General features: G+C 43.7%; 3 protein-coding genes across 5 annotated transcripts; 1 reads left to right on the top strand and 2 right to left on the bottom strand.

Annotated features, from left to right (window-relative positions):
• Positions 1 to 4,868: 4,868 nt before the first annotated feature.
• Positions 4,869 to 29,026, top strand: rell1 (RELT like 1). Its single transcript, XM_056443228.1, has 7 exons — positions 4,869 to 4,987; positions 10,678 to 10,878; positions 15,520 to 15,591; positions 18,771 to 18,825; positions 24,770 to 25,048; positions 26,150 to 26,282; positions 27,730 to 29,026. The coding sequence occupies exons 1-7, from the start codon at positions 4,963 to 4,965 to the stop codon at positions 27,763 to 27,765; spliced, it is 801 nt and encodes a 266-aa protein (XP_056299203.1). The 5' UTR covers positions 4,869 to 4,962; the 3' UTR covers positions 27,766 to 29,026.
• A 3,833-nt stretch (positions 29,027 to 32,859) lies between these two features.
• On the bottom strand, positions 32,860 to 48,654 carry zgc:194930 (uncharacterized protein LOC557813 homolog). The gene is made up of 3 exons (XM_056443229.1): positions 48,332 to 48,654; positions 40,780 to 40,832; positions 32,860 to 35,139 (listed from the first exon to the last, which is right to left on the bottom strand). Exons 2-3 carry the CDS (start codon positions 40,809 to 40,811, stop codon positions 34,407 to 34,409), a joined length of 765 nt encoding a protein of 254 aa, XP_056299204.1. The 5' UTR covers positions 40,812 to 40,832; positions 48,332 to 48,654; the 3' UTR covers positions 32,860 to 34,406.
• A 5,533-nt stretch (positions 48,655 to 54,187) lies between these two features.
• On the bottom strand, positions 54,188 to 89,960 carry LOC130212087 (NACHT and WD repeat domain-containing protein 2). 3 transcript variants are annotated; one of them, XM_056443222.1, is made up of 8 exons: positions 89,921 to 89,960; positions 88,369 to 88,537; positions 80,814 to 80,902; positions 73,873 to 73,989; positions 65,759 to 65,962; positions 64,992 to 65,142; positions 62,460 to 63,049; positions 54,188 to 60,727 (listed from the first exon to the last, which is right to left on the bottom strand). In XM_056443222.1, the coding sequence occupies exons 2-8, from the start codon at positions 88,514 to 88,516 to the stop codon at positions 56,831 to 56,833; spliced, it is 5,196 nt and encodes a 1,731-aa protein (XP_056299197.1). In that variant the 5' UTR covers positions 88,517 to 88,537; positions 89,921 to 89,960; the 3' UTR covers positions 54,188 to 56,830. The 3 variants fall into 3 exon arrangements, with proteins under 3 accessions (XP_056299197.1, XP_056299198.1, XP_056299199.1); XM_056443223.1 differs by lacking the exon at positions 89,921 to 89,960 and adding an exon at positions 89,240 to 89,454; XM_056443224.1 differs by lacking the exons at positions 64,992 to 65,142; positions 65,759 to 65,962; positions 73,873 to 73,989; ... (1 more) ...; positions 88,369 to 88,537; positions 89,921 to 89,960 and having other exon boundaries at positions 62,460 to 62,794; positions 62,856 to 62,899.
• Positions 89,961 to 111,914: the final 21,954 nt, after the last annotated feature.

Genomic DNA, 111,914 nt, shown 5'->3' with positions numbered 1-111,914 from the left:
CTGCTGCGCATTTGCTTTGTACTTACGGCTGCAAGCAAAGCCTCAACATGCACAAATCAACGTGCTCTCAGATGGTGACGTCAGGTGGACCGCTTGCCCTCTCCGAAAGCACGAGGCTGACGGTGTGGTTGGTGAGAGGCTGTAAACAGTGCAGATGTAGCGCACATGCCACTGTGTTAATATCCATCACAACATATACTATCTATTACAAAAATATATATCTCGATGGAAATGAGGAAAGTATCAATAAACATAAGCTTCTCTTCTTAACAATCTGTGTTTGGTGATAATTACAATACAATAAACAATGTGTAAAGTACATTTAATGCATATCTTCACTGGGTGGCAGTACACTTTAACGGTAAGTTTCAAGTAAAAGTAAAAGTCAATTTAAAGTAAAAGTAGCTTACAAAAGCACTAGCATGAATATATTAAAGTAGCCTATAAACAGTAAATGTACTCATCATGCAAAATCGTCCATTTCTAAATAATATATTTTATTATTGGACTATAATTAATGATGATCAGAAGTCATGGTTTGCTTGGATTCGAGACCATTTGGTGTTAGCGTGCACTTGACTTGACCACTTGCTTTTTGTGCAGCTGCAAAGACCTGCAGAGGTACGTCCCAGTAAACCTTCACTGACGAGTATTTGTAAATTGACATGGAATCAACTGTATATTAAGAGGAGTGGAACAATATTTACAACTATTTTAAATCACACTTGGCTGCTTTTCTGACGACACCTGTCAGCTGCTTCAAAATGTGTTTCCATCTAAGTGTTTGGATATAAATGTAGATGAACAGCATTTCATTGGTTGAGACGCACAGAGCCATCTGGCCAATAGCCTGGAGTTTGGCACCAGCTACTGGCAGGTGCTTCATGTCTCGTTGCAAACCGCCAGACCAGTTTAATGCACACATGTGTGCCATTTTAAATATACGTATCTCATGATGTTAGATCGGCTAGAGAGTTTTTTTACATGCCACAAGCAAAAAGCAACAGGCAACATGCAATATTAAATATATATTGTGTTTCTGAACCCTTATACACGTGTGCATCTGAATGATTTGATCAAAAGCTGACAGAGGTAAAAATACAAATGTTAGAAAAATGTATTAACACAGCCCGTTTTTTTAAACATTAATATTCTATTTATTAACATTAACTAATGATACGGATAATTGAATATACCGATACGGAAGAACGTTTCATGACAATAAAATTATATCTAAATACATATATTTTCTTTTAGTCAATTTGTATGTTGGGGAATTTTAACAGGAATTTGCATGACATGTGCACAGACATACATGCAGAAAAGAAGAGTGATGCTGATCAGCACATCCAAATGTAAGCGTGAATATGTCCAGGAGAGGGCAGCATTGCTTCAGATTGATGTCCCATACGTGAATACACTGCCATGCAAGGACAGAACCACTATGACGCTGCCACAACGAAAACTGCAAGAACTTTACTTAATTTAAATGATATTAGCAGATTACCAGAGTGTTCCTAAACTTGATTACTAGGTTTGAAAGTAGTTTCATTTGTGTGCTCACGAGATTATCATCTTCCAAAGGGCTCACCGTTACTCTGGCATCACCTCCGTTCATCTGCTAATTATAGTGAAGTGATCGCAGCTGTGCATCATGGAGCCAATGACGTAGTGCACTAAGCAGCGAGTGACAGGGCTCTGTTAAATTGTGGTAGGAAGGGGAACACTGTTTTATAATAAATTACTTTCTGTTAGTGGATCGAGTGTGTGTGTGTGTGTGTGTGCTAAAAAGGAGAATTGTAAATATGAGCATTAACAGAAAATTAACCCCAGCTCAACCTATATGGCTTAAATAGACGGTAGGTTCCTTCAAGGTCAAAGGCCATGCCACTGGTTTAAGGAGAGCTTGTCGTGAGGCTGCAGGGTTTTCCTTCTGCTTCACGTGTCTTGTCTTTGCCTTTTTTTCAATCATATTTTTGTTTATTAAAACAAACCATTTTTGTACTGACATTGCAACAATATTTAAACATTCAATTTTACCGTAGTTGTTAATCGTCAATGAACATCTACTGTACTTTACATTGATTTTTGCACATGTCCACCATAATACTCCCAACACTCCATAAAACAAAGTCCTGCAGTAGTTTGTAATCCCACTTCCTCTTCCTCACCTGGCTATGCCCTTTATCTACCAGGATAAAATGTAGTATATCCTCACAGCAACAGGTTGATCCAGGGCTGGCCAGCTCATCTGTGGGGAGTTTGCATGTTCTCCCCATGTCAGCGTTGGTTCTTTACAAGTTCCACCAGGTTCTCCGAGCTTCCTCCCCCAGTCCAAAAACATGCAGGTTACACTCCAAGAGTTGTGTGTCCCGCCTTCATCTCGACCCTGAATAAGATGAGTGGTAACAGATAATGGGTGAATACATGCTTTTCTAGCCACTCTGGCCCACAATCCTTTGCTAAGCAGACATATGAGAAAGAGCTAATGTTGTAATCTTGTGTTTTGGCATATTCCCCTTGAGTTCCAAATTGACCATAGTATATCACAAAAGCTGCTCATGGCACCTCAGAGGAGGTGTTTAGGGATACTGAAAAGGATTTGCATGGGACACTGTTTGCATAGAATGACAGGAGGCCAGGGGCCAGTTCATAAACAATCTAGTTGCAACAGGTCTAGGAGCGTAAACATTCAGGTATCCTCCCCAGGCTGTTTTATTTTGAAATAAACAAGCTCTATTTAATATTTCTTTTTAATGTGTTTTGGCACCTTATTTCCATTCAAAGTACAAATAAAAGCTGGAGGGTCCCACAGAGGAGGAGATGGAGGGAAAAGGGTCAGATCACAGAATGGCAGCTGAGGAAGACAGAAGGAGGTGAAACTGCTCAGCCTGGCACTTGACTGTTACTGCGGTGATGGGTGATATAACTTGTCTTGGCAGGTTCAAGAGGAGCGCCTGCTGCGCCGACTCCTCAGTGCCACACGCCCATCGATGCTCCAGCTGGCTCTCCAGCAGCGGGGAGCAGGAGTAAGAAGCGGGCTTTAGCGGTTAGTGCTGGGTGTTGAATGAACAGATGTGGAGTTTACTTTGGGGTATATTCCTGCAGACACTGGCTCACTGAGCCGCCAGGCACCAGGTCCAGGTGGATGTAATCCTCCTGGATTGAATAATGCATCTACAGAATAAACAGACAATGCAAATTCAAATACAGCCACAGATGTTCTCACATCCTGATGGAGAGGTTTTCTAACACAACTGCACATGTGTATTCATACCCATTGCAGGTCCTGGTGCTCTGCTGCCACCTGCAGGTCGACGGACAGAGACATCAGCTGATCAAACACACAGTATATTTAATATTTTTGTGTTGCTTTGTGTTGTACATTTAAAAAAATCATACAAACTCTCTGACTTTGTTGTGTTTTTCGTGTGATCATTTACTTTATTCTTAAACATATTTTGCTTTTCAATATAATGTAACTCGTTCATCATTTGTGTCTGATTGTTTTGCAGCATCATTTCCACTATTGTTGATTGTACTCGATTCTTCATCTTTATTTGACAATTTCCTTTCATGTTTTGTACATGTTCCTTGTTTAGTAAAAAATAGTCAAAGTAATTTAGCCCAACACTTGATGCAAGTAGTTTCCCCTATTCTACGGCTAATATATTCTTTTTACACTTTTATTGTGTCTGACATGATGAATCATGCCGATATTATTGTCATCAAGTCTTTTAAAATCTCATTCAAAATACACTCCCAACTTCAGTCTTGGTTTTGTCTAGTCATGGGTGGAGGCTCATTTTTGGATAAGTTAATTATAGTAAGTAGAAATATAGAGTAGCATAAAATAGAAATACTCAAGTAACTCAAAACTAAACTAAAACCGCCTTTTTAGCGTCATAAAAAAAAAAGCCGGAAGTAGTAACAGGTGAATGTGCCACTGTACCTGTCTTTATTGCAGCTCTCGCCACTGTATCTGTCTTTCAGGCAGCAATAATCAGAAAGGAAATTATAGTAGATTAGGTTATTATTTTAGGCATTTCAGGTATTTAGGTGTTATTATTTTACTTTTAATGTAAATGTTGTTTTCTAATTCTAAGTGTTTTTGTGATAATTGATCATGCTGTACTGCATTTTATGTATTTGTATTGTATTGTAATGTTTTTTGCCTGGACCCCCGGAAGAATAGTCTCCACTACGGTTTAGACTGATGGGGATCCTTAATAAACCAAACTAAACATTGGAGGTGTATCATGTGGAAGCCCGTTTCCGCCACTGTGATAAAAAAAATTAAGATCATGTAAGTCATAATTATGAGATACTATCTCATAATTATGACTTAACTATCTCATAATTTCGACTTACTATCTCATAATTATGAGATAGTAAGTCGAAATAATGAGATAGTAAGTCGAAATAATGAGATAGCATCTCATAATTATGAGATAGTAAGTCGAAATAATGAGATAGTATCTCATAATTATGAGATAGTAAGTCGAAATTATGAGATAGTTAAGTCATAATAATGAGATAGTAAGTCGAAATAATGAGATAGTATCTCATAATTATGAGATAGTAAGTCGAAATAATGAGATAGTATCTCATAATTATGAGATAGTAAGTCGAAATTATGAGATAGTTAAGTCATAATTATGAGATAGTATCTCATAATTATGACTTACAGGATGTTAATTTTTTTTTCACAGTGGCGGAAACGGGCTTCCATAGAAACGGGCTTCCATAGTATCATGTATCGTACGGAATCCAGGGGACTTTTTGGGGAGTATCGCTTTAAGATTAGGGCGTATCCGCTGTCTGTGAATCAGGAAATACGTTGACGTTAGTAAGAAGTCCCACCTCTCGAATAGTTTGACCACGGTTGGCGGTGATCACGGCGTTCAACGGCCGCCGGTTCAAAACATCCCCATCAGCCCGCCGGTGAGCTCCTGCCCGTCAATGGCGAACTCAACCGCCGATCCGCGTAAGTTCCAACAGCTTTTCCCCCCTTCTGCGTAGGTACGTTGTAACGTCAAGCGGCGTGCACTGTCGTAAATCTACTCTCAACCTCAGAAAAGTTTGCTCTCTTAACATACTTCAAAAAATACTTAACATTATGAAGTCATTGGGGATGAAAACAAGACTTGAACCGCTAATACAGCACACGTTTTAGATAGATACTGTAGATGTACTGCGTGATAGCTGTCGAAGAAAACAAATAAATAATGCATATTGAGCATTTATAATAACATACTTTAAATGAGTAAAAATCCAAAGTGCCATACAACGCCAATGTAAAGTCAGTGTTTAACAGCAGATGCAGTATACAGGTGTTTATGGTAGGCCTATATGATTTTTTGTTGTTGTTGCTGGGATTCTAATACACTTATGGCTTTATATTATAAGCTATTACTCCGTAGCCAAGATTTTAGTCGTATCACGTATCCAAGAGTTGTTTGCTGCAGACTTTATTTCATCTGGCACCAGAGCTGACAGTGTGTTATTTCTCTGCACTAATCATGTTAAAGCTAAACTCGAAAATCCCATGACACCGTTTTAAAAGATAAACATAAACGTAAATGACCTTAATTGCCTCGACAACCACATTAACTTGTTCCTGGTTTCTATCTGAACTGATGATGTTTATAGAGTGCTGCAGGCCAACCTGGACATTAGCAGCACACTAGTTGCCACTGGATTTTGGATTATTGCAGTGGCAAACACACATGTATGATACTTACAGGTTGTGATACCTGCGTGTTTTGTCCAGCCAGATGATTTTCACAAACAAACACAAATGTTTCGGCCTGGGAAGCGAGAATGCAATCGGCAACATGTGAAAAGTTAATTCTCGTCAACACAAGCCCTGCACCACAATCGCATGGGCACGAGTATAACACAACTGGGTGCTTTAATCGTACCATTTAGCCATTTATTAATGACTGCCTTTTTAAAGACGTATACAACTTTTAAGAATTCACCAGAGGTTAATATTTAAAGAGCAATGGGCTATCTGCTTCGTTAACCTTTAATGCTCCAGTCAGGATAAATGTCTTTCCAGTAATTATTGATGTTTACAATACACAGGCTGTTTTGAGTCTGTGTGTATTTTGAAATACTGCTCAGAAGAGTACTGTACGCCTCTCTCTCCAGTCTCCACCCAAAGCATCGAGCCAGTGTTCCCTTTTCAGTTCCATGTTACGCTTTGGTTTTCCTCATAACCGTCAACATTCTGGGTCTTTTTCAATTTTCCTTGAGAGAGGCCACAGGAGTCTTCGGCACCTAAACTCATTTAATCTGACCTATTTATCTGGGACGTTGGCTTGGTTATAGTCATATGTTCATGTGTGTGTGTGTGTGTATAAGCATAATGTATCTCTTGGATCGATTCGTCTGTCTTCACCTCTTTATATAATGGCTGCAGCATACACAGCCTGAACACACTCCCAGTTGAGCCACATATTGTGGTCTAGGTCAGTGGTCCGGGAACCCCCCCCCCACACACACACACGAGTTCCAGAGAGATAAGGGTCACACTATTATATAAAAAGGATACAACAAATTAAATGGAAAAAAGCATTTCTCTTAAAATTCTCAATCCTTTCATGACCTCAGGCCTGTGAATAATCCTTTGAATAAAATAATTCCTGAAGAAACAAATAGTGATAATTGTCCACACATAAGAGTAAGACCTGTGCATGGTTTTGTTTTGCTAACACTAACTGTAAGCACAATGTCTTTTCTTCTTCAAAGCCTACTGGCAGCATTGTGTTTCTATTGCCTCTAAGATTCTATACACTTATACACGAGTTAGTTAAAGCCACCTTGGGGAGACGCATCTTTCAAGTTGCCACAATTTAAACGCTCCTCTGTTCTTGGTAATTAAGTTGCTATTGTTGATCATCAAAAGGATGCAGTAATCACCTCATTCTTCAAATTAAAACGGTCTGCTCGCTTAGCATGGGCATGTCATCTTAAAATGAGCAGCAGTTGGTTTAAATCCAGGGGTCTTAGACTGGCAGCGATTTAGTACAGCTGTACTGAATTTTTTATTTCTTTATATGATAGGTTTTCTAACAAAGCTTCAAATATCTGTCATATTTTATGACGTTATCACTCGAAACCTAAAAAGAAGCAATATGTGTTATTGTGTGGTTGGTTGTATGAATTACTTCATGTTGCTGTTAGATTGCTGCCCTGTTAATTCAGATGCGTGCCTCCCGCTCTGTGTGGCAAACGCAATGTTGACCGCAATTAAATTGTTGTTTTTGAACAGTTTAACGCCCAAATTTTGATTAAAGCAGAACATATCGTGAATTGATTCTCGGAGCACGAATGTGCACGGAGACTCGCGGGTCGTCGTCCCCAAAGATGCATGTCGATACGTCGTAAAACAGGAAGGAGAGGTTATCCCCGAGCCAAACGGCGGTCAATGAGGAGACGTGGAACCGTTTCCATTTCCGTTCTCGCTCCTTCCCAAGATGAGTGAACGGAGGAGAATAATGCAGTTGCATCTGGCCCAGTTCAGGATCAGATTACTGACCGGGTGAAGAACGTCTCTCAGCCAATACAGCGTTCCTGATTTCTCATCCGACTGTGATTATTTCATGCAACATTTGCCGAGAAGTGACTCACGAAATCTGAAATGACCTGAATTGTAAAGTATAGGAACAGGAAATCTCATTTAGGTTGGGACACAAGGTGCTTATCTGAGCAGGGAGGAACACTGACATCCTCTTTTCTGAGATGCCCTTTGACCCCGTTGTGTGGCCATCATCATTATGCGTGGTTTTGTAGGTGATTGGTGATTTCCATGTGCACATAATAATAATAATAATAATGCATTTCATTTTTATCGCACTCTGCCTTCTAAGAATCTCAGAGTGCCACACATATAGTGAAAACAAATAAAACCGATTAAAACATAGTTAAAGCAACCCAAAAAATAAGAATGTAATAGCTGACAATAAATTCACTCAAGGTAAAAAATGCCTTCCTGAATAAAAAGGTTTTTAGGCCAGTCTTAAAAGAGTTCACATTTGGAATGTGAGCGAGAGCGAAGGAACATATAGTTCAAGATTAAAACATCACGGTACACACTCGCTGTTCAAATAGCCTTTTATAGCACAAATAGTTCCTCATTAGTGCATCTGATGTTTGAGAGAAGAGAAGAGGTGCAGAGAGGGAAAGAAAAGGGCAAGAATCCGATCGCAAATCATTCTACTTTTGTGTGTTTAGGTTGTTGCAGGGATTGATTTTATCATCGTGTTGCAGCAGAGACGTCGATAACCTTTTAGGCAGATGGAAGTTCTCGCGGAGTAAATCCTCGTAAAACTGCAGGGTTGGGATGTTTGAACTGAGGAGTTGACCGAGTCAGAAAGGGGAATTCCTCTGGTCAGCGTGGATATCGGTGTTTTTGGCAGGGAATCATTATCTTTTTGAGGTGGACTTCTCTTGTGATTTGAGTGTTGAATCTGATGTTTTCCCAGCAAGGGGCAGATCGACCCACATCTCAAAATCCAGAGAAGCGTTAGATCTCGCTACCCCGTTTGTATCGCTTCCACATCACGTTGTCTTAAAACATTTTCCTATCCTCAGTCACATATGTGAAAATAAACAGTAAAAAAAAAAAAAAAATCAAGTTACAAGGTCTTGCGCTATCTATCTCTTTCTCACACATATCAAATTTACTTTAAAAATCAAAGTTTACCAAGATTCTGGGTCGTAGCTCTGTCACACGAGAGACACGTTTAATGCTTTTGTTCCTTCTTATTATTTCATAATAGTTGTGCGGAACGAAATAATTCTGAATAAAAAAAGTAAAGGCCTCCGTTTCGTGTCCATCGCCCTCCCAGCGTCCGCTCCTTAGGGCTCCGATAACGCTGCCGGACGCGGCGCTCGCTAATCGCTCCGATAACACGATCTATAATCGATGCTGTTGTTGATTGTGTTCTTCCTGAGCAGGGTCACGTTTTCCTAGACGCGTGTGTAAACATCAGCCTAAACGTGGCAAAAGATATGCGTCTCCAAATGGAAACGTAGTGTTGAATCTTTGTATGATTTGCACTGTTTGGGTTTTATAAAGACGCGGCCGTCACCACGGGTTGTTTTTATTTTTCACATTTTTATCAGCTCAATGATTAATTGGAAAAACATCAATAGCTGCAGCTGAATACATAAAGCAAACATCCTTTGTTCAAGCCTTTTAGATCTGCATTTAACTTTCGGTTCTGGTTTTGACCTGTACCCGAATCATTGAGGTTCCTATTTATATCCGGACAGCCCGAAATGTTTTGTATGATTATCAGAATTCACATGTGTGAATCCACACCTGTGATGTGCATGTGTTCCAGATATCTCTATTTTTGGCTGCCCCTCTGAGGACTGTAATCATGGCACCATCTGTGGTTGCTAAGAGATTTGTATGACTCGAGTCTAAATCCTCCTCGAGGACTCTATTCAAGCCGTTTGACAGTCAGCCTCTTGGCTTTCTTTTCTTTGCATTTCAATTTTTCTTTCTTTTGATACAATGCTCAAAATGGCCTGCGATTACTTTCGAGTTATTTCGAGAGGCATGTGAGCGTGCCAGAAGAGCCTACTAGAAGCACATGGAAACACACCAGTCGGTCACAGGGTGGTCAGTGAGCAGACAATGGTCTTTATCAGTGCGTGTGGGACAATGGGGAAATAGTTAGTTATGTAGATTCATACAAACCTATTTGCATAATGCTCTGGTCCGTTTTAAAAACATGTGATTTGATGCTGATATTTGAGATTCTGTTCAAAATGTGACTTCCCATATCTGTCTTTGTGTCTGACTGTTTGTGTGTGTGTGTGTGTAAGAGAGACACGACACACACACAGATGGGAACAGGAAACCAGACAAAAGCCCTCTTGTCTGTTGAGCATTCCACATCACGTGGTACGCCAACAGCAGGAGCCTCTAGCTGACCACCGGTCACCGTCTATCCTTCGACTTTAACCCTTTCAAGACATTACGTCCACAGTGTCACACGTAATGTATTGTTACTTCCGACTCTCCGGAGATCTTGTTGCCGTTATAACTACTTAATAATAATAATACAGAAGAAACTGGCCAGTTGATTACATAACCGGCGGGATTAGTCAACGAGGAAATAGCGGTTGGTCTCAGCCCACTCGCCGTGTCTTAAGTTGACTGCAAAGTTTCGTGAGCCTGATGGGTCTGAAGTCCGTCGTGATGGGAGTGGGAGAGGGAAGCTTGATCTTTAGTGGTTTTCATTGTCCTTGTGCTCTTTTTGCTGCAATCAGTTACGACGATAACACAAAAATATGGCCAACCCTGCTAAATATCGACTCAGCGCTTTTTATAGTTGTTGGTTTTGCCTTTTTTACCCTTGGCCTCTTGAATGAAATGAGTCTTTGTAGATGTGAAAGAGGGTGTGTGTGGGGTGGGGGGTGGGGGGCAGCTTGCACCAGACCGGCGTGATCCTGGACGGGAACAGGAAGTCTCCGTCACGTCGCAGCTGACGGCCTTTAAATCCCCTCAGCTGCTCGGCCCCACATGTACCCTCTGTGGATACCAGGGGTCAATCAAGGGCGTTGTTATGTAATGACTGTCCTGTTGCGACAATATTTAGACTGATTTAGTTTCTCTCTTGTTCTTGCTCCCCTTCGTCCCTCGTCATCCTCCAGCGGGTCAGACTACACTCGCTGGAGAAGAAGCGTCGAGCCACCTAGACTACACGGCGTTCATCCTGGTGCCCGTGTTCTTCCTCCTGGGCCTGTTGGGGGTGGTGATCTGCCACGTGTTGAAGAGGAAGGGCTATCGGTGCACCACCGAGGCCCACGGTGAGGAATGTGAGGAGGAAGAGAAGGATCCGGAGCTGGGTGGAGGTAAGGGAATGTGAATGAAAGAGGGAGGGTTCAGTTGAGTTTATTTTGTGAGTTGAACAACTCTTCATAAAATGTGGCGTTGCAAGACCGATGAATGTGACACAGTGTGTCATTGCCTGGGACACCTTATGATTATTGGCTTTATGTGTTTATTACATCTGCGTGGTCATTGTTCGAGGACATTCATCGATCGTCGGTACACACCCAAGAATATTGCTCAAACGGCTTCGCATTAAACTGAGTAGACAGAAGAGATTAGTGAGGCGGTAAGAGAAGGAAGAAAAAATAGTTTGACGGAAAAAATAAAGCTATAAATTACCAGTGTGCCGCTAATTGCGGTTGCTTTGACTCATTTTGTTACTCCAGCAATAAATAATAATTTTTTTAAATATATATATATATATATATACACTACCGTTCAAAAGTTTGGGGTCATCCAGACAATTTCGTGTCTTCCATGAAAACTCACTTTTATTTATCAAATGAATTGAAAATTGAATAGAAAATATAGTCAAGACATTGACAAGGTTAGAAATAATGATTAATATTTGAAGTATTAATTTTGTTCTTCAAACTTCAAGCTCAAAGGAAGGCCAGTTGTATAGCTTATATCACCAGCATAACTGTTTTCAGCTGTGCTAACATAATTGCACAAGGGTTTTCTAATCAGACATTAGTCTTCTAAGGCGATTAGCAAACACAATGTACCATTAGAACACTGGAGTGATAGTTGATGGAAATGGGCCTCTATACACCTCTGGAGATATTTCATTAGAAACCAGACGTTTCCACCTAGAAGTCATTTACCACATTAACAATGTATATGTGTATTTTTGATTAATGTTATCTTTATTGAAAAAACAGTGCTTTTCTTTGAAAAATAAAGACATTTCTAAGTGACCCCAAACTTTTGAACAGTAGTGTATATATGTGTGTGTGTGTGTGTATATATATATATATATAATTAAAAAGCAGCCACGAATAACAAAGGCTTTTGCAGAATTTTATTTTTATTTGATACAGCTTCCGAGGATTCTAACGTTTTTCACCTCGTCTCCCTCTCTGCTTCACAAATGTGAAAACTGAAAAGTCCAGTTTTAACATGAACTGCCAAATTCTCTGTAATGTTGTGCAACATTTGCTCTGCAGTCAGTCAACGGTAAAGGACACGCAAGTGATTTTCTAATTAGTCATCGGTCTGCATGAGGGTTTCAGTTTTCCTGTCATGCGACGGTGGAATTCAAGGTCAGCTGTCATGCAGTCAAGTCCATGCCACGCTCGCCCTCCAAGACTTGTACGACATTCCTGAGTCTAATGACTTTGGTGTTTGCCAGATACTGACGGTGCAGGCGGACCGCGAAGAGAATAGACTCGTACGCTGGTCATGGCTCTTCAGATCGCGCCTGTGAAATCACAAAACATAGGGCTCACAAATCCAGTGACGTGTGTTTCGATGGCCTCTTGACGCGTCTAACGGCGCAGACTATGGCGACGATGCCGAGAAGTAATCTGAGGGGGCGGGTGCTACGCTTCGTCTAAGAATGATAAACACGGATGCCTTTCAAGCCTTATTCCAGCCAGGAGCCTCGATTGCGTCTGTCTTTTCTTCTCCTTCTTCTTTTTAAAGGAGTGGAGCTCAATAGAAACCAGGAAGAGGTTTTGGCTTTCACGCCACTCGTGCTGTGACTCAACTCGGGGTGTGTTAAGGGACGTGCAACAAAGAAGTTCCCGACACAGACATTCTAATTTCCCCTTGAGAACGCTGAATTTCTACAAACGTTGTGTACGTATCAATGACCCTCATGACCTTATGCATACTGAAGAGACACAGTTTAGATGCGTCACAACACCCCCCCCCCCCCCCCCCCTCCCAGTTTGCATCTGTCACGTCATGTTTGAGCCACAGAGAGAGAGAGAGAGAGAGAGAGACGTGAGGTCAGTGCTCGTCCTTCCCCTCTCGCAGTGCAGATGTGAAACCTCTGGCATTACTGGATTTGCTCTGGGGAATATCGCAGGCATGAGAAATGTTCTGGTAAGAGTGAAAGCTTTACACCTCCCTGCCAAGATCAGCGAGAGTCCGTGCCGACTGCTCTTCTCACTGAGCTATAAACATGCAACGGTCCTCTCGCACAGGCCTCCTCCTCCTCCTCCTCCTCCTCCTCCTCCTCCTCCTCCTCCTGGCACATCGCGTTTCCCACGTTGGCCCCGAACCCCTCCGCTGCATCGCTGTTGACGATGAGCAAACTTGTTCAGTGAAGTCGGTTTGGGAAGAGGACGCTTCTCTTGTGCAGTGAGTGTGAGCTTCCTGCCGGCAGCACGATGTTTATTGTGCGTCAGGGTTTCCCCCCCGTTGCTGTCTGTTTCTGCGAAGGGCCCAACCCTCTTCTCTCTTGTACGTCGGAACAAAAGAGTTGGGGAAAAACACTGCTTGTGTGTTCTCTCACTCGTTCAGTTGATCCGATCATCCGTTTCCTCTTGTTGCACAATGAACAGGTTCTCTCTGTGTCTCTCTCTCTCACTGTCTCTCTCGCTCTATCTCTGTCTCTCTCTCTCTCTGTTTGTCTCTCTCTTTCTCTCTCGCTTTTTCTCAGTCTCTCTCGCTCTCTCACTGTCTCTCTCGCTCTATTTCTGCCTCTCTCTGTTTGTCTCTCTCTCTCTCACTGTCTCTCTCTCTCTCTCACTGTCTCTCTCTCTCTCACTGTCTCTCTCTCGCTCTATCTCTGCCTCTCTCTGTTTGTCTCTCTCTCTCACTGTCTCTCTCTCTCTCACTGTCTCTCTCTCGCTCTATCTCTGCCTCTCTCTCTCTCTCACTGTCTCTCTCTCTCGCTCTATCTCTGTCTCTCGCTCTCTCTGCCTCTCTCTCTGTTTGTCTCTCTCTTTCTCTCTCGCTTTTTCTCAGTCTCTCTCTCTCGCTCTCTCACTGTCTCTCTCTCTCGCTCTATCTCTGCCTCTCTCTGTTTGTCTCTCTCTCTCTCACTGTCTCTCTCTCTCGCTCTATCTCTGCCTCTCTCTCTCTCTCACTGTCTCTCTCTCTCTCTCACTGTCTTTCTCTCGCTCTATCTCTGCCTCTCTCTCTCTCTCTCTCTCTCTCTCACTGTCTCTCTCTCTCGCTCTATCTCTGTCTCTCGCTCTCTCTCTCTGTTTGTCTCTCTTTCTCTCTCGCTTTTTCTCAGTCTCTCTCTCTCGCTCTCTCTGGGTATCTCTCTATGTCTCTCTCTCTCTCTGTCTCTATATCTCACTCTCTCTCTCTGTCTCTATATCTCACTCTCTCTCTGTTTATGTCTCTCTCTCTCTCTCTCTCTCTTCCCCTCTCTCTCTCTGGCTGTCTGTTTAGCATGGGAACTCAGGAAGCAGTCAACAGGAAGCTCTAGGAAGTGCCTCATGTGTGAGTGTGTGTTTGTGTGTGTGTTTTGAGTGGAAGGGTTTGTGATGAGGCCGTCAGAAGGAAATCAGTTCATGATTGCAATCATAGGGACATGTGCATAAGATGATCACATGAGGGCAGAGCAATACAACACAACAAAGGATCACAATACCACCGGTTGACATAATACATTAATTACAATATGTTCATTGCTTGTTGTTAATCCCCGCCCAATATCACAATATTGACATATCAATATATTGCCAAGCTTGTCTCTCAGGTAATAGGCAAACAAAGGGCTCTGTTAGTCTACGCGTGGCTTTCCATTTGAAATACATAATTGCATCCTGCTCCACTTAAACTGTGAGACCTATGAGAACCATTAAGATGTAGTATTAATAAATGCTCTTGAATTATGATTTTTGGGTGTCATGTTCAGCATTTCAGATGTAAAAAGGGGCCATCAGGCCAGGCCCGGGGAGTTTGCCTCTGAAAATGTTTAATAATAATAATACATAACATTTCTATAGCGCTTTTCATAGTAATCAAAGACGCTTTTACACACATGCTTCTTGGCCAGCGTCAGGAATAAACAAATGCAAAGGGCAAAACTGCCCGAAGACATATGATTTTGTTCCTGATATCACGAGGAGAGGGAACACAAATGCCCCCATAATTTTGATAATTAAATAGCTTTTTGTTTTTGTTCTGTTTCGTCTGTCCTATCTGTATTGCCTGTACTAGGTAGATACACAAAACATATTATTAACAAATAAGTCATAATTGTTAATCGTTGTTTAAAAAATGTAATAACAATAAATAACCACAAAGAAATATGAATACAATTGGATATGATTGTCTGATTAATGTTTTCTGTTTTTTTGTTCTAAACATTTTAAAAAACACTTTGAATCTGTAGACGACTGCCTAATAGTCTTATTATTGCCATTTTTTTATGACAATTGCTCATATAGTGTAAGCCTAAATAAATATATTTATTATTTTTGGACAAAGGTTAAATGTTATTTCACAAGTTTCAAAAAGTGCCCCCAATTTATATTTAAATGTCCCTAGATTTCAGTGAGAGGGGCCAAATATTGCCCCCTAAAAAATATGTAATTTCCCTACCCTGTTCTCGGTTTATTTTACTGTCCTGCACTCTGAGAATACACAGTCTAAATGTGTGTGTCCTGCTTTTAACATGTCGCCCTAGGTCCCTAGGATATATAACTTCCGATATAACTTTCTAATGGTGTGTTTTTCTGCTTTTCTTCCAGAAATGAATGACACCCTCAGTGAAAACAACGACACCGTTGGGCAGATCATCAAATACATCATGAAAAATGAAGGTACGAGTCCAACGTACTAAATAAACACTGAACCCGAGGTTCCCTTTCCGGTTCGTCTGTTTTCCACCTAGTGTGCGTTTTCTGACGTGGGACTCTAGCTCTGAATGAGGATATCGCGGCTGCAGAGGAGTTCCAGGTGAAATGTGTGATGACACCGTGTTCTTCCGGGAACGTCTTCGCAGTTAAAAGATTGCTTCATTCCTGTAAATTGACATCATTTCCCTGAGCTGGAGCAGGAAGTTGAAGGCGTCATAAATCACAGCGCTCTCCTTCAACCGAGTGATTGCGGTCCCTTTTGTTCGGCCGAGTTTGTAAGTGGCAACGGGACAGATAAGGATCGATGTATTGTGTTCCGCTTGAATAGTGCGATCACACGGGCCTTTCCGGATGGATTCGATGACAGTATCTCCCTTCGCAGCTCACAAACCGCCTGCCAGTGAAGTCCTATGGAAATCCGGGCAACGGGTGCTTTGCAATTTTAGTGGAAAAAAACAAACCGATGGGACTACTCGGGAAATGTCCTCATGACACAAAAGGCCAGTTGAGCAATTAATTGACTGTCTCTCCATGTTAGAGATAAAGAGTTAAATATAATGCAGGACGGAAGAGTCAAGTAGAAGAGGAGGAAGGAGGAGGAGGAGGGGTCAGGATGGAGGGAGATCTCGGACTGATTGTTGATTTTTATGGTTGATAAGTAAAAAACATTGTTTTCCACGGGTTTCACTTCTTCTAATGGGACATCAATTCTTCCTCTAGGGGGGAGGTAGCTGCAGAAAGTTGAGCTCCTCTTGGTATAATAACCAACAATATGAAATAACACAGTTTTAATAGTATACCATTTGAAATCGGAGAGATTCTAGTTTCACATATGTTTGTAATAACATAAATATGCTAATATATGATTAATCATCATTATTATGATGGATTCTTTCTTAACCCTCCTGTTGCCTTAGGGTCAATTTGACCCGATTCAATATTTAACCCTCCTGTTACCTTTATATTTACTAACATATTTTACCCTTGGGGTCAATTTGACGCCAGCAATTAAAACCTCCAGAAAATTATTAGAATTAATATTGTTTTCCAAGTTTAAGTGTGAGGCACTTTATGTTTGTTTGTTGACTTCCGAAAGAACACCGACATTAAACATTGAATGGGGTCAAATTAACCCTAAGGCGGCAGGAGGGTTAAATATTGAATCAGGTCAAATTGACCCTCAGGCAACACAAGGGTTAAAGGGTTAAAGTAAAGTGTCAAATAACACCCAAACAACAATGTTGATAGCTTGAGTTCACCATTTTATTGATTTATTTGGATAAAGTCATCATGGGGATCAATTCGATAAACAGATTACAGAGGCTGCAGTGATTTTGTTTTCCTAGAAATGTTCTTAAAAGCACACAGATCCATCTTATGTGCGCATTGATCCCGGCAGCCGACTCCAACAAGCGTCCGTCACAACGTCGCTCTGGAGTCGTGACGTGGCTCGGGACTCCTTCTACGTATCGTGCGGCGAAAGGTGTCCGTCGAATGACGCTTGAAAGGCGTCATTACCGGATACCCGAGAAACCTACTTGGAGGTATTTTTCCGGGTGTATAAATAAACATAGGAAGTGAGAAGCCGCTGTGGGGAAGAGGCGTCGTCTTTAAGGCTGAGCGAAGACTGCCATCTAGAGATGACCTCCAAATATGAATCATACTGGCTGTAGCATCAACACACTATACACTGAAACAAAACTCTCTTTAAATGCTCTCCATTAATCTATATTTCTGAATGACTGAAAAAGGAAGATGCATTCAGTATCTCTCCTTAACATGCGGGGTCTTTTGACCTCACTGCATCGTGTTTTAGAGGGTACGGAGGCCCGTTGGAAACATCTCTGAGAGAAAAGCAAGGACAAAAAACACATAGAACTAGAACGGGCACTCGGTAGAGCGCATACCTTCGCATATCACAAGATTGGGCATTGAATTATGAACATTTCGGCATTAGTTGCATGCCAATTGGATAAAAATTGACTGGTAGAATATTTTGACCTTTTCATGACCATGACCTTGACCCTTTACCTGATCGATTCCAAAATCTAATCAAATGGTCCCCGGATAATAACCAATCATCCCACCAAATTTCATGTGATTCGGTTTAATATTTTTTGAGTTATGCGAGTAACACGCATACAAATAAATAAATACACGGCGATCAAAACATAACCTTCCGCATTTTCAATGCGAAGGTAATAAATGTGTCGTGGGAAATAACCAACAATATGTGATACCGTTGCAGAAAACGTGAAGGGTGTGTCCATGTCGGTCTCCTTTGATCGTAGCACATATGTCTTGAGGGCTTTTCACGACTGCAAACAGAAACCCAGTCTTCCATGTCGTGTCTACGATGAGCGGTGACGAGTTCTAAATACTTTTTGAAAAAGTCCAGCGAGGATGTTGTTGTGAGTCCTCGAGGGGCTGCATGATACCGGGGGGGGGGGGGGGGGGGTGTGGGTGTCAGACGTCCATGTAGGTTTGAGATGAAATCACAACACGAGACCCTCGAGATCATCCACGGGAGTCATCGGAGTCTCTGTGGCGCTCGGCACATCCCCCCCCCCCCCTTTTTTTTTCTTCCATGACGTACGCACGCACTGCCATGTCAGTGAACGCACCACGGCCAGGCCGTAGGGAAATCTGTCTCTGGGAGCAAATGATGTAAGTCTGAGCTGTTGTTGTGTTGCCGGGCCAAATTCTAGAGCATTATCGATAGATGCATAGTTACTTTATTAATCCTGCAAGAGGATATGTTTGAGCTACAGCAGCATGAATACATACAGGTAAGCAATAAAATATATACAGAGAAATTGCATTGTAAATTATTCCAATATACAATTATTACACAGACGTTTTTTGGAGTACGTTTGCGTCGATTACGTATTTTTTGTTATCTGGCACGTTCTCCTGAGGTTGTCGTGTGCAGTAATTGTGCTCGGTGAGTTTATGCCATGTGCTATTTAATTGCATTATAATTTGTCGTTGCAATCTTACAATAAGCGCTTTTGCTTTTGAAGTCACTGGAGCGTTCCCAGTTCTTTTATCCCCCCCCCCCCCCCCCCCCACTACCCTCTCTCTCTCTCTCCGTTCCCTTCTTCCATCTGTATAAGTGTGTAATTATCTCTCTCTCTTTTCAGCAAACTCTGACGCCCTGAAAGCCATGGTTCATGACAGCAGCATTGACTCTGATGGGTAAGTGTCCTCTCCTGTAGTTGTTTTACCCCCCAAGCCGCGATGAACGCTCTCCGCCACCAGGGGGCACCACCGGCCTCCTCGAAAAGCCTCCTCGTGTCAAGGCAAGGCAAGGCAAGGCAAGTTTATTTATATAGCACATTTCATACATGAATGCAATTCAAAGTGCTTTACAAAAAATAGATCAAGAATAAGAAAAAAAAAAAAAAAAGGAATACAAAGTGCATCAAAGTAACAATTTAAAAAGGCATAAAAGCATAAAAGAAGATTAATAAAAGAAAAAATAAAGATAAAAATCTAAGTGCAAAGAATCATTCCTTCTGTCGTTGTCTTATTATTTCAGGATTAATACAAGATTCAATTTAAGGCAATGGAGAACATAAACGTTTTTAGCCTGTTTTTGAAAGTAGTAAGAGTTGGTGCAGATCTAAGCTCTTCGAAGTTTGTTCCAACTGTGTGTGGCATAATAACTGAATGCTGCTTCACCATGTTTTGTTTTAACCCTGGGAACAGTTAGCAGACCGGCCCCAGATGACCTAAGAGGCCTAGAGGGTTCATAAGGTGGAAGCAAGTCAGAGATATATTTTGGACCTACACCATTTAGATTTATAAACGAGCAGCAGTATTTTGAAGTCGATTCTCTGATGTACTGGTAGCCAATGCAGAGACCTGAGAATGGGTGTAATGTGTTCAACTTTCTTAGTCTTTGTTAGGACTTGGCAGCGGCATTCTGAATAAGTTGTAGCTGTCGAAGAGTTTTTTTGGAGACCTGAAAAAAGACTATTACAATAGTCTAACCTACTGGAGATGAAGGCGTGAATTAGTTTTTCTAAATCTTGTTTGGACATAAATCCTCTAATTCTTGCTATATTTTTTAGATGGTAATAGGCTGATTTTGTTATTGATTTGATGTGGGTATTAAAATTCAGATCCGAATCAATTATAACACCTAAATTTTTAACTTGATTTTCGACTTTAAAGAAAGGGAGTCCAGATGAGCACAAACTTTCAGCCTTTCTTCTTTAGCACCAAACACAATTATCTCGGTTTTATTTTCATTTAGTTGGAATTTTTGGCACATCAATCATTGATTTGGTCTGTGCACTGACGCAGTAAGTCTATGGTAGCATAGTCACTTGGTGAGAGAGCTATGTATAGTTGAGTCGTCGTCCATAATTATGTAAGCGATTTTGTTATTTTGCATAATTCTGCCAGGGGAGCATGTAGAGGTTGAATAGAAGAGGCCCAAGGATTGAACCTTGTGGAACTCCACACGTCATGTTAGTCCGCTCAGATACATAGTTGCCAATGGAGACAAAATAGTCCCTGTCTTGTAGGTAGGACTTGAACCAGTCTAGGACCGTACCAGAGAGTCCAACCCAGTTTTTTAGTCTGTCTAGAAGTATTGAATGACAGTACATCATCAAATGCAGCTAAGATCAATAACACTAGGATAGAAATTTTTGCAATCAGTGTGTATATGAATATCATTTAGAACCTTAGTGAGAGCAGTTTCAGTGCTGTGATGGGGGAAAAATCGATTTGTATTTGTCTAAGATACCATTTGAGGTTAAAAAGTTGCTAAGTTGCTGATAGACGACCTTTTCTATTATTTTACTTATAAAGGGTAGATTTGATATAGGTCTGTAGCTAAGTACAGTAGTCTCTAGGTTACATTACATAGAGGCTTAATAACTGCTAACTGCTGTTTCCCTTGGAAAAAAAAATGCCAGATTGGCTGTTAACTTTTTTGATAAGTCTGTCTTGTTGCAGGTAAAAACTTTTAAAAAAAAAGTTGGGCAAAGGATCAAGACAACAGGTAGATAGCTTAAGAAGTTGCACAGTTTCCTCCAGAGTTTTGTAGTCAATTGCGTTAAACTGTGTCATGTTTATTAAACTACTTTTGTGTGACTGTGGTGGTGATATCATTTTTTTGTTTAACATAGAAATATTTATGGCTTGTCTGATGTTTAGAATTTTATCCCTAAAAAACGGCTAATGTGACGGAAACGAGAGGAAACGAACACTCGAGGCAATCGGGCCACATTTCTCTTCTGATACTTTTCCACATTGGCGAGGTTGGATTGAGGGCGAGCAGCTGGGGACTCTTCCCAAAATGCCGCTGTGACCCACATCCCTATCTTGTGGGGTTATTAAAGCGCATTGAGCCCAGTTGTTGGCGTGTTCCCCTGGTTGGATTCTTCGGCGAGTGTGACTCCGAGTGTCGGGCGAAGAAGCTTTCGGCGTCTCTGCGCTCGAGGCTTTACGTACACGGCTTACATTCACGCTGAAACAATTGGTTGATTTATCATGCGGCAATCTCAACCGCGTGCCGGTTCCAGCTCATTATGTAACGATTTGAGGCTTTTTCCTGTTTTTGTCTCACTGTAAAAATAGGCCTGTTCAAAAACCGAAAGTGTTAAGGAAAATATTACACTGTGCGTTTTTCTTCTCTAATGTAAGCTGCAAACATAACATTAGCATGTCCTGATAACTACATTAGTAACCAAGGCCAAGGAGCATTTTATACTACATTTGTTTGGGAGGTACAAGTTATGTTAAAGGAAAAAGGCTTTTGGAAACAGGCAAAGCGTGCACTATAAATAGTAACTTACTAGTTTTTTATAACTTTGAGACAGCCCTGCATCATAAGAACAGGAGCTGATGGTACGAGCTTCACTCTGCTTTGCCGCTGAGATAAGGGGAGAGGGGGTGAGGCTGATGGAAAGAGTGGAGGTGGAGGAGGAGAAGGCCGGGACGGAAGTGGAGTGTGGTTGAATCAAGTTAGTGGGGTGTGCTCTCTCTCTCTCTGTCTCTCTCTCTCTGTCTCTCTCACTCTGTCTCTCTCACTGTCTGTCACTGTCTCTCTCTCTCTCTGTCTCTCCCTCTCTCTCTCTCTGTCTGTCACTGTCTCTCTCTCTCACTGTCTCTCTCTCTGTCTCTCTCACTGTCTCTCCCTCTCTCTCTCTCTGTCTGTCACTGTCTCTCTCTCTCCCGCTCTCTCTCACTGTCTCTCTCTCACTGTCTCTCTCACTGTCTCTCTCACTGTCTCTCTGTCTCTCTCTGTCTCTCTCTGTCTCTCTCTGTCTCTCTCTCTCTCTCTCTCTCTCTCTCTCTCTTTCTCTCTCTCTCTTTCTCTCTCTCTCTTCCCTCCCGCTGCTGTCATCTTTCCCGTCCCGCTGCACATTGTTCTCGGAGGAATGGAGAGCGATAACGAGAGTAGAGATGCTCTCCTTTGTTTGAAAGAAACTGGATTAATGGAAGGATCGTTGCCTCTGCCAAGGATGAGGTTTTTAAGTGTATTCTTCTCCGTCACATTGGGAGTCCTGGAACAATCTGCAGGAATCTGCAATCGCAACACATATTCCCCCCCCACCCGGTGTCACTTTTAGGTGTTTTTCCTCTTCTGTCTCACTCCACAAATCTCTTTTCCCACAGTTCCTCTCAGTTTCCCGACACTTTTCGTTGCTAAATATATCTGTAGTACCTCCCTTTTCTCTTGGCGTTACTCCTCGTATCTCTCTCTCTCTCTCTTCCTCAGCCAGGTTGGGCAGCCTGCCAGTGGATCACTTAGAGATGGTGGAATAGAGGGGTATCGACGGGGGTAATTTATGGGACACTTAAGGGGGAGGAGGCAGGGAGACGGACATACAGACATGGAGGGATGGACGGATGGAGGGAAGAGGGATGCTGAAGGGCTACAAGAAGCAGAGTGACTGTAGACCTCGCTCTCCGCCTCTCCAGATTTGGTACTTAACTTCCTCTTCGCCTCAGCGCTGCTCTCTCCCCATCAGTCCCCTTCACAGTCCCTCTGCCCCCTTTCCACCAGACGCTCGCTCTTCACATCAGGCCATCTCTCCTTTCCGTTGCCATGTCCTTTTGTATCCCCCTTCTGTGGATCAAACTCGTGGTTCGTACCTCAGCTCATCAGAATCCTGGACACGAGCACAACACATCTTTTTAGCGTGTTTTCCATGTGCAGAAACATAGTTTCCCCCAGTGGTTCCCAACCTTTCTGGCTTCTTGTGCTACTGCATCTGGACCAGTTATTGACCATTACCACTATTTTCTCTTCCTTGTTCTGTTGGAATACTCTTTTAAAAAATGCCTTGAATGCCCAATATTATTGAGTAACTCACAAGGGGAAAATAACGCAAAGATTAGAAAAACAAATACGCACTATTATTATCTTCGAGAACCACTAGTTTAAACTACATGGCCACCCCTTGTGTCCACACATACTTACAGTATGTTCATATCTGTGGTGTATATATATATATATATATACCCCTAGTGGACCAGCCCTTGTGTATCTCATCGTTGGTATATACACACACGGGCTGTTCCATTGTAGGAACACCCCCAGAGGACCAAGAACCTTTTGCAGAAACTCACGGTCAAGTTCCTGAGTTTCTGCAAAAGGTTCTTGGGACCAGGAACCAAATTGAGTTCATTCTAATTCCAGGTGCTCTCCTGGTCTCTTATTGGAGCTTCTAATCGACCAGCAGCCGTCGGATGATCGCGTCCGATTGGTCAAACAGACACAGGCAGCGACTTCATATCGTGTTAAACACTCACAAATATGGAAGTACTTGCCCCTCTGGTCCACATTCATGTTAAGATATTTTCCGGAGCCCTCTGTATTTGCACCCTTGATGTGGGTGGCCTCATTCAAATGCATCACGGAGCCGGACTTTCTCCCAGAGAGCTGAAGCCGCTCTGAATTTGGCCAACTGCTCTTGTGGCTCAATGAGAGCAAATCTAGTCTTATTAAGTTATTAATAAGTCTTCCTAAAAGAGTGGAGGCTGTTATAGCCGGATATTTACACCCACTTTTTTTATTTGTGTGTGAAATGAAGCTGTTCAGTACCCGTGGCCCCGCCTCCTCGCCGGTTCTCGACTCGGATCAAAGATGTGTCCCGTTGGACTGTGTGTATTACGAGTGTGTCCATAAGCAGAAACGCTGTATGTTCTGCCTCTTGTGTGTAAACGATGCAAAGAGCCGCTCACCAGCGAATGCACGCGCAGTTTTCTCTCTGACATTTGTTTTCTTTGAACCACCGACGCTCCACCTGGCGCCTGCTCCTGCAGGAAGTTGCCTCCCGTCGTTATTATTACCGTCTCACTCGCAATCACGATGCGGAGCGATGGCTCTCGAAAGAGCTCGTCGGCATCTGTTTGAAGATTTTGCGATGCGATATTAACGTGTCATTCGTGCGGTGGCACGCTGCTGCCGCGCCCCGCGGAATCCTGAGGAGATTGAATTCATCTCCATGCAATTAAAATGTTGTTTTGAATGTAGGTCAGTTGTTAGTCTGTGAAAGGTCTCCCTTTCTCAGAGCTGATCTGAAACAGCCCCTCGCTACCTTTTGGTTTTATTCAATCTCCAGATGCTGAAACATTCTGGTGACCTATAAAATATCTCTTGGGTAATTTCCTCTCTTTATTGTATAATTATTGTTTGCTGATTTGGCTTGTGCTCGTCTGGTAACACTTGGCCGTCGTCATCAGCGGCGATCTTTATTACCTTCGCATTGAAAATGCGGAAGGTTGTGTTTTGATCGCCGTGTATTTATTTTTTCAATATTTTTTTAATTTATTTGTATGCGTGTTCCTCGCATAACTCAAAAGGTATTAAACCGAATCGCATGAAATTTGGTGGGATGATTGGTTATTATCTGGGGACCATTTGATTAGATTTTGGGATCGATCGGGTCAAGGTCATGGAAAGGTCAAAATAATTTGTTTACCAATTTCTATCCAATTGGCATGCAACTAATGCCAAAATGTTCATAATTTAATGCCCAATCTTGTGATATGCGAAGGTATGCTCTCTACCGAGTGCCCGTTCTAGTTACTGTAATGTATCATTTAATAATATCAACTGACACTGCTGGAGCAAAATGTCCGGCAAACACTAACGTCTGGTTCTTTTTGTCTTCAGACCGCCACTCACCCCCACCTCCCCACTCACCCCCACCTCCCCACTCACCCCCAGCTCTCTTGGCACCCCTCCGTTGACTCCCGTATCGCCGGGTGCACCCCCGGGAGCCGCCAAGCACACGTGCAACCACCTGCACACCATCGGCGGCTTCGGCGGCCACAAGAACATCTGCAACCGCTGCAGCCAGAAGAAATGGCCGCTCATGAGGAAGCTGTCTGCCCGCAAGGCGGAGCAGCGGCGCAGCCAACTCGGGGAGGTCACGGTGCTGGCTGTGGGCAGGTGTGTGTGTGTGTGTGTGTGTGTGTGTGTCGGAGTCGAGGAGGCAGAAAGAAAAAAAGAATTCTCATTTCGGCTTTCTTTCCTCCAAAATGTTCTTCCGATCATAAGAAGGTGTTTTGATGAGCAGACGGACATTAAAACGGTTTGCAATGAGTTTGCTCACCGACGGTCAAACATTAACTCCCCAAAAATCCCCGATTAATTCCACCCACTAAGATTGCCGTGCACTTTGACACCAGACCAGTGATCTGGAAAATGCGCGTGTGAACGGTTCTCGGTGAAGCCTGGGAAAATAGATGCAGCAGGGTTTCAGACTGTCGGTGGTTAACCCCCTGCTCCATGGCAACGGCCCCCGTTTAATAAACACATGAAACAAGAGCGGTCCTCACAACTGAGACCACGGTGGCTGCAGAGAACTCTCCGTGTGTCTTGTTCTACTGCCCGGTTACTCAAAGTGAATCCATACCTTCATCCAGCCAGAGTGGTCAGTGGGTGTGAGGTTGTTGTTGACCACCTCAGTGACTTCACCACTCCATCAAAATGTCGTCTTTTTGCAAACACCCTTTTAAAAAAAAAATTCAAACGGATGCCGGTTCTCCCATCATGCATTGCTTTCCTCATTAGATGGCAGTCGGAGAGCTCGGACCTTGGAAATATAATATTGACGATGGCTTTGGACCCTCTTGCCATCGCTCTCCAGTGTTAGAAAAGGGGTTTAAGACGTGTGTGTGTGTGTGTGTGTGTGTGTGTGTGTGTGTGTGTGTGTGTGTGTGTGTGTGTGTGTGTGTGTGTGTGTGTGTGTGTGTGTGTGTGTGTGTGTGTGTGTGTGTGTGTGTGTGTGTGTGTGTGTGTGTGTGTGTGTGTGTGTGTGTGTGTTCAATAAAAGGCTGTTTTCTGTGGGTTATTTATATGTTTATAGTGTAAATATCAAAACGTCAGCAAATAGAGGCACCTAAGTTCTAATTGATTTACTTTTTAATAACTTCCTTGAAGGAGTCCAACAGTACACGCTCTACACTTCCCACATAATCGGCAATTAGTTTTAATGAGCCGACTTTCGCCAGACTGCAGAAAAACATTGTGTTTCTGTGTCGCCCTCAGGTTCAGGGTGACGAAGTGTGAGAAGCCGGCCAGGGATAGGCGGACGCTGCTAATAACGGACTCCAATGGGAGCGCTCCTGCGTCTCCAACGGCGACGGAGCCCAGGAGCCGGACGCCGTCGGAGTCCCAGCAGGTCTGTATGCTGGAACACCTCCTCACTGGGTCCTGCTTTGTCTTTGCGTCGATATTTAAGATTTATATATATATTTTTTTTTAATAACTTTTTTTTTCTTCGTTTTTGGACAGTATCTTAATTTACAAAGTATAAATCAGCACTTTTAAGATTTATATTAACAGTCTAAATGTCAGGAAATATAAAAAATAAAAATAAACGTATCGGATGCTGTGTGACTTCTCTCGACCAACACTTCAATCCTCAAAATACAATAAAATATTCAGTTTACGATCATCTAAAAGAAAGAAAAGCAGAATGTCTGTAGCCCGAACTTGATATTTAAAAAAAAATTGCTTAAATTATGAATTATTTCCAAAAAAAACACTTGCAAAATAATCATTTGGTTATATTGAGTAATTGACAGATGTCACAAACAATGTCCTGCTGGTGACCGCGATGCAGTAGATGTAGCTGTGTATTGTGTTACGTAAAGATAATGTGATTATAGCTAAATACGTGTTGAAATATTTTGCGAGTGAAATATCCGACCAAAGCAGTAACTAGCCTCCAGCCGGCTGCGCTCCGTTTGCATCACAGGAACGCTGGTGATGAAAACGGCAACGCGCCAGGTGCTGGGACACGTCTCCTCCTGGGGTTCATCGACCGCTCACAAGCTTTCCAACTAAAAACGTCCTCCTGGTTTCTTTTTTTCGGGTTTGTTTGTGACCAAAAAGATTCAAGACTCATTGATGAGACGCCCGTCGCTAATTCTACCTCAATATTAGTCCCCAGAGAATATAATCGATCACCTGCTGGATCTTTACATTTTGGTTTCTGACCGTTACTAATGCACCCATTGGATTTGAACTATATCAACCTTTCATTATTCAGATCTTTGTATTTCATACTGCTTCAAAATTTAAAGCATTTTAACGACTTTATTCTGAAAATAAAACTGAGAACGATATCCGCTGGTGGCTGAAGTTACAAAAGACGCCATAAATTAAGACATTTTATTTTTTCATAACAAAGCCCAATAAAGGAAAACCTCTCCAAGCGCACGTGGCTGTCAGTTATTTTTGGTTTGTAAGAAAATGAGGCAGAGGTGCGTCACGCATTCTGCCTCATTAGACTGATGATGATGATGCTGACGTGGTTGGTGTTTTCTACAGTTTCTTAAATCCAGGTAATATGAGAGGTTGGAGTCAATAATAGAAGATGCTGCTCTCCCATTGTTCAGCTTTAAGCTTCATCATTCTCATTAACACCAGTGTTTGTTTAATTCCATACTGCTCACTCCCATATTTACTTTTTAGCTTTTCTCATATTGGCTGTTTGAGAAAGGGGGAAAAAAGAAAAGCCTTCAGCCCAAGGAAGTCAAACAACGTGATGGGAGAACACGCCCGACGTGAAGATCATCGAGGATGAGCTTCCGTATTAAATCCAGACTATTTCCTTCCCCCAGGAACAGACGGACGACTTGGACAAAGAGAAGCGATAGCGATCTCGAGGATCCCGAGGCGAGAAGAGAACATCTGGACCAAACCCCAAAAACGGGAGCAATAAAAAAAACATCAGCGCCGGAGGAGCGGAGTAGTCCGGGGGAGCCGCCCCTCCACATTCCTGCTCCGCGGGGGGGGCGGGGCCTCAACGTGCCGATGAAGATGAGGACGACAGGCGGCGGGAGTGACGTACAGTCACGCCGGCCGGTTATTTTACAAGCAGTAACGGGGAATGCGTGGCACGCTCCATTTCCTCTTAAAATAGATATACGATAGTGCCTTGCTCGTGGCGTTTAGGCACGGCGGCTGCTTCGCGTCCGGGAAGCCCGGCGCGGGGCTTTCCCCGACGGACCTGTTACTCAATATGCCGATGGTGTGTGTACATATGTTTTTGTATGTGGAGGTAAACTAGAATTTGTTGCACGTCCATCAGTAAAGGGGATTGATGGAGCTGCAGCCCCAGAGACGCTATCCAGGAAGTCTGAGATTACATCGGAGGGAGAAACTAACTCATAACGGCGGGCGCAGAACCAGGAAATGGACGGTAGGGTCGGCAGATGTGACGAGACTAAAACGACAGCGTCTTGGCGTTTCTCTTCCGACCTGACCAAGCAGGAAGAGGAGAGGGCAGTGAACGACGCGTCGGGTCTCATATCAAACCGTGGCTTCTCGTTCAGCGCGTTGTCTTAAAGGGACGCGCCTCCGACCTGCATCCCGAGAGGTCGGTGCGCGCCACCCGTAAAGGTCACGGAGCACATTTTCTATTCTTTTAAAAAACAATTTTTTAGCAGTTCATAAAGTTGTTTTCCGCTAACGTGTCGGCAAACATTTTCCTTTACTAATAAACATCCAGCAGACATTGCGCAACATTAGCTTTCATGTCCTGGTGAAGTGCAACATTCACTTTTATTTTAGCTTTGTTTTGGTCTTTGCTTTACATTTATTTATGAAAAGATGAAAGATGGGAAATGTAGGATCCAAAGAAAAAGTTAATGCCATTTATATCTCACGCCTTTCAATTTTAATCTTTTTTTAAATTTTTTTTAGAATCTGTCTCATGTTCTTTATGGACGTGAGATACTAAATAGGTCAAGTTGCTCTTTAAAGACCCTCATAAGCTAATCATCTAAATATATCGTTTACCCAAATCTCGACCAAAACATATCCTTTTAGCCATGTTATCTTCCAACTTGTTATGTTAAATGTCTTTTCATGGTGCCTCATTTCTTTTTTTAAATAAATAAATACCTGTTATTCATATTTTGGGACAGTGTGCTGTGTTTTTATCATTGTAAAATAATAGAACTAAAGATGACTAACCTGTCAAGCCATAAATAATTAACTTTATTGTAATTTAATCATACCCTGTATACCTGCTGAGAGGGCCGTGCAGGCCGTCTCCTCCCTCTCCTCAGCCATCCGTCTTCATATTCTACTCTTCCTCACTCCCTTTCTCTCATTTCTGCACCCTCCTCGCTCCTTCTCTCCCTTTTTTTTGCGGCTCAATAAAAAGACGATTTGTCTTATTCATCTCGACCAGGTAGTCCGACGACTACGGGCTCTCTATCGTGTATTATCTCCAGTTCAAGGAGATGAGATGGAGATGTGTTTCGAGCATTACCAATCCGTGACTCGTTTTGTCTCCTCTTGACCTTCCTCGTCTCATCATCTTCACTCACGCAGGACACACATTCCTAACCTTTACAAATCTGTTAATTTCTGGTTATTCGCTGAATTATTAACGACTGACCAGCGAAGGACGTGATTAAACGCGTCTTTAGTGTGACGTATGACTGCCGCTGGTGTCACTTGACGGTCCCGGAGGGAGGGTTGACTTTCATCGTGTTGACCGGGCGGAAGAAACATTAACATCCTGGAAAAAAAGAAGAAGAAAAAAAGGCCCTGATGGTATACACAAGGCGACGTCACCCCACCCTAGTCTTTAGACTCAAAACAAACCTGCCGTTCGTGAACACACACACACACACACACAACGGAGGATGGCTCGGGGTGCTAAACCTGTCGGGCAGATGCAGTTGACAGCGCAGGACATGAATAAGCAGCACGAGGAGCTGCTGCAAATATTGACTCTGGTTGCATTCATGCGTATTTACTTTAGCGCTCTCTGGGTGAGGGCGTCGCCGCTGTTATGAAAAGTTTCTCACAGTACATTAAAGCCATTTGGAATTCCCCCGGGGGAAATCAGGTATGCATGTAGAAGCGGTATAGATAATATTGAAGATCCGTTCCGTCTCTTTTGCGTGACTTCATAAGCGGTAAATCTATGGGGCGCTGAATTATTCAGGCCTGCAAGCGACGGGGTTCCCATGCCGATGCCCGATGGCTAAGTGCCCCACATCTTATCTTGGTCCCTGGATATCAGCCAAGAGGACGGAGCTCTGGTTCAGGTGGGGAATATTTGGTACCAGAGGGAGGAAGTCTCGTCAATATTTAACACCGTTTGAACGACATCAGGAAACCTTCTGAAATGGCCGACTGCCCATCCTTTCATGAACTCAAATAGTCCAGTCTGCTTTCGCACGCGACGGCTTTAATCGGGCTCACGTCGCATCTTCACCAGAGTTCAAGACTCCTGGAAGCACAAATGAAAAGTTGAACTTGTAGCAATACAATTTATACTTTTCGCAATTCAATAAACTGATTTTGCTTCGACGTACATCCGCTCCCATTGTGCACGTGGATCTGCGTTAATAGAACAGTCAATAGGGAAAGCCCTCTCTTTGAAATGACCTGTGATTGGGCAAAGACTCTCCTCACACTTTTCTAAAGTCTGACGTAAGAGCTAACAGCAGCTGCAGAAGTCTCGTTTTCTTTCGGGTCACGACATTTTTTTTTGCCGAACTTTTACACAACGACGACAACAATATACACTGCCCACCCCGGCTTTACGCTTTTTTAAATTTCCGCATTCACCACTGAATCGGATTCTGTTTCCGGGTTTAATATTTAACCCGGGTGAACACGTTAGCCCATTCCCAGGGCTAATTCCAAAACAAGGTGGTTCGGTTACTTTCCCAGACATGTAAAAGGGGAAAGATACCGTTTAATCTTGACACTGATTACTGGGTTTTCAGGGAAGCAATAACCCTGATTTAGGTGGATATTTCCTCTTTAAATACAGTCTTACAATCCCTCTGAGACAAGGAAATGTGTGTGTGTGTGTGTGTGTGTGTCACAATTAAAGGTGACATCATTAACTCCAACAAAGCCTTGAGAAAAACAAACATAGCAGGCGCACACACCTCGGGGACGCTGTGCCTAATGGACCTAATAAAGACAACATGAAGAAATCTGACACACAAGAGCTCTTTATTTGCCGCCATTTAGAATTCAACACGCAGCAGGTTGTGGCACAAATTAGCTTGTTGCCAAACTACTTTTGTGCTGTTATCTGGAGGCGCGTTGAGGGGAATTGATTACCAAGAGTCACCGGGGTGACGGCAGCTGTGAAGGATGCTGAGAGCTGTAACTTATGCAATGGAGAACAAGATAGAACTTAATTTCCTGCTTTCATACGGGGATGTCGTGGTTCATTCACTCAAACGATCGACATATCTGCACGTCTTAATATATAAATATATATATATAAATATATATATATACATATATATATATAATATATATATATAAATATAAATATATATATAATCTACCTTTTTGTGTATCTTTGAAGGATCTAAGTAATCTGGTGATGCACAGGCCAAACTCGGCTCTGTGGCTTCACACTGGAATGGTGCGTTGATGAAAAGATGAGTCACTGGTTTGATTAAACCGGAACTCGGTGCCAGTGTGACTAACTTCTTAACGCCGGTTGCAACCAAAGGGTGATGATTAAGAACATCATGAAGAAAGAACACATATTCTGGAGAGTTTTTCCCCCCGCGGAAGCAGAAACGAACGTCATGGATTGTGTGATTGGGTCCTCCGGTTGGTTGACGTCAGAGTAAAGTGGTAAATAGGTGTTTGAACTCCGTGTGGAACTTGTGGAATCCGGCGTGCTTTCTAGTTCGCGTGAAGTCAGAGCCGAACAATGAGCTCGTTTGTTCTCCGGCTTGTGATTCGACTGCTGACTAAACAGCAACGCCGCAGCATCCGCGAGTCATCCTGGATCAAACGTTCAGCGACATTTTGAACATACACACACGCGCGCAGGCCTCGGCGAGGCCCGGGGTCCGGCAGTCCATCACGTCACGCGATATTGGGCCGTATGCGACCTGAAAAGGTCTCAAGTTTGAAACTAACGGGAATTTAATGTAAACTAGGGTAAAAAAGCATATTCCAAAAACACATGGAATTTTTGCGAGAAAAAAATACAAGCAATTTGAACCAAAAAATGCATTTCTTTAGAAATCAATGAATTACAAAGTCTGTGTTTAGAAGTGGACCCTAGCTTGCCTAAAAAACAAAGTCTGACTGCAGAGAGAGAGACAAGTTTCAGGCAGGAAACGAGCACACTGTAATCGTGAGAGCCATGGCGAGCAATTACGAGCCGAGCGCAAGAGGGATGAAGATAGAAAAGGAGTGGGTGAGATGAATAGATAGATGTCCAAAGAAAGGACTAATTCTGGTACCGCCAGGGCTCCGCTCCACCTCCTGCTCTGACGGAGACGAGGAGACAGACGCACTAACGGCCTCTCCCGCTGCGACGAGCCCCAAAGTCAGTCGGAGGATCAGGATTTTTCTCTGCTTCAGCCGGAGCTGTTGTGGATGTTTCCAAGGTGCTCGGAGCGAATCTTCCCGGTTGAAGTTAAAAAGGCCCCGAGGTGTTCATTAGCCGAGGCCCCCGAGGCCCCCGAGCGCCTCACGCCGAGGCTCCATTTGCTGCGATGGCGAGGTCGTAACACCAAAGTCCCACGGCGATCGCACGCGGTTATGAAACGGCGATGGAGGGGAGCGCTCGGAAAACATGAATCACAGCTGCAGGATCACAGAATGTCTATTTGCTTTCTTGACATTTAAAAGATTTGTTACAGGACGTGGAAGACAATCTCGATAAAGACGATAAAATACACGCGGTCCACATACGATCGCTTCTCGGTTTAGAGCGAATGACACACGGCCAAAAAAAGGCGTTAAGAAAATGAATTTATTTCAGTAAATAAGTAAACATTTGAACAAAAATCAGATTAAAAGGACACACCAGCATTATAGAACAGAACCGCTGCAATTAATAGATTTTACTCCTCAAGTCCGACTTTGGCGAAGCGGGATTTGCAACGTTGACCCGATGCAGGCCGACCTTTGGCGGGAGGAATTTCTCGCCCAAAAAAAAAAATCCTGCAACAATTCAATCTAGCGTAAATCTCAGTCAGGCATTATCAAAATATAAAATGTTTTTGACCATGTAAAATGTCAGATGAAAAGAGAAGTACATTACCCGGCCGAGCGTCTTCCTCCAGGGAGGTCCGCTGAGTGACGACACACCTCGTGTACGCAAAGTACCGCACAGCGCACACACGTTTTAAAAGTACATTCCTTTATTTGACAGTACAAATATAATATCTAGAAATGATTTGGCAGTGAAAAAAAGAGGCGTCGCAGTGAAAAAACATTCAGAATTTCAGTGAGCGTAACGGTTTAATTAGCATGAACACACTCTTCACACACTCTTTTGCACCGGCTAGCCTCAATTAGTCCGTCGTAAGGCACGTGGGCAAGCTGCGGATTGAACTAACGTCATGGGCCCGACCGGGAACACTGAGCCTGACCTGTGAATTAGAATCTGATGTGCCTCATCGGGTCTCGTTTAGCTCAAAGTTCGGCTGTGGAGGAAAAATTAAGCTAACGGTGAAACGCATCATCAGCGTTTTATCATTTGGTAACATGCTGAAGATGTCAGACGTGCATATATCTTCGTCGTCGGTGTTCAGGAGTCGGATGATGTGTGTGTGTAAACTATACATTTCTCAATTTCAAAGAGGATACGATATTCATTTAGCTTTATTCCGTTGAAATCAACGATGACACGGTAAGTTATAAATAAGGACCGCCTCCGCTTCCCCCCCCCCCTCCCGCCTTTTCTGCCCCGATCAACGTCAAAGTTCCTCCTCGCAGCAAAAGCGACGCGAGCGACGACATCATAAATAACAACAGAGGACAAAATAAGGACATGGGTATAAAAATAAAAAGAGAAGTAAAATACGCGATTACCTTTCCTCTTTCGCGAGAAGCGTGAAGAGACAACGAGTTGTGGCGAGGACATATGGACTCTACACTCGGGGGGGCGCAGCGACGCTCCGAAATGAGGCAAAACGTGCCAAAACACGATACATTTCTCTAAAATGCCCACATAAGGGCAGCGTGGACACGTGGCGAAGCGGCGAGTGAGCGTCCGGGCGGATTAGCGGAGCGTCTCGCGCTCGGACGTCGCTGCAGGCGATATTCACAGTCGGCACAAACTTCACTTGTGGCGTTGGCAAAGTTCCCTCCTCCGCACGGCTGACGTCTCCTTCGGTCGAGAGCGACCGCGATCCGGAAATATCCGAGATTTTAAGTTCGAAAATATATCTGCACTTTTTCTTCCGGCGGTTTCCCGCCACTCGTTCCGAGTTCGGATAAAAAACGGTTTCCGCGCGGTCGTGGTCATCATGTCTGAGAGTTGTTTTTTCCCGGCGGTCGGTCACTCGCTGTCCTCCCCGGCGGTGGCGGCCTCCATAGCAGCGAGGGCCTCCGCCACCATCGAGTCCGTGACGCTGTGCGCCGCCTCCTCCTCCTCCTCCTCGCCCTTCGTCACGGGGACGCCGCCGCTCTTGGTAGCGTCCGGCGTCTTTGGCGGTCTGAGCTCGTCCCTGGTGTCGGCCGAAGACAGGCTGGTGGTGCTGGTGTGGATCTCCACCGACAGGACGCTGGCCTCGTCGCCCGTGTCGCACGGGTACTCCGGCGTGCCGCCCACGCCCTCGTCGATCTCGTCCGCCGACTGCTCGGCGCGGTCCCACTCGTCCCTGGTGGCGCCGGGCCCCCGCTCGCCGTAGCTCCTCTGGTTCTCGTTATCCATCTGCGGGTAAACCGGCACCTGGCTGGGCCCTTTGTCCCGCGTCTCCCATCTGGGCCCCACGGCGTCCGGCTGGATGATGTACAGCGCTCCGTCCGCCGCGCGCGGGGCGGCGCTCCCCTGCCGGTTCGGCTCCTTGGCGGCGGGCGGCGGCGCGGCGTGCAGCCGGTGGTTGACGTGGTTGTTGTCCACCTCCAGCTTCAGCGTGCTGTCGTTGGACCGGCTGTAGCCCAGGTTGTTGAAGCCCTGCTTCTCCTCGCCGAGCGGGCTGCTGCGGGGGAGGTGGTGCGGCTGGTAGAGCGAGCTGCACGCCGAGTCGCTCTTCCTCACGTCCGCCGCCTCAGAGGGGTCGGAGACGTAGCTGCCGGAGAGACAGGCGGAGAGAGAGGGTTCAGGTGACTTTTATTTGTCACTTACACTTCCGTTCAAAAGTTTGGGGTCACTTAGAAATGTCTTTATTTTTCAAAGAAAAGCACTGTTTTTTCAATAAAGATAACATTAATCAAAAATACACTCTATACATTGTTAATGTGGTAAATGACTATTCTAGGTGGAAACGTCTGGTTTCTAATGAAATATCTCCATAGGTGTATAGAGGCCAGTGGCGGTGCGTCCATAGGGGGCGCTAGGGCGCCGCCCCTCTTAACATTTTGAGATGAAAAAAAAAAAGAAGAAGAAAAAAAATCCTGTCAAAAAACCTTATATGCCAAATCATTTAAAGAGTAAATATACCGTGTTGATGCGCTAAATGTGTGTGGGAGACCGTCAGCCTGTCAACAACCACTTAAGTTAATGTGAAAAAATATATAATATATCGCCACTCTGGAGAGAAGCCCCTCCCCTTATTCGGGACACCGGCCAAACGTGTGTGTATGGGAGCGAGCAAACATTTCAGTCGTTTCGGCAAGGACCGGCTTCTCATTGGCGGATGAAACGTGAATCTTGGGGCACAAAAATGTGCGCTCATTGGCCAATGACATCGTTTTATTATTTCACGTGACTGGACTATTCGGCAGATCAGAGACCGGTATCGTTCCCTCAGCCCAGAGAGCTCCACGGAGCTACAGGAGCAGGCTGCTAACGGAGCTGTTAGCTGGAGGCTCAGTGAGTAATGCACTGTTTAGTTTCTCCTGTCAGTCCTGGGACTGAAACTCTCTGGACTACAACGGGGGGAGGGATCTAAAGAGCTGCAGACAAGTGGAAAGCACGAATCTTGCCGCAGTTATCGAGCTAAGAGCATGGAGCTAACTCGCTAACAGCCTGAAGCTAACCCTGTTTGCAGAGCAGAGCAGCAGAAGGAGACCGAACTGGCATCGAAAACACAACGAAGAAGTTCTGAAAAACAGACACATTCCCTCCAGAATGGAAACAGGCTGGTTACAGACATGATTGACTTTAACCAGAGAGTTATTGAGACGTTTGCCAACTTTAAAGAGAGGAGGCTACTTTTCTTTACAGTGGTGGGTCTACTCTGTCACCCAATGTAACATGTGATCTCTCTCTGACTCTATTCTTCTCTGAACCTCTTTCATGTGAGGGTGAAACTCTTTTATTTTGCAAACCTCTGAAACCCAACCCAATGTTCCTTAAAGCTGCTCTGAACCTCTCATGCCCAAAGTTACAGTGTGTTGATAGTTGTTATTGGACAGTGTTGAGCACGCTGTGTTCTTTAAATAAAGCTTTGTTTTTTACAATATTCTACTCAAAACCTCTTTTCTTCTCATTGTTGAGTGATATTTAAACTGCGCCCCCCCCCAAAAAAATTTCACCAGCCGCCACTGATAGAGGCCCATTTCCATCAACGATCACTCCAGTGTTCTAATGGTACATTGTGTTTGCTAATCGCCTTAGAAGACTAATGTCTGATTAGAAAACCCTTGTGCAATTATGTTAGCACAGCTGAAAACAGTTATGCTGGTGATATCAGCTATACAACTGGCCTTCCTTTGAGCTTGAAGTTTGAAGAACAAAATTAATACTTCAAATATTAATCATTATTTCTAACCTTGTCAATGTCTTGACTATATTTTATATTCATTTTTCAAATCATTTGATAAATAAAAGTGAGTTTTCATGGAAGACACGAAATTGTCTGGATGACCCCAAACTTTTGGACGGTAGTGTACATTTTTTTATTCGTTTAGTAATATAAACATAAAACAAGTAAAAAAATGTCAGACATAAACATATATATACACACATATACATACACACACCCACACCCATACACACACACACACACGCATATACACACATACACACCCCCCAAAAAACAACAGTAAAAAACAACCCCGGCACCCCCTTAATTATCTTCTCCTTGTAGGTGTGTATACACCACCTTGCATCTATATTTGTATTTCCCTCAAAACCCAAATCAGGTTCAGGTGACTTTAATATATCTGATTCCCAGGAAATCCCAGGAGTCACGCGTTTCCATGACGATCAATAAAAAACACCCTCGCACCGGCGGCAACGAGGACTCTTCATCGTGCGGTCGACGCTCCTTTCTCGCGGCCGATGTTCCGTCTGAGACGTGCGAGCTCGCCGTGTTTACACGGACGGCATCCGCTGATGTTCGCTCACGTGAACGTCAGATTATCCGGAGGCCGCCGGCGAGGAGTTGACCTTCGGGCCTCCGAGGGCGCTCCTTTCGCCGCCGTCAGGGTAGAAATGTTAAACCGCCGACTTCTGCTCGCCACAGATGGCGCTTACGTCGCCGTCTGCCGCCGCCATACTCGTCACAAAGACATCAATCGTGACGCTTATTTTATTTACAAGCTCGTAAAAGAGGCAGAATCCTCATTTTCAATGGCAGAGACTGTAATAAAAAAGAATTATATGTGGCCAGATGAAAAGAATAAAACAATAACATAAAAACAGTGGTTATTATCACTGAGATCACCTCAGAATTGTCTCATGGAAGTCAATTTAAAGCGGATTAAGTATGTGTATCCATACTCAGACAAGCTCATTTTCTATTTCTAATTAACTGCGTTAAAAAGGAGACTACTCTTGGATGCTATAAAATTCAGCAGAATAATAATAATAACGCTGGTTTCTTGTACGGAGGAAGCTAATGACACTGGATCGTCCCCGAGGCTCGTAGATTGCGACCTGAATTTGTACGTCCTCGCAAAAAAAAGAATACGTTTCCTGCTGCGAGATAAACATTCATCGCCGTGAATTACAATAACAAAGTCCGCTTGTGGTAACGGTGCACAACATAGGCTACTTAATAAGCTGGAAAACTGAAGGGACACAAACAACACGGGGAGCTGATTATGTGCCGTGTCTGTCCGAGGATGAAAAAAAAAAAAAAAAAAAAAAAAAATCCTAATAAACACTAATAAATTCACATTTTGTTTTTCTTGAAAATAATGACCTGCCGCACAGTTCGGCTCATTAGGATGAGCGACGCTCGGATGAGCGACGCTCGGCCGAGGCGTCCGCCGCTCTGCCGGAGATCCGTCCGCGTTGGCCCGTTCCTCGCGGGAGGGTCGAGGTCCGTTAAGGTCTGAGGCTAATGAACGCTCATTAAACCTGACGCCTTAAATGGCCCCTTGTAGCCGTGTCGCGACGGCCTGAAATGCCATTTTGGAGGATCTTCTTACAAGGGTATACACACAATATCACACACACACACACACAGCGATGAGGAGTGTTGGCATGTGGGCTTTATTTTGTGGACGGTGTAACAGGTTGTCAGACGTCACCTGCTGAGAGAGCCTCATGCTTCTCTCGCCCATCTCGGCGTCCTTTCATTTGTTTTTCCTCCTCGCTCGTCACCAGCAGAGATCTCTCCATCTCCCACCTCACCAGCTGCCCACACACACACACACACACACGCTCACACACGCACGGACTTAAGCATCCTTCTCTCCGTCTCCCTTCACAGTGGAAAGCTTCTCTCGCTTCTGGGCGGCGCCGCCGCTGTGTCAAGGTCAAATTTGAGGTTCGCTTTCAGAAGACACACACACACACACACACAGATACACACACACACGCACAAACATGCACGTGCACACACACAGTGTGTGTTACAAAAACAACACCACCGATTTAAAACCTATTATATAAAATTATTTTCATCAACGCCAGGAGGTTGGGCTTTCTTTTAAAGAACAGACTCCAAACTTTTTTTTAACGTTTTCGGTTTGTTTTTTATACGGTGAAGCGGACGAACACAACGCACACTTTGTTTTTCTCTGTCGATTTTTTTTCGAGAAGGCATAACATGATCTCCCGATCACGAGTCCTTGTAAATAAAAAATAAACACATTTACCAGTTGTTTGTAATGTGTGTGTGTGTGTGTGTGTGTGTGTACTTACTGAGGCCACACTGTTGACCCAGTAACCTCCAGGTCCGCCCCGCCAAACCCCCAAACACAACTAAGATGTGACACTGCAGACAATCAGGGAGGTATGCGTGTGTGTGTGTGTTTGTGTGTGTGTGTCATAAGCATGCACACATGTGTGTGTCTTTGACATGGGAAAGAAGTGTGGAGGGGGATTATGACTCTGGTATGTGTATTGCAGCGCGCCCCTTTCATTAATCTGCAATCAGAATCTCGTTGCCCGGCCCCGTCCCGACACAGTGATGCCACAAGGAAATGCAGTAACCAAGGGCGACGGCTATTGGCATATTGACACACAGTTTGTACACAGAGCCCGCGAGAAGCCGCGGCTACATTAGAAGCGGAGCGCTCGATATCTGCATGGAGCAAGACAAGAAATCGTTATTTGGGGCAAGGAGGCGTTTTAATTGGTGGTGCGACAATCGAGGAGCTCGAAGCGAGGAGGTGGACTGCGCTCCAGCGGACGATCAATTAGTGCTGACAATATTAGTGGATTGATCTGAACGATAGCATGATTTATGACTACTCAGTAAATCTGTGCCTCGAGTCAAAGTGGATCTATTTCTCCAGTTTGGACTTCCAGAGTTACTAAAGCAATGTTTAAGTTGGGCACGATGTTGCATTACACATTAAAGAATGAGCCCAGTAATACAGCTTATTAATTAAAAAGTCAGATTGCTGCTTCTCTAGTTTTTTTTTCAGGTATTTTGCCATAACTGAAGGACGAGACGAATACCAATTCAAACCACTCGGCCTTTAACGTGCCTCGAGTCAAAATGTAGGGCTTAACCCTCCTGTGACCTTTGGGGTCAATTTGACCCCATTCAATGTTTAACATCTCTAAACAAATTACTAACATCAGTTTTTTTGCTTTACATTCCATGACTTTTCCTAATTTATTGGGGACAACTGGGTAAACATAACATTCACATGATATGTTTTCAATGTCCTGTACACAACTTGTACGCATCGGTGTTCTTTGGGGCCAATTTGATATAAAACATATGTACTTAGAAGTAATATAAAGCCATTAAAACATCAAAAAGATATCTCTTTCCAATTTGAGGGTTAGGGTTTTTATTTACTGGGCTATTTAGGTAGTCAACAAACAAACATAAAGTACCTGATACCTTAACTTGGGAAAAAATATGAATTTTAATAATTTCCTGGACGTTTTAATTCCTGGGGTCAAATTGACCCCAAAGGTAAAATATGTTAGTACATTTGAAGGTAACAGGAGGGTTAAAGTAGAGGAGGGCCACATGGCCGGAAATACAGACAACCCCCCCCCCCCCCCCCATGACATCACAGAAATGAAAACCCTTCTCCAAAATTAAAAAAACTGACCTGGAAGAAAAAGTGCAGAATGCCGTGTCACGCAGCAGATAGCACGCGTTACATAATCACCGCTGTGGTTTCAGGACAGATTAGTCACAAAATATTTCTTCAGAAGAAATAAATCAGTCGGAGCTGCTGACAGTCGGGTCAACCAGAGGGTTTTCGATGTCGTGGTGAATCTTGAAGAGTACTTTAATCATACGATTTCAATATTGTGAGCGCCACAATGAAAGAAATTGTCTGGATACAAGTTGAGGAATGTAATCCCCCCCCCCCCCGAAAAAAAAGAAGAAGAAGTGACGACTCACCTTTTTATCATCCTGCAGCATAGGCACCCCATCTGGCCAGCTGTGTCGTGGAGCTGAGGAGGAACATTAACACAAAGACATTAAACTTTAACCACGCCGACGCCATTCCACCGAACACACACACACACACACACACACACACACACACTTCGCCACCTCTGACATGGGAGTGATTTTTTAAAAGCGCACTCTCGCTCAGAGATCTCTCCCCATCGGTCAGGTTTTTTTTTCGTGCCCTTGGTCTGACGGTATTTGGACAAGAGGATGGAAACTCGGTCTGCCTGCAGTACCGATAAAGATGTTATTGCCATCCATCACTGTGTGTGTGTGTGTGTGTGTGTGCGTGTGTGTGTGTGTGTGTGTCGCAGGGCGTGCATCTGCGCGCGGGATGGGAGTGACATTTTCCCTCCAGGTGGATGCGTTTCTCTCGGCTTTGGCATTTCATCGCCCGGGTAAATAATTGATCACCGAGTCTTGAGCGGGTTTGTCTGCGAGCGAAGGAGAAAGAGAGAGAGAGAGAGAGAGAGAGAGAGGACACAGTATCTCTTTGTGGAATACAAGCGAGGATGTGTGGCCACGAGACAACGCGCTTTCTATTCTCACCCCCGACTCCCTGACCGCGCCGGCCTTCGCTTCACCTCTCGACGAACCGATCGATCACCGGACTTCTCTCTCGGAGTTTGAAGAACGGGGACATTGTTTCCGAGACTTTTATTGAAAACCAACTAAACCTTCTTCTGCGCCACATTTTCGGGTAAATGAACGTCTGGACATCTGGTGAAGAGACATCGGGCAATGCCGTCGTGGGATTGGTCGACAATAAGAAAAGAGAGTAAATCATCTCCGGCCGCAGCTGTAATCATTAGTCATCTTCTCCACACGTTAGGATAGTAAAATAAAAAAAATATATAAAGAAGGGCTTGCTGCTTTATATAATAATATCACGAGCAATGCTCTGAACAGACCGAGCGTCCTCCATTCACTCTTCCTCCGCCATCTCAGGTGATTGGAGGTGAACTGGACGGTGACCGAGCTGAAACAACCCCCCACCCCCCCCGCCCCCCCCTTCTACGATTTCCACCGGGACCTCCGACACATTCACAGCTACTTCAGATAAAAAGACGAGAGGGGGGGGGGGGCGGTTCGAATGAGCTTTAAATGGAAGACCTTGTTTTACACTCCATTGCACCGGCAAGCGCCCACCCAGCCGAAAGGTCCCCTTATCTTCCATCTTCCAGGATGGGGGGGGGGGGGGGGGGTACGAGAGGAGGTGATTTCCCAGCGGTCGTCAGGAACCAGAACATTAATGGGGCGTTGTATGAGCCCGGGAAGCGGTCACTGACTTTTACTACTCGTCACATTCAAGCAGGTCAAAGATAATCTGACAGGCTCCATCTCTCCATCCTCTGATCGCTCACGCCTCCTCCTCCTCCTCCTCCTCCTCCTCGGTGGCATTTCCCGCCTTGTGCATTATGTTTATTCCATATCTCGGGGATATTGCTCTCTGTTCTCTCGGGCGGTGTTTTAATGTGCGTGCCGGGTGCATGGATTTCTTTGGTTCTGCACCGTGTGACATAACTACCTCAGACTACATTGTTTTGAATTCATTACGAGGATGAATAACTTCACTTCCTCCCACGTTTTCACGACAGAGACAAATTAAATGAAGCGATAACTTACTTTGTGGCAAACGACACATATTTCTTAATAAAATGATCGCATGCGGAGACACACAAATAATAACAGACCCTCCCGCCTGCCTGTAAATGGTGCATAGTGGTTGCTATCCAATTATTGTAATGTTTGAGCTGTCGGTACAGAGGCTGAACATTTTATGAATACAAACAGAGAAAGAATACAAAACAAACACAACACAGTGACGCTGAGATGTGCCAATACATAAAATATGCAGATAAACAATTTGTTTGAAATACACAGAAGTATTTACGTGTTATTTCTTCTAGCAAAGTGAGATTTTGGGGTGAATTTACATTGTTATATGGCTTGATTACATAAAGAAATGTGTATTTATTCCAGTCAGGACCACATTAGGAGATAAAACCGACGAAAGTGAAAGAGAAAAATGGCACGAGGATATTTTCATGAACCCCTGCAGTCAAACTCATGACTTTCCCTCTCATGTGTCATATCATGGGAATACAACACGCTTTGTTCAGGCGGAACGCTCCAGAACCAGGTCCAACATGGCCATCAAAGTGTGGCAGCAATGTGATGAACAGAGGGACATTTCATATTCAAAACAATCTTTTCAAAAGTTTAAACTGGGTAAAACCTTCTGACTGATGCGCGTCAAATTGAAAAACGTCATTGCGAAACGATGCATCCAGCGAGGACTCGATAGGTCGGCCGCCTGGGACGGGAAAAAAAGCCAGTTTTGCATCTGCCAGGAGTTGGATTGCAAATTTGCAATGCAAAAACTAAAAACCGGTCCGTGGGTCGCCTCCCTGGGACTGCGGAGCGACCGGCCGGCCTCGGGCCGAACCCTTCTGCTGCCGGTCAGCAGGAGCAGCCACGCAGGGGAGAACCAGCCAGGCAGTGTGGTGCATTTCAAGACTGATCTTCGGTATTAAGGATGAAAAGGAACCCTTTAGAAAAACAACCCGATTGCAACCGGTTCTGCCGGATCTGAGACTTGAAGCTAACCGTAAAAAAATAATGTCAGTAAATATTCTCAATATTCTCCTTGTTAACGATTAATCTGATGACTATTTCCCCGATTAACCAATTGATGGTTAATAATTGATTAATAATTTCATGGAGCTCTAGAGACAACATTCATCATCACACAGGACAAAGAAAGGCAACACATGCCCCCCCCCCCCCCCCCCCCCAGCAGCCACAACACCCAAATAACCAATCGCACCAAATGACGATCAATCATTTATCAGATATTGGCCATTGTTGGCCTGCAATAACAGCGCATTATCTGCTCCCTGTGCCGTTCAATACATAATATATTGCTCCTGTCTTTTATGATTGGAAAAATCGGAGGACGATCACTGAAGGGGGGGGGGGGGGGGGATATTTAAGTGCCGGCAGCTTGGCCGGACTCCCACATTTCTTTTTCGCTTTCAGACTTTTCTCCAGAGTAAATTGAAACATTTCATCTCGGAGAAACAGGTGCGATAAAAGCGAGATTGCTGTAGAGTGTTCCCCCAAAAGTGGACTGGATTGAAATCCCGGGGACGCCCGTGGAACTGGCAGCCGGAGACATTATTATTTTAATTTTTTTAAATGATTGCTGCGGGTGGAAAATTTCATCCGGAAAGATGAAGCTTAAAATAAATCCTTCCTCTGGATGGAGTCCAGGTGAAATCGATGTTATCTGCGAGGATATTCGTTAGAAAGCAGCAGGTATTGTGTGTGTGTGTGTGTGTGTGTGTGTGTGTGTTTGGGGGAGTGGTATTTCCATTAAAACACTTCTGATTGACATAAACATGTCAGATTTCCTCCCCAGGAGCTTTCCAGCAGCCCACGCAGCACGGACTAAAGGCTCAGGTCACATGTCAACGAGCTGCACCGACTCATATTAATATGAGAAATACATTAATACTAATGAACGTAAATGAATCCGATTGAATCGAAGCCAAACTGGATCGTCGTTAAGTAGTGCGATATTAAACTGTATTGAACATTTACATGTTAACTTGCATCGTTTGCTTATTGCATCACAGTCCACGTGTCGAGGAAATATGGAAATACCTCGAGAGGGGAAGGAACGAGTGAACGCGGATGGAAACTCAGACGATACACTGAATGTGTATTTGACACTTTTAAATGTGGAGAAATTACATCTCACAGAGGTTGTTGATCTCCAGCCTCTCAAACCACCTCCAGCTGTTTTTTACCTGCGGGCTTCAGTTCTCTAAACACTGCACATTCCAACGCGAACACATCCCTTTCCTCTCATCTGACGACGGGAATCGAATGCTTATTCGTGGAGTCGTTGCCCGAGGTGGAGATATGAATATTTCTGCCGATCTTTTCAACAAAGAAGACGAGTCTTTCACAAACATGACCCTGCGGCTACTGCATGGTCACCTGATCGCCTCTTCTGCCTATGTAAACTGTGTGTTACATCAAAGCCATAATACACATCTTGACACCCACTGGGCCGGAGTGTGTGTATGTGTGTGTGTGTGTGTGTGTGAGAGTGAAGGGACAGTGAGAAGGGAGATCGTGTTCATGAGGGTGACATGGGAGGGGTGAGGCGATGGAAAAAGTGGGCTAACCGGTCTGACATCCATCTGACTGTCTGTTGTGTATTTTTGGGCCGAGACCGTAGACGGAAATATGGCGGGAATTTTCAGAAGGGGAACCCGGGGGGGTCATCACGTTGGACCCGGTTTTCAGTTAAAGACAGTTTATAAAACATCATTTTTGAAGTTCTTATTGCACATCCTCTAGTCTCGTCACATGTAGATCTGAAGCGATTAACGGATTTTGTTATTACATTGTTATATCAAATTTAACGTTTAAATTTCAGGCAAACATGCCAAATAATCCCAGGTTGACCAGTTTATCAAATATGACAATTTACTGCTTTCCTAGTCTTTACATCACTGTAATTCATTTAATAATCTACAGTGTTTTGGTAACGACTCACAGGTCGTCTACGCTGTGTCGTCTCGTTGGACAGAACAACCAATAAAGTTGTCTACACACACACACAATGTGTATTTTTGCTCTATGGCGTGTGTTTTAACTTCTTTGTAGTTTATTTCTATTCCCGGGTGAGTTTTGGCTGCCAAAACGCAGGTGACCTACACCGAGTGGTGTACCTGAACGCAGCATCACGGTCTCGATATGAAATAAGTGGGGGTCTGCTTTGCTGCCCGGAGGCCCAGCAGGACTCTCCTGTGTGTCTCAGGAGGTGTGGGGCAAACATCCAAGCTGTGATACAGACAACCAGAGGAAAATACATCTGGCAGTTGATGATTTTAACAGATTGTAAAAAAAAAACGACTCGTTATGCGAAGATGGCGTTTAAAAAAAGACTTTTCCCGCTGTTACAAATGTTATAGCTGCTCATGTGTTCCCAGTGGTGTGAAATTAAACTCGAGCTACAACCGGATTCCACGAGCTGCGGACGGGCTCTTATCTCATCCATGGGAGCTTTTTCTGCTGAAAGAGAACCGCAGCATTCGATAAGGCGTCAATTTATACCTCTTATCAGCTGGGAAGGCTTTTAAAGTCCAGCTGAAATGTCAATACACGATTTAAAAGTTTGTGCAATGACAAAAAATGCCACTGTCTCACGCACTGCTTTATCCCACTTGTAATAACCTGCATATACAGTAGATGAGATAACCTTTTGCACCCGATAACGCTTCCCATATAAGAGCTCGGCCCATTCATGCGAGTGACGGGATTGTGCAACTTTTTTCCAATTGTGCACAAAGAAACGCTGGTAAATATCAGACTTTAAACAGAAGGAAACGGAGGGGGGATCAACTCAGAGCCCGACTGACCTTGAGCTGACCTTGAGCTGTCTGATTTGAGTAAGCCCGGTGTGACGAGGCGAGTGTATCCATGGTGAGTCGTCATGGCGACCGATTTTATATGAAGTCGTCCCTCGCTAACGATCGATCCACAGCTTTTTTTTTTTTTTAAAGTTTTGTTTTTGACTCTTTATTCGGATTTCAAGCTCCTCCGTACACGTGCCACCGCTCTTTCAGGCGAACCGGTCGAGGTAGGTTTCCGGAGATCAATCAAACGACACGGTATTGATCGGCTGGGCCAATAGTCAAAATCCCTCCTCTGATTCCAGATGACGTAATGAGGCACCGTGTGTGTGTGTGTGTGTGTGTGGTTTCTGTGTGTGTCAAATGATATTATTGGACCGAACACAGCCCTGCACTTATCAATAGCACTCCCCTCCTCTCTCACACGGCAAACAGACCTGCTGACCCCCCCCCTCCTCCTCCTCCTCCTCCTCCTCCTCCTCCTCCTCCATGAATGTACCGTACCCAGGAGCTCTGAACTGTACTCTAAGCAAGTAAACAAGCCAACCTTTTAAAAAGGCATAGAGCCAGTGATGTTGTGGTAAATAAAAGGGCCAAACAAATTCTTCAAGTTGATTCTTTAACATTTATAAAAAAATATATAACGTAAACAAACCGTTCAGTTTGTTACGTCTTATCCAGGTGTGATACTTGTAATCATTAAAGATGGTATGAATAAATAAAAAGGTTAAAAAAGAAAAGGGGTTAACACGGCGTGGGTCTTGACTGAATACAGAAAGTGTTTCCTCCGCGCTGTTTTGGAGTGTTTACTGTGTGCCTTGGATGATTCCCACACAACCGCACCGAGCGCCTCATGTTTACATCCTGTTTCAAGTCGAGTCATCCTGCAGCGAGCCGAGCAAACTGGACCTTGGGCAAATACGCTTTGCATACGCTTTTAATGACTTGTTTTGTCTAACAGGTTGTCACATGGCTGACGTTGGCCAGGAACAGGCCAGCAGATGGATCGGAGCAATTGTATAAATCAATTATCAGGAAGTTGTAACGTCAAAACCGGCCCGCAGCTTTAAAAAAAAAAACAGGTGAGAAAACCATTTGAAAGAGACACTTGACGTACCGAAGCCGCTCGCACGCGGCGGTAAACACACTATTTGGGAGTAAACGACACACGGGACCGGTTTGGGCTCAGGCATCAGGTGTGTGTCTTTTTGTGTGACCCAGAGTTCAGTGGGCCTACGTGTTGGATGTGCAAACAAAGCCCAAGGCCGTGTGCAGGAGCTCTGGTTAACTGATTGGAGACCACTCCTCCACCTCGCCACTCCATCCCAACAAAGAACAAAAGTCCCCAAATAACAGCCCTCCATTCACTCATTAACCTGGCCGAGCATGTGCGGCGGGATGGAAAGTTTCACACACACATTACACGCTACGCGGTCCACACACACATTTATTTGGCCACTATCCCGGCGATGGGTCAAAACATTCGCTGCTATATACCAGCTTCATAAATGTGAGGAAGCCTTTCTTTTATTTCAAGTTCATGTTGCTGTAAATTAAATATATTTGATCTATGGAGAGATTAATTAGGAATGAATAACTTGCACATGGTGGTAATGTCACAGGTACATTTCTGTGAATTGTTATTTCCACTTCTCACAAGCCCTCGACACACACACATGTATGTATGAAATGGTTTGTGTGTATGTGTTTTGCCTTTATGTGCAACAGGTGGACAACAGGTGTACGGGACACATCTCCAATGTTAGTACCTACAGGTAGCCGAGGTTCGGCTCCTCGTGATTTAGAGTGCACTACTTTGTATGTTCATTTATAAGTGTCCTTATAATAACCATAATTAGTCAAATATCGTGTTTTCCAAAGCGGACAGGCGCCATATGGTTGACATCACTGCTCCACAATCACCTGTTGCTGTGAACAGTCGAAGCTGGGTTAAAAAAATAAAAGCACGCCCGTTTAATAAAGCATCCATAACAACTATAAAGTAAATTAAGAGCATTATGTTGCATGTAAACAAGGAGAAAGAGCAACGTGTTGTTCCGACCTACCTGTTCCGCTAAGCGAAGGTGTGGCACTCGGCCCCAGGTATCACAAATGCACGGATAACTTCAGCTGTCATTTAAGTTGAAGTGTCTCTTCCGGTTCGAGTGTGAATTAGAAACACAGGCGACAAAGTGGAGGCTCCGTGAAACATCTTCAGCTCGATATGGTTCCCTGTCTTGGGGTTGAGTTGTCGTGGGGAAGAGCTTCCCCCCCTCGGCGGCTCCACAGTCCCATGTCTCCTGTTTGAACAGCCGCTAATGGTGAGTTGAGCTGGGAGACGAGTGGACCACTGTCAAGCTGCACGCGGTGGACGACGACGGGTTCCTGTCAGGATTTTCAAAATAAAACTTACGAAGCACGATTAGAAAGTAGCACGCTTTATTCACAGTATTTATCGATTTATCATAAACTGCGCATGCTTAGTTTCAGTGGGGACATTGTAAATGACTCATGTACAATGTTGAGGTACAGTCAACCATAGTATTCTCCTAGATAGGCTAAAGAACTGGGTTGGGGTGTCAGGTCTAGCACTAAAATGGTTTGCCTCTTACCTCAGTGAGAGACATTTCTCAGTGTCAGCTGGTCCATATAAATCCGACTCCGCCCCTCTGCACTGCGGGGTACCACAAGGCTCGGTGCTGGCCCCGTTACTCTTTGCCCTATACCTGATCCCATTGGGTCAGCTGATCAGAACATTCTCTGGCATCACATACCACCTTTATGCTGACGACATCCAGCTGCTTTGCTCTTTTAAACCGGAGCAAATGCAGTCCCTCAGCATCCTGATGGAGTGTTTAGCCGCCATTGGGGGTTGGATGGCTAACAACCTCCTGCAGTTAAATGCAACCAAGACCGAGGTGTTGGTCATCGCCTCCGATGGCACCACAGCTAGGGTACTAGAACATCTGGGCCCTCTCAAAAATAATGTCCACCCAACCATTAAAAACCTCGGTATTCATTTTGACCAGGCAATGCTGCTGGATAAACACGTCATGACTCTGAGTCGCAATTGCTTTTTCCACCTGCGAAACATCGCGAAATTGCGTTCCATCATCGCCCACTCTGAGATGGAAATGGCTATACATGCCTTTGTATCCTCCAGACTGGATTATTGCAACTCACTGTTCACCTGTCTAAACCAGGCATCCATAAACCGCCTCCAACTGGTTCAAAATGCAGCTGCCAGATTACTCACCAGGTCAAAGAAATCGTGTCACATTACCCCTATACTGGCTGCCCTACACTGGTTACCAATCCAGTACAGGATCCAGTACAAAGTACTTCTCTTTACCTTTAAGTCCATACACGGCCTCGCCCCCAGTTATATACATGACCTCATCATACAGCACACCCCCAGCCGGTCCTTACGGTCAGCTGACCAGGGACTCCTGGCAGTGCCGCGCACACGATTAAAAACAAAAGGCGATCGGTCCTTTGCTGCAGTGGCCCCACGCCTGTGGAACACACTTCCGCAGGTGTTGAGAGCAGCTCAGTCCGAAAATAGCTTCAGAAATCAGCTAAAAACACATCTCTACAAACAGGCATTTCTGGGTTAGGTTTCTGTGTGTTATCGGTTTTCTGCTCTCTATGTTTAATTTACTGTTTGTTGGTTTCTTCTACTGCGTTTGTGACTGCTCAAAAGTCTTGTGTACTGGAGGTAATGCACCCGCAATTTGTAATGTAGCACTGTCTTCAGCACCTTGCTGCTATGCTCAACATGATGATATTGATGATGTTGTACTGTTTTTATTGTAAAGCACTCTGTGTATTCGTACTGCGAAGGGCGCTATATAAATAAACTTTTACTTACTTACTTACTACTACTTCACTGGAGTATTTCCATTTTCAGACTTCATTGTATTAGCAATTTTGTATTTTTTTTAACTTGACTACTTTTTTTTGATTAACCCACTTTACCAGCTGCTTAACAAGAAACACAAGAGATTAAATAAGTTCAAACAAAATACATTAGAAAAGTACCAATTGTATGATAGCATAGCATTGATAACAATATAGTTTTCAGTCATTTTGAAACATACCATAACAAAAATGTAAGTTTAGTTTACCTCATAAAGCACACACACACACACACACACACACACACACACACACACACACACACACACACACACACACACACACACACACACACACACACACACACACACACACACACACACACACACACACACAGTAACCTGAAAAGAGGGGTTGCAACAAAACAAAAAACAAGGTTGGAAACATCATGACTTATCAACCCAGTGAAGGTTTTATGAGAATATGATTTCTAATCAAGCAGCACAACCTTAATTGTCTTTACGTTATACATGCCTGCCTAATAATTATGCTATTAACAGCCTGCCAGTCATAATTTACCCACATGGATTGTTACAGTTCACCAGCAAAATACTGCATGAGCCTTTAAAATACTTGACTTCCGGTCATGACGTGTCTAAATGAAACCAGCTTGACTCAGTTTAACCTGACCAACCTCTTCACAGTTGATCATATGACTCGGATGGATTAGTGGATCACCCCTTAACAGTTGCTACCTCTGAACACAACTTGGCTTCAACCCAGAAAAGGAAGGAAAAAAGAAAAGAAAAGTCTCTAATTAGGAAATAACTCCACTGTATGAACCATTATATATTATAATGAAATGAAACTAAACTTTAAACATAATTTATCCAACAAAAAGTTTTGTGAACAATAACTTATTATTCTTACTTTTTATTTAAAATGTGTTAAACTGTTTTTTGTATGACTTTGTTGACATTTACTTCCCTGAGGATGACACAAAACCAGGAAACCGGTTTCAGTGTTTACAGATGCACAGACACTAAAGTAGTATTTGGTGCTGCCTCATGAAGATGTTATTACTAATAATAACATAGATGTAAAAGCAGGAATGTCATTTTTTGGGGGCAAATTAGAATTTACATGAATTATTGTCGGTGTAAATGTGAGCACGTGTGTGTGTCTGTCTTGATTTCATGGATAACCACTGTTCCATGATAACAGCACAAGTGTATGACACATTTCTTTTCAGACACAGGCTTTTTGGAAAAAAGAAAATACTCTGAATATCATGGAAAACCCCAGAAGATGTCCTCCTGCTCCGGCAGGCAGACGAAAAGATGGCGGCTGACATTCTGCCCGAGACACAAAACATGACAACGATGCTCCATGTCAGATGCAAAACGGATCTCTTCGAGACGTTTTCAAAGATACGGCACGGCGGTGCTGCAGAAATGCAGTTTTCACTCCGCTGCTTCCTCCTTTTAGACACTTTTCTTCTTGCAACAACGCTCCTGTGAGAGAATAAAGCGCAAAGGAAAGAGAGCTGTCCAAAGTTCGAATAAAAAAAACAACAACATACAGACTAATTGGATAGTTTATCACTTTAGGAAATGCAGTTACTCGCTTTGTTGCGGAGGGAGATGAGAAGATACCGCTCTCTCTCTTATCGGTCCGAGATTTGACACGTCAATTAATGAGCTTGAAAAGCAACAGTGGCCAGATTAAAAAACCCATTTGGACCAGGGGTGTCACGGCATAACGCTACTGCTGATGCATTGGCGTTAAATCAACATGTTAACAATACACATATGATAATAATATGGAAGTAATCTGGCACCTCTTAAATTGTCTTCATCCTCCTCCTCTACACAAGCATTTTGAGTGGAATTAATTCCCCGAGAAAACGCACAATACACCAAGGAAAAGATGAATTCTCCTTATAGCATGAATATCATTCATGAAGGTACCGTGAACACATTGTTGACATGATTACTTTTGGCCATAAAAACCTTGCAGTGAAAATCTGATGTTGTGAGCGCCCTGCTTTGGGATGAGCCGTGAAACTACCTTTTATATTTGGAGAGAATCCCCAGGAGGTTCTCGTCTCCGTTAGCTTAACGGTTGCGGCTCAAAGTTTGCCTCCGTCTCGCAACTCCTGTACACAACAGTGTGTTTACTCCAAAATAAAGGCTTTTGTCAACTGCTGTTTCCCAGTATTTGGAGAATATACTTTGACGTCGCTAATAAATCGTGACGATAACCACGAAAGGGCGTCAGAGAAAGGTTCACTTTGTCGTTTTGACCTTTTCTCCCACTAAAATAACAGGAAGTCATTTGAATGTTTACCTTGTGGCCTCAGACTCAGAGTCCGAATGCTCGTCATCTTTCTTATTTCAAGGATCCATAGCGGCGCCTCTCCTCCCAGCATGATTCAGAAGAATTAGGTCAGGGCTTGATGGGAGTTATCTTCCCAAACTGGGGTCTAGTGTCGAGGCGATGGGAGAAACGCGGGGAGAGAACAGGAGAGCAAAAGGGATGGGATGAGCCACGATTGCTCCTCAGGGATCACCTCGCCACATGCTGGTACTTTAATATAATGTTTCTCTGTAAAAGGTGAGTTTTGCCTTTGAGCGGCCTAATATTGGTGTGTTTTCGTTCCCCCTGTGCAAAACATCCCATGGGTTATTTGGGAGTTTTTCCTGATCCGATGCGAGGTTTTGGGGCAGGGATGTCTATGTGTACAGATTGTAAAGCACTCCGAGACAAATTTGTAATTTGTGAAATTGGGCTATACAAATAAACTGAATTGAATTGAATTTAATTGAATGTGATATTTCGTGAAAAGCTTCCAGTGAAACACGCGCTGCTGCTACTCCAACAACCAGAGGATTCGGAGTAATGTGTGGAGCTTATGGCGCAGTTTTTTTCCGCTTCTACTTACATTTCAGCTGCCTTTAAGGTAAACGTGTGACGTCGAGGCTGATTTATCTGGCCTGCCGGAGAGTAGGAGGGGGAGGGGGATACATATGGGTGACTTGTAGGCTTTCCCATTGCCGAAAAGACATACTTACAGAAGACATAATGCAAAGGTGACAACAGAAAGGCCCCGACTTATGGAGTAAACACCGCTGTGAATGAAGAGGCTATATTAGGACCGAGTGAAGCAATGTCATACTGTACACACACACACACTCTCTGACCTGTGGAGACCTCCTGTTCGACAAACAAGGGGTGTAATTAAACGCTTGTGTGGCGCTGCAGGTGGAATGTGCTCGCCATAGTCAAGCCCTTGTTGTTGTAAGGACTGGAAGAAGCAGCCCCGATAGCCACCAGACATGAGCTCACCTTCATTACAATGAGAGGCGTGACCAAGCCCCGTCACCGCCACGGACCTGATGTTGCCGTGGAGACGGGGCATACATGGACACACTTGTGCACACATAGATGGGCTTAGAGTGACACCACTGGGAAATTAAAATGGTAGCCCAAAGCAACAGGATTTTTATGAGCCAATCACAGCTTGATCCTGGATGTGTTTGCCTTGCAAGTTTGTGTGTCTGTGTGTGTGTGTGTGTGTGTGTGTGTGTGTGTGTGTAGTTGGCGCAGGGCACTGTACAGGTGCACCGCCCATGCATTGCCTAATTATAATGACAATGTCAGTCAGCGTTGGAGAAATATTCACCATGCTTGTCTGGCGTGCGGCGTCAAGCGCACACGAGCAATTATTGGCCCATCAAATCACTTTACAGCTCTTTGTGTGTGTGTGTGTGTGTGTGTTTGTCTCGGCGAGGCTGTCAGCCCTGTCAGTGTTTTCGGATTCATGGGAATAACGACCCCCCCCCCCCTTTCTCTCCCCCCCAGCATGCTTTGCAGTCTTAACTAAGAGCTATACCTGTACATCAGGAATGGGCTAATTACAGCCAATTAGAGCGCAGTCTGTTCTCATCATTCTTTGAAATCAAAGGCGGTAAATAAAATGCGTCCGTGTCTAAAAGCACAAACGCAATGACGGCGTTGTGTTCGCCTTCCCTTATTATGACAGTGAACAGCCTGAGGCGGTGGAGTGGAGGCAAACAGTGAACCATTTTATTCCACTAAAATGCTTCATACAAACGATGCATACACACTAGTTTTATATTGCTTCAGACACAAGTTTATTTTCCGTTTGAATTCCAGTTAAACAACTCTGTAACAAAATGTAAGTACAACATTTATGAAAATATAAATCTCTAAACAGGTAAGTCAGTCCTGACAATACAAAGAATACAATAGAAACATTCATTATACCAGTATGTCAACTATAAGTTGCAAACATGTAAGTTATTAAAAGTCATTCAAGTTACTTAACATACAATAATACCGTTAACTGGCTTCCATATGGACACATTCAAATATACTCTTAAACTGGCATTCCAATATAATTGTTTTACTTTTTTAGCAAAGATAACATTGTCTCTATTATAAATAAATATTCACAGTTTAACACTGAAACAATTTGTTAACAATATAATTACAGTTCAAGCCTCAAAAAACCAATGAGACAGTCAAAAGAAATGAAACACAAACTATAATCGGGACTTTGGAAATTACATCATATCTATTTCATTTTTTTCAATTTAAAAACTCTTAAGTCGAAGGGAAATCAAATTTTAAAGCTTGACGCTGCTTCCCGATTTGAAATTATCCAAGGGCCATTATCTCAACAGTTCAAAAATAGTCAACATAAAATAAGATGGAATAGCCCTTTAAAAGTATATGTCAAAGTGTAAGTGTGTATTGGTTTTCAATCATGCCTGGCCGATGATTGTTCTCATCGGAGCTCAAAATTGCGTTTTGGGTTATTACAGACATGCTTCAAAGCAATCACGGTACCTGCAAGGTACAACTTCATGAACCCTTTGTCTGCAGATTGTCAGCCTGTCGTGATGTGACCAGTCACATTTCTATGGGCGCACATAAGGGTCAATAAGATCGAGAGATATATTACCCATGTAACCACTGTGAATATGTAAGGAAAGCATTTGTATTTGCAGAAATAATAATATTTAAATACAATGTGTGCAAAAATAACATCAAAGACTCAAATTGAACATCTCGTTTGCCTTCAGATTTTTTTCTACAGATTTTAAGCAGAAAAAAAAGTTATTGGTCATCATTTTGTCTCTTAAAGTATACGTATGTTAACTTGCTTCTATTAAATAAATTACTATAAAGTATCACTAAATATATATTTATTCTACTTTGAGAATAAATCAGTAAAGTTATTTCTTTAACTACTTTTTTCCCCCTACACATTCACAATCTTGAATCTTCCATGCAAATTGTTTTTTCCCCCCACAGGTTTACAAAAGCTGATACACAACCAAAGGTTTGGAAATAATTTCTAAACATTTCACAAGCACAACATCTTATTGGCCTGTATTTGATCCCATAATTTTCCAAATGTCCTGTCTTTACTGTCAGGTGGTAAGATACCAGGCAAATATATATATATATATATATATAAATAAAGAGACTGTAGCATTTCAAGTGATTTAACCGTAGACCGCAAGTAGCAGGATGGCCTTGTGTATATTTGACAATTTTGACTATTTTAAGACAACTCTAGATAACTTTTAACAATTTACACAACGGTTCATATAAATAAATCTAATAATTTCTCACAAACCGCTGATAAAGTGCGTCCATCTACAGTCTAAACCTCTAAATGTATTCACATGGCCAAGTCACTTGGCCTAATCACTCCGTCCTTTTCTCCTTGACACATTGGAACAAACTCCACGAAACCTAAAGCAATTACACAGGTTAAGGCGTGAATGTGTATGGTGCTATGCTACACTGATGCTCAATAGTGGTGTATCCCGCAAAACAAACAGCACACAGACTGATGGAACTGCAGGTAAATTCACACCAAGTTTCCGTAAACTGTCCCAAGAGATTTCTACAACTATCATTACAAAGAGCAATGCCATCTGTCTCATATTGTTGACCGGATTTCAGTACACTGATTGTTCAGATTTAACATCAATGCAAGTATTGTGTAACTGTGTGTATACCGTGTTTACAAATTCCCTGCATTTTCATAAATCTTGTAATCTGCACATAAAGAACATTTAAATTCCAGGCACTCACTTTGATTGCATTAAGCACAACATAAAAATTTTAAGGAGTTGCACAAATTGCAGCAGCCATAAAGGGATATGTACATATATTCATAGGTCTTCCTTTTTTCTACAGTACCGACTGATGTTGATACAAACATAAATTTACTCTTTGACATTAGGGCTCAATGTGCACAATGTAAATAAAGATAGTGTACAATGAAAGTGGCGAAGATCACTGGAATGGCTTTGAAAATGTTTGACCAAGACATTTGAATAATGACTTTGTTCTTTAAATGCAAAAAGGACACTGCAAACTAATACTCACAGAATTTACATTTCTCTTCCTTTCAAAAGCAGTATTTTTCTAACAGTCTTCGTGTGTAAAACAAAGAGAAACTGTATCATAAGTTGGAAGGAATTAATACATAATTTGAGTGCAGCGTTGAAACGGTCGGCCCATTAACTACCCAGAGGGCTGACATCTGCAGCTGAATCACGTGGCTGTAAACAAGAATCAACTGCAAACCCAGAGATTCAAAACTGTGTCACCTCTCTCCACCTGCCTGTCCTGACTCCACCTGCTACTCTGATCTCCACCTATCACTGCAGCGATTCAGTCTTTTTCGTAGGCGTGGTCGACTCACCCTCGCCGGAGTCCGACACGTTGATAGGGCTGTCCCTGGAGAAGACCTCCGTTGACTCCCTCCAAACGCAGTCGGCAACGGTCTTAAAGGAATGGTTCCCACATTTGGGCCGCACCCTTTGCGAGGCATTGTTGACAATCTGTCGGCTGTTGGACGTGGCTATCTTTATCTTGAGGGCGGCATCCACGCGGTCCACGACTGTGTATGTGCCGATGCTGCCGTCCTCGAAGCCGATGATGATGTTTAGTGCTCGCTGAGAGAGACACAGGTAAGTGGGCGTCTTGTACAGGGAGCATGTGCCGATGGTTTTACCATCGGCGAGGCGCATCACGATCAGATTGGACACGGCGCCGGCATCGTCGTCTTCTTCACAGCTCCGGAAAGAGACATACACGAGATAACGTCCATCTCTTGATAATTTCTGACGCCAAATTATACCAGCAGCGTGGACAAGCCTCAGCTTGCCGCTGTGAAGATCCAGGACATTAATATTCTCATCACCTTTGGAGACAATTCCTACTTTCCCATTGGGCGAGATCTGGAAGTCCTCCAGATTTTTGAGGAAATTGGGTGGCAGCTGGACTCGCCTGCAAACTGACTCATCCGCCACACTCCAGATGATGACGGTCTCTGTGGATGTGATGAACACCACACAGTCCGGGCAGTCAGGGATGAGCTTGAAGTTGACAATAGTAATGCCATCGTCGCAGACAAACTTCTTGGATACGCTGCCTGACCACAGGCTGACAGCGAGGAGCTTGTTTTTGGAGCTTCCCACAAGGAAAGTGTTCGCTGTGGTGACCAGTGCATTCTGGAGGGTGACCAAAATGTTGCAAACTTTGTGCCCAGTACCAAGCCTCCAGACTCTGGAGGCGTTCTGCTCGCAGAGGGACACCACAAATTGGTCGTTGTGGGTGATTAGCAGCTGTGATATTTTCTGTCCATTGATGCGAAAGATGTTTTCTCCAGTGGTGGTTTGCCAGATGTACTGACTGGACTTGTCATCTGATGTCACCATGAGATCCCCTGAGGAGGTTAGGACACAGTTCTCCACTATGCCCTCGTGCTTAAAGACCGTCTCAATAAAGCCAGTGCTGAAGTTCCATTTGTGGACATCTTCTGAACCGTCCAGAGTAAACACATAATCCTCTCTGCCGGACAGCTGTAAGGTCAGGATCTTCTTGCCTGTTTTGTCAATATTAGACATAGCGGTGATGATATCAATGTCCCAAACCGACAGTACGCCACTGCTGGTAACAGAAAGGAGCAGGTTGTGGTGGGTTGATTTGATGAGTTTGACGATAGCCCCGGAGATTTCAATGAGGCTAGCCATGCATTGTCCACTGTCCCTCCTCCAAACAAAGATGGAGGAGGTGTTCTCCATGGAGGCCACAATGCTTTGTCCATTCTTGGAGAGAACAGCCGCCACAAAGCGTTCCGTGCGTTTGGCTTTGAACTTCTCCACCATTTTCCATACTTTCGTGTCCAGAACCTCAATACTTCTGGCCTTGCAAATGAGAATGGAGCGCTGGTCTTCAGACAACTCAATTCCCACCACTTCACTGTCATCCCCTCGACAATCGTAATCCTCCATCAGACGTGGGTTGGTGATCTCTTTGGTGTTCCATACTGACAAACTGCCTTCATTGTCAACCATCACCATTTGGTTAAGGGTGTCCAGCACTAGAATGGACTTTACAAATCCCCCAGAAAACTCAGAGGTCACAGTGGCCAACTTGTCCCCGTTTCCCAGATGAAAGATGGATGCAGTGTTGAGGTACTGGCCACAGAAGGCGTACATTCCATCTGGAGAGCACTGGACACAAGTCACCTCATACCAGCAATGGAACTGGTAGAGAGGCCAACCGTAGAGTAGGTCAATAACGTTGACGTCTTTACTCGCCTCAAGCCAAGCCAAAGCATGGTGGGTGGACAAAGTAAAACCGTTGATGAAGGCCACCGCACCGGCGACACCACCTTGCTTGGACCCCTTGATTTCAACCTCAGATAAAAGGCAGGACTTGTGATTATCATAGATGAGCAACGTGTTTTTGGTTGTGGCCACGACCAGATACTTTTCATCAGTGGTTAGCCTGATTCCAAGCACAACGGATTTGGCTGTGTCGATCTTTCTTTGAAGTTGTCTACTCTCGACGTCCCATGTGCTCACAGACCCATCTTCGAGGGCGACAAGAACTATGTTTGGGGCTAGAGTGGGCAAGATCTCCACAATCTGCATGTAGCTAGAGCACAGAGGAAGCCTCTCTGGACTGTAGGTGACATCCATAGAGGAGTGGAGAGGCACAATGGAGCAGTACTTCGGGCCATCTTTGTCACACTCCAGGAGGAGGTGTCTGAGCTTGGGGAGCGAGGTGACAACTGGCAAAAGCCTTTGCTGCAGTTCTGCAGACAGTGATGCTGGGTTCTTCAGCACTTTTAACTTGATGCAACGGAGAGTGGTGGCCAGGAACTTGAGTTCTTTCTCTTGGGTGTAGCTGTACGCTAGGTCAATGTCGGTTAACGCCTTTTCAAATTGGCCAATCTTGATCATTGTGTACAGCCAGCTGAAGTTCATGATAACACTAAACATGAGGTCGTCAGTGCGCCCACTCCTGGTAAGATGGTACACCAGCTCTGTCATCTTCCGATGGTTGACAAAGAAAATGTCAGGCTCCAAAAGATTGCACTGAAACACCCAAGGCTGCTCTGGTGTCTGTCTGTCATAGGAGTACTTGTCAGAGGATGTTTTTTCATGGGACGGCTGCTGGTGGGGGTTTTTGTGATGAGATATATTCAGGGAAGTGAAATGGTTGTTATCACAAGTGAAGATCTTCTTCCTGCCTCCTGCCCATGCCCCGAGGAAGTACTCAGCTAGGAGGCTGTGCATTTGATGGACGTCCTCCTCGTTGCTAAGATACAACTTCTGGGCAATGAGATGCAGGTGTCTGTTGGCCCAAACCATCAAGGTGACGTTACGTACCTGACGTTCCACCAGGTAGCCACCCAGCTCCTCTTTGAGCCTTGCAACCAAATCATAAGAGATCCTCAAGGGGTTCTTGAGGTAGGTTGCCACAATTACGTCCCCAAGAACTATATTATCAAGGGACAGAATATCTTCCAGCTCGACCTCAGTTAGCCCAGCTTTGGCCATGGTGATGTACCCTAATGCTCGGAAGACAAATCGCTGGCCCAACTTGTTCTCCACTGAGTAGAAGAGCTGTTCTATGCTTTCGTGCACTGTGGAGCACAGGGACCTGCCGTCCACATCTTTGTGAGATCTCCAATGAACTACTTCTCTGTAGATGAGGTTGACAAACATTGGCAATGTACACTTGGCAAGCGCCTCATTGACATAGATCTGTTGGCCTGAGGTGACCTTTCTCTTCACCTCCAGCAACTGCTGTTTTAATGTTTGGCTGCAGAGCTTGCGGTCCCTCTGGATTAATTCCACATAATACCCCTCATCATGTATGAGCTGTCGAAGCTTCTGCAGGATGCCATGTTTATTGGGTAATGTTGAGACTACAATGCGGACTGTCCGAGGCAGGTGTATGGGGAGCCACCACAGCTTGCGAACTTCGTCCGCATCTGAGAGCTGCTCCAGGGCATCCAGGACAATGACCAGAGGCCGGTGGAATGAAGCTTCTCCTAGAAGGTTGATCAGGAGCTCCTTCATCTCCTGGATCTTGTTAGGCAAAAAGTGAATCAGGCAGCGGTAGTTTATTGCAATCTGTTCACAAATGCTCTGGAGGAGAGTGCGTAGATCTGTGGAGAGCTGGCTGGAGCCAATGAAACGGACAATAACCACCGGGTCGGTTTCAGGGCCCATCTCTTTCTGCAGCCACGTGTACGCCTGAAAAGAAAGCATTGAGATTTTTAGAATATGTAGAGCACAATTACTACATAGAAAAGTTCTTTAAATAGTGCACATTGGAATAGTACATATGATAGCTACATAAGGCTATAAACTAGGAATCAAATAAAATATCCCTTAAATCTCATAAAATAGAAAACATTTTCAGACATTTAATAATATTTACTCAGAGTAAACTGTACTTGTATTTGGCTTGTTTTGGTCAAACAACCAGAATAGGCAAAGCTCTACAGTGGAGCTATTCTAACATTACGAAGCAGAGCTGATTAGCACAGCAAGGGAGAGAGGTTTCTTACATTTCACCTTGTGTGCTGAACAGATTAATTCAGAATTTCTTTAATCATGAGAAATATTATATGAATGAGCACTCCTCCAATTTGTTGAGGCTTCATTGATGTTATTATTCCATTCATGAATTAATTAAATGGCCCAGCTGAAATTTCGGGAGACATTAAGATAATATTTGACACATTTAGGGCAATAGTGATGATGCCTGCCAGAGAGAGAGAGAGAGACACACACAGAATATGTAAGTAGATTATTTAGAATTATGAATATTTTACAGAAGTCTGTGTGTCTGTGTGTATGACTGAATTTCTAAAACTCAAAAACAATTAGTCAGCCTGCCTGACTTTAATAAATTGGTAAATATTATCGCCAACAAAACACAATCAAAACCAGAATTTTTTTATTCCTGATTACTTAACTTGATTATTGTGTGCAATAAATGCAACATATTATCATTAGTCTCTGAAGACTCATTCCTGCTTTGGCAATATTCTTTAACTGTTACACATTACATTACCGCTGTATATTATACGACAATAGTTTACTCAACAATTAGTCTAATTTATCATATGTATTATTATAACTTTGCAACTCAGCATTTGATCACACACCTCTACTGCCTGAACTGAGAAGATTAAAGCTCTGAATACAACATCATACCGCCCTCTGTAGTTACCCTCCTCTTCCTTATTTTGTTGTATTCAGCAAACTCATTAAAGTGTGTTTTCACAACCTAATTTTGGAAGTTGTGGGTGTATAATTTCCTCGATATAGATGGTAATACATGTAGTATATATAATGTGATACGATCGGATGAATCATTTGAACCTTTCATTTGATGTATTAGAGTCAAAACAGCCGATTTATTCAGAATTGTGAGAAACATTTAACAGACATTTCGCTTTTTGCGCATTTCTAAAAACCTTTCTGATGATTTAGAAAAGCACTTTTCACTTTTCTGTTTGCAAAGACTCGTTTACACTTGAGTTAACAGTGTCACTGCCAAAATGTAAAAGGGAGCTTTCGAAAGATCCACCAGGTATTGAAAATTCGAAAGGACAAAGAGGTCATCGGAAAGGAGGTTTATCTGGACACATGGTCCTGCTACTTAATCCTTGTCCCTGTTATCCAACACTCCTCCTCCTCCTCCTCCTCCTCCTCCTCCTCCTCCTCCTCCTCCTCCATCTCCATCACTAAGCTCAGCTTTATGAGAGTGTGTCTGTGCATTGTGTGTTGCTTTTACTTTCAATCTTACGGCCCGCGGTAATCTTTAACACTGAAGGCTTTGATCCTTGTTGTATTGCTCTTATTGTCCCTCTTAACGTTTATTGAACGCGGTCGGTATGAATGGAGCTTACACTCGACGTGTGTGTCGTCCATGTGACGTTCGACAACGCCCTCATTTCAAAAGATTGGGTCTCACCTGTTTGGCCACCTCGGAGAGCAGCAGCGTCTTCCCGGTGCACGGCCCCCCGTACACCACCAGAGGGCTCATTCGGCTCCCCTTGGAGGGCAGGAGATACTCCTGGACGTAATCCAACGACTCGGTCTTGAACTGGTAGAGGTCCGCGTAGCTTTTGCAGAGCGACAGGTGCTGCAGGATCTCGGCGTACAACGGGTCGGTCTCCGTGCCCAAGTTCTGCTGGACCGTGGCCTGGATGATATCCACCATGTCCTCGTAGAACTGTTTACACAGACCCTCGACGTAGTTGCTCTCCACCTCCTGGGAGTAGCCCAGCTTCATGTCGCAGTGGGTGACTGAGGAATAGACACGGAGGTTGGAGGCAGCGACAATTGTTGGGATGAATTCGTCGCGCACCTTCAGAAGGCGCTCGTAGGATTCCTGGTTGCGCATGACGCGATCGACGCCGACCACAGTGTCCATGTAGCGGGTCATCTCAGGGATTTTGGCGAAGCGGTCAAAGTTGGAGATCTTGCGAATGTAGCAGACGCATTTCTTGAGAAAGGCGGGAGTTTGTTTCCCAAGTGCAAAGTCCAATTCATCCTCCAAGGCTGAGATGAGAGAAAAAACACAACTTAGAAGTTTTCCTCGACCGTCATAACTTTGGAAGACTCAGCGTTGTGTTTTGTGACTATAAAAACACTTAATGGCCGATAAGGACCACCTCTGGATTATTATGTACAACTTTCAAAGATAAACATCTTACAGATGTAAGATTTAGATTTCTTTCAGGAGAAAAGCTGAAACGATTTGAGAAGTCTTTAGCCTCCGATTAGATAGATTTCTCTTGGGCATTTTTTTTAAGGGCCATTTTTAAGCCTACGACTGAACTGTATCCCAACAACAACAACAACAAGTCGTCTGTCGAAAACTCTGCCAGCATCTCCTGTGTAGTGCAGCTCACTTGGTAGCTTACTAATTAGGTGGGAGAGCGAGACAAGTGCGAAGAAAGAAAAAGTTCCAGGAGACGCCGAAACTTCCTCGAGCTCAAAGCCCAATTACAGTGGATGTGAAGTTTCCTGAGACAAAGCAGGGGCTTCCTCTTTCATGTGAAATTACAAATCTTGCAATTCCTTAAGGAGCTTACTCTTTATTTCCACCATGAAAAAAGGCTACAAGCTGATCCTGCTCTATCAGAACAGGGACTGACATATTGATGAGGTCATCTGCCAGTGACAGTCTGAGAAAAAGAGATGTTTTGAAAGATTAATTCAATGCTGTCCAAACAATTCAGTCATAATTGGGTGATTCCTATGTGGAGTCTGTTACAGACAGTAGTGAATATGGAGCAATACAACCTCAGAGGGAAAATAAACAGTGGGATGAATTGTTTAAATGTCAGACTTGTCTTTTGAATGTTGCTGTTACCTTTTACACCAGCAGCGGTTTGACAATCTGAGAATAACAGGGTTTTTTTCTTTCTCGACTCTGTTGTGATGTTTCATCTGAGTGCTTGTATTGGCCCCTTTTGTGGAAAATAATTTGTATTTTTATGGAAAATTGTGGTTTTGTGACACAAAACACAGTAGAGTTCCTCAAGAATCAGCCGGATGATTGTATAATAACATTAAAAACATGAATAAAAAAGGGAAAAGTGATGTTGGATCTTCTACTGTTTTTTAACCTTGTTTGGATGAATTACCCAGAGGTGAACATCAAATCTAATCGATCGATCAATCACTGTCATCTGCTGAGCTGAGTCTGACAGATCCTGATTGCGTTTCATCTCTTGTTACCAATTTCGTGATAAGATCACAATCTACTCAGTAAACATATGACCTTTGCCCTGTAAATGTGTGACCCCTTGAAATTAATGTTAAACTTTTATAAAATTATAATTGTTTTTCTCAGCAGAGGCTTTCTTTAATTCCGGTTATATGGTTTCCCCTCATAGTTAGATCAAAAGTATGAATTGTTTGATTTTGAAAGAGATGTAAGGTGACTGTAAATCATCTTCACTTATTTTACCCATTTTCATTATGTGATCTACTTATTATTAATTCTTAAATTATTTCTTTCTCCTATAAAATGTAAAAAAATTATAAAAATGTTTTCCGTAATAATTTCGAACATTGTGTGAAAATGTTAAATTGCTTGTAAGATATTCAGTTTAATTTCATAGAAGACTAAAATCGCCCCAAATTATCGAAATTTGAGAAGCCACAACTACTGAATTATTTTTCATTTCAATTAAAATAATGACCTTAAAGTTACTGATTGTCAAAGAGTTTAATCAGGTTTAGATTTAATAGTTTCAAAATGATAGATAAAAAGCAGATGTGACCCAACAGGAAAAAAGGTTGGCTATATAAAAAAGTTGTCGTTATCGAATTATATCATTTTCACTCAGAGCTTGACATTTGTGTCACGAGTTATATCCAAATAAAGAAATATTTTACCAGATATAAGTGAGCTTCTCATCGGACAGTGAAGCGGCTTGTTGTTATCAAAATACGTGGCATATAAAGATGAAAAAGTTGACCTTAAACTGACCAGAGCAAAGGAATTTCTTGGCCTGAGCGCTCTTCATGGTCCCCTTCTCCTGAAGCTGCAGCACCGCCGTTCGGAAGATCTTCTTGATCTCCTCCGACACGTTCCTCCAGGCCTTGTCATTCTTGGTCTTGGCTGCGCTGCTCGACTCCATCTGGGCGAGCGGAGAGAGGACAGTCTGACTCCACGGCTTAAGAGATGAACCGCGGAAATGCGGGTATTCATGTTTTCTTAAAGGACCGGGCCGAAGCAACGGGAATATTGTCCTGCGACCCTCATTTAAAATGAGGCTGGGTTGCTTGAGAACATCTAAACTGGTGTAATTTATTTTTTTGGAGTGATTCTGAGACCTCAAAGGGAATTTGAGATATTTCCTTTTGAAATGTTTTTAGTATCCTAAAGTGTGTTTAAGTGCCACACTGTCACCGTTCATGAAACTCAAGGCAACATTAATCATGCAGTTTAACACAACTCATCAACATATTCTATTACCTCTATAAAGGTGGAAACAGTTTTGTATGAAACAGAATAGGACAGAATTATTCTTGGAAGAATTTGACCTTTTATTCCCCTGGCAATCAGTAAAGCACGGGGCTTCATAAGGGCTAAAAGTCTCAAAATTGGGAAATTTCTGTAAGTGCATAAAAATACGTGCCTCAAGGATCATTTTGCTCATGAAGCGCAGCCTTAAAGGACAATAATCTACGATCAACACAGCCAAAAGCTCTATTCAGTAACATCCATGCAGGTATCATGTTCGCCGGACTCACAGAGTTCTGGTAGTTCTTAAGCATTTGGGCTTTGGGTTTGAGGTAGTATGCGGGTGGCACAGAGTTTTCATCCCTGCAGTACCACTCTTCCAAGATGTGCGTGTCCAGCCCCGCCTCCACCGATGCATCCAAGATCATCTCGAACTCCGCTGACTCCACCTCCCCCGGCACTCGGATGCTGCCGTACTTTTCTCCCACCAGACCCTGAAGGGTGTGTGAAGGGTGTGTGAGGGGGGGATGAGATAGAGGGCAGAGAAAGTGAGAAAGAGGCAGCAAACAAGTATAATCATGTTCCTTCTCACTGTGTTAGGGCTCTTTTTTTGTGGCAGGGTGAGTCAGTGATGCACACAGCGGGACTTATTTAGGGCAATTTCGGAGCCAGAGAGAGACAATTTGTGACATCATGGTTGTAGCCGCCACCACGAGTCCCCACTCTGTGCACTATGGTGACGACTGACGGCTCTCTCGTGGGTGACATTTGCTATAAACCACATACATATGTACTGTGTGCAATTTAAATAGGAAGATAGTGCCACATAGAGACATTCATATTCAAGTGTTGGTAATAACCATCGTGCTCAAGCGGGATGAAGACTGTGGTTGTTGTCCAATGCACGACACGCGGTGACGCGCTTCAAAATTACACTTTTATAACAAAAGTATGATGTCAATAAGGATATATGTTCAAGTTAAAATGACCTCTAAAACACGGAGGCTCACTAACAATCCCTGCTTAGTGTTTTCAGTAAGAAAAGGCAGATTTGTTCTGCTGCTGCTCGGCAAATGTTTGCATGACTCGCTGTTATGTAAAATAGCCAGCCTTGGCCAAATGTCCTAATGCTTAGTAATCAGTCGTATTAAAGGAATGAGCAGATCTGCTGTATACATAGAACAGATGGGTCTGTTGGAAAGGAAAAGGAAATGAATGCATTAATTAAACGGAGGAATGTAGATTTGTGAGAATCAAAGACCGTGACATTTGATTTAATTGTGCTTTTGTACTCGTAGTTAATGTCATTTTTGTCACGACCAGTGACATCATCGTTGGACTCCTCGCTGCCTCGGCATTCGCAGCGGGAACAGATGAACAAGCAGGAATCAGATGATGCGGCACGGTCTGCAGGAGAGCCTCCTCCCGATACGCCGCCAACGCCCGCGGCGGATTCCTTCCACATGCAGTCTCGTGGCCCGCGTTGCACACGTTTGACACCAAAGGTTCATCGTTTTGTAGTTTTCAAGGTTGGGTATTGCATTTTGTATGCAAACCCCCTATTTTGCGTTATATAAACATGTACCTGACTCACTTATCCAGTGGAACTACACATTAAATGTATGTATCTGTCACGGTGCTATTAGCGTGGACCCAAAAGCACGACTCAGACAGGAGTAACAAAGATGACTGTCTTTGGTTGAAAACAGGCTGGGTCAAAACCGGGAGATCAGTCGAAGAAGCAAACAAGTCCAAAAAGGGGCGGTGCAGAGAATCAGAGGTCAGGGCAGGCAGGCAGGCAGGGTCAGAACAGGCAGGTCAGGAATATACTCTAATAACGCTGGAGAACTTGGCACGAAAACACAAGACAATCTGGCAGAGGACAAGTGGAAGTGAGGGAGCTAAATAGTGAGGGACTAATGAGGGGATGGGCTGCAGGTGAGAAGGGCGTGAGGACCAGGTGAAGGGAATGAGGGACTAACGAGGTGATCAGAGGCAGGTGAGAAGGGCGTGAGGACCAGGTGAAGAGAATGAGGGACTAACGAGGTGATCAGAGGCAGGTGAGGGGAGTTGGATTGACGAGGTGGGAAGCAGGATCTGGAATGACGTGATAGTTAGTGACAGGATGAAAACAACTAATAATAAAAGGAAGGCGTGGAGCTAAACAATTACAGTATCCTGCATTAAAGGGCGAAAAACTGTGGTATAAAATCACCCCAAAAAAAAGAAATTCCTGAAAGTGAATATATTTGCAATAAAACAAGAGGGTTAAAAGTAAAATTATACTCGATTACCACCCGCGACTGGAGTATTTAAGTGCTTGCAACAAAGCAGGACGCCTCGAAAGAAAATAGTGCAGAACATGGAATAAGCTATCTCAGAGAGAAAAGTCGAAAATAGAGGAAGAAAGAAAGGGATTCCCTCTTGTGTGCAATTCTCTGCCTGCCAAAACAGAGGGCTTAATATATAATTAGGGCAAGCTGCTCGCTATCTCCGGCCGTGATTGACAGGAACGGTCATGAGCTACATTCAAACTAAACTGCTTCAAGTGACAGGCGCACCACTTAGCTCAGAGAGAAAGGGACACAACGAACTGCATACTTTTGCTCTCCAAAATGCGGAAAGATGAGTTTACTCTGCTCACCAGGAATGTGAAAACCAATATTTAAACAGCATATGGCAGGAAAATATACCGTGACCACACCACCTACAGGAAGTGTATCTCTGTCATAGAGCCTCTTTGGTTAAGTTACTGCTTTTAGAAAGAAGCTAGTTCCCCGGATTAATGTGGGCTATAGTGCTATGAGTGTATTATTAACTAAATATCAGCAAGATTTGACAAAGGGACATGTGACGGAACGGGTTCATGAGCCGGCAGGTCACCTCATCCTACGTGTTTAGATGCCCCTCTCTGACTCACGGTGCTGCAGTGATGTGTCAGTAGAGGATGGAGGCACTGGGCGGAACTAAAGCAATGCTGAGCGAGAGACATACATATAGTGTGTGTGTGTGTGAGAGAGAGACAGTCACTCTCCAAGTTGCTGACAAAGTCTTTGTCAGGTGGCCTCGTGGTGAGACAGCACGATGAATGAGTGGAGAAAGAGATTAGGATAGAGCCAACTGGTGTTTCCTCTAAAATGACAACATAAGGTGCTCAAATGCAAACACACACACACACACACACACACACACACGGTGACATTGGTGACATGCTGCCGTGCTGTAATCCCCTTTAGATGGCCTCATTCCAGATCTGCTGAACACGAAATACTAAAACCAGCCGGCAAATATTTGGACATCTTTTACAATTTGGCTTTGGTAAATTGGGTGGACGACAGAGGTGACAGTGGATTGCGTGTGTGTGTGTGTGTGTGTGTGTGTGTGTGTGTGTGTGTGTGTGTGTGTGTGTGTGTGTGTGTGTGTGTGAATGTCCAACTTTTGAGAGCGGACCAAGGTGTTGTAGTTCTTATTACTCAATCAGCCACAGGTGCAACAGACATAGGAGGCTTAAGTGACAATAGCAAAGCAGACGGCCTCTATTCCAGTTTTATCCGCACTCCTCTACCTCCTCCCTCCTCCTACCTCCTCCCTCCTTCCCCCTCCCTCCTCGTCCTCTGGTTTTTCATCCGTGGAAGGGGTTTCATACTCTGGCTAAGTGCACTTTATCTGATGAGTCAGTTGGGAAAAGGCGTCTCAGATTTTGTACACAGCTACAGTAGGAATCAACAAATCAAACGCTCACAGGGTCAATCAATCAAGGAAACACGCCGTCGACTGTTCTGATATTTGCTGCGTCAGCTCTGGCAGCGCGGCGGGAGGAATGGCTTCGAGAAAAGAAACCGATGATCTGAAGAGAGAAATATTTAAGTTGACATGCCCATTCTCGGAGCAGCGAGCCGAATGCAGACTACAACCCGATATTACATCATACAGCTTTGCTCTAATTTATAATCTTTTTTCAGAGTTAGTACACTATAAATCAATGCAGTTTTGGAGTCGCATGAAACAATGAGTTGTGCTTTGTAAGAAAAAGGCTGGTGAAATTATATATTCAATCAGCACAGTCCCTATTGGCTGGGCTTTGTGCCAGAGAATGATGTCGTTGGGCAAAAGCTGACATGTTAAGATCAACACGGGCGCTGTTTTGAGTCTTGTTGCTGTAAACACGCACACGATCAGCAGATGTGTATTAATCCACCGCTTCAGCGCGCAACTGTTTAAGGAAATGAATGGATCTTTTTACATAATTGAAACTGCGTGCTTTGAAAGATTTACACTACCGTTCAAAAGTTTGGGGTCACTTAGAAATGTCTTTATTTTTCAAAGAAAAGCACTGTTTTTTCAATAAAGATAACATTCATCAAAAATACACTCTATACATTGTTAATGTGGTAAATGACTATTCTAGGTGGAAACGTCTGGTTTCTAATGAAATATCTCCATAGGTGTATAGAGGCCCATTTCCATCAACTATCACTCCAGTGTTCTAATGGTACATTGTGTTTGCTAATCGCCTTAGAAGACTAATATCTGATTAGAAAACCCTTGTGCAATTATGTTAGCACAGCTGAAAACAGTTATGCTGGTGATATAAGCTATACAACTGGCCTTCCTTTGAGCTTGAAGTTTGAAGAACACAATTAATACTTCAAATATTAATCATTATTTCTAACCTTGTCAATGTCTTGACTATATTTTCTATTCAATTTTCAATTCATTTGATAAATAAAAGTGAGTTTTCATGGAAGACACGAAATTGTCTGGATGACCCCAAACTTTTGAACGGTAGTGTACATCTTCGGTGGGAACAAATGGGAGTGGGGCTGAAAAGGGCCGCAGGAGGTCAAACAAGTATGAGGTATGAAGAGATGAAGATCGAGATGGTTTCTGTCACAGGATTGATGAAAGATTAACATCCTTAAAATAGCTGTGAGGAGCTGCTCTGTTATGTTTGAGCATTTTATTTGTGCCCGTCACACTTGAAAAGTTCAAATGAGCGAGCTGTAACAAAGCTTCGGACTGGCCGAGCTACACTATTTGATATAGAGCTCCATCTTTGCACAATGACACAGAACATCAGCCAAATAAGTTTTGTAATTTTTTTAATTCGTGCATGTTTCTCTCTCTGCTGGATCCTAGGCACGGCCTATTTACTACGAATGTCCACTTCTACTGGATGAGCGGCTGCGTGCTGCCGATACCCGTCCTTGAGGCATCTATAAAGTTTGAGTGTTTTTTCACGAGTAGGAATTTAAGACTGTTGGAGAGCAGACGAGCGGAAAGGAAAGCAGGAGGAGGAGGAGGAGAAGAGGAAGAAAGAGAAAGAAGAAGAAAAAAAACAGTCATGGCTCATTGTCATGCTTAATCTCCGGGTCAATGACGGCGTCGCCATGCCAACCCCTGTGATCGCCATGGAAACCGGCTTTATTGCATCGACAGGTTAGAGAAAAGCCCCCCTCACTCAGGTAGTGTGTGTGTCCAACAACTGTGCACTGCCACCTGTCTAGCCTTCAGCCGTGCCCTTTAAAAAAACACTTGCTGCAATTGATTCATCCTCGTAAAGAAAGACTGACATATCCAAAGCTGGTTATGTAACAGCTCTGTCTTATAAACATATTTTTTCATCTGAAATAGGGATATTTAAGTAAATAATTCTCAGTGATCAGGTTGGGATGAGGAGTAGGGTTTAGTCTGCCATTACAAGAGCATTTAAAATACAGGAAGGAGATGTGGAGGTGAGACGAGACGTTAACGCTCTTATTTTGATTCTGGAGTGCTGAATGATTCATAAAGGCGAACACGGAGAGATGTGAGTGCCAACAAGAGTACAGCGAGGTGTTCCAGATCCTCTGTGGCAGCAAGAAACACACCGACACTACGCATGCCAATCCTGTGTTGTGGTATTCCTACATTCCCATCCTCCCCTTTATTATCCCCCTCTCTCAACCTCTCTCTATCTGCAATAGAAACACCCCCGCTTCCTCTGTTTGTATTTTTACACCAATAATCGATTCAAGTGGAATGTTTTCTACCTCTTTTCTTCCATGTATCCCTTCTTCCCCACTGATCGCTGCACTAGGATCTGTGCTCCCAGATCAGATGCTCTTTGGAGTCTCTCATTACAAAATTGTATGTGTGTGTGTGTGTGTGTTAGCCGGGGTGACACATTCGGGAGTCAAGGTGCTGACGATGGTGGATGAGTATCCATCTGTGAGCAGCTGCATGTGAACACACTGAGTTTGAAACAAAGAACGAGGGAGAAAGAAGTAGAGAAATTGAAAGAAAGCGAGCTCAGTGAGTTCAGAAGGAGGCGGAGCCTGAACAAAGCTCAGCGCACGCACGGTTTGAGATCCACTGGATGTTTTTGGCAGGAATAACACAACCGTAAATTCTGCTGACGTTCTCCCTGTACTCGCATATATATCTCTCTCGGTCTACCACCTCGTAAAAATAAACAACGGCTCTCCAGAGACGGCCCAGACAACCCAGAACTGTCATCAAGGAACCCGAGGCTGCCGCTCGCCGGTCCTGGAAACGGGCGCCTGCCGGCGGGGAGCCGAACTGCGTGGTGACTAAAGGCAGCTGGCTCTAAATGGGACTTCATCCTGTGGAGCTGATACGGCCTCCTCTGCACAAAACCCTTCATTTACCACCGAGACGGACGAGCAGAACATGCGATTAAAGATGTATCCCGCCAGATGGGGAGGATGTGAACCACTGATGCGTGTGTTTGTGTGTCTCTTTGGGTGTGCGCGCGGTGGCTGAGGGAGTCACAACCCCAACTGATTCTCCATATCATGCCTCTGGTCAAGACGCTGTTGTTTGTATGCTCCTGTGTGTGTGTGCACCTGAGTTCCCGCGTGCCTACTTCCCCTTGGTTTGCTGGGTGGTATTGCTCGGAGGGGTCGGCCGGGGTTAAGATGGTGAAATTGCAGCGGGGCGGCGAGGCCGACGGGAAGGAATGAAATCAGCGCGGCGAGTACAACAGCGCAGTGAACACGGAGCCAGCCGCACAGCAGCAGAGAGCGCTTTAGAGTCCACGACATCACATTTCAACACGAGGATGAAAAAAGTGCTCACGGAAAAAATCTTTTTCGAGAAGGCAAACATTAACAGCAACCGAGTTTTCAAAATGAAGGCGTCAAATTCCTAAGTACTGCTGTAAGAAATCGCCTGAAATCAATTAGATGGAGGGGAAACTACCCATGGTGCCACTGGTGTCCCCTGGCTTTTTGTTAAAAATATCCGTTTTCACAAGCTGAACTCAATATTTATTCACGATCATTTTCTGGAGATTTCCAAAGCTGATGGAGTAATGTTGCAATGCTCCACTTAGTGGTGTCCACGGACCCCGCTGCGCAGTGATTTGTCGCATCAACTTTGAATGCACTTTGTTTCGTGTCAAACGGAGCAAAACATGTTTCAAAGTGTGTTTGCGTGCTTGTTGGAGTGAACGAGTGAGAGAAAACAACTCGTGAATGAGAGAGAAAAGAAGGGAGCAGTGCATGCTGGGTGGAGGGGAGAATAAGAGAACACCGCTCAGTCTGGGGGAACGAGATTAGGTCCTACCCATAATGCATTACATCTCCCTGTGATCTCTCACCTCAATTTCAACCTCTGGAAAGTGATCTGTTCCATTTGAATAATTCACCATCAATCCCCCCCCCCTGCCCTCCTATCTTCATCCTTATTTTTCCTCGTGCCTGACTTTTTTTTCCTTTTTTCATGTGGTCTAAAATTATCTGAGAAAAAGATAACTCAAATGTCAGCCGTAATTATGCGTCGTCCCCCTCCTCTTTAGCACATACTTCACATAACTCATTCATACAAGTGTAATTTTAGCTCTGCTGAAGGACTTTGACCACTTCTAATATGGCTGCCCAAGTTAAGAGGCTTTCTTCTCGTATCACTCCAGAAGATGATGCCGTTTGTGAAGTTGTTTCAATATCACTGTTGATTTAAAAAAAAAATTTATCAGCAATCCATCAGGTAAAATTATTTACTAAAGTGATGAAGTTAGCAAAATCGACTTCTATCAAAAAAAACTGCAAATGTAAAAAAAAAAACCCAGATCAAGCAGGTTTCTAAATCATATCTTTATCCACTGTGAACAGAATAGAAACTTCCAAAGCTGATGACTTTCCAGTGGCATTTTTCAAATGCGACCATGCAACGACTTGTAAAATGAGAAGTCGGCAAGAAAAATTCAATTTCACTCTTATAAGCTCGTTTCACACAGCTGTTAGATCTCAAAAGCCAACCGCCAGGGAACCATCCAGCTTTGATGCCACATCAGAGACTTGCTGTGTGATTTTCCGGACACACGTGTGATAACATCCCGACGGTTAAATGACTTCCATTACACTTCGAACCCAACCCTGTGTGTACCTGCTGCAATACTCACAACAAAACATGGTCCCGCGGAGGTCTTCAGACATTCCTCCAGGAGTTTCATCCTGAGTCGCTGGAGATCTGGACTGTCCCAGTCCTCTGGGTCCGCGCCCCAGTACAGGTCCACCACCTGACAACACACAAGCACAAAACAAATGGAAATAAAAATTCAATGTATTCAGTGTGGCAGAGTCTTCCTCCGACACGTATGAAAAGAAACATTTTTACAATCACCATTCTCAAGTAAAAAAAAACAAGAGAGCAAAAACTGTGAAGCAGAGAGGCGCCTTATTTAAGGTATTGGAGAAAAACTAAATGCCAAGTTTTTTTTACAATAGCATAATAATAAAAAAACAAAGCAAATGGGGATCAGCAGCTGAACTAACGCCTTTACTGTTTCTTCACTGACGTACACACTCACACACACACTCACACATATGCCACTCTGTGCATTTGAGGCCAGCAGGGAGGAGTGACACACACACACACACACACAGGAGGGGGTGTCCCTCAACACACGTTGTCACGCCCGTTTGACAGCTCAGACGAGCCCAACTGTAAAAACACAGAGGAAGGTGAGGAGACACCCCGCCTCTCGGGGCGCTGAGAGCTGTGTGTGTGTGTGTGGGGGGGGGGGGTTGCTAGTGATGAGTGCCGAGGGGAAATTTCCCATGCATGCCCTCGAGAAAATCTGTCACGCTGTGACACACTGTGGTAATTACAGTGCGCTGTTTCAGGCATTTCAGCTCAACCACAGCAAGTTAAGGTTAAGAGTCGGTCAAAGACATGAGGTAGCCCACAGTAATACGATCACGTGACTTGAGGGGGCTATAATGAGGCACCAGCGGAGGAGGGAGCAGACCTTTTTAATAAAACTACTCCCTGAAATGCATTTTCCCCCGGCACAAGATGCCCGACTCTTTGGCTGCCGGTGCCCTTTAAAAATAAAAGAAAGCGCATTTCGTGTTTTTTTACCGGAGCTTTTTAGAAACGCTAATAATGTCGAGCAGTTTATTTTCTCTCCATCGCAAAAGTTGTAGCTGTTTTGCGTGAGCAGGGAGCTCCACACTGTAGCAGGTGAGCAAAAAGGCTAAACTATTAAAACATTGTCTCTCCATCTGTGAAGCGCTTTGCCAATATCGTAGCCCGCTAGAGCCTCAAATCATAGTTTCTCATCTCCAAACGTCTGCCGGAGCCGTACTCCTACGACTTTGGCCCCCCAACAACACAGCGAGATGCGATGCTCCATGTGTAATTAATAATTATCTTTAGCCCACTACTGCGAGGGGATTCGTGCTCGCCTCCAGTCTTTTCCTTTGTTTGGCCTCCAGCTAACACTGTGATGTAATCACGACATTCGCACCAAAAAGGTCAATACGGACGCTTTTTCAGTTTTTAGGACTGAGAACACAGCAGTAGAATAACGCTCATTTGGGTAATCAAAGGAAAGCCAACAGGCCGTAGGTCCACAAACTCTGTCCCATTCATTGTCTATGGAGCAGCTCCAGATTTAGGTGGTGTTACCCTAACTAGCTGAGATCTCCACGCCAGACGGAGGTGCTTGAGAGTTAAATGGGAGCAGACACGACATGGAAGCTCCACAGACTACTCCGTCACAAGCGCCGCTAACCAACGGCGCTCTGCGTGAATCAGCTTCTCTTTGGTCGCAAATTGAAAACGTTGTTAACGCTCGATCGCTCCTCTTCAAGGAGACTCGCAGAACGTCTCTCACATGGAATAATGTCGGAAAGACTTTATTTTCAATTGTTCCTGTTTTCTCTGCAGCTGTTATTGATCAATCGGTCTTTATACTTTGATTGTGCTGTCAGAAGACCCACCAGACGTTTCTCAAAACTCACGGGAGCCAGTGTGTATTATGAGTAGAGTTAAAGTGTCAGCCCAGCTTCTATTACTTATTCTCATCTCACACTTGCCCTGTATCAACCATTGTGGAAAACTCTTCAGTCACTAAAAATACTGTTAATTGAAGATAGACATTATTTTATCACTGAAGAAACTGAATATCCCGGGGCTTTTGCATCTGAACCATAACCACCGTGCACACCCCTTACAGTATATACGCTACTGGTCCTCAGTTCCTCCGAGTGCATTGGTTTCATTGAACCCATCGCCTTCACAATATTATTGGGGTAAAATGCCGATGAGGCGTCTCGAGGGCCAGTGTGGGTGAAAAAGTGTCAGTGTTACTTGAAATAAATGAGAATTATTCCGCATTTTACGATCACTCCTCTCTCAATATATTCACAATATTAGGAAAACTGTTTAACTATAAGAATTCTCCATGTTTTGGATAAAACCCCTTTTTTTATGGCCTATCCGTCCATCAAATGTCACATATATTTGCTCCTATTTTCTGAGCGATCCTTGCTGACAACGGGTAAACCAACAGGGGTGAAAATACAATCATCGTGGCGACAGTAATACGAATGAGTCGCTCTCCCACGGGTTTTTACAAGTACAGTGTAACTGAAGCCGTGGAGGCATTCCCTGTTTGATTTTTGATTATCTTCTCTGTGGGGCAGTTGGCATGTTGATGTGTTTCCGTGGACTGAATGGAGAAAACAACAGTCTCGGAGGTGGAGAGTGAATGGAGGTGATGGCCGACTGCCAAGGAGTGAAAGGAGCAGACTGAGAGAAGAACGAGAGACAAATAGAGCAGGTAAACAAAGGGAAGGGTATTGAATACGTCATGCTTTGTTTTACTGTACATCTTAGAAATATCAATCTGAAGACACAATATAAATATAAAGTAAGACCTAAGATTTCCTCCTCTTCCACTTTTTCTTGTACCATTTTGCTCGGATGGTTAATTTGTGCTTTTAGTATGACTTCAATAATAAAAGCTATAATGTAAAAAGCATATTCCCAGAAAGACATTTTACTTCAATATATATATAAATATGAAATGTCATATTTTTAAAGTGGTGGACATATTCTAAGAGCGTTGGCATCTTTTTTTTAACAAAGCCAAATTGACAGACGTGTTCCCGCTTTTTTAAAAGTTCAAGCATGATGGGCTACATGAAAAGGCCGTTTAGAAAAAACCGGTGGTGAAATGTCATCTCACCCCTCATTTCGCCTCTCATCTCGCCGCTTTGTGCCGTGAGATGTAAAAGACGTCGGAGCGACAGCCGTTGAACACGATCTCACAGCCGTGACTGGGAAACTTTTATTATCATTGTCTCGCTGCGCGTGGCGGACAGAGAGTTTGGCAACCGTGGTCCGACCACATTATTTACGGCGATGCTTCCGGTAACCCCCGAGATTCAGTTTAACTCCCGCGTGTGGGCGGAGGGGATTGTGCTGTAACAAGATGATTGATGAAGAAGTGGAAGATAGGTTAAGATAATGGGAACTGGGATTTGAAAAACAAGATGAAAAAGGGACAGTCGAGCGTGTGCACAGCAGTAAAAACTGGACCGGGGGATTCAGCCTATGAACCGGGTCGTCGTGGATCAAGTTGGGGATTGTTGGAAAAGAATAACCGGATGTTTTTTTGGTGAGTTTTATTTGGTTTCTGTCGAGCTGGAATGCGAAAAGAAACTTGAATTCAGGAGGTCTACGGTTGTATTTGTCTGTTTATGTCTGAGTAATAGAGTAAAGAGAGCTTGTGGAACATCGCCCGAGATATCTACGATCAACAGCTGTCGGACTGCCGGTGTTCGGTTGCAAAATTTGAGACCAAATATAACTTTCCAACGGATAGAAGCAAAATTAAAAATGTTTTTACTTGGATGTATTTTAGCCGCACGTCACCAACACCAGCTTTAAGAAGCTGAGCCGTTATCAGGCGCTCCACCAATAACCGAGAAGCAAACTCTCGAAAAAACAAGAGAATGGATGAAAAACGTTATCAATCTTAATTTGACTAGTTTGGTTTTCCAGTGACAAAAGAGACACACGTCGTGCAGGTGGCAGCAGGAGCCTCCACGCCACTGAATAAAGAAACAACTAATGCATTTAACACAATGTATTTATCATACATACACACTGGGAAAAATCAACGCAAACCTGGTTATAAAAAAATCAATTAATATTCAAAGCAAGAGACCCAAACCAATCCAAAGGAAACCGGAGAATAATTACATCCGATGCAAAATGTGGTCCAAAATAGAGAAGTCCAATTAGCGAGCAGCCATGGTCGACGGAGCAGTAATTCATTTCATAATCACACAATCTGCCTCGCAACCAAAACACAATTTTCTCTTAAAACGATGATAATGCAGCAGACGTCTCACTATCGTCTCCATTCAGGTGTTACACCCCAGACGAGTGCCAATACAACACACCTCATTCAATTAAATATAATATAATCTGGACCGCTTAGCTGGGTCCAATTTCAGACTAATGTTCTGAGACGGATTAAAGCGGCGATGACCCACTGAGCTCGGGTAAAATCCACGTCCTCATGATAACTATGAGGTTGGATGAATCTGTATTGGAGCGTCCGCACACCAGAAGAGTTCTGTCGTCCGCACGCCACAGACGCGCTGACACTTTGTCCGACCCGGATCTTTACGTGCGTCTGTTCCGCTTACTAAAGAGTTAGCAAACACAAATATTAAAAAGGGATTTCGCCTGATCGCATCTGCCGCGCGCTGACTGAATGAGGACGCGAGCCCTCTGCCCATAGGCTGGATTTCCGTGCCATCTTCCTCCTCCTCCTCCCTTCCTTCCATCCCTCATTCCTTCTCCTGCGATCCCGCTCCATCCTCCTTTAGGGAGCGCTCTGGGTGGAAACTGAGCCAAGTGATGAGGGACCGGGGAGAATTGGCGTTTTATCCGCTTGGCATGTGTGTCAGCGTGAGCCAGCAGACAAAGTGTGTGTGTGTGTGTGAAAGTGGAGGCGGGAATCGCACTCGGGCGACAACGCTACATACGTAAAACGACACGTGGGATTTTGCGCCTGACGTCACTCCCAACGCACGTACTTTGACAAATTAAAACCACGCCCGAGTAACTTGTGGTTTTATCCAAGGTGCCAACTCTCACTTTGCGTGGGTGGTGATGAGGAGTGGGGGATTTGGATAGAAGAAGAAGAGGAGGAGGAGGGAGAGTAAGTGAGTCATAATATAAACTCCTGGGCCCTCTCCGCATAATCATTTCAGCTCACACTTCGTCACAGCGAGCTGAATCACCAGACAGACACATGGCCGCAGATACCGGAGCCAAAAAACGTCCCCGTCTGGCTCCTCTCGCATTATCTGGCACTTCCCCGTCACACGCAGACGTTTGAGGGATTCGGCATCGGCCGCGAGAGGTCGAGAGAGCTCGTCCTGTCTGGTTTACCGCGTCTTGGACTCTTTGACTTTACACAGTTGGAGCGATACGTTGAAATGGCCAAGTCACTGGCTGGCTGGTCTCCTCGCCAAACCATTTAAGAATAATACAATTGTCACACCCTGTTCTGTTTCTCCTGTGTTCCGTGTCTCCTATGTCTCCTCTGTGTCTCCTCTGTCTTGATTGTTTAATTCCCTGCACCTGCCCTCAGCCACTCTTGTCTCGTTACTGTCTGATGTCGTACACCTGTGTTTCCCCCCCTATATATTGTGTCAGTCTTTCCCTTGTCTGCTGTCGGATTGTCGTCTATAGTTCCGTGTCCTTTTCCCGTCGTCCTGGCCGTGTTCCTGGTTCTACCTGTTGACCCTGCCTGCCCTGAACCTGGATTCTCTGCCCGCCCCTTTTGGACCTTGTTTTTTGTAAACTGTTTTGCCTCATTAAAGAGCGCTTTTTTTGTTATTCATATTGCGTCCAGCCTCTCTCTCTGCACCTGAGCCTCACCCCGTCACAAGAACCTGACAAAAATAGCATTTGAATTGTATACAAACCATCATAGATAAGCTTTACAAAAGATAATTACGCATTAACAATGTCATGTGTAACATGACAAAGCAATTCCTGTCATATTGCTGCTATAGAGCATCCGACTCACGTAAAAACGAAACAGGACTAACACAGTGAGCAGTCAGCAAGCGAGAGAATATTTATGGCTTTCTTCTTTTCTTTTCTTACCGTCGGCTGTAAAACAACCCTCGTCACAGAGGACCCTTCACTGCTCCCTCGCATCCCAAGTCCTCCAATCAGGCGACTATTATAAGAACCCTCAGTCTGCAGATTAATATATTCAAAAACTGATTAAGCCTGGCTGCCATTAGGACCCAGTGTTCAAACACATGTACGTATTTGCACATTGCTATTCTCTGTACCGTTTGCGTGTACCATTTTTAAATTTGTTTTTGCCATAGCAAAGATCCCTGAACTCGGTCACGGCCTGGACCAGCCCTCTGCGTATGCGGGAGGTGTTCTAAACACGATTGTATTACGTCTTGTCCCAACACCTTTTTGATTTGGTTTGTGCTCCGAGCTGTTTACGATCAAAACGTTCTTGGCATGAAATGAGAATAATCCGCGGACGCCCTGCTGACTAAATCTTCTTCAAAACATTTCAAAGGGGGTCACTGAAGTCTCCTCATCGCACGGGAAATTTCCTCCGAATCTTTTCGAGGAACAATCTATTGCTGAAATCTCTCCCTGACTCGAGGGCTCCCCTGTATTTGGTAAACAAAGAAACCTCTGATGGCAATCTTTCCGTGTACAGTGTTGCTGATTTGCAATGCAAACGATCTTGATCGGTGAACACCACGGGGAGGGAATGCTGCGTTTCTCTTGACAACAACAAAGGGGAGGCCCTCGCGTCACGCTGCCGTATCCACTGCTAGGTTTGTGCCAGCCTTCGCTGACGGACGCCTTGTCTTCGCTGGCCTTCTGTCCGCTTAAAGGGACAGAGATGTCTGCATGTTGCTCTGGGGCCCCTCCAGGCACACTGTGTACGCCATGGAGTGGATTTGGAGGCACTTGACAGTCAGTATCGGAAGATTCGAGGAAAATAAATCGAAAGAAGAATCTGGGTGGAAAAAGGGGGAATGCAGTTACCTGGAATTCAATTCCATAGTTCTCCCTGCAGAAGTCTCGTAGTTTGGGGTAGACGTGTTCTTTCAGCGCGTTCCTCTCCGCCTCTGTGTCTGGAGACAGAAGAAATAGGACATGTTTCACGAACACGCAGCAAAGAGACGGACATGGCATAGAGACGAGAAGCAGGGCTCGTCTGACTCTCTTTGAGGTGCTGCTGCGTTTTTAACTCATGGCTCGCAGCTAACGGTGATAAACGGCGCAAACAACGGCAACGGTGCTTCCACGACGACGGCGACTCAGTGCAGAACGCTCACACGCTCTAACACGCACTAACGTAACGACGGACCATGAAACGCACGGATCGAATCGCACCAATACAATGATACAGATCCCTGTGTTGTTTGGTGAAAGCAGCTACATACGGTTCTGCAAGGCTCGGCACATTTTAGATAAGGAAGTAAAATATTGTATTTGTCTTGATTAAAATGTATATTTTCATTCATAGATTTAATGGTGTATTCTGAGCTGCTTAGAGATAGTGTTAGGACGTTTAACAGATCATAATTCGTCCCTAACATCTATTTTATGTTGCTGTGAAAACATCTTCTTCCAACAACGATATTTATTCAATTTTATTACCAAAACTACATTTTACGAGATAACATTTGGACACATTAGGATAACGCTATAATTTACCGCCGCCCGACACTCATTTTCACTGGACAGAGCCTGAACGCTTCATAATTTAACTGATTGGAAGAGTATTTTGGTTCAATTTAACATAATTGGAGATGGATGACTATAAAAGATATGCACTACCAATGTCCTGATCACATATGTTACTCAATATTGCCGGATAACGATGTAAAACTTTATTGCACATTGTGAAGGTTAACGTTGAACTGATTATTCACAAGCAGGCCGAACCTCGAGGGGGGGTTCAGGGTCATGGATCGACAATGGGCCGTTCCACCGCTAGCGGCTGGCACGACCAAGGAAAGTAGACATGACTCCATCGAAAATATATTTAAAAAATACACCTACTTCTCCTGATATTCTCATGAAATCTCTGAAAGTTAGTAAATAATTACATTTTGAAAAATTACAAAAATATCCTCACACCAGATTTAATCTGTGTCGGTATTTGAAAGCAGAAATAAATACTCCAGATTTACATTATTACACAGCAGGTGAATAAGGAGTCATGTTTTTTCTAATTTCTGCTTCATCAACAAATAAACGTATCGACTATTCACCTCCGGTACGACAAGAGTAACGTCAGCAGATAATTTTTCAAACCCTTTTTTTTTTACACCCATTAAAAAAAAACCTGTAAGAGCTGCAGACTGCAGCAGTCCCGACACACATGGTGAAGAACGTGGGATTATGCAGCATTACGGAGGCAGTGATCATATTGGACAGTCGCAGAGTGAGTGCCCACGGCTTCTTGTTGTGTCCCACTTTCTTTCCCCCTGTCGTCTCTTTTTCACTGTCTTCCAAATGGTGACTGTAATGTATTTGGACAGGCCCAGTCTCTTCCTCCCCCTCTTTTTTCGAAGGGTGTGGATGGATAGTTAAAAACAGAACATGAGAGAGAGATTTTTTTTTTTAGTCTGACGAATCTTTCTCTCGTCTATCTTTAGCGAAGGCTTTAGGCCCCCCCGACCGTATATACATATCCGCCCACAGCCACCCGAGCAAAATGTCACATTTAAAAAACAAACAATGCATTGGTATGCTAAATGACATCGGGGGAGCGCTCCTCTAATTCCGTTACAGTAGACTCCTCATCTACCCGACAGGGATGTCGGCGACGTGGCCGGTCCCCACCTGACAGACTAAACTGTGTTGTTGTTTGTGTTGTGCTGATAACGGCAATACACCCCCCTCCTACCCCGCTTCTCTCTCTCTTTGTTTTTTTTGTGGGATGATGATGAGTTATGGCAGTCTGACGTATGTGCGTGTGTGTGTGTTGCGTCACGCAAAGGAACAAAGACCGGATGTTGCATTCGGCCTCGTTCTGGCTGTGTGTCCCTCCCTCCAATTTTCAAATCAGTTTATTTCAATAGTGCCGGCCAATCTATCTCTCCTTTCAGCTCTTTGTTTTGTCTTTCACACTTCCTTTTCTTTTCTCTCCTCCCACCCTCCCACTCTCCTTTACAGAACACACAGGCTCTGTAGATGTAACACGGCAATAAAGTGAAATGTCGGTTCCCGTCTCTCTCTCCTTTCCTGTAAACTCAATCCTTTTCATCTTCCGATCGTTGTTTAGTCTTCAGAAGGTTATTCAAGTGAAACCATTATAATTACGTCTACGCAATGCTTTTTTTTCGTCCAACCTATACATTCCAAACCCAAATATATCCAGTTCCCAGTGCAATGAGTCCTCAAATCCTCCGATTATTTGGCATTTTCTGCACGATGGATTAAAACAGAAACATCTCCTCGGTGCTCATTACCGCAGCAGCGATTGATAACAAAGCCAAACGGCTAAACCCGATGCTGACACTGCTTCCGCCGGCGCTTCATTCCTCTAGATAGCGGTCATCATCTCATCAACAAGGCTCTGACGAAGCAATCGCTCTGCTCTCCTCGAGATACGACACTCCAGAGGCACTCGCTATGCACAGCAGCTCAGAGATCTCTGATTAAAAGAGAGGGAGAAAGTCAACGAGACAAGTGTCTCATCAAATAGAGCCAAGCGCGTAACACTGGTCATCCACATTGACATGGATGCTACCGTGTGTGTGTGTGTGTGTGTGTGTGTCTGAGGTGCTAAAAGGGTTCATCAGATTCAGAGATATGTAGCTCTGAAATATCTGCCTCCAGAAACAGTTTTCCTGTTGGATAACGTGTTATATAAACTGTTTTAACAGTAAGCCTGTTAGCTAGACTGGATGTTGAAGACTAATACCTGCAACATACTTTTACAAGATATTTGTAATTATAATTTGATGGTGTCTAGAGTATATTTTCATGCATCAGGGATGTTATTAATTCAGATCGACCAGGTTCGGTGACCGGCCAATCTGTCTCGTGTATCCAATTATTTAGCTACACACATGGTGGTTTTAAAATGAATTTACTTGCATTTTATTGACAGAAAATGTATGAATGTAAAAAACAGATCGATAATTTTTTAATCTTTGATCGCAGCTGAAGTTCAAATTCAGCCCCAAACCTGCAGCACGTCATTCTCCCGCTCGCTTGTCCGGCTGCATAATTCCATTCATGCGCAATTTTTTTGGTTTTTTAAGTGTCGTGTCGCTCAGTGCGGCACTCCGACTCTCTCATGTGCTCAACTGAGGCTGAACTGCAAAGTCAGTGAGCAAATCGATACCAAATGACCTGGAAGGGGCTGAAGGCAAATTGTTGCTGTGTAAATCAGCCATCCATAGAAGGCCAGATGTTCCTGCGTTTCCGGAGCACGGGGAGACCCTCGTGTTGGATCCGGATACATCTGGATCATGGTGAGGGAAATCCACTGGAGGTTCTTTTGTGCCACCATAGAGGAAGAAATAGAAAACCTTTACAGTAAATCATGGTGATGACCGGATGTAACAGTGATGGGGACTTCCCTGTTTCTACATTGTGTATGATAAAAGAAAACATAAAGTGGTTGTTGGGAGAACCGTGTCCTAATCTACACAACACGACGATGTACGATAGAAAGTTCATTGGGCAACATCTGTGCTAGACAGCTGTTGCCTTGGGAACTGTCGTTATGTTAAGTTTTACAGCCCAATTATAGCCGGCCATCACGACCGATTGTCAAGATCGCGGAGAGTCGTATAATCATGGACACCTGGAGTTATCGTGTAGATTTAAGATTAAAATCTCTTGCCTCCTGACATAATCTCAGACTAGTCAGATGGTTCAATCAGCCGCGATTATATCCAACATGTCAGATTGTATGTCAAATGTATTCTCGGGATGCGCAATGATACCAGCACGTCATCGGTATCGAAAGATACGGGCTTTAAAATGAAATTTGATGCTGTAAACATTCCCGTCTCTGTTTGGGCCCAAAACATCAAAATGAATATACACCAAAAGTATGGTTTACATTTTGTACGACCGTGTCATTTGCAAGTGCCTTCATCATTTCAAGTGTTTGATTGTAAAAATAAATGTTTGTTTTTTTACACGGGTTGGAAGTAGTTTGTTTTAATTCTGCACTGAGAACGTGTACATTGTGAAAAAAACATTGTGTTTCATGTCTGCGTCTGCCGGTGGGCCATCGGGATAAAAGTGGCATAACAAAACCGGAATGCTAATTTATTCTACAGGAGGGACTGGATTGTCTCTGCAGGTTAGTGGAAATAAGTACGCGTCTACATCGGCATCAGACAAAAAGGGTTTGGAAATATCACCGTATTGGATATCAGCAGAAATCCATTAATGTGTCTGCTCTTTTTAGACAACGCTTATACATATCAATGATAGATCTGCATCTCTAGTCCCCACTTGGATCGGGGCTAAAGACATAGATTAGGGGATAAATGTCAGGACTGACGTGTCTTTACTAACTAAGTGAATCGTCTCTACCAATATTTTTAACAATCTCAGACAAATCATTCTGTTAGTAAGCTCTGGTCTTATAACTGGGGCTGCTCATTCAAACAGGAGCATAAACTAGACACTCTGTATATTTATTTTTTGAATACTAATCCAAGCGCCAACCTTACAGTAATACAATTGTGATATTGCTTTAAAACAATCAACACAATACCTGCTTTTTGTAAAACAAGGAGCTTTCATCTCGTGTTTATCACATTTCATTTTAAACCTCGTAGACAGATCATCACTTTTTATCTTCCAATCCAGTAATATTTTTTAATCTTGCAAAACTGATGATAAATCTTTGCATGCACTCAGTTTTTTGTTCTGTCAGTGTCCTTGATTCGGCGGGATCTCGAGAAGTGAGGAGAATTCGTAATATGTTCCAAGGAGAATTAAAGTGTGAGAGATGTGTTAAATATTCATTGTATTTTTGAAGTGAAGTTGTTACTTCTCATTTTTTGTGAAATTCATCCACAAATCTGAGAATTGAATCCGAGAAGTCTATGAATACGCACAATTAGAAGTAAAACATATGCGGATGGCACCTTCGATCGAGCAGCAATTTCAAATTGGGCGAGACTTTAAAAGTAGTAAAAAATAGTGAGAGGTACACAAATGAATATATCCTCCTGGAAGACATTGAACTGAATATTTATTAGAAGTTATCGAGAAGATTTTCTCAACTTTCTATCTCAATGATCAGCATTCAGGCTCCAAACTCTCCCCAGTAGAGCCTTTGATGTGCACATAAAATCTCCCTAAGTTAGAAACCACTTGCAGACCACACTAGCTTTCTCAAGGTTAATTATGTTGGTTATAAGTGGATAAGCACGGTGTGTTCCCGAGCACTCCGAGAGGTCAGGAGAGACGGAGGCCGGGACGACGCAAGGGGAAAAGAAATAAGCAAACAAACACGTCGTAAACGTCTCGCGCCGCAGAACGGGGGCCGGGCTCACCCGATGAATCTGCAACGCGCCGGCCCCTGAAAAGCAATTTATTAAACAAAAGCCACCCTTGACACAGTATTCTCCACCGTCCTCTCTCCCTCTGTCCGCCTTGCCACCCCTCCCACTCTCTCCATTGTTCTCTTTCACCAGACTCAATAAAAAAAAGTGGATTTCTTACAGAGAGAGGGAGAGAGAGATTCTTAAAGTAGAAAAAGACCGTTGAATTTTGATGTAATTAGTTGTATCCTTGGTGACGTGTTTTTCGCCTTGATGACGGCGCGTTGGACGGGCAGATGGGTTTTATGCATCCCTAAGGCCTCGTGCTTTTATCAACTTTAAACAGCTTAAGTGATAGCTTGCATACAAGTAGCAGCCTATTGCACACAACCCATGCCAGAGCCCCCGAGGTGACTACTGCAAGGTAACGGCTGAAAACACACACACACACACACCGTGCCTCGCCATCCTGCCTGTGCAGAGCTCTGCGGGCTGCGGCTCACGATCTGATCTGCAGCGACAGTTCCGGCGTCTGTCTGGTCTATTTTTTTCCTCTTCAATAATAACCACAACGATGGCAGAGAATAAAGAGAAGCAGGTTGTCCGACTGAAGTTCAGCTCGCAGAGGAAGCTTTGTTCCTGTTTGACCCCTTTACCATCAGAATGAGAAGTGTATCCATTGGGGCGATGTGATTGGTCGCGTGTCTCATTTGACCACATTCCACATGTACAGTTAGGTGAACGCGATTAAATAAGTGCATGGACAGCCCCCTCTAGTGAACATGGAGAAACGTGGTTTTGCAGCAGCACTATGAGGGCAGACCCGGGTCATAGATGTGAGTAGCGGTATTTTCTTCGTGAGCGCTTTGAAAGTCGGCTTTGAAACACCCACAAACATTTTAGGAAAGCTTCTGAAAACCATTTAAATGTGTTTAGTAACCGATTACAGCTCAAACTCGAATACTGCAATGGAGTAACATCCTCTTAGAGCGAGATCGAACAAAATAGATGCAAAGAATATCTTTATGCAAATGTGTTCCGACCAAAGCGAGGGGAATCGGCAGTGGCTCCGCGCCATTGTTGAAGCAAAATATGGCCCTGGATATACCAGCAACTCGCTTCACTGGAAACAGCACATCCAAATTATCTCGGCTCACAGCTCGGGCTGAGGTGTGTGTCTTTCCGTTTATGCCGACGGTGTGAAAAGAACTTGGAATAGCCCCCTCATCCTTTTTTCCGTCCACGCGTTGGATGGAGCGTTAAATTTGTGCTGTGGGTGGGGGGTGAAAGAATGAGTCAGCTCCAGGTGGATAAACAGTGCCAGACGTCTCGCCGTAACAACGATCCGGGGGTCATTTCAGTTTTTTGGGGTTCACAGGTGTTTGCTCGGGGAGGGCACGCAGATGACGGCGATCTGTCGACAAAAAGCGACCTCTCTTTGTTGTTCGGGCTCGCCCTCCTTCTCTCTCACCTTCCCCTCTCATAGCTTACTCTACTTCCATTGCCGTGTTTACTCCAGTTTTAGTGAGCCTATTTTTACCCCCTTGCCCAGAGGGCATATTCAAATACATTCAGAGCTGCAACTGAGCGCCTTCCCCACGACCCGACTGTCTTGCACTCTGCTCACACCTCGCACCCTACACACGTTGTTTCGTTGGGATATTGGAATAAATCATGCGGCAATTAGGTGGAACCTAATTTGAGATATTTTGTAGTTGTTTTTTAAAGGTCAAGTGGATTGTATGTCACATCTCTTAATCTGAGAACCCTGGTTTTTCCATCAAAAAAGGGCCTGAATCAATACTGGCTCACACTTTCACAAGCTTGGCAAATGTTTCCATATCCTGATGCATTGACCTTCTACTTGCTTGAGTTATTATTATTGATTTTGTTTACTTGCAATTTTTGGGGGGGATTATTTCCCAAGATATGTTCAAACAAGCAAGACTGATGTGCTAACCGCTAATGAACAACATTAAACATGGGTCATCTTTTTTTCTTCCATAGCCAAAAATTGTGTATTGTGGAATGTGAGGTAAGAGGGGGGGGGGGGGGGGGCACTGACTTACCGTCGGGGTTGGCACAGATGAAGACGCGGACGCTGCGGCCGGTGGGGACGTGGTGCGGCAGGGCGTTGATGTTGCCGCTGATGGCCGCCTTGCGCAGCGCCAACTCCCGCGGGCAGGGCTGCCTGCTCCCCACTCCCGACGGCCACATGGGGGGCGACTTCCAGCGTGGCTGCACACACACACACACACACACGTCCACACGTCAGCGCGTCCAGGGGCGCACATGTCCGGAGCAGACGTGCATGCTTCACGCGCACGATCCATCCACATCCCCACACACACGGGGCGCGTTAATTATGGCAAAGGCGTGGGTTCTGCATATAATAGCTTTTTTTTAATGTGCTGCCAACTTTGGACACGTTTACTGACATTGACTTAATTCCCGGACACACAAATGCACCTCTGGGACTGTCAAATAACGCATTTCGTTAAACGCTCCACTGCTCATGTTGTTTAATCGTGCACTTTGTAAGAAGTGGCAGTTTAATATTTCCTCTCACAGGAAATGTAAAAGCATTTTTGGAATATTTTACTCCAGGTTTCTACTTCGGCTTGACAATGCCATACTCATAACGCCCATGACATATGTGACAAGTAAGTTTGGGTGGCTATGGTCTTCTCCGAAACACAGACTTGACATTGAACGCGTCTCTTCTTGCGTTCGCGTGACGGGGATACAACACTAGTATTACGCACAGCCTACTACCGTCACGGTGCATGCGTAATTTGTATACATGTCCTTGGAAGCATTTGTGGACTGTCATGCCACTGTGGGACAAACCGACACACAGTACGAGACGACACAGACAAACACACACGCGCACACACAACTCGGTTACACGAGCAAGGCAAGCATCGGTCGTATTCCCACCCCAGAAAGGATGCTTGTAAAGTCGAATAACCGCAACGATTGGTTCTTCCGCCAGGAGGAGATGCCAAGTCGCTGGTTTCACCCGGAGTTGGTCTATCCTGAAATCTGTGTTTCAAAGACGGGAAAACCTCGAAAAAAGACAACAAAAAGCTGGGGGAAAGTTGGGTAGTCCACTACAGAACACTACTTTGAATCCTCTGGAAACAGACAACTACAAAAAAACACACCGAGGCACTGCATCCACAGAGAGAGAGAGGGGGGACTTGACTACTGGTGATGCTGGAGACAGGCACAACTACAGGACACTTCTTCTCACATTCACTCGCTTCATTTCGCGGCTTCCGAAAATATCCAAGCGCCGAGGACCGTAACGGGAGGATAAAAACGCCCATTAGAGTCTCTGTGGCCGAGAGACGACGCCGGGAGACGGTAAAAGGGACGCCGTGGGTCGGAGCGCTCCCCTTGGCATCCTGCTGTCTCAACGAGCCCGACCGAGCTCTGGTATACGGCGAGCGCGTGAAGGCGGACACAATAATAGCGCGACTGCCCCGGCTGGCCTTTTCAAAATAAAACAACCGCTTCCAGCACACGGCTTACTGCGCGCCTCACCATAAAACACACGCGTCTCTTTATTTTCCGAACAATAAAACAAAGACAGCGGCTATAGCTCCGTATGCTCACCTCGCTTTCTATCCCAGGAATTCGCCCTTTTACGCTGAAGGTTGACAATGTACTTCCGGTCGAGCTCTACCTCTTTCGGAGGTGACGGAGGAGCTCTGGTTGCTCCTCGTATCTTTCTCTCCGCCTCTCTCCTCTGTGGCGGACGGACTGCCCCTCCCCCCTCGGTGCCTGTTCAAATGAGCACCGGACCGCGGAGTCAGCGGCGGAGCGGTGTCGTCAATACATGACGTGGCAATCGTTACTTTACGGTACAAAGACGTCGCGAACGCTACGTGTTGTTGCCCCCCCCCTCCTCTCGCCCCCACGATGAAATAAGTTTAGCCAAGTTATCCACATGAAAGTTAAATAATAATTGTATTACACTCCCTTGACCCCTCCTCACCTCCCCTCCCGCCACGCAAACTGACATTACAACAGATATATTGTTATCTTCATGTTATTGTTTGTGCACATATCTCCATGCATTTGTGCAAATTGCGTTATTTCATCATGAGTCAGGTGCCCTTTTTGCCTCGGATGGGGGGAGAAGCAGCAATCCAGAAGGGGAGGGGGGTAGAGAAAGAGAGAGTGTGTGTGCGTGTGTGTGAGGGGGGTTGTTTGAATTAATTGCTCTATCGATAAATGTACCTCTGCTCTGCAGCCTCTGGTTATTCGCGCTGGATGTTTAAGTGCATTGGGTTCGTCCTAAACGGAATTGATTACTGTGCTGTTCTTGAGGGGGAAACGCTGAACCATGTACCCCCCCCTCCTCCTCCCACCTCTCAGTCTCAGCGTCGAGCGGGCAGCAGCAGCAGCAGCTCTCTGACTCTGATGAAGAGTGATTCTGTCGCCTGATCCATCACTTTCAGATGCTTACATCTTTTTTTTTTACGGTCACATATCTCTCATCTTTCCACATATCCACATCTTAAATAATGAACACAAAAGAAAGACAAGCTTTCATTTCAAAAAAACCCCATAGCATTTCATTTCAATTCAACAATGCAATGTTTAATGATAGAACACGATTCTTACATCCAGACCCGTTCAGTCAGCTGTACAGTGCACCTTAATGCACAATAGACGATTTCTGAATTGCTCCTGGCACATTTTAAAGCCTGGAGGAAACATTGCCATGACTATAAATGTTAAATGTCGCAAAGTATTTACACAAGAAAAGAAAAAAAAGAATTAGGTGCTGGACGACTTGCTGTTGTGCTGCCGGTCTCGAGGACGGTTCTCGGGCTCTGCGGGCTCGCATCGACCCATTTAAGGGCCACCGGAACAAAATGCAAGACCGAGGGAAAGCGGTAGGGTGCCGGGGGCCGGGACCCCGCCGCCCTGTGACCTTTGCTTGTTCCGCTCCCTCTCATAATCCCCACTCAGTTAATCATGAGTGCACCTGCGCTGGATTGACTCACCGCGGTCGTATACCACGGGATGCACTTCTCACAGCTTGTTGGCATCTTGCGTGTTTTTTTTAGGGAGGTGGCGGGGATTTGTGCATGCGAGCAGGGCCGCTGCTTTAATATCTGGGCCCTGTGAGAAGAGCTCAGGGGCCCCTTAAAACAGTACAACGGTATCAGCCGTACAGCTCCTTAAATCATTTAGCACCTCTCTCCCTTGTTTGGTGCACCATGAGGAAACACCTTTGGGTGAGTGTTTGAGCACGCGCGTGTGTGTGTGTGTGTGTGTGTGTGTTCGAGTACATTGCAAGTCGTCGGGAATATCGCAGGATTTACACTACCGTTCAAAAGTTTGGGGTCATCCAGACAATTTCGTGTCTTCCATGAAAAATCACACTTTTATTTATCAAATGAATATAAAATGTAGTCAAGACATTGACAAGGTTAGAAATAATGATTAATATTTGAAGTATTAATTTTGTTCTACAAACTTCAAGCTCAAAGGAAGGCCAGTTGTATAGCTTATATCACCAGCATAACTGTTTTCAGCTGTGCTAACATAATTGCACAAGGGTTTTCTAATCAGACATTAGTCTTCTAAGGCGATTAGCAAACACAATGTACCATTAGAACACTGGAGTGATAGTTGATGGAAATGGGCCTCTATACACCTATGGAGATATTTCATTAGAAACCAGACGTTTCCACCTAGAATAGTCATTTACCACATTAACAATGTATAGTGTGTATTTTTGATTAATGTTATCTTTATTGAAAAAACAGTGCTTTTCTTTGAAAAATAAAGACATTTCTAAGTGACCCCAAACTTTTGAACGGTAGTGTATGTGCTCATTTTCCCGTCGGCCCCCCAAACCCTGGACCGAGTGTTAGTCACCGCGGACGCGTCACCACAAAGGACGGAGGCGGGGCTTTTCTACTTGGCGGACGTCGACACGCGCACATTTTAAAGCGCGTAAAAACAGCGACTTCATAAACGGCTGGATGTTTTGTTGTTGTTTATTTTCTGCTAAACAGCTGGAAAAGGAATGGAGGCACTGGGATACTTGTTGGGAATGTCTACCCACTGGTACCAGCGATCACCCTCCACTGGATTCGTTTAGTTAGCAGACTAGCAGACAAATATAATTGGGAATGTTACAGTACATTTCATTTCGCTAACGCTTTTATCCAAAGCGACTTACTTAATGTTACAGGGAGTAATGCAGGGTCCACGTGTCTTGCTCAAGGACATGTTGACTAGGGCGGGGATTGAACCGCCAACCCAAACTAACTATGATTGAAAGACGGACCTGCTAACCACTGACCCACAGTCGCACATGTTGGACAACTTATGTGATTCATGCTTCCGTGAAATACAAAGTACAACTGAGGCCGACGGGGAAATCTCTGTTTTGAAGGTATTTGGTTCACAAACTGAACTAATGGTGCAATTCCAAATTTTAGCTGATGGTGGCGCTACAGCAACAAGTCAGGGCATCGCCAATATGAAAAGGTTGCATCCTCAGGGGACCAGGAATCATGGAAATCCATCCACTAGTTGTTGAGATATAGCCAAACATCCGGCATATGCAGCATATAGATATAGAACGTTCCGCTCACAACTTATCGGGTGTATGGAATTGTATCTGAATGACTCGATGACATTTTATTCATCTTTAATTCACGGAGTTTCCTCACGAAATGATGTGAATTCTTTCAATTTAATCGTAGTAAAATATCATGTCATCTTAAATGTTCTTCAAAATGGATTTGTGGTGAGAGTAGATAATGTGAAAATCATTCTTTTAAAGAAACTCTGATATTATAGACATTTCTGATCCTTTGATCATCCGGCTCAGCACGTCCTCGTAGAGCGCGACCGTGCACTCTGACCCCACTTCATGTCTTTTCCCTCCAGTGGTCATTTCCATATCGCAGTGGATTCTCGAGTAGTGGCTAACACATCCCTCCTGGCCTCTCTAAAACATCCTCATCTTATTTGCCTTTAAAAAAAAAAGAGGCCCTTTTTGTTTTATTAATTTCATTCACATGTTTTGGTTTGTCAGTATAGTGTATGAATAATTCGGTGCTTTTCTGATTTCCTGCCTTCCGTTCCTAGCTTAGGAGGAGATGGAACAGATGCTGTTTACCAATTTATTTATGCAAAGCAGATTAACTTTTGGCACCTTGCAAATCACCGGGTTTATTCACCAGTGAAAAGCCTCCACGGCGATGAACGACACCGCGGTGACGCGTTGAGGAAAAGTGATCCGGTCACTTTGAGCGTTAGGTGTTTTTCCCGTGAACACCTTATTGTCCTCCTCCACATTCCCTCCAGGCAATGTTTACGTTCACACCTCCGGTAACTCATCTCTCACAGCCAAACCCGGGAGATACCCCTGGCTATAATTGAATAAAAACCCAGCACAGCAGGTTTAGGAGGACTCAAACATAATCCTGCTATTAGCCGAGACAGGATTCCAATCAGAACTCGACAGCAAGTTCTCTCTCTCTCTCTCTCTCTCGATATATGAGTAGAAAAGAAATACCGGCGTTCATATCATCGGAGAGTATCACGTATTCTTCCCAAAGTTTCACAATTAAAGAAAAAAAAATATATATATTTGGGTACATTTTTTGTTAAACTGCTCGTGAAGCTCAGGAATTCTGTTTATACTGTCAAACTAGGCAGCGCTGATGAAATATTTATTTGGATTCTGTGCCTATTTTATCACCTTAAGATCGTTCTCAACATGGCGGGCCGGGTCACAAACATGAATGATGACTTTCAACCAAAACACAATCCGTCTAAATGTATGTTGTTGATGTACTCTCTACAAATACACTAAATCGTAGCCGCTCTCATCGGAAGTCACAACATATTTGGAGGCGAAACATGGAGAAATTCAACAGTTCCAGCCAGATTCAAACCGTCTCGGTTCACCACATGTCCAAATCTCCTCCCGCTAACTTCCCTCAGAGTGTGAATCCGGCACCACCGCCGGCATCAGCCAAGGCACAGTTATATTTGGTCACTCGCTATATTTGGAGTGTGAAATGCATCGCAGCTATCTGTGCATCGCCCGTTGAGGTGAGGACTGCACGCGGCCACGTCGGCCCATCGCTCTTTTCAACGCCCGACAATTAGCGTCCGTGTTTGTGCTCCCGCTGTGACCTTTAGCGCGTTTTTGATTTGAATCTGTTTCTGGTTTTTCATCTTTTCTTCAAGTGGGGGAAGTGATGGTGGAGTGATTGCGATGCAGACTCGGCCATTGCTAACGTGTGTGTGTGTGTGTGTGTGTGTACATGGACAAACAAGAACACCCACACTGATGTAAAGTGGACGATTTGATGTTATTTTTTCTCAACATGCTCATATTCTACTGGTCCTGATGCTGAAGTTTACTAACTTGAAGACCCTAAAAGCTAGTACACGTAATAGCAGATGTACATGCACTTGTACAACGCATTCAAAACTATATTTAGAGGCATTATCAACCAGGGAAAAATAATGTATCAAACTGAGATACTGCCAGAGTAATTATTCATGTTATTAGTTTGTTTTGGCTTGAACATCCCTGCTGGCCTCTCTAAAATATCCTCATCTTATTTGCATTAAAAAAATGGCCCTTTTACATTTTATTAATTTCATTCACATGTTCTAGTTTATTCAGTAGTGTATGAATAATTAGGTACTTTTCTATAGATGTGCATGTACTTGTAAAATTATATTTAGAGGCATGATCAACCAGGGGAAAATAATATATCAAACTGAGAAATTGCCAGAGTAATTATTCATGTTATTAGTTACATTATATAATTAAATATGCCATTATGTTTCTAGTTAAAAAAAATATATATTTCCCAAGACTATGCACCAGTACTACAACAACTCAATACTTTGAGTTTCCAACTAAAATAATGTTGCGGTGTTGAGCAGAAACGGCTGCAATTGGCGCTCACGTGTCAAGGACATTTTCTCTTTTAGAAGTATATGACTACGATCCCCAAGGATGGTAAATGGACTTGCATTTCCATAAGTGGAAGGATAAACAATGGCGGCATTCGGAGACAAACATGAAGATGAAACGTACGAATGTTGCTGCGGTGGCCTCGGCGCCGACAACTGCTCTCGGCCTCGCCGTGGAGAAACCAGACCAAGCGCTTGGCATTCGAGCATTGTATATTTTTGCATTCAGACTTTTTATCCGGCATTGAAGTGAAAAAAAGTGTTGACGTTACATCGGAGCTTAAACTGATATAATTGGACCTGGTTCCCTGTAGTTCTTCTCGGTTGTTCAAAACCAGCGAGGAAGTGACAAACTGACTTAAACACTGCAGTGTGTGAGCCAACCACCAGGAAATGTGGCATAAATAATGCATAACGTCGTCGTAGCGGTTTCTCTCTCCACAACTTAAACTGTCAGGCTGCCAAGTGTCGGATGGCTGTAATGGCCACGTGTCGGCTAGTGCATGAAAATAAAGCGCTCTGCTCGGCCTTTTATTAAGCAGAAAAATCATGTATTTGCTTCTTTTTTTGTCCACCTATAGAAATGCATGTATGCAATTTCATCTTTTCTGTCGCATCATCCTCTTAGGCCGCCCTCAATAGCCGAGTGGCAATACTTTTGTTGTATGTTGCATGAATTAAAAGGGATTAAAAGAAGATGTATTTCTGTTGTAGGAGTCCAATTATGGAATAATGTTGAAATGGATGTAAGAATGGTGAACTCCTTTTTGGTTTTCAAGGGAATTATTTATAAAACAATTCATGAGAGTTATAAATGTGATTAAAACATATTTATATGGAAGATGTATGTGGTAGTATATATAAATATATTTTTATTTTTTATTTGGTTTGTTGTTTTTTTCTTTATTTTATATTAATTTTCTGATTTATTTTGATTTCAATTTAGGATAGGAATTTATAAGCATTTTTTGCTTCTACCTATACCTTTTCAGTCTTTCTCTTTTGTATATTATATAGAATAATATTGTATTGTATTTGATTTGATTGACTCAATAAAATACACAAACAATTATGTGCCATAAAAGCAGCCGGACTATGGCTGCTTTAACATGTCACACTCAATACGCGCTCAGACTTGCGTATGTTCACAAAGCGCAATCCTGTCACATGCCTCATGATTTCAAAGAATTAATCTGGTGGAAATGGAGAAAAAAAGCACGGCGGAGATAAACAGCTTGTCGGACTTGAGAGGAGGAAGGAGCAGGAGGAACGAGGGGAACGGTGTCGGGCTTAATTCAGTTCACTGGACGGCTCACAGAGCAGAACTGTGGCTGTAACCTATTGTCCCATTCATCTAAAGATGATGGGCGGACGACCGATTCTCTCTCCTCGTCTCGTGGGATTAATATGATGTCAGCACAGGAAATATGACCCTGGTGATAATTAGTCATGCCAACTGCCGGAAGAATGACTTTGGAAGGAAAAGTCTGTTTAACCTTTTCTTGACTGTGACATAAAGTATAACACATTGGCATCAGGAGTGCCACAATGCAGCATTTAAATGCCGGAGGAGGAGGAGGAGGAGGAGGGGGGCACAGCACAACAAAGTATTTGCACTACTTTTTTGGTAAACTGTCTTAATATGACCTGGATATAGCTTAATAGACAATAAATTGGGAGTTGACCGTAGCGTTATAATACAGCTATAGGCCCCTTCTTAGAAATAATATATATTTTATGGTTAACACAGTGAAATTCCTATTAAATATCCACACAACATGGCCACTCAGCTGCAGAATGGGTTGATGAGTGAACCAGACTAGTTTTTTTAAAATGTGGCGTAAAACCAAACGTGTTAATTCTCTGCTGGTCTGTTGCTACGGGAAACCCATTTCATATTACTTGTTATAGCTTTAAAATGGGTCGCATCACCATCCAAGTTCCCCATCCTGCTCCTTATGGACACTCTCGTTGCACGTGGCATCCGATAGTGCCATTAAAACCAATGGGATTTCCATTTCAAACCCCCGTCATCATCGCCGCAGCTCCGAAGAACAAAGTCTCTCCTGAATCCGTGTTCTTGTTGTGTTGCTGAGAGAAAGTGAGGTGTTTAAACTGAACAGATCAAAGGCACCTGGGGATGTGTTTCTGCAGCATCTCCGCCACGGGTCCTGTTAGCGTGACGGATGTGCCGACGGAAGCCTTCAACATTCATCCCCCCCCTTATACACTTGCAATTATTCTGTGTGTGCGCTTCATACGGCTGTAGCAGGGCGGTTGAAACAAACCCAAACACGTGAGTCCAATCATTTGTCATGCTGCAGTTTGTTTTTGTCTCTTTTTAGACCTGCTGTCTTTTAGTTAAACTACAAAAGCCGTATCGTTGTAGCATGTTCCCTTTTTTTTCAGGTTTGAGTCTCCACTTGGGAATAACGGTTCAATAAAATGCGATGCCGTTTTGTGTGAGATAAATCAACTTACAACCCCAAAAAAACTGTTGAAAACAGCTTTGAATTTTTTTCAATATGTTTAAAACATAAATAAAAAAATCTCCATTAATCTAATCTGCACAAAAGGATTTATTCCTTTTGATAAATGATGATGGCGGAAGAGAGCAACTTGATTTATTATGACATGGCTGTAAGAGGCAACCAGATAATATGAATTCAACTCACGGCCAATACCATGGGGGGATAGATGTGTGTGTGTGTGTGTGTGTGTGTGTTTGCAATTTCCCTCTCTCCCCGTCTGCACACATCCCTGCTCCACAAGCCGCCGGTAGAAAAGCCTCAACAGATGAAGCGTCCAAATTATATGCAACCTGCAAGAATTCAAATGAGTGTCAAAGGTCATAATTATATAATAATCACAGTGTATATCATATTCCTGCTTCCAGACATGCAAATAGCCTAATTCTGAATGGATATCTGTAGTTTTTATTAATATTTTGTAGTTTTCAGGCTGTGGTGGCGTTAGAAGGCAGTCTAAAATTCTTTCGGCAGGTGTCTGTTAACAACATATACCATCGCATGTATCTTTGAGACTAAAAACGCAGATGGAATGTTAATACATTATATTTTCTCACATTTATTAGTCCGATACCATTTAAATATAGGATGTGTCATGGTTATAGAACATGTCAAATTCATCTTATTACATGTGTTCATTCAGGTTTTCTCAGTAAAAAGGCGTTCTGTATAACCTTGAGGTTCAACTGTTTTCTTCCTCAAAAAACCCTTTCCCCATAATAAACGCTTTATCCGTTTTTTGGGTGGAGTCCTGCATTCTGCCTCCTTACATTTACGGTAACTTGCTAGCTTTCTTCATAGCGAGCTACCGCCACCGATTGTCAATCACTGAAATGGCCCAAATGTTTATGTTTGACATGCAGATTGAGAAAAGAAGATTGAGAAATGTATCCCACTGCGATCTGCATGTGGTCGGTGTGTTCTCGTCCCTTTCACAGAGTCTTTTTCACTTCATTAAAGTTAATTTCAACATTTGTGTCACCTAAAATGTGTCCGTGTGTTCGCTCCACCCTCTTGTGTCACTTCTGTTTTAAAAACACCAAGATGGCGACAGACAAAAAGCAACATGGCGAATCGCAACTCAAAACCAATAGATGTCGTCACGGTGACTTACAATTGTCCTTTCTCTTAAATATAAAATAAAAAAATGGGTAAGAAAATATCAGTTTGCATGTTCCCCAAGCCCAGATTCACAGCGAATTTGGGCTCGGAGAAAACTTAATTGAGGTTCATTAATAACCTAAAACATGAATATTAAACAATATTAAAGGAACCGCCAGCAATTTAGCATCGTTTTTACAGGAGTCAACTTACTTGCAGGGAACAACACACAACCTTTCTTTAATTTTGACTCTCCCACTATCGGTGCCCCCCCCCCCGGGTCCATCGCCGTGGGCGGTGTGCCAGCTCCTAAACCCTCAAGCTCAGGTGTGTAGCTCTCTGGCTGCCCCAGGTAGACAAAGCCTTCAGTGTGCATCTCAGTCACTCTCTTCATTCAAGGAGAGGAAGCAGTAAATGCGAGGAATGACGACTCGAGGGGAAACGGAGGGATTCAAAATGAGTGAAAGCGAGTGCGCTTTGATGGAGGCGCGCTTCAAAGACATCCTCGCCTCTAGGGTGTGTGTCCCTCCCCTGTACCTCGCCTCATGCTCAAAACTGACAGGAAGACTTCCCCCACCCTGTTCTCTTCTTCTCGGCCTTTTTACCTTTTGAGCTTCGGTAATATTTTTCCTTCTGCTCAGCGGGTGCAGCATGTGAAGGCTTCAGCCCAATGGAAGAAATGCATGTGAAGTACACTACTGTTCAAAAGTTTGGGGTCACTTTGAAATTTCTTTATTTTTCAAAGAAAAGCACTGTTTTTTCAATAAAGATAACATGAATCAAAAATACACACTATACATTGTTATTATGGTAAATGACTATTCTAGGTGGAAACGTCTGGTTTCTAATGAAATATCTCCAGAGGTGTATAGAGGCCCATTTCCATCAACTATCACTCCAGTGTTCTGATGGTACATTGTATTTGCTAATCGCCTTAGAAGACTAATATCTGATTAGAAAACCCTTGTGCAATTATGTGAGCACAGCTGAAAACAGTTATGCTGGTGATATAAGCTATACAACTGGCCTTCATTTGAGCTTGAAGTTTGAAGAACAAAATTAATACTTCAAATATTAATCATTATTTCTAACCTTGTCAATGTCTTGACTATATTTTCTATTCAATTTTCAATTCATTTGATAAATAAAAGTGAGTTTTCATGGAAGACACGAAATTGTCTGGATGACCCCAAACTTTTGAACGGTAGTGTACGTCGTAGAGGATCGGGCTCCGATCTCCGCTCCTTCCCCGCCGATGTCGGCTGGTTCCGCTCAGTGGATTTATTTCCCACCGCACTATTCTGTAATTCGCACGACGATCCCTCCGGTTTGACTCGAAACCTCAGTGCTTGAAGGGTTTTAAAGGCGCACTTAGTTTTGACAGACTTGTTATGTAATCTACAGTATGCGAGTAACTTAATGTCAGTTTGTGTCTTTGTGTAGATGCATATGAACAAACTGCTCAGGTGCATGGAAAAGTGACTCAATATTCTCTTGATTAATAATCCAGCTGCCTGCTGCGGTACAGAGGGAATGTGTATTATGTGTGAATGTGCAGAGTAATGCGTGCTATCCTGTGATCGGAAATGATCAAAAGCATAATTATTTTTTGAAAAGAGGGACACGGCGTCAACTTTCCTTCATGGAAAAGCTCAAAACCCCGAACAGTGGAGGCGTGAGCGGGTTTGATGTGTTCCACCGCACTCCAAGAACTGCTGAATAATACAGGCGTACATTCACCGAGCTCATGAAAACGATATTATGGGCTTTACATTTTTGACTCCTCTCCCGTGTATTCCCTTTTTTCCCCCGTGGTATCGTCTCAATGGCGCGTGTAATGACTCGGATGAAGTGAGCACGTCTGCCCCAGAATGCATGTGTGAATGTTAGTTACTGCTGATGTGCAGGTGGAACCTGAGCTCCTTCCATCAGTGTGTGAATGATGTCATGTAGTGTTAAAGTGCTCCGAGTGGTCGGAAGACTATAAAAGCGCGATACAAGTCCAGGTCAATATAACTTCCTGTGAGGAGGACCACCAGATCCGAGAGTGAGGCTTGATTTCCACAGAGGTTGAACGCTCATTACTTACCATTAAGACAGTGCAGGCAGTCCTGTCGTAATACCCGGCCTCAGACAGTCGACATCTCGGTTAAAAAGCCTCTAATTAAAGTCCATATATCAGACTCCACAGGTGGGTGTGACTCATACGGCAGAGCAGCGTCTCCAGCGAGGAGCTGGCTTTCACCTCCGCGCGTCTTTTAACGCCAATGTTTGCTCACCTGTCTTCCGGAGCCTCGGAGGCCGACTGCAACATCGCAGCTGCACAATGGAGACGTAAACGTCTCACTTTGCCGTCAGGCAGAGAGAGCTGATTGTACGGGAGAGGCGGATGGAGCACCGCAGAGCCTCGACAACAGAGAGACGACTGTTAAGCCTGGGGAAAGTACTTTGTTTGGGGGTTTTGAGTTGCTATGAAAGTGACAACAAAAAATGTGAGAGGAAGTTGAGTGAGGTGGCTGCAGTCATAGGACGATCACTTTTTTGAAAGGGCCGTTTGGCTCATTGACGGCGTCTCGTGGGCCGACTTTATTCAAAGCGAATGGAATAAGCGTGGTCACGTTGGACTGCTGCTGTGATGGCACGAAAATGAGAGAGAGAGAGAGAGATGTGTGGGAGCCGGCGTGACGACGAGCACAAAGTGCTTTTCTTTCTGTCTTTTGTTCTCCCATTCACTGGAGAAAGGGCCGCTGAGGCTCGATGCTAAGATAATGAGCTCCCACAGGAGAGCGGCAGTTTGGAACACAGACAGATTACTCCCGAACAACTCTCTTATTACCAGCAGGCTCAGCGCAGCCCGGCCCAGCCTTAGCTTAGCTTGCAAAGTTCCCCAGCAGATCACGGGCCCTGAGAACTGTGAGCCCGCCCCATGTTTCTGAATTATATATAAACGCATATGTGCTCCTGGACCCTTTTTTGTTATTATATGGTAGCAGAATATTACATGTTGCTACGTTCTCTACGTGTTTCTACATTAGCATATTTGTACTGCATGTTTATTTCTCAAGAAGAAAAACAGCACAGGTACACATCTTTTTTTAATCTCTGCTCTATTGACTGCCAAAGTATTAATCACCCCCCAGACACACACACAAACACACACACACTGCGCTGTACTTTACAAAGACGATTCATAATGTACCGTACTTTGCTTCCAATAAACAATAGTGACAACAAGATGGTTGGATATCATTCAGAGAGCCTTGCACTCGCCAATAAAAGAGGTAGGAGGGATTAAAAAGAGTTCATTTTGTGAGTTTTACAAACTGATGATGTGGAAATATAACCTTTTGTCACGATTTCCCCACCTTCATAGTTATATTCATCCTGCCTGCATGCTTAATGAACTCTCCTGTCATTCCAGATCCTGTCATCCTCACCTCGTTAGTCCCTCATTCTCTTCACCTGGTCCTCACGCCCTTCTCACCTGCAGCCCATCCCCTCATTAGTCCCTCAATATTTAGCTCCCTCACTTCCACTTGTCCTCTGCCAGATTGTCTTGTGTGTCAGCGCCAAACTCTTCAGAGAATTCCTAAATACTAACTCTGATCTGCCCGTTACGACCCTGTGTGCCTGTTGACCCGACTTCAGATTTATGCCTGCCCCTTTTTGGATTTGTTGCCCTGTTTGACAGACCACCCGGTTTTGACCCTGCCTGAATCACAAAGTAAAAAGCCTCCTCCTGCATTCCTGTTTTCGTGTCGTGCTTTTGGGTTCCAGTACCTGTAACCCTTACACCTCCTCTCCCTGAATTCAGTAAATTCACAAAGGAAAACCCTGTTCCCCATGACAATGTCTTTAAAGCCACTTTCAAGGAAAGTCAATGCACTCATGCTGTGGTTATTGTTTCATCTGTCACAGTCGTGATCATGCGACAGATTGTTTCTAACATTAACGCATCCCGTCAAGAGTTTTTCGGGATAGAAGCAAATCACCTTTATTGTCGGGACAAAAGTACCAGCTGTGTCCTTCATCCTTCTACTTCAATAAAGTTGAAAATGAAAGACATAGGACATAATATGTTAGCAGTCACATATTATCAAGGACGTTGCTAACATAAAAACAAGAATGATATAAACAATTCAAATTTATGCTGTGTTAATTATGGACCGAATGACAACACAAATAACAATCTGCAATGTCTATTCAAAGCCAAATTATGCAAAGTCGTTCCATATTTGTACGCAGCAGCACCTGTGAGTGGTTTATCACAACAAAAATAGGTTCCTGACTGTAATGTTATATTCCTCAATGATGCTTATCTGAAAACCTTCACTTTGAACATATAGTTTTTCAACATCTACATGAATGTACCCACCAACTACAAAGGAGTCTTATTAAGTATCTTAAATCAGGCAATGTAAGACTTAATTCTTCACCATTCACCATAAAATGATGAAAACATCATTTCATCTGCAGGGACGTGATTGAGGATGACGACGGTGTGCTCGCCACTGGTTGTGGGAAATGTTGCTGCTCAGACGGCAGAGAGGAGACATAAGGATGAGTTATGGTGGAGAACCGAGTTGAATCTCAGGGCTGCTCTCAAACACGGCAAATGAAGATGGATTCCACTGGGACATGGCAGTATTTGTGTGTGTGTGTGTGTGTGTGTGTGTGTCCAGTAAAGATATAGGGATGAAAGTTAAATCTCCCTGAAGCTGTCAGTATGATGGAGTGTGTTTGTGTAAACACGCAGAGCATATATTTGAACAAGTTTACCGTATCACGGAGGGAAATCTTAGACCCTCAACATTCACATTTAGTGTGCATGTGTGTGTGTGTGTGTGTGTGTGCGTTCATCACATTTATGCAGACCTCAAGGACCGCGGCGGACGATTGCCTCCGCATGCGACAGGTTGAGGGGTCAGCTGTTGTTTTTTCCCTTTGAGAGTAACATGGATTAAATTGATAAGAAGCTGCCGCTTCAGCCCGTTGCCCTGGCAACGTGTCTTCTGTGGGAGAACGGCTCGGCGCCTCAGGTATCTCTCTGAAGAGAAACCGTAGCCACGTCTATATGTGCAGCGTGCGAATGGGATTGCTCCTTTTTTAATGTGAGGAACTAGCTGTAATTAAAAAAAATTATACAAATCATCAATAATTAAACAAAGCGTTCACATCCATCACATTTAATTAATACAATTCCCCATCCCCATGTGTGCCTTTACGAGTGGAGTGCATCTCCTACTTAGCTTCATAAAGTGTTTTTCCGACATCTGGACCTGCCACTTAAAGCATCTCCCGGGCATCGGTCACATCTGTACACGCCAGTCGCCGTCTGATTGGCCGAATGAGCATCCGTCTGTCGTAACGCGCCGTGTGATTGTCTGGCTGTGTGAGGGGAGGTCACGGCTGGCATTTCAAAAAGCTCACCTTCCTTTTAAATGGCCGCAGTCCAAGCTTAAAGGTCAGGGGAGCTTGTGACTGGAGTGTTGCTCATTCTGCAAACAGAGAATATGCATGAGAAAATAATACTGCGTGGGAGGAAGTGAATAACCAAACTGTCCTCAATGTGCCCTTGAGCAATGCAAAGTCAGCTGCATCGGGACACCGTCGGCCGCTCATGAGTGTGGAGTCTTTCTAACTGTTTTGAAATCGCGAGTCGAGCTGTGTTCAGCCTAACCTTGGACGTTAATGCTTTGGCAAAAAGCATTTTTTCCTTTTTAGAGGACCAACGAGGACATATAAATATGTCTGACCATGTCTGACAACACAAAAGCAACCCTCAGTCACATTTGCGCCAGTTATCAAACTTTTCTTCTGGGGTTGATGATAGTAGCTCACTGAGAAATCTGGCTCAAAGAGCCAGGAATATTTCACACGGCTTATTTTTTGTGATTATGGGGTAAGTATAAAACAAAATGTCACCATTGCACATTCACATCGTGGTATTTCCTTACCGAGTGGGAGCTGCACCCCCACTTCAGGTGACTAGATTTGGTTGAGGTTCTAATGAGTGGGCCAGGACGTGACAAGATTCTCTGAAAGCATTGAAAACAAAGCATTAAATAGAAAATATTATTACCTTCGCATTGAAAATGCGGAAGGTTGTGTTTTGATCGGCGTGTATTTATTTATTTAATTATGTATTTGTATGCGTGTTACTTGCATAACACAAAAAGTATTTAACCGATTCGCATGAAATTTGGTGGGATGATTGGTTATTATCCGGGGACCATTTGACTAGATTTTGGGATCGATCGGGTCAAAGGTCAAGGTCAAGGTCATGAAAAGGTCAACGTCTTCTTTTTACCATAGCGCGGTCAATTCTTATCCAATTGGCATGCAACTAAAGCCAAAATGTTCATAATGCAATGCCCAATCTTGTGATATGCGAAGGTATGCGCTCTACCGAGTGCCCGTTCTAGTTATATGTGTGATGAAAAGCAGGACAGCTTGGTGGTAAATGTTTTACAGATATTGGTCGGGACACCCCGCTTGAAACCAGGACACTCCTGGATGAACCGGTACGTCTCGTCCCCGTTCTCCACTAGTGGACTTAAAGGGAGCAGGAGTGTGTTTATGGATCCATATTTTTTGTATCCTTCAACTTTTTTAACATTTGAGCTCAAAAAATTGTTATCTAGCCATTTCATTTGCAGTAGCACTATATCCTTTAAATGTTTCCTGTCCTGAAGCTGCTTTCTCATATGAACTCTGCATACCCTTCGAACCACCTGCTATCATTGCTAAATGTATTCCAATATATGCAAACTAACAGCATGCATATTAACTGTGCCAGAATTATAGTTATTGAACCTCTGTCCTTAAATGTAATGAGATACAGTCTACATTTGACCAAATCACTGACACTTAAACTAAGCTGTTGCTTTGCGCACTCTCTTCCCGAGAACTAGGATCCCATAGAGACAATTCTGAAAATATAAACAATAAAACATAAACTAGAATGGGCACTCGGTAGAGCGCATACTTTCGCATATCACAAGATTGGGCATTGAATTATGAACATTTTGGCATTAGTTGCATGCCAATTGGACAAAAATGTATCGTGCTATGGTAAAAAAAGTTTGACCTTTCCATGACCTTGACCTTTGACCCGATTGATCCCAAAATCTAATCAAATGGTCCCCGGATAATAACCAATCATCCCACCAAATTTCATGCGATTCAAGAACATTTTGACCTGTTCTTGACCTTTGACCCGATCGATCCCAAAATCTAGTCAACTGGTCCCCGGATAATAAACAATCATCCCACCAAATTTCATGCGATTCGGTTCAATACTTTTTGAGTTCTGCGAAAGATTTTGACCTGTTCATGACCTTTGACCTTTGACCCGATCGATCCCAAAATCGAATCAACTGGTCCCCGGATAATAAACAATCATCCCACCAAATTTCATGCGATTCGGTTCAATACTTTTGAGTTCTGCGAAAGATTTTGACCTGTTCATGACCTTTGACCTTTGACCCGATCGATCCCAAAATCTAATCAACTGGTCCCCGGATAATAAACAATCATCCCACCAAATTTCATGCGATTCGGTTCAATACTTTTTGAGATTTGCGAATAACACGCATACAAATAAATAAATAAATAAATAAATACACGGCGATCAAAACATAACCTTCCGGCATTTTCAATGCGAAGGTAATCATAGTAGCCAAACCAGGTTATGGTGCAATTAAATAAGAGATCAATCATACTTGGACATTTTAGGAGTAACTAGCTTTACAAGAACAATTCTTTATTTTTACGTGATGATGCAGATGTGTGATGTGAGTTGTCACACAGCATCATCGAGGCCACTGTAAGACCCTCTTACAGGGTTCTTGTTTTAAAAAGTGTCAGCTGGCAAAAAGAGCCCGTGTATTAATAAATATTAGTTCATCACGCCCCTGAGAAGCCACAGCTGGTGCAGATTCAACGCGCAGCACAGCCCCACGGCTCAGATTGCCTCGGATTCATATGAAGTAAATGGATCTGTGCGAATGGAAGTGTCGAGTATCTGAAGATGCACTATGGGAAATTATACTGTAACGCCAAACCATTTGAAATGTAAATGCATACAGAAATCCTGCAGGAAATATGAATATATTATGGCGAGGGTCTTGTTTTTTTCCCCCCTGTCCACCCAATAAATTCAGTACTCATCATCCAACACACACTCGCTCCTTCCATCCTCCTTCTCTCCGTTAGGCTCATGGCAACCTTTGGAGTGCCCTCAAATTAATCAGCGATTTCACGGAAGCTGGTTAAATATTTAAATTCAATACCGAGTCGCTCAATACATCTTCAGCCGGCCGCTCTCCTCCGTGACACGGTTACATCACGCCATACGCCAATGGATTCATGAGGCTGAGAAATATATTTGTTTTCTTTAGCCTAACTCATCTAATTATAATACATGCTGAAGTATAGAATGCTTGTGCATAGGAACAAATTAATATATATATAAATTATAATTGCAGTATTCCTGAAACATTTGAACAATGTTAACACACGTGTTTGTTACCAAAGATCATTTTTGTATTATGGTATTTTTTTTCTAAATGAAGAAGACATACAGTAATTCATAGTTTATATATTTTTTATTGGCTGATTTAGCATTTTTGACCAAAGCAAATTAATAATCAAGCTGATAACATGTTCAATGACACAATGACAACATCCCATGTATAACTAGAGCAATATTCAGTGATAGAGATGTAATATATAAATATCACAATTTACAATGACGTGCCTACAGTAGAAATGTGTCTCTAAACACCTCTATTTGCAACACGTTGTGTTTATATACGCTCATTTATTCATTACCATCTACATGATGGCAGCAATATGCCAAAATTACCAAGACATGTATAGACTGTCCATTTTACAGTTCTCTCTTGCAAACACATTTAACTATTCCATTGATATTTTTGGGACTGAATAAATTAGAGAGCGGTTTACTTTTTATTCTCATCCTGTCACTGAATTAAAATACCGAGTTGATCGCTCAAGCTAAGAAGCGATATTTTGATTAGCAAGTTCTCATTTAATTTGTTTATTATTATATAACGATGACAATGGACATGCACACACAAGAATGCTCATCCAACGTGGTAATTCAGCAGCGGCAGAATACGTTTTCTTGATCTATGGAGAACTTTATGCATTAGTAAACAATTTGATTAAATCCCACCGATTGGTTGTGCCCACATCGCATGATAAACGAGTCAGTGTGTGTATTCAAGACGGGTCACCAACATTGCCGCAGACCCCTGACTCACTGAGGACAGTCCGCCCGCAGCAGCAAGCGTCCATCCCCCGGGCGTACTAAGTGGACCCCAACTCATTGAGATGAAACCGTGGCGAGTTGGATGATAGGCTGAATTAGTTTGATTTAATTTGAGTGAGGCCCACAATTCTCCTGTAGACATAACTGTGTGTGTGTGTGTGTGTGTGTGTGACAACGCCAAAGGCTGCCTTTAGGTGTGAGGAGCCTCCAAACAGCACCTTCCACCTGAAAGACCTCACCATCAAATCCTCTGAGTGTTTCCTCATTGTGTGCTTCAGAGATGCATTAAAACACACAATTCAAATTACTAGGAAATTGCATGCATCAAGTAATATTATCTATGAAAAGCGATTTGATATTTTAGTCGCTTCTCAGCAAATCAATTTACAAGGAAAGCATTATTTTTTTCCACCGTTGACACATTTTCCGCATGCTACAGTGAGAAGAGCACAAATGGACCACATCCTGGATGTGAAAAGCATTTATCATTCTTTCTGAGCCACGTGTGATGACTCGGCTGACCCTGCCGCCATTGAAATCCCCCCCGAAATGGCAGAGGTGATGTCAGCCGTCAGTCCCGGCACCGTAGTCACTTGACGGCTTTTTGAGGGGAGCGCTTGTCAAATAAACCATGAACGCTGCAACCTGTCATGAGCCCTGCCCGTTAAACGTTGCACTGTGTTGAGAACCCTGTCACTCTTTAAAAAAAAACACACACACACACACAATTACAGCCTCAGCTAACAACAGTCTGCCTGTTCTGATTGATGTGAACCTCAGAGAATAGTGCTGCTTACGGAGTGCAGCTGCATGTATGAGCAATAATATGTCTTTTAAAACCGAGCTCGACATTAATTCTGTTTAAAGATGCCTCCGCGCTCGTGCCGTGGACGTGGCACGGTAAAGAAGCTGAAATTCCAAACGGATCCCTCTCATGTTGCCCGGCCGATGCCTCGTAATTACTCACGCGGGTCTCGAAATTAGCCGTGTAAAAGTGTCTCCTCCTGGAGGCTCGCGGCGGCTGATACTAAATGAAGATCTGTGGGCTTCTAAGAATAGCTTTGGGATAAATCAGAAGTGTGCGGTTAATGTGTGTCAGATTGTGTGCAGTGAGGCTTCTGGTATCTGATCAAAGCCAAAGCTCAGGACCTGTGAACTCGATCGGCAGAGCGACGCTTGTGCACGCGTCTTTGTTCACGCCGCATTTTTATTTCATGACGTATTCAATTAAAGGCTCTCTTGTGAAAAATGTGTCATTATCACACGACTTGCCACTTGTAAAATGATCTGTAATTCAAGCAGATGAAATTGGACAACACGGTCCAAATTAATACAAATGTTGGACCCATTCATGATAACAAAAGATTCAGTTTAATGGTCCAAAAGTAAAATGTCGAGCTGTTTTAACATGTTACAAAAAGCACGAGAGCGAAGACGGAGTTCACTGCATCCTTTTCTGTGATATTAATGTCATCTTTTCGAAATGTCTTTCTTTTTAAATGTGTGGATCTGCTGGTGGAGCGGTGCATTGGGCTGAAAGCTGATGTCAGCATGCTCACACTATCATTTCATGTGAACCTCAGTCTGCAGTTGGTTTCCTCGGGGGAACATGAATGTCTGTTCGAGTATGTACGAGTATGAGTTGTTGAAATATTCCAGGCTGGACTGAAGAAAAAAAAATCTAAAAAGTGACCTCACTCTTTCTCTTCTGTTAGGGTCAGACATGGATGCACTGGTAATTGTGGAGCTCCATCTTCACCACAGCGGTCCATCGCACGCTCCAATCTAACGGGAAAACCACGCAGTGACTCTGAACACAAGATGGCGAGGGAAGCAAGGCGATGCTTTAACTCCTCTTGCATTGCCAAAAACAAAGTGTGCGTCGCTTCGCATTCAGTTCAGCGATGATCAAATAACAGGACGGCGTTAAAGCCGTTTCGGGTTCAAAGAATTGCAGCCGGCCGCGCAATCAGCGGTCCAAAAAAGGCATCGCAGTCCTGCTGGGACCGAGGAGAGTGCCTTTGAGTGCAGACTTAAGGACTCCAGGATTTAGGGGTAATCGGTGACAACGTATTTTGCGTGCGCATACACACACACACACACACACACACACACACACACACACACAGTGTCTCTGTGTCTCTTTGTTAACATTTGATGGAGACTCTCTTCCTCCCAGATGTGTTTTTCTGCGGTTCGTCTGAATGACCTGGCATTTATTACATTTCCTCCCTCGGCTTTTGGAGAGATGTTCCAACCCAGGATGCCCTTGCCATCTCTCGGGGGGGGGGGTAAAAAACCATCAGCGGGGATCAGGGTGACCGCCGTCATGTGCGTTAAAGAGGATACAAAGACGTGTGTGGATGTGTGTTTTTGTCGTGGGTCGATGTGGCACTTTACTAGTGTTGAGGATTAAACGTGTTTTTTATAATGCCTGCTATGTTTCTACCCCATTCATTCCCATAATACCTCTGTTGTGTTGGGACGGAGCCAACTGTGGTGACTTTCCCTCAGTGGAAAGCATGACAAATGAACAGGAGTGTGAAAACAACGAGGCATCATTAGAAAAGGCTTTTTTTAATTAACCTCCGGGGGTTATTAAAGACACATTTGCTTTGTTGGTCTTTCAGCTGGAGTGTGCGCTCCTACCCTATTGTACCCTAACTCCTTGTTTCCTAATGAAGCCGTCCTGACATTACTATCGCACCTATCGGCTGTCGGGACTATCGATGTTCCCTTGGAATTGATCACGCTCGTCCATTGTGAGCGTGTGTGTGTGGGGATGGGAAGAGGTTGTCTGGCGTCTTCTTTTCGCGTTGTGCGTAAACTTTGATTGTCAACGCATTCTTTGCTCCCGAGAGTTCAGAAACTGGGTTTTGTGTTGCATCCTTGTGAATATATGAATTCCCGCATCAGAGCCATCTCCTCAATCAAACTGCTCTCTATGCGACGCAAGACTCTCATCGACTGACTGGCATCAATAATTTGATTTTAGGCAGTTACGAAAATAAAAAATGATAACGAGGACGCCGCTGCTTCGAGGGGAACAACTTCTCCAGTTAATTACACGATACAAACCGTGCTGAAAATTAATGGGAGGCAGTCATGTTTGGCAATGGGCCTTACAACATCCGTGACAATAAAACGCCCAATAATTCACTGCCTCTGAATGATCATTACATTAATTACACAATATTACATGCATTTGTATGGATTTTCTTGTCAATTTCATTCTCAATTTGTCCAGACAAATGGAAACGGAGGAAGGAAATTGCCAGACACGGAACACACTTTTCAGCCCAGACACAAATGGTGGAAATTGGGCCTTTATTTCATTATATCTGTTTATTTGTCACATTGAATGCATTGATCAAGATGTCCCTGGCCAGATGTTGGAAAATAAAAGGAGAATAAAACGGTGGTCAAACACAGTCATAAACAATGCAACAGTAAACCACATGGTAGCTTACTGTCATTGTGAGTATTAATGTAGATTCCACTTTTTTTTCACACTCAGAAACATTTCTTTTGGAAAGAAAAGGTAAAAGCCAACTTTCCAAAGTGCTAAACTATTCTCGAAAAGGGAGATCTGAACATTTAAGCATGATGAAAACAATATAACACGTGCACAGACTCATCATAATGGAGTAGTTATTGTTTTAAACTTGTATGACAACATCTTAACAATGTTATATAAATGCAAAATGTTGTC

Source organism: Pseudoliparis swirei, chromosome 21 (genome assembly GCF_029220125.1).
Source record: "Pseudoliparis swirei isolate HS2019 ecotype Mariana Trench chromosome 21, NWPU_hadal_v1, whole genome shotgun sequence".
Classification (NCBI taxonomy): Eukaryota; Metazoa; Chordata; class Actinopteri; order Perciformes; family Liparidae; genus Pseudoliparis; species Pseudoliparis swirei.
This window is presented reverse-complemented; position numbering and strand designations above follow the sequence as displayed.

Excerpts from the sequence above, each read along its gene's own strand:
- rell1 (XM_056443228.1), top strand. The coding sequence starts at position 4,963 with ATGGCGAACTCAACCGCCGATCCGC. Across the intron at positions 10,879-15,519 it reads GGATCCGGAGCTGGGTGGAG|AAATGAATGACACCCTCAGT; the intron begins GTAAGGGAATGT and ends CTTTTCTTCCAG. Across the intron at positions 26,283-27,729 it reads CGCCGTCGGAGTCCCAGCAG|GAACAGACGGACGACTTGGA; the intron begins GTCTGTATGCTG and ends TCCTTCCCCCAG.
- zgc:194930 (XM_056443229.1), bottom strand. The coding sequence starts at position 40,811 with ATGGGGTGCCTATGCTGCAGGATGATAAAAAG. Across the intron at positions 35,140-40,779 it reads TGCTGCAGGATGATAAAAAG|CTACGTCTCCGACCCCTCTG; the intron begins GTGAGTCGTCAC and ends TCTCTCCGGCAG.
- LOC130212087 (XM_056443222.1), bottom strand. The coding sequence starts at position 88,516 with ATGTGGCCGTCGGGAGTGGGGAGCAGGCAGCCCTGCCCGCGGGAGTTG. Across the intron at positions 65,143-65,758 it reads TTAAGAACTACCAGAACTCT|ATGGAGTCGAGCAGCGCAGC; the intron begins GTGAGTCCGGCG and ends CCGCTCGCCCAG. Across the intron at positions 60,728-62,459 it reads TCTCCGAGGTGGCCAAACAG|GCGTACACGTGGCTGCAGAA; the intron begins GTGAGACCCAAT and ends CTTTCTTTTCAG.